A 121,231-nucleotide genomic window follows, 5' to 3' on the forward strand; every position below is an offset into this window, starting at 1 on the left:
TGGGTAGACTTGGATCCAGGATGGCAATAGTATTACTATATGTCTGGCCACAAACGCCAACAGGGAAAAAATTTACAGACACTGGCCAGACATCTGCCACCTGGCAACGGTGAGGCATTACGGGTGCCCAGTGTAAACCAATGCATTTGGCAGCATATGGGGACGAACATCAGGAACCAGGACCTCAAGATCCAGAGAACCTTAAAGGGATTGACGGAAGGCATCATAGAATACACCCGCACCCTGGACTAAACGTAGGTAACCAAAGACCATCAAGACGCACTAGCTCTGTTTAGTAATATGCAATATGATCTGAACTACACATGGAAGGCGGCCATTCAGCCAGCACTGGGACCCCAAAAAATGCTACCATTTGCAAACAAAGAACCGTGAGTGGACAAAGCCAAGACACTGGGGCTCATCAAGGCCAGCGCAAGGGCCTATTTTGGAGCATGATACCGGCCACAGGCAACGCCATAAATAATGTGGCTCATACCAGTGGCAGTGCTAGAAATCAATAACCCGCAGGATCCTTTTTTAGGGTATGGCCAGGGCGGCCACCCTGGAAGATGCGGGAACCTCAACCTCCCACACAACCCCGAACAAGAGATATCAAACCAGAACCTCCTTTGTCAAATAAACCAAGGAAAACACAACCACCGGTAACCATGGAGGTAGGTGGGTGGGGTTTTCTTCTGTTTTAAAATAGGGACCTATGATGGTAGGGGAGGTTACAACACCACAGTTATGTATGGTATATAATCACTACAGATTCATATAATCTCAGCAGTATTCAGGGTTATCTGATAAGATTTACTCATTCCAATAACCACAGTACAACATACACCAGAAGGGCATTTTGTCCTTACATAAACAATCTAAAACCCACATGGTCTACAAAAATTGTACACAAAAGATGTGATTGAGCATACTTTTCATGGAACATTAGAATTGTATCAAACATATTTATTAAAAATAAATAGAGTAGGGTTGCAGGATTATCATTGATTTTAACCCTAAACACATTTGTTCTAGATATTCATTTTAAGATGGATACTCTTTTTTCTTGATAAGACTTGGTGTCAGCTGCGGGTTTTCTATATGGCAGGCATTGACTCAAAAGAGGAACTTTGGCAATAGAGCTTACAATAGGGGCAATCATTAGCTCCAAGATTATTTACTAAAATTCTAAAACCAGCTTGGCATTGTTATGTAACAAAGCCATAGGGTGATGTTTTTCCCCCGTTCGGCCCCATCAATGGGGTACTAGGGATAATTCAACTACACTCGGCATCTGGAATTCTCAGAGTTCCGACTGACCTTCTAAATCATGGTATTCGGTCATACAGGGGATGGTTTAGAACCATGTTCCCTATTGAACATAGCCAAAAAAAAAAAAAAAAAAAAAAAAAAAAAAAAAAAAAAAAAATTATTAATTTTCCAGTGACTGGAGGCTGTCATCCATGCCATAAGACTATGGATTTATAGAGGCTAAAGACCCACTGCACGGCATTGGACTGTCAGACAGGACGATGAATCTCATCTCATCTGCACTAAGACTGTCAACACGGAAGCAGTACCTTTGGACATCAAGAAATGGGGCATATACTGCTTGGACAACAACCTCGACCAAAAGGCCAAGAACATTCTGGCCGTATTGGAATTTTTACAAGCCTCCATTATGATAATCGATGGAGCTACAGTGCCATCAATAGTGCCACAAGTGCACTCTCCAATTACCTATCACAAGGAACGGAGCGGCACGCGGTGGGAACGCACCCCGGTAAGAAAACCAGGTACTCCGAAATCTGGGACGTGGGTGTCGTTTCTCAACATGCTGAGGAGCTTGTAGCTCATAACAGCGTTGTCACTTCAGTAACAGACCAGGAAGATGGTTATGCTCATGGTGTTATTTACCGCACAACAAGTCCAGCCATTAAGCAAACTGAGCCTGGACTCCCTGATCATCTCACCGAGAAACTGGTGTTGTCATACAGGATTTAATAAAAGAAAACAGATCGGGTTTCCTCAGGTCAAGTGTTTGAATTTATGGTACACCCATATGGCAAACGACGGTGTATAGCAAGACACATCTAACAATATATGGAATATACTAAGAACATTCGAGGTCAGAAAATGGAGTTGTTTATCTCTTAAAAGAAACCGCATGAAAGGGTCACGACTCAAACTATATTAGGTGGCTCAAATAGGTCCTAAAAATGACACTAATGTTTTAACTCTCATTCCACCAGGGCTGCAGCAACATCCGCAGCAAAAATTTGTACAGGTACCCACAGACCAAATCCTCAGAATGGCAGGATGGTCATTCAAAAAGGGTTTTTCCACAGGTTTTTATAATAAACCAGTTAAATTTTGGAGCCATCATTTGTATTAAGAAGACATTTTATGTCCAACAAAATAATTGCCCGAAAGGTTACAGGGCTATGATTCTCAAATTTTAAAAAATGTTATATAATTTTTTCATTATACCACATAACTCTTTGTATAATTGTGTTTTAAAATTACTAATGATGCTCTCTCCCAATACCCAAGGCAGTTGTGAAGCATGGACTCGTTCCACGGCATGAGGTCACAGAGCTTTGAAATCTTCACGAAGTCACTCACGTGACTCCGAAGTAAAATAGTAAGATTAAACGAGAACTTACCAGTTTGAAGTTTGATCTGTATTTTATGAGGAGTTACGGTGAGGGATTTCGTGCCCTCCGCTCCCACCCTCTTATGATCATATCAAAATCTGGTATCTCTTTGATAATCTTACTATGTTAGATCATTATAGGTTCCTGTGACCTCACACCGCTGCTTTGAAGAATGACACGCATGCGTGGAAGCGGGGTTCTTCACGAAATCCCTCACCGTAACTCCTCATAAAATACAGATCAAACTTCAAACTGGTAAGTTCTCGTTTAATCTTACTATTTTCACTCACTGTAACTGCAGGAAAAATGTTCCCGATGTTGGGGAAGTTTAGAACCAGGGATCACGCAGTTCAAGAATAAGGGGTAGGCCAGTTAGGACTGAGATGAGGACAAACTTTCTTCACACAGAGAGTTGTGAATCTGTGGAATTCTCTGCCACAGAAGGCAGTGGAGGCCAATTCACTGAATGTTTTCAAGAGAGAGTTACATTTAGCTCTTGGTGCTAGCGTAATCAAGGGATATGGGGCAAAACAGGAAACAGGTACTGATTTTAGACGAACAACCATGATCATATTGAATGGCAGTGCTGGCTTGAGGGGCCGAGTGGCCTATTCCTGCACCTATTTTCTATGTTTCTATGCTTGAGTGTATAGCAATAAAACTCGACCACTTGATTTTGAAGCATTTATACATGGTGGAGGTATAATGTAGTCATAGAGTGATACAGTGTGAAAACAGGCCCTTCGGCCCAACTTGCCCACACCCGCCAACATGTCGCAGCTACACTAGCTGCTTTGGCCCATATCCCTCCAAACCTGTCCTATCCATGTATCAGTCTAACTGTTTCTCAAATGTTAGGATAGTCCCTGCCTCAACTACCTCCTCTGGCAGCTTGTTCCATTCACCCACCACCCACAATTTCAAAAAGTCCCTACCGTGGGAGGGGAGGGAATCCCCCTTTCACACCCTCCCTCGCTGGGTACCCCAAGGCCAGTGATCAGTGATCACTCAGCCCCCCCCCCACTTTCAAAAACACTCCGCGGCCCCTGGTTCAGACGGAGAACTCTGCTAGATGTGAGCGGGGAACTGAAGCCAGTTGTCCATGATGTCTGGATCCCAATGCTCAGCTCTTCGTGTTTCGGAGTTGGCTAATGTTATTGATTTGTAATTAGCCTGATTTGTAATTAGTTGACAAAACCTTAATTTATTAATCTGGAATATCCAGGGGGATGGGATAAGTGTAATATTAAAATGACATGCAAGGTGTCATGCTGTCTGTCACAACATACAGTCCCGATAACCCATTATTTCCTTCAGTGAAATATTGGGAAGTTAGTACTATTGTCATTTGCTACTCAACTATTATGTTTGTTTACCTCACTGACTATTTCTAAACCCCCCCCCACCCCAAATCTTTGACAGGTTGAATAGAAATGTCCCCAATCTCATTGTTTTATTAATTGAACACGTAGATGAACATCCTCAAGGAGTATAATCAGATGGAAACTGATTCAGATGTGATATTTAAGAGCTTGATCAAAGAAGGGACATATTTTAAAGGAGTGACAGAGATACTTGCAGGGAAATGTGTGAGGAGGTTATTATTTGTCTTTACTTTTAGCTTGAACCAGGACATCTGAAGGTTCAAATTTTAATATAGTAATTGTGCTGATACTGACTCCAACCAACCACGTACTGAATATCATCCATTCCGGAGGTTTTATTTTTCTGATGCCATTTAAACTTCACTTGGATTTCAATCACTTCAATGTAAAAGTAATTGGGAATGGGGAGCATTGGAACAAAAATTTGCCCTCGGTACATATTAATTGTAATGCAATAATGTATGCATGTTGGTGGGTGCAATCAAAACAAAGATCTTTTTATAATTGTTTAAGAAGGAACTGCAGATGCTTATGATTGTTAATTATAATTTTATAATTGTTGTGTTATGAATACCACAGAAAATAGTATGTACTCTCAAGATCACATTAAATAGAATATTATTGCTTAAATATATAGTTATTGGACTTTGCATTTGGGAAAAGTCCCAGCTGAGAGGAAGACAGCAAATTATTGAAAATATTGAGGGTGAAAATGACTTCAGGACAGTTTGTTGGGAAAATGAAGGAAATGGTAACAGAATGCTTATACAGCTGAGTGAGTATAATTTTCTCGATGAGAAGTTGTGTTCAACCAATTGATGACTTCTTTGACAAAGTAACTAGCATGTTAGATAACAAGGAAGTCAATGGATGTAGCAAATTTTGTTACAAAAAATTTGGTCCATGAAGTGCCACATAAAATATTACCGTATTAGATAAGCACCTGTGCACTTGAATGTAATAGGTTGTCCAGGGGATCAGATATGGGGCTTTATGTGTGGGCCAGATATATTGTCAGTGCAGAGGGGCTAGGAGCAAGGCCATGTGTGCATCCAGAGTCAAGGTCTGGAATGGTACTTGGTGTGCAGTCAAAGCTGGGACACTGGGAGTGTTCAGCACTGGGAACCTAAGCAGGTAAGCAGCTATGATCAGGGTAGAATAGGGGGCCAGGTGTAAGGCTGGACTCACGGTCATTAATGTGAGAAGGTATGGAACTGGAGTCACGGTCAGGAGTAATGAGGTCAGGTGTGCAGGTCAGGTGTGCAGTGGGAACCAGGTTGGTCAACATGGGCTAAGTGCTTGATTATAATCTGATTTCCATACATGAACATACTAAGATCATTCATGTGCTGCACCTGGCTCTATTGTGGAATGGCATTAGGAATATAATTTAGCCTAACCTTATTCATAGCTAATCCAATTTAGAGCATAAATATTGCATTCAAGTGTCAGTCGCATCCTTGGTCGTAGTGCCTGCAGGATCACCAATCTGCTACCTCTCAGCACGCACTGACCAATTACACAAAATTAATATTTTATGGGAACATAAGCTTTGTAAGGGCATTGACCCTATTGCCCACTGTGAATATGTTCTCTGATATCTTTGAGTTCAGGATCATGTTCTGATTCCATTTTAACTTCCATTGTTGGCAAGGCTCCTGGCGTTGACTGAATTGCGACAAAGCGCACAAAGTTCTCTGCTTCCCTCTCTAGCGTGGATGTTGCTTCCAGCTGTTCATCCATCAACAGTCTCGACAGCGTGTCGGCGATGTTTGCATTCCCAGCAATGTGGACTACTTTGTACTTGTACTGTTGGAGTCTCAGCACCCAACGTTCTATTCTGGCACATGGCTTAGACCTTGTCGAATAGATAACTTCCAACGGCTTGTGAATCTGTAACAAGTTCAAATTCAATGGCATACAAGTACGCATGGAACCTTTCACAGGCCCACACTAGTCCCAGTGCTTCTAGGTTCAGCCCTTCACTTGTGAGTCTGTGTCCCATGAAATCCATCTCAGAGACGCCAAACTTGAACTTGTCTTCATTCCCAGTGAGACCTGCTTCTTGAAGTTTAGTCAACACTAGCTTCAATCTCCTGTCATGCTCTTCACGAATTGATGCATGGACGATGATGCCATCTGATATGTTTACTACTCCTGGCACACCTTGACTCACTCTGTGGATTTCGTACTGATAGATCTCGGGAGCAGCATTGATTCCAAACATCAGTCTTTTGTATCGGTACATTCCGCAGTGAGTGACGAATGTTGTCACCTCTCTTGACTCTGGATGTAATTCCAACTGATGATATCCCCACTTGAGATCAATTTTGAAAAACACTTTACTGGTTGATAACTCTTGTAGCACCTCATCAACCGTAGGAATTGTGTGTCTTTCTCTGATTATTGCCTCATTGGCTCCTCGTGTCAACGCACAGTCTAATGTCATCATTGGGTTTCGGCACAATCACAACTGGACTCACCCATGGTGTCGAACGTTCAACTGGTTCAATAATGTCCTGATCAATCAACGCCTTGATTTTAGCTACTTTTCCACGGTCCAAATGGCGTTCTCCGCACCGGTTGAGCTATCGGCTTGACATTTTCATCAATGGCTAACTTCACTTGCCGGCCTTTCCGACCCCTTGGAATACTGAATGAAATTCCTGCCTCATGTCATCATATGACTGTATTGAATTGACATGCACTCTGATGTGAAGCACTCCCACCTCTCGAGCTGTATTTCTACTCAGCAGAGGTTCTCCCTTCTCCTCTATCACCACGAATTCTGCTTCAGTTTTTCTATCTCCGACTTTTACTTTAGCCGTGAAACATCCAATGGTCTGCAATGGTTTAGTTGTGGTGTACGGATATAACTTCCTACTGCACCTCCTTGACGAGCACTTGATTTTCTGCTTTTTCAAGCATTCCCAAAGTGATGTCAATTGTTCCTCTGCAATTGATTACTTCTAAGTCGCTACCAGAATCTACAATTACTGGCACTGTGACACCTCCGATGGTCACGGCAACTTTCGCGTGATGGCTCTCATTCAACGCAAACTGATAATTCCCTTTAACAGCACGCTCACCAGCTTCATCACTATCTTCATCACTTCCGAAATCGTACTTTGGGGAGTTTATGGATTTCTTTACAAACCTCCTGAATGTGCTCGTCTGCAACACAACCCTTACAGGCAGCAACAAGAATGATCTGCCAAATAATAACTCATGATAAGCCCCGAAAAGCATTTTGACCCCTACTGCCTTGGAGAAGACCAGCTAGCTACTATACCCATGTTACAACATACATTTACGTGCACCACTGGAGATAAAAATGGCGTGCTCTGCTTGTAGAATGGTTACTAATTTATAATGGTTATTGACATGGTGTGCTAATTGCATGAAAGAGTTTATTTGGACCGAGAGTGGACTTTTGCAGTACGGAGTAGCTCTCAGAAATGGGTCAATGACCCCTTTTTCAGAATGTGGCACAGCTGGAATTGGATTTAGTATTGGTTTATTATTGCTACATGTCCTGAGATTAAGTGAGAAACCTTGTTTGCGTGCTATCCAGTTAAATCATACTGCACATGAGTTGCAAGAGGGAATCAAGGAAATTGTTCCTCTGCAATTGATTACCTCTAAGTCGTTATCAGATGTTTCCAGCTGTTATCAGCAACGGAATCATCCTATCACCAACTAGAGAGCAGTCCTGACCTAGCAACTACCTCATTGGAGACCTTCAGACTATCTTTAATCGGACTTTACTGGACTTTATCTTGCACTAAACATTATTTTATCTGCCCCCTCAGATTACTGATTATAATATCAAATCACAGTTCCTGCTTGGAGAGGGTGCTGTCCTGTATGGTATGGCTGCCCAGCCTGCAGCTATTCGTTTTTCACTCTTTTTTTAAATATTTAGTGAGTTTTAGTGTTTTGTTTTTGGAGCTCTAGTTTTTTTATGTAGGGGGTGGGGTGGGGGAGGAAGGGGGAAACTCTTTTTTTAGGGTCCCTACCTGGTCGGAGAAGCAGCTTTTTCCGGGCTGCACTTTCGACCCGTCCCCGCGGCCTACCAGCAGGTCTGGAGTGGCGTTTCCTGAGGGGACCGGCCGGAACCTCGGCTTCGGCGGCGGCGCAGCGCTGGAGCGCTATTGCCGCGCTGGAACTCTGGTATGCTGAGACCGCCAAGAAAAACATTGCGGAGCTGCGGGACTGTGGAGCGGCCAGCCGCGGGCGGCGGCGCTGACTTTAACATCGGGAGCCTGGGATCTCTCGCCGAGATCGCCAGTGGTGGAGCTCCGTCCGGCGCGGCCTTGTTGGCTTTGGAAGCCGTGGTCTCCGGTAAGGAAAGCGGCCATTCCAGGTGTCCCATGCCGCTGAGAGAATTCTCCCGACGCCGGAGCACCATCACCCGGTGAGAACGACCTGGAACATCGGGCCTCCGTAAAGGCAACTGTGAAGGCCTCAATAAGCCCGACTATGGGTGGACATGGGATGGGGACTGGACATTGTACCTTCCCTCATAATGGGAACCATTGTGGGGAGATGTTTTTATGTTTAAATTTCTTTATTACTGTTATGTCCGTATTCTTTCTTTATGTGCTGCATTGGCAAGAAGCATTTCACTACACCTAGGTGTATGCAACCAATAAAATAACCTTTAACCTTAGTCCTTTGAACTTATTTCCTTTATCCTGTATCTGTACACTGTGGACAGCTTGATTGTAATCATGTATAGTCTTTTCACTGACTGGATAGCACGCAATAAAGACACTTATCTCTCTACCTCGGTACACCTGACAATCATAAACTAAACTAAACAAAATAAATGATAGTTTGATGGTGTCATACATCCTGGATCTGGTTGCTGCGGCTCCGTGCACCATTCATCATGCTAATTGTTGCTCGTTTGTAGTTTGCTTGCTTCACTTTCAGGATTTAACATGAAATAAATCACGATAAGTAAAACTCTAATAATCCGACATCGATTGTTTGGAAATCCAATTGGTCTGGTATCTGGCTGGCTCATTAGCCCGGGATGTGAACTGAGGGACTGGTGCAGACAGGGCTTGAGACAGGCAGCATTTCTGGAGAGAAGGACTAGGTGACGTTTCGAGTTGAGACCATTCTTCAGACTGTAGACGATGCTGAGATGGATGCTGTCTGCCCTAAGATAGGTACAAAATGCTGGAGTAACTCAGCGGGACAGGCAACATCTCAGCTTCTTCGAGTTCAAATTGGTGGAAAGGTGTCAGCCTCGATAACAATCAGCAAGGGACCTCAAGGCTGCGTGCTCAGCCCCCTGCTGTACTCACTCTATACTCATGACTGCGTAGCCAGTCATAGTGCGAACGCCGTCATCAAGTTCATGATGACACCACAGTTGTGGGACGTATCACTGATGGGGACGAGTCGGAGTATAGAAGAGAGATCAACTGACTGACCAAATGGCGTCAGCACAATAACCTGGCCCTCAACACCAGCAAAACCAAGGAACTGATTGTGGACTTTGGAAGGGGTAGGATGGGGACCCACAGTCCCGTTTATATCAACGGGTCAATGGTGGAAAGGGTCAAGAGCTTCAAATTCCTGGGCGTGCACAACTTTGAAGATCTCTCCTGGTCCGAGAACACTGATGCAATTATAAAGAAAGCACATCAGCGCCTCTACTTCCTGAGAAGATTACAGAGAGTCGGTATGTCAAGGAGGTCTCTCTAAATTCTACAGGTGCACAGTAGAGAGCATGCTGACATTCCCTGGCTATTAATGACATTATCAGTTCCACCATTAGCCAATTACAGTAACATGGTAGTGAATGTGCAGATCCCCATAGATTCATAGAGTCATACCGAGTAGAAACGGGCCCAACTTGTCCACACGGATCTCTGATGGGGTGGCTGGGTGGGCAGTTCGTGAGGTGGCACGCTCTTTCCTCCGCTATTGCAGGACTTTGGATTGCTCCCAATCCCATCCCGAATGCCCCCAATCCTCACATCGAGCCTTCACCGCCCAGAGGTTTCCAGGAGTCGGTGAGAAGGTTACATTCTTGTGGGAACTTCCTTGGACCTTGTGCTCTGCACCTATAACACGCAAACACCGTCACATGTACACGGGAAGCTCAATGGCATAAATAATGCCACACGGCCACGGGCAAGTGAGTGGCCTCTGGTAGTGCATCCCACAAAACAAACTGCACCACCCCCTCACTCACCCCACAGCCAGCATCCAGCAGGCACAGTGGCACAGCGGTAGAGTTGCTGCCTTCCAGCACCAGAGACCTGGGTTCAATTCTGACTTCGGGTGCTGCCTGTGTGTAGTTTGTACATTTCCACGTGACCTGCGTGGGTTTTCTCTGGGTACTCCGGTTTCCTCCCACACTACAATAACGTACGGGTTTGTATGTTATTTGGCTTGGTATAATTGTAAATTGGCCCTAGTGTGTGTCGGATAGTGTTAATATGTGGGGATCGCTGGTCGGCACGGACTCGGTGGGCTGAAGGGTCTGTTTCAGCGCTGTATCTCTAAACTAAAGTAAACTAAACTAAAACTGTCCCCTCATCCTCACAGCCAGTGCCCAGTAGTTACTCCTCACTCTACAGTGGGCACCCAGCAGTTATCTCCTGAACTTGCAGTTTTTCCATGTTTGGATATAAAGATAATCCATCCTCACTGAGGGCAGCTGGTGGGGCAATCTCCACACAGTGAAAACTCTCAAAGAGCTTGAAGGAGTCGGCATTCTTAAAGTGGCTGAGGGTGTCGCAGCTGGTAGAGCCTCTGTCCCGGAGACATGGGTTCAATCTCAACCTCAAGTGCTGTCTGTGTGGAGCTTGCATGTTCCTACCTGTAACCATGTTGGTTCCCTTCAGGTGCTCCTGTTTCCTCTCATTTCACTAAGCAGGTTGGTAGGATAATTGGCCACAATAATTTGCCCCCTGTGTGTAAGTGCTTGGGGTGAGTTGACTGCAGCGTGGTGGGAATTAAGTGGGGCTAATATAAGATTTGGGTAATATGGGTGGTTGATGGTCAGTATGACCGATGGGCCGAAGGGCCTTTTTCCAAGCTCTATGTCTCTGTGACTCTATGGGGCAGCTCCACTTGGCTTTGCATGAAGTCCTTTCTGACACAGGAAAGAGTGTTGGGCTCCACATCAGCAGTTGTGCCCCCAGTCACAGTACAGTGCCCAACACTGGGGAGTCACCTCTCCAGAGCTTTAGTCTGACTGCACTGACATTGTGGTCCAATGTGGGGTCACAATGGTAACTAAAAGTACACTTGTCAGGTGTTGTGTGGCATAACTATGGTGTGATATCTGCAAGATGTTGAAAGGCATAAAAACCTCCCAGTATTTATTATGTGGAAGACGGACACAAAACGTTGGAGTAACTCAGCGGGACAGGCAGCATCTCTGGAGAGAAGGAATAAGTGATGTTTCAGGTCGAAACCTTTCTTATATGTGCAGATGATGGAGAGTGGCGTTGTGAGATGCAGCATGGAAACAGGCCCTTCAACCCAGCAACTCTGTCGCATTTCCATTAACCCTATATTAATACTATTTTTCTATTCTCCCCCACATTCCCAGCAACAGATTGTACCATTCACCACACACCTGAAGTAATTTACAGTGACCAAGTAACCTGCCAACCAAAATGCCTCTGGGATTCGGGAGGAAACCAGATAATCTTGGAGAAACCCACATGGCAAACATGCACAATCAAATAGGATCACATTGAACAAGTTGTCCTACAACTTTAGCCTGTGCGCGCCATACGCAACAACAAGAAGAAGAAGTTTCATTCTTCAGTACTGGAGGAAGTTGGCTACTGTAAATTGGTGTTTTTCCTTCCATTATTTATTATGAATAAGAATATGTGTGTTATGATTGTGTTTATAATTTGTTTGGTTGTTTTGTTGTTGTCTTTTGCACAAAAGTCCGTGAGCATTGCCACTTTCATTTCACTGCACATCTCGTATGTGTATGTGACAAATAAACTTGACTTGACTTGACTTGACTTGACTTGGTTGACTTGTTGGTCAGTGTATTCGTGTATGTGAATAATTATGGTTCATATACCAATACGGAAAATAAATGGACAAAGAATGGACGGACTTAGGGGCAATGGTAGAGTTGCTGTCTTACAGCACCAGGGACCTGGATTCGGTCCGGACTACAGGTGCTGTTTGTTTGGAGCTTGTACGTTTTCCCTGTGTCTGCCTGGGTTTTCTCCATTAGCTCTAGTTTCCTCCCACATTCCAAAGATAAGCAGGTTTGTAGGTTAATTGACTCCTATAAATTGCTCCAAACGTGTAGGATAGTAGTAGTGTGCGGGTGATCGCTGGTCACGTGTACTCGGTGGGCAGAAGGGCATAGAGCACAACATAGAGTAGTGCATCATAGGAACAGTCCCTATGCCGAGCAAGATGCCAAGTTAAACTAATCTCCTCCGCCTGCATGTCCATATCCCTCCATTCCTTGTATTTCCATGTACTTTTCTAAAAGCCTCCTAAATGCCATTATTACAGTATATCTGCCACCATCACTATCCCTAAAAGTGAGTGTCAGGCACCATTCGCTTTGTGTGTAAAAAAAATAAAAAATTGCCCTGAACAACTTCCTGAAACTTTGCCCATTTCACCTTAAAGCTGTGCCCTCTAGTCTTTGACATTTTTTGGAAAAAGATTCTGACTGTCTACTCTATCTATGCCTCTCATAACTTTATATACTTCTATCAGATTTCCCACCAACCTTTAACATTCCAGAGAAATCAATCCAAGTTTGTCCAACCTCTCCTTATATATTGCACATGTATCCCATTTCTTTATTCCCCATTACTACTTATCCAGTGTAATTTTCCAGTAATCCAACGTCCCTCTCTTTTGAGATATTTGAAGAAACTTTTGGCATCCTCTTTTATGTTATTGGCTAGTTTACTTTCATATTTCATCGTTTCTTCCTTATTGCGTTTTTAGTCGCCTTCTGTCGGTTTCTAAGGGCTTCCCAATCCTCCAGCTTCTCGCTAATCTTTGCAAAATTATATGCCTTCTCTATTACTTTTATGCTGTCTTTGACTTCCTTTGTCAATCACAGTCGCCTCATTCTCTCCTTAGAATCTTTCTTCCTCTTCTGGATGAAAAGATCCTGCGTCTTCCAAATTACTCCCAGAAACTCCTGACATCGCTGCTCCACCCTCATTCCTGCTAGGGTCCCTATCCAACCAACTTTAGCCAACTCCTCCCTCATGCCTCTGTAGTCACATTTACTCAACAGTAATAACGACACATCTGATTTCATCTTCTCGCTCTCAAACTCCAGGTTGAATTTTATCATATTATGGTCACTACCTCCGCGGGATTCCTTTACCTTAAACTCCCTAATCAAATCCGGTTTGTTACACAACACCAAATACAGAATTGCCTTTCCCCGGTAGGCTTAACCACAAGTTGCTCTAAGAAGCCATCTCATAGGCACGCTGCAAATTCCTTTTCTTTGGAACTAGTACTAACCTGATTTTCCCCGTCTACCTGCATATTGAAAATCCCCATGACCACATTGCCTTTCTTACATGCCTTTTCTATTTCCTGATATAATTTGTACCTTACATCCCGACTACTGTTCAGAGACCTGTATATAACTCCCATCAGGGTATTTCTACCCTTGCAGTTTCTTACCTCCATCCATAAGGATTCCACATCTTCTGATCCTATTGAATTTCATTAATTACCGGCAGAACCATCCCACCACCACCTGTCTACCTTTTTGATAAGATCTGTATCCTTGGATGTTCAGTTCCCAGCTCTGATCCTCGTTCAACTATATCTCTGTGATGTCCACAATGTCGTACTTACCCATTTCTAACTTTAAGTTCATCCACCTTGTCCTGTGTACTTTGTGCATTCAAATAGAACACCATTAGTTCATTATTCACCTCCCCTCTACTCAATTGATCTTCATTTTACCTGACCTTAGACACTTATCCCTTTTAAAGCATTCCTTCCTATTACTTATTCTAGAGACTTCAGTAACCTCTCCTGTGCTCTCCTTCCCTTTATGTTCATCCATACATTTCTAATCTGTTGATTCCCCCCTCCCCACAGTTTAAAGCCCTATCTGGAGCCTGATTTATGCAGTTTGTCAGGACCTGGTCCCAGCCAGTTTCAAGTGGAATCAGTCCCTTTATAACAGCTCTCTCCTTCCCCAATATTGATGCCAATGTCCTACAAATTCAAAGCAATCTTTGAGCCATGCGTTCAACACTTTGATTTAAATCTTTTTATTTGAATTTCACAGCAATTTGCATACATATAATGATAACAGACAGTGACAGTCAAGGCATAATTGTGCAACAGTATGTAAGCGACCCTCAAAGCCCTTACCCTTACCCACCTTCAACCCACCCGAATCAGGTCGGAACCAAACGGGGAGAAACAACACTCACATATATACACATCCACACAAATATGGTAAGATAAACAAAACAAAAAGTACTAAAAATAAAAAATAAATTAAAATTTAAAAAAAGGGGGTCACCAATAACAGTAAATAAGTAAGTAATTAAATAAATAAGTGTGGGGAGGTGGGAGGGGTTAAGGGGAGAGCAGCTGCAGTAGAGCAGAACAATGGTGGATAGCACTCAGTCCTCTTCCGAGTCCGGGGACAAGTTGAGAGAGTTAACAAGTTCCAAGAAAGGGTTCCATGTATCTAGGAATGTCTTGGTCGAGCCTTTGAGAGAGAACCTAAGTTTTTCAAGCTTTAAATTGTAAAGCACCTCCTTAATCCAGCGGGGGACAGGTGAGCCTCCAGTTAAGCAAGATGAGCCTCCGGGCTAACAAGGTTGTAAAAGCTAGAACCCGTTTCACCGCAACAGAAAAACACTTTGATCTTTTAAAAAAAAAAATGTTTTTTTATTAGCAATTGTACAAGGATAAGACGATCGGCATAACAATTATCCAATTATTGTACAGCTTCATTTTTAACCTTGTAACCTAAATTTAGAAAAAATTTAAAAAAAGGAAAACAAGGAAAGAAGAAAAAAAAAGGGGGGGATGAAGAGATAAAGTAGAAAATAGCAGGAAAAAGACCCCAAAGCAGTGTGGAAGAAAGAAAAGGAAATAAGAAAAGAAAAGATGGAGATATACCCCCCCCCCCCCCCCCCCCCCCCCCCTTCACCCATCATGGCATCGGATTTAAATTTACATTTTTGTTTAACCATTCTGTTCTTGTAAAAATTCAGTAAAGGGTATCCATGTCTTCAGAAATGGATCTGTTTTTTCCGCCAAGACAAGCCTAACGTGTTCCAAGTGTCGTGTCTCGGACATTTCTTTGATCTTCTCGACTCTCTGCTAATTTGCTTGTGACTCAGGCAGCAACCGAGAGCTAATTACCTTTTTGGCTCTGCTTTTTAATTGAGTCCCTAGCTGCTCAAATACCCTCAGCAGACCCTCTTTCCTTGTTTCACCTATGTAATTGCTACTCACGTGGACCATCATGGCCGGATCTTCCTCTCCAAGTTTCTCTGCAGGTCAGACGAGATGTCCTGACCCCGGGCACCAGGCAGGCAGCAGAGCCTTTGGGACTCTCGATTCTCGCGACAGAGAATTGTGTCTATTCCCCTCATCCCCAATAATAACAATGTGTCTCTTCCATCTCCCCTCTTGAATGTCTCCCCAGTCCATGGTTAGGCTGCTCATTTTCCCTACAACGCGCACAGAATCGTCTGCACAGGAAGCAGGAATCTCAGACCTGCTAGACAAGCTCAAGGACTGAGGCTCTTCTTCTTCTTTGGAGTTTTACGGCAGCCGGCATCCACAATGTTGCATTGCTGCCACCTTCTGGCTTCACTCCACAGTCCTCATGTCTTTATATCCTTTTTATAAGGCCAGAGGCCCTCAAGAAATTAAACAACAAATTTACTCCTTTTCCTTCCCCTCCATACTTTAGAATGTTCTTTTCTGATATATCTGTCATCCCAATTTTCTTCATTTCATTGATCAAAACTCTTCTTTCTGTTGCATATCTTCTACATGCAACTAGAGCATGCTGAACTGTTTCCGGCTGATGGCATTCCTCACACATCCCAGTAGGGTGTTTTCCCAACATTTTTAATGTGCTGTTCAGGTGGGTGTGTCCTATCCTCAATCTTGCTAATACTACCTGTTCTCTCCTGTTCCCCCCTCTTCTTGCTGTAATGCCCACTCTGTTTTGTAGCGAATAGAGGTGTCTCCCCTTTGTCTCCTGTTCCCAGTATTGTTGCCATTCCTGATTTATTTTCTTCCACACAATGTGTCTTCCTTCAGATTTGGATAATTGTAGGTTTACCTCTATGTTCTCTTTTTTAACGGCCTCTTTTGCTAATTCATCCACTTTTTTCATTTCCTAGCACACCAATGAGGACTGAGGCTCATCTAATATTGCCTCACTTGTAGTCACACCCTCGACCCTCCACGACCCAAAACATCACCCATTGCTTCTATCCGGAGATGCTGCTTGTCCAGCTGAGTTGCTGCTGCAGTTTGTGTCCATCAAATACTGTGGCACATCAGGAACAGGGAGAATCACCTGGATGCAGTGTTTCTGGAGGCAGTCACACCCATTAGATTAATTGCTTCCACCTTGGTCCATGGCCAGGAGGAGGGTGTGACTGCAAGTGTGGCAATATTAGATGAGCTTCAGGCCTTGAGCTTGTCTAGCAGGTCTGAGATTCCGGTTTCTTGTGCTATGTTATTCCTATTGAGGGAGTGCAGCGTAGGTTTACAAGGTTAATTCCCGGGATAGTGGGACTGTCATATGCTGAGAGAATGGAGTCTACTCCTGTACCTATTGTCTATAGTCTACTCCTGTACCTATTGTCTATTGTCTCTCGGTCCAAAGCCTCAAGTTGCTCTCGGCCTCAACATACCTAGCCTTCCTTTTATTCACTGTTCTACCTCCTGCTCAGCCAATTGGACACCTCTCTCTGTGTCCTGCCTTCTTAAATGAGTGCACATTTAACCAGTAAAAAAACTCTCTTTTTCCTGCAGATTTAAAAAAAAAATCAGCAAGATAGTTGCTCTCCCACTCTCTCTCGATTCTTGATTAGTGTGGCGCCACCTGGCCTTTAGGCCACTTACTGTGCAAATCCTCAGCAGTCGGAGGCAGAGTCACATGACTGGGTTTGGCGGGAAGGAGCCGTCACGGGGTTTAGGGGTGTTCCCTGGTAGAAAAAATGAACTCCGGGTTAACCTTCCCCCATTCGCGTGTGTGCTGATTTCTTTACTGAGTTAATAATGATTTCTTGATTCACCACGCGTGGCTTGCTTATGCGCCTGCCATATTGGTGACCCCGACGATCCAAAATGGTCATTTTGGATTTAAGCTATGGACGCAGCCAACAATCAACCTCAACAGCCCAAGGTCACTGTCAATCCAGCCCTGCAGAAATCTGTCTCCCTGAAGCTGCCCGTGTTCTGGACATTGCCTTCTTGGAACAGTTGCCGGACAACTGGCCGGTGAGAATTTAGCTGACCCCCTGCAGCTAGCGGAGCGTGCGGACGAGCTGTGCCAGTCCAAGCAGCAGGGCAGTGGCTTGATCGATCCGGAGTCGGCTGTGCCCTGGAAGGCCCAGAGACCAGGCCCTGCATCCACTGGCTGTTCGGCTGCGCCGCCTGTCCCGGGCAACCCCGGTTAAGGGGAAGTGGTGTTACTACCATCAGCGCTGGGGTCCCACGGCTCGTCAGTTCCGCCCCCCCCGCTCATTTCCTGGGAGGCTGGGATTTTACCGCCTTTACTGACCATAAGCCGCTCATCTTTGCGTTTGCGAAGGTGTCGGATCCCTGGTCTGCTCGGCAGCAGCGTCAGTTGACGTACATCTCGGATTTTACAACAAGCATCCACCACATCGAGGGTAAAAGCAACTGGGTCGCTAACGCATTGTCTCGGTCCACCATCGTTGCTGTCCTGAATGTGGCTCCAGGAATCGACTATTCCACCTTGGCGGCTGCTCAGCTGGAGGATGCCATCAGCATTGCCGTCTCCGGCTTGATGTCTTCCCACGTTCCGCCTGCTCTCCAGGACTGTTCCATTGTGTGCATGCATCGCACACCGCTGCAGCGACCATACGAGGGGCCCCTTTGGGTGCTGCAGCATGAACTTTTGTTTTGGACATGGGGTGGGGTCGGCGTGAGACTGTGTCGGCGGCTCGTTTGAAGCCGGCCCATGTAGACCTTGGCCAACCTGTGCTGATGGCCCAACCTCATCGTCGGGGGTGCCCGTGGTCCCGGTTGCTCCCGCCTTTGCCTTCCCCAGTTGTGTCCCCTGTGGGGGGGGTATGTGTGCATGAGGTCGAACCACCTTGTTCGTCTGCCCTTTTGTTTTCATGCCTCTGGTTCTGGGGGTCCTGTGGCGCCACCCAGTGGTTAGGCCACTTACTGTGTGAACGCTCAGCAGTGGGGTGGGGGGGGGGGGGCAGGTCACGTGCCTGGGTTTTGGCGGGAAGGAGTCGTCAAGGGGTTTAGGGGTGTGCCCTGGTATACATAATGAACCCTTAAACTTTCCCCATTCGTGTGTGTGCTGATCTCTTTATGGGGCTGTCCCACTTAGGCGATTTTTCAGCGGACAGCCAGCGACTGTCAAGTTGCCGGCAGTCTCCTGAAAAACCGGCAAACTGGAACGGCGACTGTTAGAGTGGAACACTCACACACACACACACACACATCACAAATGCGGGGGCCAGGGGGGGGTGGGGGGGGTGGGGGGGGGGGGGTGGGGGGGTGGGGGAGGGGGGGGGGGGGGGGGGGGGGGGGGGGGGGGGAAGGAGTGGAGACACTTTTAAGAAGCCAGACAACTTTTAATAAACCAGAGATACACGGCTGTGAAGTTTGGTGGACATTTAACATTAAAAAAAAAAACTAATAAAAAAAAAAAAAAAAGAAAAACAAAAAAAAAAAAAAAAAAAAAAAAAAAAAAAAAAAAAAAAAAAAAAAAAAAAAAAGAAAAAAATAAATTAAAAAAATAAAAAAAAAAAAAAAAAAAAAAAAAAAAAAAAAAAAAAAAAAAAAAAAAAAAAAAAAAAAAAAATAAAAAAAAAAAAAAAAAAAAAAAAAAAAAAAAAAAAAAAAAAAAAAAAAAAAAAAAAAAAAAAAAAAAAAAAAAAAAAAAAAAAAAAAAAAAAAAAAAAAAAAAAAAAAAAAAAAAAAAAAAAAAAAAAAAAAAAAAAAAAAAAAAAAAAAAAAAAAAAAAAAAAAAAAAAAAAAAAAAAAAAAAACAAAAAACAAAAACACAAATAAAATAAAAAAAAATAACCAAAAAAAATAAAAAAACAAAAAAATTTTTGTTATCCTTGGTTCTGAAAACTTACCCAATGAGCCAACGAGTCAGCAAAGGCGATTAACTAAAACTACCTACTACTACCTCGGCTACCTATAACTACATGGCAATCCCACTACAACTGAACCTAGGACTACAGGTTTACCGATTTTCTCCATGGCGACCAATTTCTGGTCGCAGAAAACTTTTCAACATGTTGAAAAATTTGCGGTGACCATACTGAGGCCGCGACTAGTTCCCAGAATGCGGGAACTCCACGCGACCATGAAGGAGACTCACCAGAGACTACCAGTGAACAAATAAGTGGGACACTGTGTTAATAAAGATCTCTTGTTTCACCACCCGTGGCTTGCTTATTCGCCGACCATATTAATACGGTTGTTAAGGGGTTATGGGGAGAAGGCAGGAGAACGGGGTTAGGCGTGAGAGAGAGTTCAGTCATGATTGAATGGCGGCGTAGACTTGATGGGCCGAATGGTCTAATTCTGCTTCTATCACTTGTGACATTATGACTTATGATCCTCGAATTCCGAAGGTAGAAAGATCCATTACCGATTCATGTAAGGCAAATATATGTGTATATCTGTAATAATGTCACGGAATGCATCCAGTTAACCAGCCTATAGATCGAGGCGTCTGTCGCCCGGTGTCTAGTTGCTAGTCTGTCTATCACTTGATCCAGACGTTAATTGGAGACTATTTTTATATTAGGTAAAGATTATAGGATGTCAAGTGGGAGGGAGGGGTTCGCGGCGACGCCAAGTATTGCCGGACCTGAGATGCTGCCTGTCCCGCTGAGTTACTCCTGCTTTGTGTGTCTATCTTCCACATCAACAGTCTCGCTCCAATGGGATTTGCCACCAAAGAAATTGCTGCATTTCCACCGTGAAAGAGAATTAAACGCAGCTCAGGAAACGTGGAATGAATGGCGAGGAGGTCTTTTCAATGGCTCTCTCCCAACCTCTCAGCTCACATCGGGAAGGCGTGAAACTCTGGAGACTCACTCCCATAAATCATCCACAGGGGAACGCTAATAATGTCAATGAATTGATCTTTTTAAGATTATTTCCCGTTCGTTTCCTTTTTTTAAAATTTCCCCTCTGCAACCATCCTTCGCGTCTGCTTCCATTGAACGCGATGCTTTGTTATTGACCTGAAATGTACCTCGTTCTCCCTGTCGTCTCACACTTCCAGCGCCGGATACAACCCGATCTCTCCTCTGTCGCCCTGCTTCGCTTCCCCTCTTCCCAAATCCCACCCTTCGGTGATCCTGATCGAAGCCCTCGGCGTCTGTAACCAGCTCCCACTTCATATTGACACGGTCCGGGTTGTGGGCAGGGGGAGAAATCTAACCGACGGAGCCCCCATATCCACCCTCAACACGCGTCTTACAAATCCTGGCGCAAAATTAATCCATTTTATTCCCAGTTTGTAGCAAAGTGTTTTTTGTATAACATTCACCAGCTATTTAAACAGCATTTTACTCCACACGATGGTAGCTCTATCTCTCTCCTTTTCTCTGTTTTCTGTATGTGTATATTTGTGTCCTTTCTCTACCCCCTCTCTCTCAATGTCCGTCTTTCTGTGCGTCTTCTCCCCTCGCTCTTCTTTCTCCATCTGTGTGTCGTCTCTGTCTCTCTGACTGTGTCCCCCTTCCCCTCCCCGTCTCTCTCTGTTCCCTCTTTATTCATGTGTGTGTGTGTGTGTGTGTGTGTGTGTGTGTGCGCCCTCTCTCTCCCTCTTCTCTGGTCCCTCTGTCTTTCTGAGATTGTCTTCCCCCTCTCCCTTTTTCCCCCCCCCCCCCCCCCATTTGTGTATGCGTCTTATCTCTCTCGTTCTCTGTTCTCTCTTTCTTCACCCGTGTGCGTGTGTATCCTCTCTCTCCCCTCGTCTCTCTGTTTGCCTCTCTCTTTCTGTGAAACCCCCTTCTCATTTCTCTCTCCTGATCTGAGTGTCCTCTCCCTATCTCTCCCTTGCCTCCCTCCACGTCTCTGTTCTCCCCCTCCATCTACGTGTGTGCCTTATCTCCGTTACTCTATCTGATCTTTTTCGTGTGTGTGTGAGAGAGAGATGTGGTAGAACCTCTTTGCAACATCGAGGCGCTAATCAAAGGTGCATATTATGTGCAGAGATAATCAGGAAGCCAAAAATAGAGGTGGAAAAAAGTATCGGATGATGTATTAAGGTAGTGTGGAGAAGAGGGTGAGTGTGGGAGGGAGCCGGCGGCTGGCGATGTGTGCACGGTATTTTAGGACAAGGGATTCACGGGGGAATCGGGAGGCGTGGGTGATGTCAGCGGGGGAGAGAGGGGTTGGTTCGTGTCAATCGCCGGCAGCGCGCACGCTGCTTTAATGGTGTCATCCGTGCGTTCACCAGGCACAGCAGACACATACCCAGAGCAGGACGCAGGCAGGCAGGCTCCCAGACTATCTGTCCCGTCGCTGGAGCCGAAGAAATTCCGCGGCAGAGCGGGAACGAGGGCTGTCAGAGCTGCTGTGGGGAGATCCCGGAGACTTCCCTGGAGATAGGATTATCCTACGTCCGTAGCCCGCACCAACACACACACACACACACACCGCAAACACACTCCACAAACATACACATACATACACACCCACACCCACACCGCAAACACACACACAGACACCACAAACACACACACACACACCGCAAACACACACACATACACCACACACACACGCTACAAACATACGCACAAAGGAAAGCCAGCCAGAAGGAGCAAGTCTGGGGATTGAAACCCTGCTCGCAAAAGAAAAAGGAACAAGAGTGCAAGGTGAGTTTTGCATTTATAAACGCATTGGGGGCTTTTGTTGATGACTGGCGATGGTGATACATAGGCCGTCTCCCCGCGTTACCCCGAGGGAAGGGAGGGAGCCCTGGAGGGCTGTCCGATGTAAGAGCCCGGGTGGGATTGCTGAGATTTCTGACCGCGGGGCTCGGGTTGTGGTGAGCTTCGCCGTGCGCCGGCGGGCAACTCGCAGCCTCTGATGGAGAGAGGCGGTGGAGCATGTGTAGCGGAGCGCTGGTGGCAATGAAGGATCCTCAGGTGAACTTGGTGCGTGGTGATTCTGTCTTGTTCGGCTTGCTGTCTCCCGGTACAGAACACTCCTGCAGTCAATCCGATTGTCAGCAGCCGCTAATGGTGGCGAATGAACACTGCCTATTTCCAAATCTCCCTCTCCCACTCACCCTCTCTCTCTCTCACCTCTCTCTCTGTCTCTGTCTCTGTCTCTGTCTCTGTCTCTCTCCTCTCCTCCATCTCTCTCTCTCTCTCTGTCTACTCTCTCTCTCTCTCTCTCTCTCTCACACACACACATTATTTCCCTCTCTCTCTCACTCTCTGTGTCTATCCCCCTCTCTCTCTCTCTGCCTCTCTTCCATCTCTCTCTGTCCTCTCTCTCTCTCTCTCTCTCTCACACACACACACACACTCTTTCCCTCTCTCTCACACACACTCTCTGTGTCTCTCCTCTCTCTCCCTCTGCCTCTCTCTCCTCCATATCTCTCTCTCTCTCTCTGTCTACTATCTCTCTCTATCTCTCTCCCACACACACTCACTCTCCCTCCCTCTCTCACACACAGTGTGATTGACGATTGGATGTATTTACTTTCAGCATGCTTTCCAGTTGGACCCAGTAACCATTTAAAGTAAATCCTCTTTTATTAGTGAGCAGTAATACCGCGGGCAGAATGACCCGGGGCAAGAGAGGGCTGTTGAATTCACCAGCGAGGGGAGGAAGGCGCTGGGATCTGGAGAAGGAAGGGAGCCCGGGATCAGCAGTGTGTGGGTGGGGGGGACACGACACGACACGACACGACACGACACGACACGAGCTAGCCTGTCACTGTGGGGAAGGGGATTATGCGCTCAATGTAAAAGAGTCTGGGGAGAGCTTGCGACCCCGACTGGACTGAACGCTACGACATAGCAGATGTGGTGCCGCGCCGTGAAACTGACCCCGGGATTACTGGGGCATGAACCCAGCGCCAAGGCGACAAGGAGAAGAGAGGAACTTCTGCGTCGCGTCTGCCTTAACCCCAGGGGCACTGGGCTGGGTTTGGAGCTGGCTTTGGCCGCGGGTGTCAGGCTCAGACTCAGGGGCCAGGCAGGCACGGGTGCGCGGCTTCTACAGAAAGTCTGGGCAGGCAGACTGACATTCCACAACGCTTCTCCAGTGAGCGAGGCTGCCTTATCTGCGGCGCACAGAGGCAGGTGCTTATAGTCAGTCACATGCGCACACACACACACATCGCTGAGTGTGTTCACTTCGCTCCATGTATGCAGCACGGCAACAACAGTTTTACGATTTAAAAATGCAATAAATCATGGTGGCGTTTGACTGCATAGTTGGCTTGGAATGGTTTATTGAAATGCCTGCCTGAGCTACGAGATTCGGTCTGAAGAAGGGTCTCGACCCCAGGTTCATTTTCTCTCGAGATGCTGCCTATCCCGCTGAGCTACTCCAGCATGTTGTGTCTATCTTCGGTGTAAACCAGCATTTGCAGTTCATCCCGACACTGGGAGGGAGATTCGCTGTTATTTCTTGCTGCTAATTCTTACGGGACGTTATCCACTGATCCTGAAACTGAACACTCAGTTTCTCAGTGCCATTATTTGCAGGTACACAATAATGCTGGAGAAACTCAGCGGGTGCAGCAGCATCTATGGAGCGAAGGAAACAGGCAACGTTTCGGCACGAAACGTTGCCTATTTCCTTCGCTCCATAGATGCTGCTGCACACGCTGAGTTTCTCCAGCATTTTTGTGTACCTTCGATCTTCCAGCATCTGCAGTTCCTTCTTAAATATAATTATTTCGTTTCGCTAGTTTCTGGTCCTCTCGAAATTGCATTCGCTCATCTATGTCTTGTTTGTATCAAATCATCTTTTTTTTTTGGGGGGGTGGGGGGGGGGGGGGGGGGGGGGGGGGGGGGGGGGGGGGGGGGGGGGGAGATTAATTTCCTGATTTGAAACCCGTTCCCAATATATATTGCTGTATATCGGGGGCGGGGAAGGTGGGAAGATTTCTAATATGCCCGGTTTTTCGTGGGAATATAAACCATGCAATGAAAATAACTTTATTCCTGACATAATTTGAACACAATTCTCACTTAGTAGGGCATGTTTACAAATGCCATCCTAATTTTTACACGGGAAAATGAAAGATTTGTTATGAAGTGTGAATTATGTTCAGATGCATTCAGACTCTGGATGGAAAAATTGACGCTAATTTGCTTAATTTTAATTTTTACTGTCAATTGTTTAACCGTACAGATATTGCAATAATCTTCAGGATTTACAAATTAGGCAACAGGGCAGTGTGTGAGATGGAAGATGTTATATCAATTTAACGGTCTGTACAGAATTCCCCGAGAAACCTTGGTCCTATCGATGTACCGTATCAGCATGTGATGCACAGACATAATAGAACAGATATTGGGAATATGCAATAACACAATACACTCTGGAAATATTTTTCAGTAACAAAGAACCGGGTTACTGTGTTCACGGGTGGGTTTATATGTCTACATGGACCAGAGGGGGGACAGTGAACGTGACCGTTCTGACCTGCCTCCACCATTTTCTTTGCATAGTCCAGCAGTAGACAGGTGGACAGACGAAATAGAGACCAACAAAACGTGTAAGGGAGCCTCGCTAATTGAACTAAAGCAATTCGTGCAGAATAACCCACCCGCTGGTAATACTGGCACCTGTCACCCTGCCGGTGCTGGGTGGTCGCGGGGCTCCAATCGCGACCCTGACGATGTAGCTACCGGCTGCTCGTTGTGTAACACCGGTGCACATCATAGTCGGTAACATCACCCCCTTCCCAAAACAGAAAACAGCAAATAAAAAGCGCCCGAAGAAGGGTCCCGACCCTAAACGTCACCTATCCATTTTCTCCAGACATGCTGCCTGGCCCGCTGAGTTACTCCAGCATGTTGTGTCAATCTTTCATAAAAAGGGTCAAATTAGTACAAATGATCAGCATTGATCAATGGCAACATTTGTAAGTTAATACATCCGTGTGTGTGTGAGTGCATGAACATGTGAATGTATGTTTAGGCTTATGGTTGTCACTTGTACCGAGGTACAGTGAAACGCTTTGTTTTGTCTGCTATCCACTCGTGATAATACTATACATAATACAATCAGGCCAAACTCAAGTACAATGGGTAGAGCATAGGGGGAGAGACAGTGCAGGATATCGTTCTCGGCATTGTAGCACATTAGTTTCAGAGACAACCTCCAATATGTAAGTGTGTAATTCATTGTGTGTGTGCGTGTGTGTGTGCGTGCGTGTGCGTGTGCGTGTGCGTGTGTGTGTGCGTGTGTGTGCGCGCATATGCACATCTGTGAATATCTGTCTCTGTGTTATACAAGAGTGGGTGGGTGGTATCTCTGTATGTGTGTAGGAGTGAGTGTGTATGTACAAGCGTGAATCTGTGTGTATTTGCGAGTGTCGGTGTGAGAATGTACAGTCGAGTGTAGATATATGTGTGTCACTGAATATGATTAAGTGTGTATTTAGTGTGTATCTGTGAGTGTGCGTGAGTGTGTGTGTAATTGTGGATATTTGAGAATGTGCCTTGCGTATTTGTTTGCGCGTGTGTGTGAGAGAGAGCAGATGAATGCATTTGCCTGTGGAATTCTAATGAAGAAGTGCGGTAATCAATCTTCACTCTGAAGCTGGGAGGTCACACATCTGACTTTAAATGGGGTGGGAATGGCTGTGGCACTGGCATCATCAGCCACACATGGAGAAACCCACAGACAGTTCATCTCCAGGAAAAATTACCTGGTATTTCAAAATCTGTGGGTGAATAAATAAAAATCGCACAGATAGCACATTTTATTGAAATTGATTGTGTTCGAAAGTAATAGGTAATATAATTGCCGTCTATTTAGAATTTAAAAGGCTGTTTACAAAATATGAAAATAGGAGCCTTGTAATTAAATAAGCAGTTACAGTGGAGATAAAATGGTTCGGTGTTATTAAACTGGGAAGATTTATGCATCAGTGTGCCCCAGGGTTCAACGTTAGCACCAGTAGTGTTTTGATATCTTGTAATAGCCTCGGCCAGAGTAAACAGGGGATCATTTGACACAAATCTTTAAAAATTCACAAGCAGTGCGGATTATAGCAACTCATCGCAAGAGAGCATGTGGATCAGTGAAAGAGGCAGACACAAGGCATGAAATATTTAACACAGTGAAGTGTGAAGAAACGCATTACTATAGGAAGAATGTGAAGGATATAATATTGACTTTGTTTTAGGGAAAGAGCCAGGAGTGTGTATTTCACATCTTCGGGGATAAATTGAGAATGAAGAGGATGCAGAGATTTACTGGTGTCAGAGGCTTCATCTGTGGGGAGACTGGAGAATTCTGTATTTGTTCTTAGAGTAAGGATGTGATAAGTGAGTTCTAAAGCCCTCAACAGTTTAGATAGCGGAAGAAGTATTTACAAAGTGAGTGGAGCCAGCAATGCATAGACAGAAATTTAAGTCAATAAAAGAATCACAAAGAAAAAATCTTTCCATTCAGTTCGTTGCTATGATTTGGAATGTGCCGTCTGAATGATGGCGGAGACTAATTTAATATTAACATTCAAAGATAAATACTGGGGGAGGGGGGGGGGGGGGGGGGGGGGGGGGGGGGGGGGGGGGGGGGGGGGGGGGGGGGGGGGGGGGGTGGAGCATAGAAGGGTACAGGGTCCATGGGAATGGTGCAGGAGGATGTAAGGGGTGGAGTACCTCCATTAGTTAATTGACCATTGCAGGGCTGGTATTACTATTGACAACGACACCAAAACTCAAAGGAATTTCTTTGCCAAGGAAGCAGGAATAGAGTTCACGAAGATGTTAATATTCCACAATGTCATTGCAAGGCTCTTTTGGAACCTCGATTTGTTGCAATATATCAGAGGCAATTGTCAAAAATCCCACTGCGGATGTTGGGTGGGTCTCATCCTTAGCTCCGTACGCACAGATATCTGGGTCATCCACTCAATTAAAGAAGGAACGTCTATTCATTTGAGCTTAGTGCCAACTCAGCCGGTCACAAAATATATCACGACTAATAAACTACTTATTGTTTTGTAACCGTAGGAAATGAGGCAAAGAATACACAGAAAAATCCCACTGGTAGCAGTGTGACAATGAGCTGAGGATCTGGTCCAATGATGTGGTTGAGGGAAGGGTTTTGTGCAACACAGCTTTGAGACCCCCCCCCACTATTCCTTGAGTAGCGCCTAAGGATCTTTTACATCCAGCCAATGGGGCAGAATGACCTTTGACACAGCCTCTCATCCAAAAGATTCCTCCTTCATCCCCATGCACTGTCCCTCTACATTCTCCGCCTGTTTGTGAGTTTGAGTGAGATTGAATGTGACCAGTGTTGAGCCAAGCCTGAATGTGTCGCAAACCGTGCATTCATTCCCTTTATGCTTTCATTTTGCTGAACCAACATATGGCCTTGCCCAGGTCTGTGGTAGCACAGTGCACAGCTTGCATATCAGAGCTCCAGGAACCCAGGTTTGGGCCTGATCGCCAGTACTGTCTATGTGGAGTTTGCACCTTCTCCAGGTGACTGCAAGGGTTTCCTATCAGTGCTCCAGTTTTCCCCCACATCCCAGGAACATGCAGATAGGCAAATTAATTGATTATCCTAAATTGTACTTATGCGTAGGTGGAGGTCAAACCTGGGGAGCTGATTGGACCATTGGGAGAATATTATGGGTTGCATGATGGCAGAGGCTATCAGCCTAGGATTGGTGTAAATGGCTGTTTGGGGGGGTGACAGATGTAGTGAACCAAAGTGCCTGTTTCTGCTCTGTACGACTGTGATGTAATAAAGATCTATAGGTACCCAGCTTACTTCTGCCCTGTGGATATTAACAAGAGGTTGCCCAGTCAGTTTGAAATACCTTTCTCCACGCAGTGGACTGGAGGCATCACACCTTTCACCAGTCCAACACTTGAGCTTCTGCTTAAGAAACAAACAGAAGGAGATCATAATCATGGACTGAAACTGGCCCTTCGGCCCACTACGTCCATATCCTGGCCTTTTTGTTCATCTACACTAATCCCAATAACATGCATAAGGTTCGTTTACTTCTGTGCCTTGTCTAATTAAGTGTCCATCAAAACAATTCATAAACATGGTGATTATACTTGATTCACCACCTCCTCTGAATTGCAAACATCAACCACTTTCTGTGTGAGAAACGTACCCTCAGATTCCCTTTACATCTCCTTACTCTCACCTTAACCTATATTGTATTGTTTTAGATACCCCTATCATGGGAAAATGATTTTGACTATCATATTTATATCACTCAAAGTATTTTATATTTCTATTGGGTCACCCCTCAAGCCTCCTCCACTCCAGGAACAACAAGCCCAGCCTACCCAATCTCCCCCTGTAACTAAAGTCCTCCAATCCAGGAAACACCCTGGTGAATCTCCTCTGCACTCTCTCCAACACAATCACATCCTCCCAATACAGCAAGAGTGGACTCACAAATACCTTGTAAGGTTCAACATAAAGCCCCAACTATTATATATTGTGTTCCAACATGTAAAGGCGAGCATGCCTTCTTCACTTCCTTACTGATCAGTTTTTCCATAGTCTTCCAGAGTTTGGTTTATCGGTGAAGTCAAAATCTTTCACTTGGGTTTATGAACATTGGAATAGATAGACTGTACATCATTAGATTCCAGGAGCTGTGCATTCCATTAGATTGTGGACACAGTATGCAGTAGCTTGTATACATAACTCTGTTTGCTTAGCTTTCCATTGTATGTAGACGGAGGTGCAGATTCACAAAACAATCAGTGTGTCAACTAATGAACAAGGATTTAAAAAAATGCTTGCAAAACGCTTGGGCTTCCACAGCCTGCATCTACTCGAAGAATTGATCTGAAATGCAGGAATAAATATAAATAAAATCTGAGGTCTGAAACGTCTGAAATGCAGAAATAAAAATAGAGAGGCTGGAAACTTTCAGCAGGTCAGTCAGCGCCTCTGGTAAGAGAAACAGAGCAGATGTTTCAAGCTGAAGCCTTTCTGCAGAACAGATTTCTGCAGAGTGATTTTCATTTTGGGTTGTTGTCACGATCATCCCAGGAGCATGAGCACGATTTGATTTCCTCATTGCAAGGCAGGTAAAGATAAAGGTAAAAGATAAAGGTAAAAATGACCAAAAAAATGAAAAGGTTGATTCTGGAATTGGAAGCACCAGGAAACTCTGCACAGGATGGGTCACTTTAAGGAAGGCATGATGATGGGTGAAGACTTTGAAGGGCAAAATACTTCTTCAAGTAATTGTGGAGAAGGTGCTTTCACATGTCGAGGGTCCAAAGCCAAAATAATATAAATAATACTAAAATAATATAATGTAAATAATACTAAACATTATCAATGGATCAACTATGTCTAAGTTGCAACATGAACTTGATAAGTTGTGGCTGCCACTGGGAAAACACCAAGAAAATCATGGAAAAGTATTTATTCAGGTCAGTGATTTTCAAAAAATAATTGTTGGCACATTGTTTCCGAGGAGTAAACATAAAGGTATTTGAAAATATTCAGGACATTTAAATGATGCGGTTTAAACAGAAGTACGGGGAATTATCTCAGTAACAACGGTGGTGACAGCATTGGTTTGTGGGTCTTTCTCAAGCATAGCGGAGTCTGGGGCCTCCGAATAGGTGAGAATGCAGCAGGCACAAAGAGACCAGAGATACGAGGGAAGAGCAAGGAAGAGATCAGAGACCCCGGTGAGAGGGAGACCAAGTCCCAGGAGAGGGTGAGAGGAAGATCAGAGTTTCTAGGAATGGGTGGGAGAGAGACCTGAGGCAGCAGGGATGGGTGAGAGAGAGTCTGAATCCCCAGGAGTGGACATAAAACAGACCAGTGACGCTGGGAATGGGCGAGTGGGAGATCAGAGATGGTGTTGGTGGGAGAGATGGGGGTCAGTGGCCCTGTGAGTGAGTGAGTGAGGGGGAGATCAGAGACTGAGGGACAGGGAGTGAGGGGGAGATCAGAGACCTGGGATGGGGTGGGGGTGGTGGGGGGGGGGGGGAGATATCTGGGAGTGGGAGGTGTGGGGCAGGGGATGAGAGGGGGATCAGACTCCTGGGAGTCAATAATCAATAGAGCTTTTTCTTGTCACATATGTTAATTGTTAACACAGTGAAATTATGATCCTACCTGTTGCTGTGGGTGGGAGGGGGGGGAATCAGAGACCTGGGAGTGGGTGAGACAGAGGCGTAATCTTCACATCTTCTAGAGCTCCCAAGGGGAATGTGACTTGTTTAAAGACATTGTACAGAAACGGGAAGATCCCACTGAACCACCGCCGTTAGAACTGGCCAAAGCTTGTGCAGTTGCCCAAGCAACCAGTGTTAGGATGAGAGAATTAGGAAGATATTTCATCTTTACATTTACAATTTGGTTCACTCTTGGATCATACCTTACACGGTATTTTTGTTTCCTGATCGGTGAAAGAATCCAGCCAACTCCATTGAGCAGCAAAACCTGACATCCGAGCCTGCATGTCCAACTCTGGATACTTTGTTAATAACGAATGGCAGGTGCTGCTGCGCCCCTCAGATAAAGATCAGCAGCAAAATGCCCAACCTTCTGGAGTGGATTCTGAAGCAGACCAGTCCAACTGGTTGCTGTTTTTGCAATGACTTAATTCATCAGTTTAAAACCACTATTTCTCAAGAAGAAGATCATGTTTCAACAGCCCTGGTTCAGACTAAGCAGCAAAAAAAAAAGTAGAGGAAAATTAAAACATCCGAGAGGAACCCAACATTGTTCAGAAGCCCATTCAGCCAAAGAGCAACTAGATTTGTACACTACTTATGCCACAAGTATACACACTTCGGTGCACGAGTGCTTATTAACTGCAAGTGCACTGACAGGTGAATTGATACTAACATTTAAAAATAATTTTTCATATGATATAGTCAGTTTGAAGAAGGGTATCTACCCGAAACGTCATCCATTCCTTCTCTGCAGAGATGCTGCCTGTCCCGCTGAGTTACTCCAGCATTTTATGTCAACCTGCGATTTAAACCAGCATCCACAGTTCTTTCCTACACAAGTAAAAACGAGAGATAAAGAACAATGAATGAAAGATGTGCAAAAATATAATGATGATAAAGGAGACAGGACATTGTTAGCTGTTTGTAGGGTGAAAACGAGAAGCTAGTGCAACTTGGGTGGGGGAGGGATAGAGAGAGAGGGAATGCCGGGGCTACCAGAGAAATCAATATTCATACCACTGGGCTGTAAGCTGCCCAAACAAAATATGAGATGCTGTTCCTCCAATTTGCGTTTAACCTTACTCTGACAATGGACGAGACCTAGGACCAAAAGTTCTGTGGCAGAATGGGAAGGAGAATTTAAGTGTCCAGCAGCCTGGAGATTAGGTACATACAGTAAATACATAGATACATAGACAACATGTGCAATAGGCCATTCGGCTCTTCGAGCCAGCACCACCATTCAATGTAATCATGGCTGATCATTCGCAATTAGTACCCCGTTCCTGCCTTCTCCCCATATCCCTTGATTCCGCTAGCTCGAAGAGGTCTATCTAACTTTTTTTAATGCACCTAGTGAATCGGCCTCCACTGCCTTCTGAGGCAGAGAATTCTACAAATTCACAACTCTGTGTGAAAAAGTATTTCCTCAACTCAGTTCTAAATGGGCTACCCCTTATTCTTAAACTGTGGCCCCTGGTTCTGAACTCCCCCAACATCTGAACGTTTCCTGCATCTAGCGTGTCAAATCCCTTAATAATTTTATATGTTTCTATAAGATCCCCACTCATCCTAAATTCCAGTGAATACAAGCCCAGTCGCTCCATTCTTTCATCATATGACAGTCCCGCTATCCCGGGATTAACCTCGTGAACCTACGCTGCACTTCCTCAATAGCAAGAATGTCCTTCCTCAAATTAGAAGACCAAAACTGCACACGATACTCCAGGTAGGTAGATAGGTGAGTTCAGGCGGCCTGAACTAGAGTTGTTGCGTGAACCGATGACCCAGTCTGCGATTGGTGTCGCCGATGTATAAGAGCCCACATCTTGAACAACAGATACAGTAGATGAGGTTGGAGGAGGTGCAAGTGAACCTCTGCCTAACATGAAAGGACTGTCGGGGTTCCTGGACAGAGTCCAGTGAGGAGGTACAGTGACAGGTGTTGCATCTTGTGCAGTTGCAGGGGAAGGTACCAGGAGAGGTGGTGGTTTGGGTGGGAAGGGATGAGTTAACCAGCGAGTTGCGGAGGGAACAGTCTCTGCAGAAGGCGGAAAGCGGTCGAGATTGGAAAATGTGACTAGTGGTGGAATCCCATTGGAGGTGGTGGAAATTATGACGGATTATTTGTTGTAGCATATAACCAGGCTACTGTCTGCAGGCCTGTAGATACCTTTACAATTCCTCAATTCTATCCACAGCCACGCAACATCATCAGTCCCTATGTCACCCCTCGCAAGGGACTGAATTTCATCCCTTACCAACAGAGCTACCCCACCTCCCCTGCCCACCAGCCTGTACTTTCTATAGGACATATAACCCTGAATATTCAGTTCCCAGTCCCGATCCTCCTGCAGCCATGTCTCTGTAATCTCCACAATGTCATATCTACCAATCTCTGACTGAGCCTGAAGCTCATCCACTTTACTTCTTATACTTCGCACATTCATATATAATACTTTTAATCCATTACTCACCTCACCTTTCACATCGATTCCTATTTCACTTGGCCAAACTCTCCTATCCCTTCATGAGCTTTCTGCCCTGTTCATTCTGGTGTCTTTCTTAACTTTTCCTATACTCTCTTTTCCTTCAACTCCATCCCTGTATTTCCAAATTGTCTCCTCCCCCTCCCCCCCACTATTTAGTTTAAACCCACCCATGTAGCAATGGCAAACCTGCCTGCCAGAATGTTGGCCCCCCGCCTGTTAAGGTACAACCCATCCCTTTTCAACAATTCACCCTTCCCCCAAAACAGATCCCAGTGGTCTAAGAATCTAAATCCCTGCCCCCTGCACTAGCTCCCCAGCCACATATTCAGATCCTCTATCTCCCTGTTCCTGCCCTCACCAGCACGAGGAACCGGAAGCAAACCAGAGATAACCACCCTGCAGGTCCTGCTGTTCAGCCTTCTTCAAAACTCTCTAAAGTCACGCTGCAGAATTTCTTTCTGCTTCTTCCCGTTATTTGTGTCGACACGCACGACCATTTCCGGCTGCTCACCTTCGCCCATGAGTATGCCCTGCAATCGGTCCGTGACGTCCTGGATCCTGGCACCAGGGAGGCAACACACCATCCTTGACTCCCGCCTGTTGCCGCAGAAACCCCTGTCTGTACCTCTCACAATGGAGTCCCCGACTACCACGGCTCTGCCTGACGTTGGTCTCTTCGGTTTTGCTTCAGCGCCACGTTTTGACTCGCAGACCTGCCTGCCGCTCAGAATGGCAGTGTCTTCTGTCCTGACGACTTGCAAGAGGGCGAACCTTTCACGAGGTACATCCCCCTGGGGCCTCCTGTACTCCAAGCTTCTTTCCCTTCCTCATCGTCCACCACCTTCTCTCTTCCGGTATCTTCGCAGTAAGTGATCTCGCTGTAGGTCCTGTCCAGAAAACGCTTATTTTCCTGAGGTCATCCAGTTGCCTCTCCAGAGCCCCAACACGGTCCTTCACGAGCTGAACCTGGACACACCTTCCCCAGTTGTAGCAGACAGAGGCACCAGCAGTGTCCCTGCCCTCCCACATCCTGCAAGCATCACACTGAATCAGCTTACTGCATCTTCACTGCGTCTCACCCTCTCCAACCTTTGGCGTAGTCTCCTCACCTCAGCCTCCTCGCCGAAGACTCTCGAGCTAAAGACTTGCACTTTTCTCACAAGGCACTCGAGCCAAAGACTTGCACTTTTCTCTCAAGGCACTTCCCTCGACAAGGCTGCTCCCCTGGAGCAAACCTTGATTATTTTAGCTTTGATTTCATGTTTCGTATCTCGTTGTGTTTTATGATCAATTTCCCTCGCGGGATAAGTAAAGTTCCATCGTATTGTATCGTAAGCCTGTTCCTCCATCATCAAATACCACCATGTACTGAGCATCAGGCACCTCTCCTTGCCTACCCCATCCCTTCTTAATGTGACAATGACAAGCATCTCCACAATCTTTGGTGGTTATCTGTCTGGATGAGCAGCTGCTGCCAGACAGGTTTATCTAATCCTACATTCATGATTCAGGAGGTTTCATGGGGTTCCAACCATCTACATCCTTATTTAGTTTATGTTCAGAGTTAAGTTTAATTTAGAGATACAGCGTAGAAATAGGCCCTTCAGCCCACCTAGCCCATGCTAACCATAGATTACTCATTCACATTCACATACTCATACACTTCTTACACCTAAAGGGCAATTTTACCAAGGCCAATTAACCTAAGTAGACTTGATGGACTCAATGGCCTAATTTTGTTCATAACTTATGAACTTATGAACCTACGAACCTGTACATTTTTACAATATGGGGGAAAATCGGAGCACCTGGAGGAAACCCACATGGTTACAGAGAGAACATGCAAACTCTACAGGAACAGACCAAGTTTGTGCTTCGGACATATCTTATCAAAATAAGACACCGAGTGACTGTGACTGTTCTGCTGGCTGCCTCCTTCACTCTGCATCTTGTACAGAAGTTTTGACACCACACAACTTGGGCAATTGGATCGCTTGTATTAGCAGTAGATCTGTGGCTAGGCCACATATAAGTGCCTGATCTACCACTAGGTGTGATTACTTGGGGATGTTTTCAGTGCAAGAAAGCTTTGGAGTCAGTGGTTGAGAGGCACAGGCTGCTGGTCTGTCACTACACCAGTTAAATGAGGATATATCACATGGTTAGTCTGTCACCACCACACCAGTCGCTAATCAGCTGCTGATCCATGGCTTGGCTAGACTACATGTGCCGGTTCCTTGGCTAGACTGTGTGGGGGACTGTCACTAGGGAGGGTAGACTGCTGATCCATAGCTTGGATGAATCCATTGATTCTCCCATTAAATGTGGACCCATCGCTAGACCAGAGAGGCCGATGATCAGTAGCCAGCTTCTCTCCTGTTGTGCTCCAATGAACTCACTGAGGATCTCACCACCACCTCCGTTTGGTTAGTGGATATAACAAACAAAGAAACTGATTCAAGGCTGTGCTCAAAGCCTCCATGAAAAGATGCCGCATCCCCAGTGTCTCCTGGCCGTCTCTGGCCCTGTGAGCACTCAAAGCCAAGAAGGAGCATTAGGATGGCATTGAGAACCTCGAACCTGGGCATTGGCAACACACAGGACCCTGCGTAAGCAGCAGAAGGAGTGCACCATCTCACAAACCATCCACCATTAGTTCCTTCAGATTCCTCCTGAACCAGGGGTGGAAGAGTGTAGGGAACAACTGCAGATGCTTTTGTAGACACAAAATGCTGGAGTAACTCAGCAGGACAGGCAGCATCTCTGGAGAGAAGGAATGGGTGACGTTTCAGGTCGACCTCACTTCTTACCACCCTGCAATTTGAGAGGGAGAAGGTTAAATCAGAAGTGTCAGTGTAGCGTGTTGAACAAAGGGGACTATGATGGCATGAGAGAGGAGCTGGCCAAGGTCGACTGGAAAAGGATCCTAGCAGGGACGACAGTGGAACAGCAATGGCAGACATTTCTGGGCATAATCCAGAAGATGCAGGATCATTTCATTCCAAAGAGGAAGAAAGATTCTAAGGGGAGTAGAGGCAACTGTGGCTGAAAAGGAAGTTAGGGAATAAAACTAAAAGAAAGGGTGTATAACACAGCAAAGAGTAGCCGGAAGCCAGAGGATTGGGAAACTTCCAAAGGACAACAGAAGGTAACAAAAAGGGCAATAGGGGGTAAAAAGATGAAGTACGATGGTAAGCTGGCCAAGAATATAAAGGAAGGATAGTAAAAGCTTCTTTAGGTATGTTAAGAGAAAAAGATTATTAAAGACAAACGTGGGTCCATTGAAGGCAGAAGCAGGTGAAATTATTATGGGGAACAAGGAAATGGCAGAAGAGTTGAACAGGAGGTGAACAAGAGTTGGTTCTGTCTTCACTAAGGAAGACACAAACAATCTCTCAGATGTACTAGAGGACAGAGGATCTCGGGAGACAGAGGAATTGAAAGAAATTTGCATTAGGCGAGAAATAGTATTGGGTAGACTGATGAGACTGAAGGCTGATAAATCCCCAGGGCCTGATGGTCTGCATCCCAGGGTACTCAAGGAGGTGGCTCTAGAAATCGGGGATGCATTGGTGATCATTTTCCAATGTCCTATAGATTCATGATCAGTTCCTGTGGATTGAAGGGTAGCTAATGTTATCCCTCTTTTCAAGAAAGGAGCGAGAGATAAAACAAGGAATTATAGACCAGTTAGCCTGACATCGGTGGTGGGGAAGATGCTGGAGTCAATTATTAAATAAGTAATAACAGTGCATTTGGCTAGCAATAAAAGGATTGGTCCAAGTCAGCATGGATTTATGAAGGGGAAATCCATGGATTTGCCTTCTCTGGAATTTTTTGAGGATGTGACAAGTAAAATGGGTGAAGGAGAGCCAGTGGATATGGTAGACAATAGACAATAGGTGCAAGAGCAGGCCATTCGGCCCTTCGCGCCAGCACCGTCATTCAATGTGATCATGGCTGATCATCCCCAATCAGTACCCCGTTTCTGCCTTCTCCTCGTATCTCCTGACTCCACTATCTTTAAGAGCCTTATCTAACTCTCTCTTCAAAGTATCTAGAGAACCGGCCTCCACCGCAGAGAATTCCACAGACTCACAACTATCTGTGTGAAAAAGTGTTTCCTCATTTCCGTTCTAAATGGCTTACCCCTTATTCTTAAAGTGTAGAACTGTTAATGTAGCATGTTGAACAAAAGGAACTATGAAGGCAAAAGAGAGGAGCTGGCCAAGGTTGACTGGAAAAGAATCCTAGCATGGATGACACTAGTGTATCTGGACTTTCTGAAAGCCTGTGATAAGGTCCCACAGGAGGTTAGTGGGCAAAATTAGAGCACAAGGTATTGGGGATAGAGTATTGACATGGATAGAGAATTGGTTGGCAGACAGGAAACAAAGAGTAGGAATAAACGGGTCCCTGACAGAATAGCAGGCAGTGGTGGGTGGAGTGCCGCAAGGCTCGGTGCTGGGGCTGCAACTATTTACAATATATATTAATGATTTAGATGATGGGATTAAAAGTAACACTAGCATATTTGCAGATTACACAAAGCTGCGTGGCAGTGTGAACTGCGAAGAGGATGCTAGGAGGTTGCAAGGTGACTTGGACAGGTTGAGTGTGTGTTGAGCAGAAGCATTTTATTGTATATAAATGTGAGGTTATCCACTTTGGCAGCAAGAACAAGGAGGCAGATTATTATATCAATGGTGTCAGATTAGGAAAAGGGGAAGTGCAACGAGACCTGGGAGACCGGAATGTAAACATGCAGGTACAGCAGGCAGTGAAGAAAGCTAATGGCATGTTGGCCTTATTAACAAAAGGATTTGAGTATAAGAGTAATCTGGAGTATTGTGTGCAGTTATCGGTCTCCTAATTTGAGGAAGGACATCCTTGCTATTGAGGCAGTGCAGCGTAGGATTACAAAATTAATCCCCGGGATGGCGGGACTGTCATATGAGGAACGAATGGAACGTGTGGGCTTGTCTTCACTGGAATTTAGAAGGATGAGGGGGATCTAATAGAAACGTGTAAAATTATAAAATGACTGGACAACTTTTTCACACAAAGGGTGGTGGTTCTATGGAACAAGCTGCCAGAGGAGGTAGTTGAGGCAGGAACTATCCTAACATTTGAGAAACAGTTAGACAGGTGCATGGATAGGACAGGTTTGGAGGAATATGGACCAAATGCGGGCAGGTGGGGCTAGTGTAGATGGGACATGTTGGCAGGTGTGGGCAAGTTGGGCCGAAGGGCCTGTTTCCGCGCTGTATCACTCTATGACTCTATGCCCTTGCCCTGGTCTTATCATTAGCACGCATCTTTGTTATTCTTCCTAATATCTTGCTTGCAGACTGTTCAGCACTCCACCATTAACTGAGTGTTTGCTTGACTTTGTTGCCCTGTCCAAATCCCTCACATTTCTCTGACTGAACTACATTTTTGATTATTGCCCGTCTGGCCAATCCATTCCTATCTCCTGCAACTTTCCTGCCTGCTGTTGGCCACAGTGAAATCCTCAGCAAACCTCTTCATCGGAAATGAAAAATAAATTGGAGTAAGAGTCGAACACTTAAACCTGCACATTTTTCAGAGGCTGCTGCTCGGGATCGAGTTGACTTGCCTCCACTTCAGCTCTCTGGGCTTCATGCTGGCTGGTGAGGCTGATGTGGGACCCACAGGCTGGGCCGGAGGGGGCTGGTGAATCAGAAGGGTGGGATGCTGCACTTTGTCCGCTGCTTACACAGGGCTTCAGTGTGCTGTTACTGCATGGGTTCAATGTTCTCAAAGCTAATAGGGATTCATTGTGGGAGAGCCATTGTTGGCTTGGGAAAGACCACTGCCATTGATTAGTTTATCCTTCCAGTGGAACGGGGATTTTATGGAGGGGGTGATGGTGGTAACTTTCCAGTGCCTGTAGATACCTTCTCTCTGTGGTCCTGGTCTCAGAAGTATTCAGGAAGGTAGACATTTCTGCAGCCCCATAACATTTGTTCCATCTGCAAATATCCTTTTCATCAGTTGTCCAAATGTGATGCACTAAAGACAAAAGAGAATTGAATCCTTGATGTCTCCTTAGATCTTGTGATGTGGCCAGCAGACCTTGTTCTTCATTGGCCTTGCCAATAATTCACAGAATAGATAAATAATTCAATGATGATGGCAGTGAGATGATGTACTTGGCGGGGTTATTTGTTGTGTTTCAGTATTGGGGTGGATGATCTGTATTGAAATAGCTTATTTGAACCATTATTCAACGTATAAATTACTTGTTGAACAAACATGTTGCTTCAAATCTATCGCCCACATATCTCTGCAAACAAAACTAGTTCTTTATTCCCGCATCCAAGCTAAGCACAACCCAACTCCTCTCTTTATCTCTGCAAAGTCTCTGATTGTTAGAGCATCTTAGTTTGGTTTAGTTTAGAGATACAGCGCAGAAACAGGCTCTTCGGCCCACCGAGTCCGCACCGGCCAGCAATCCCCGCACACTAACACTATCCTACACACACTAGGGACAATTTTCAATTATACCAAGCCAATTAACCTACAAACCTGTACGTCTTTGGAGTGTGGGAGGAAAACGAAGATCTCAGAGAAACCCCACGCAGGTCATGGGGAGAATGTACAAACTCCGTACAGACAAGCACCCACAGTCAGTATCGAACCAGCGTCTCTGGCACTGTAAGGCAGTAGCTCTACCGCTGCGCCACCAAGACTATCCCAAGTCTTCTGCATCCAAACATTCATAGAAAAATCACTTTGCATGCAATATTCCTGATGAACCTCTCCATGGACCGTTCTCTCTCTTATTTACATGCTGGTTAAAGTGTGGGTGTGTTCAATGATACACTATAATGCCAATATAAGTAAAAACAATAAAAAAATAATATTCATATTATTGTGAAAATTATCAAAATGAAATAATTTTAAGGCATTCTACCACAGTTCAAACTGGGAGCTAGCACTATGCCAGAAAGGGAATAAATAATGTTTGTCGAGAGAAAGGTCTTCAATCAATCATGCTTTTTACCAATGAAGCCAAGAATCAATATAGTTCCCAACAACATCCCAACAATGAAGAACTTAATCTTCAGCCAGCATTGACAGGTCAATTACTGGACTATTCAGCATAGGCCTGCCCTAAATCTGATTTTCATAAATTCATGAGTCATGGGAGCAGAGTTAAGCCATTCAGCCCATCGTGTCTACGCCACCATTCAATCATGGATGATCTATCTTTCCCTCTCAACCACATTCTCCTGTGTTCTCCCCAAAACCCTTGACATCCTTGCTGGAATCTCTTTAACATTTTCATAACCTGAATTTGAGGCTACTCCCCAGGAATTGTGGCTCTTTTTTTTAGAAATGGTGTTTGGTTTTTGACAGGCATAATATTAAAACACAATTTTGTTGATCATCTACTAAAGTGACACCATGACAGAAGACATTACTTACCCCTAGAGCCTTCTGATTAACACAGACAATATTGTCAATAGATTTGTGTAGGAAGGAACTGCAGATGCTGGTTTAATCCAAAGATAGATACCAAATGCTGGAGTAACTTGGCTGGGCAGGCAGCATCTCTGGAGAGAATGAATGGGTGATGTTTCGGGTCAAGACCCTTCTTCAGTCTGGAGAGAAGGAATGGGTGACGTTTCGGGTTGAGACCCTGCTTCAATCTGAAGAGGGGTCTCGACCCGAAACGTCACACATTCCTACTCTGCAGAGCTGCTGCCTGTCCTGCTGAGTTACTCCAGCATTTTGTGCTATCTATCTTGTCAATAGATTTCTTCTCTCTGGTGCTGTAGGGATCTGTATTCGGTAACATTAGACAGTGACAATTAAATCGCCACACAGATTTTCAAGGAGTTGGTATTTTGCATTTCTCTCAAACTGCTAGTCCATTCTTTTATCATCGTTCTACTCACCACTTTACTTGGCCCATAGTTTTAAACTTCCAACACTATTGTCTGAAAATTGTGTCAATTTTCACACATGAGCTGGTGGAAAACAGGGTGGTACTTCATAGTCACCTCGCTTAGACTTGTGCTTAAATCCTCTCGAGACCATCTGCTTTAATCTCTGAAACTTCCTCCAATCCTCCATCCTTTCCTCCTAGACATCCCCAGTTTAATTCCCGGGCCATGGTTAGATAAGGAAAAGCAGAATGGGATTGATGCTGGCATGAACTTGATGGAACAAACAGCCTCCTGTGCCATAAGTTAGTGCACCAGATAAAGTTGTCCGTTATTTGGACTGTGTGTGGACAAGGGAGAGATTATATGGAAGAAAGACACAAAATGCTGGAGAAACTCAGTGGGACATGCAACATTTCTGGAGAGTGACGTTTCTGGTCAAGACCTTTCAAACTCTGGGTGACGTTTCGGGTCGAGACCCATATGGCTGGCTCGAGTACTGGGATGGATTATTTAGCAGGCATTTCAAATCTCTGAAGAAAAATGAATTCTTGGAGGCTCTGCAGTGCTCCAGATTATTTGAAAAATGTTGACACAACGGTGGATTATTTGTGAGGGCCTGTAAATTGAGGAATTAATGGGTAGGCCTGTGTGTGGGGATACAGGGTAGATCATGTAGAGAATGTCGGTGATGCAGCGAGATATTTGAAACATTTCTATACTGGGATGAATCATTTGCAGATGCTCTGATGGTGTTTAGCAGTGGGATGGGGAGTGTACATTGGAATGTGTGGCCAATCAGTCACCTTTGTCTAACTAAATGATTTTACTTGCTGTTGAACTGTACAATGTACAATTCATTTAACTACACCTTACATTGCTCAAGATTACATACTTCTACCTGTGCATTCAATGCGAAGGGCGAGCCATAAATCGAATTGTTTTCCAATTATATTTAGCACCAATGTCTTGTTTTTTGTGCAGTCACTTTTGCTTTTCACTGTTTAATTTAGTTTAGAGATACAACGCGGAAACAGGCCCTTCGGCCCACCGAGTCCGCGCCGACCAGCGACTCCCGTACACTAACACTATCCTACACACTAGGGACAATTTACAATTTCACTGAAGCCAATTAACCTACAACTGCACTAATAACCCACTAACTACAATTAACCTACAACTCTTTTGGAGGGTGGGAGGAAACCGGAGCACCCAGAGAAAACCCATGCAGGTCAGGGGGAGAACATGCAAACTCTGTACAGAGAGCTATAGTCAGGATTGAACCCAGGACTCTGGCGCAACTCTCCCGCAACACCACCATGTATAATTGATGGATAATTTGTGTATAATTGATGTTCTTGCCTGTTAACTGACAATGTGCCTGCAGGCACAATTTTCATTGTCACTGTACCCCACTGTACTAATGTTCCAGACATAAACTCAATAAATAATAAACTGGCTTTCAGTTTTAAACACAGGTCCTATGAATTTATAACCATTTAATTGTTACATTGCCTGTTAAGATCTGATTATGCTGAATAGACATTGCAAATAGTTTACCAATCCAAGCTGAATTCATTTAATCAATCTCATTCTAATAAGCTTGACACAATCAGCTTGCTCCGCTCCTTATAAAGCACCATGCATTCAATTTGTCTCCACCTTCTTCAAGCTTTGCCAGAATATGCTCTTAAAGTTCTCACCACAACATCTGATTAAACATATTGTGACAAGTGTCCTATCAAATGACCTAAAAATCTGCAGAAGTGTGGGTGTTCATTTCAATGTTTCAATTACTTAACCATTTTTCAATATATATTTTTAAGGATTTCTTGCACAAGCATTGAGGGGCATAAGGCTCATTTGCTTTATGTATAAGCCTTTGTTGAATCACAGAATCAGTGCCAGTAGTGTATCGAGTATAAACTCTGTGTTCCTCAGATTGCTCATCCATCTCATTGTGCAAGTTAAGCTGACAAAACTGTCTGAGGACAAGATGCCACTCTTCCTTCAAATGAACCTTGAAAGCCTTCGCTGCTGTGATAGCCTTTCGGTTCTTGAGGAAATACTTGACCAGATGTGTGAAGATCTTCAACCTGACTTCCAAGTGCTGGATTGGATTGAAGGACGGCAAGGACACACTGATCTGTTTTGTAGTCAATGCCTACTATGTTCTGTTGTGCTGAAGCAAAGCAAGAAATTCATTGGCCTAACAGGGACACATGACAATAAACGCACTTGAACTTGAACTTGAGCTTGAACTTGAGCTTGAGGTGCAGCGGTAGAGTTGCTGCCTTACAGTGCCAGAGACCTGGAAACGGGTGCTGTCTGTATGGAGTTTGTATGTTCTCCCTGTGACTGCGTGGGTTTTCTCCAAGTGCTCCGGTTTCCTCCCACACACCAAAGATGTGCAGGTTTGTTGGTTAATTGGCTTCGGTAACATTGCAAATTGTCCATAGTGTATGTAGGATAGTGCTAGTGTACGGGGGTCGTTGGTCTGCACAGACTCGGTGGGCCAAAGGGCCTGTTTCCACGCTCTATACTAGTCTTTCTTCTATGATATTCTATAGCAATGATTTCCTTTCAGCCGGGAGTGTGCTCCGTCACCATTATTCTGATCCGCTGTGTTTGTTCTAACCTCACATACTTTTTGCCCTTACTTTTGATAATTAGAGTATTTTTCTGTGCAAAGCAAAATAGGCTTGCGTTGAATGGTTCCCATGGTGATGGGGGAGAGTTTCCTGTTATTGCTGCTTTTCCCACAATCACACTCACGTGACCAGAGTTAGTATCAGAGCTCCCGTTATCCTTCCTGCCAAAAGTCCATATTGAATTTACACTGATGTGCTGTGGTTACCAGAGATTGTCAACACTTTAAGCAGATACATCCATAGATGTGATCATTCTCAAGCAAATATTAGATTTAGTAACTTGGACTTGGTATATTCTGCCATAAGTTCTCACACAAACCAATCTCTCAGCCTGCATTCTTGAACTGCAAAGTTTTATTACATTATCAACTTCGCAATGGGATTTTAAAAACAATTATGTGGTCACGAGTTCCCTCCTGTCTACTGAATTCAGGACCAAAGCCTATTGGGACATAGATCGCCTCATGGCCAATAAGTTAATTCACCACCATCAAATTTATTGCCCCACTTGCCTTACCTTCATTTACAGTCTCATCCCAAGAACTTTTGCCCTCTCACCATACAGCAGCAATTCTCAGTCTGAAGGAGGGTTCTGACCCAAGACATTGTCTGTCCATTCTCACTCACAGATGCTGCCTGACCCTCTGAGTTCCTCCAGCACTTTGTGTTTTGCTCAATTCGAGCATCTGTAGGCTCTTTTGTCTGCACTAATGCTGCTCGCTGGGAAAATATTTCCATCCAATTTGTAAATTGTAAATTATACACTTTGTAATTATAATTATAAAAATAAATACCGAAGAAATAAACGCTGTGGGGTTTTCATCAGAATTAAGTACTTACAAAGTTTCAAAACGTGACCTGAAACATCAATTGTCTCTTTTCATAAATGCTGCCAGACCTGCATTGTCTGAATTTGTTTCAGAATCTCAGCATCTGCATAGATTAGGTTTTATGCTGCGATTACTCTGCAGACCAGATTGCAACTGTAGTGTTGGGAGGCAGACAAAAAATGCTGAAGAAACTCAGCGGGTGAGGCAGCATCTATCGAAAGAAGGTATAGGTGACGTTTCGGGTCGAGACCCTTCTTCAGACTTACGTTTTGGTTCAAGACCCTTCTTATTGTTGGGAGTTCCCTTTGCCTCCACTCCATTCCCTCTGCTGCCACTATCATCCATGCCATGGCCAATCAATCAGCCATACCTCCCTCTCCCCCTCCCTCCCCCTCCCCCTCCCCCTCCCCTCTCCCTCTCCGCTCCCTCTCCCTCGGGTCCCTCTCCCTCTCCCTCTCCCTCTCCCTCTCGTTTCACCCTTCAAGACCCCCCTCTTATTCCCTGGGAGTTCCCTTCCCTCCCCTCTCTCCCTCCCCCCTCTCCTCTTTTCCTCTCCCTCCCACTCTCCACCTCTCTCCCCCCTCCCTCCCTCTCTCTCTCCTCTCTCCCTCTCTCCCTCCTCACTCTCCTCTCTCCTCTCCTCTCTACATCTCTCCCTATTTATCTATCCTATCCTCTCCCTCTCCCTATCTCCCTCTCTCCTCTCCCTCTCTCCGTCTCTTCTTTCTATCTCTCTATCTATCCTCTCCCTCTCTCCACACATGCCCCTCCCTCTCCCCCCTCCCCCCTCTCTCCCTCTCCCTCTCTCCTCTCTCTCTCCCCACTCCCTCCCCTCTCCCTCTCCCCTCTCCCTCCCCCTCCCCCTCCCCCCTCCCCCTCCCCCTCCCCCTCCCCCTCCCCCTCCCTCCCCCTCCCCCTCCCCCTCCCTCCCCTCTCCCTCTCCCTCCCCCTCCCTCTCCCTCTCCCTCCCCCTCCCCTCCCCCCCCCTCCCTCCCCTCTCCCCTCTCCCTCCCCCCCTCTCCTCTCCCCCTCTCTCCCCTCTCTCAGGAAGAGATAGATAGGACAAAGGCATATCTTTGATAGAGTGAGACCCGGGCCCTGGGGATAAGCTGTACATTAGGTCATCTGGTCTATAGGCTAATGGGGGCCATGAGGAGAAGGAAAAATGTTGAAACAATGTTCTACACTGTGTGCAGTGACTCTGTTGCTTTGAAAAAATGATCTGTTCATGCACAAACTTTCATTTCACTGCACATCTTGTATGTGTATGTGACAAATAAAGTTGACTTGACTTGACTTGAACTCTGGCACATCTTCCAGTATCATGTTCACAACCTGTTTGACACATCCTTGGTGGTGACCTCCCCTCCGCTAATAACACGCTCTCATATGTCTATGTCTCATGGATCAGAATATTTACACAGGCTTGTACAGTACAGGAACACACCCTTTCGCACTCAACGTGTATAAATATATACGGGAATAATGTTTTTTTCTAATGTTTGATCATTGCTAAGGTCCATGTCAGCAAAGCTTGTCTCAGTAATGTTCAGGAGGTGTTTACAAGGACACTTAGAAAATAATAATAGTACAAGGCTGAGCCAAAGGGGAACTATGAAATGGAAAGCATGTTTAAAAAAAATTGGTGGTGTTTTTTTGAGGTTCTCACCAGAATAGTCAAGGGGGAAACCGGTAGATGTGAGAATTACATTTTGAGAACTCCTTTGAAATGTTGCTGCACAAGAGTTTGGTGAATTAAATGAGAGCCCATGTATTGGAATAATGCACTGTTGTAAATTGAGTATTGGTTACCAAATGATAAGAAATTAACAGACGGAAAAGAGACATTTGCTAGCTGGGTGAGTGTACTAAGTGTAATTTCTAGCAAAAGGATTTGAGTATAGGAGCAGGGAGGTTCTACTGCAGTTGTACAGGGTCTTGGTGAGACCACACCTGGAGTATTGCGTACAGTTTTGGTCTCCTAATCTGAGGAAAGACATTCTTGTCATAGAGGGAGTACAGAGAAGATTCACCAGACTGATTCCTGGGATGTCAGGACTTTCATATGAAGAAAGACTGGATAGACTCGGCTTGTACTCGCTAAAATTTAGAAGATTGAGGGGGGATCTGATAGAAACTTACAAAATTCTTAAGGGGTTGGACAGGCTAGATGCAGGAAGATTGTTCCCGATGTTGGGGAAGTCCAGAACAAGGGGTCATAGTTTAAGGATAAGGGGGACCTTTTAGGACCGAGATGAGGAAAACTTTTTTCACACAGAGAGTGGTGAATCTCTGGAGTTCTCTGCCGCAGGAGGTAGTTGAGGCCAGTTCATTGGCTATATTTAAGAGGGAGTTAGATGTGGCCCTTGTGGCTAAAGGGATCAGGGGGTATGGAGAGAAGGCAGGTACAGGATACTGAGTTGGATGATCAGCCATGATCATATTGAATGGCGGTACAGGCTCGAAGGGCTGAATGGCCTACTCCTGCACCTATTTTCTATGTTTCTATGAGAGTGAGTGATAGATGCAGTGCAGTAAAGATACACTGGATTGATTCCTGGAAAAGGAAGATTTGTTGTAGGTAGAGAGTTTAAGCAATCTGGGATTTAGAAGAACGAGGGGTGATCACATTGAAACATACAAAGTTTTTATGAGGCGACAGAGAGGATGCAGGAAGGTAAGTTCCATTTACTATCAAGAGTCATAGTCCCAAAGTCAAGTGGGATGACAGATAGCACAATGGGCTAAGTGTTCGGCTGGTGACCGGAAGGTAGCCGGTTCGAATCCCGCTTGGAGTGCATACTGTCGTTGTGTCCTTGGGGCAAGACACTTCACCCACCTTTGCCTGTGTGTAAATGTAATGTAATTATGTGAAGCACTTTGGGGTCAATGCAAGTTGACTAAAAATGTGCTATATAAATAAGATTATTATTATTATTATTATAAGTGTTCATCATTCTGGACTGAGATGAGAAAAAAACATTTTAACTCAGTTTACTTCTTTACTCAAGGTGGTTGGGGAGATTTAGTTGGCGACTCCATTCAGGACAATGATCAATGGATTTTGGCATGTTAAGGTCATAAGGTCATAGGTCATAACTTAGATTGGAGCAGTATTAGGCCATTTGGCCCATCAAGTCTACTCTGCCATTCAATTATGGCTGAACTATCTCTCCCTCCAAACCCCATTCTCCTGCCTTCTTCCCTAACCCCTGACACCCATACTAATCATGAATGTATCAGCCTCTGCTTTAAAAATATCCATTGGCCTCCACAGCTTTCTGTGGCAAAGAATTCCACAGATTCACAACCCTCTGACTAAAGAAATTCCTTCTCATCTCCTTCCTGAAGAAAAGGCCATTAATTCTGTGGCAATGACCTCTAGTCCTGCACTCTACCACTAGTGGAAACATTCTTTCCACATCCACTTTATCCAAGCCTTTCACTGTTCGGTACGTTTCAACGAGGTCCCACCACAATTCTAAACTCCAGCGAGTGCAGACCCAGAGCTGTCAAACGCTCATCATGTTAACCCACTCATTCCTGGGATCATTCTTGTAAAGCTCCTCTGGACCGGTTCCAGAGCCAGCACATCCAAGAAGGTAATACATGAAAGTAGATCTGAAGTGGAAGATCAGTCATGAGCCTTATAACATGGCATCGCGAGCACAGGGACCAAATGGTCGACGCCTGCTCCTGTTTCTTATGTTTTTAGGTTGTGTGTCTCCATACGTACCGAATAGTGAAAGGCTAGTCGCAGTGAGCATGTCTATTTCAGCAAAGTCCTGCACGCAATCCTGTCCAGCAAGACAAATGGAAATGTATCAATCAATGTGATGGTTGGGCCATGTGGGTAACTGGCTTTGTGCAGAAGCCATGAGCCCTGATCCTAAAATCTGCAGTAATGCAGCAATGCAGCTAACTATGGACAAGCATGGAGGAATGATGGGGCATTGCGTGCAGGGCTTGCTTGGTTGGTCTCTTTGGTAGACTGTCTTGTGTAGGTTGTGAGCTATGTCCTTGGGGTAAATACGACCACTTGTGAGATGTCACCTGACTCCTGCCGATATTCTCCAGGGCTATTTGCCCCCAATGCTTCTGCAAGCAGGTGTGGTCAACACTGTTGCAGATTTGTATTGGTATTAATTTATCACTGTCATGTGTACCAAGATGCAGTGAAAGTATTGCTTTCTGTGTGTGCTATCCAGTCAAATCATACCATACATGAGTACAAACAGATCATGCACAAACGCACACGCAGTGCAAAGAAACACAAAACAGACTTTGGAATACAGTAGACCATCGCTATAGCGGACCATGTGGGAGGCAATGGTGTCCATTATTGCTGATTGTCCGTTATACCAGAGTAAGGTACATCTACCTTCTATCACTGTATGTAAAGTAGTTGAAACAAAGTGCTGGAGTAACTCAGCGTGTCAGGAGGACATGGATAGGTGACGTCGGGACCCTTCTTCAGACCGATTCAGCCTGCTGAGTTATTGCCGCAGGTCCGTCTGCTCATCCAAAATCCATTACAAAGGATCCGTTAAAACGAGGGTTTACTACAGTGTATGGTGTTGCAGCATTATAGCATAGTGGCTGCTTGGTGTCGTGCTCAGCCAATGAGCAGTGAAATTAGTGCCAGCTGAATCACATGTTCATGGAAATGAACCTGCAACATGGATCAAAGAATGTGGGATGATGACAAAGTCGGATTCCTTCAACTGTTTTCAGGTTCTCTTGAGTTTTCTCCACCAATGCAAGGAAGATCTCTGTAGATTATGGTCAGGGCGACACAAGCTGGATCTTGAGGCCAACTCTGGCAGCCACTGGCCCACGTTCGCACGAAACATATCATTGAACTTGCTGAGTTCTGGGTTTCATCAGGACATGTTCCCCGAGGCAAGACATTGAGCCAGCACTTTGCATTTGACCCATTGAAAACCAATGGACCCCCCTTGAATTGGTTATACTAGTTTTGTTCATTTAGTTCAGTTTTGTTTAATTTATTGTCACATGTACTGAGGTAGAGTGAAAAGATTTTGTTGTGAGCTAACAAGTTAGTGGAAAGACAAGAAATGATTACGCAAGGTGCCAAACAAGAGTTTGTTGAATTAAATGAGAGACCATGTATTGGAATAATTCACTGTTGTGAATTGAGTATTGATTACCAAATGAAAAGAATAGGCAGAAAAGGGACATTTGCCAGCATTGTTACAGGTACTATGTGTAATATATCCAAGTGTGGTGATGCTGGGCGGCATTGTGGGTTGTGAGGCTTATGTACAATGCAATACAATACAGTTTTATTCGTCACATTGCACATAAATGCAAGTGAAATGAATTTGTCAGCAGCGATACAATGGTAAAGAACACACAATACACAATAAAAAAAATTTAACACAAACATCCACCACAGCATTCATCACTGTGGTGGAAGGCACAAAATATGGCCAGCCCTCCTCCATTTCCCCCCGTGGTCGGGACCAGAGTCCAGAGTCAGTCCAGGATCGGCTCTTCCTCACCGGAGACCGCGGCTTTAGGTTGGTGTAGGCCGCAGGCCGGCGGTCAAGATTTAAAGTCCCCGCCGCAGCCAGAAGCACCGCAGACTGCAGGGCCGGCGGTCGAATCTCCCCTCCAGGGGTGATGTTAAGTCCACGCCGGGTCCGCGGTAGAAGTTGGCCGCGGGCCGGCAGTGATGGCTTCTTCTTACCCCGGGTCCCCCATGAGGGATCCCGGGCTGTAGACGCCGCGCCAGCTGGAGCTGTGCAGACCGTGCGCGGCTTCAGGCTGCCGGCTGCCCCGGGCCAGCGAAACAGAGCGCTCCCCTCCAGCGAGCCCCAGCGAGGGCTCGCCCGCTCCACGCCGAGAGTCCACGCTGCGCCCGCCGCGTCTCCGGGAAAGGCCGCGCCGATCCTTGCTGTTAGGCCACGGGGGGGGGGGGGCGACCTGGAAAAAGTCGCCTCTCCGTAAAGAGGACATATACAGAGGCTGTGTGAAAGAGCAACGACATGGTGAATGGAATACCATGTGGAAACATGTAAGTTCATCATCTTTATTGTATAAAGTAGTCAGAAGAGTATGATTTAACTGGTGAGAAACATAAAACAAACAATATCCAGGGGTAATTCGGCTTCCTTATACACTTCTTCTTCTTGCGTTTGGCACCCACAGCCTAAAGTTGTAGGACAACTTGTTCTATTTGATTTTACTTGATTGTGCACACCAGGTTGATTGCATTAGTCGAAACAGGGCGGACCACGTGAAGTTTGCAATCTTCCACCCCCCTTACACACTAATCACCGAAGATTAATGTGCTGAAATAGCTGAATGAACTAGAAAGGGAAATGATATAGAGTCATAGTCACAGAGTGATACAGTGTGGAAACAGCCCCACCGCCCAACTTGTCCACACCGGCCAACAATGTCCCAGCTACACTAGTCACACTTGCCTGCGCTTGGTCCGTATCCTTCCAAAACCTGTCCTATCCATCCATGTACCTGTCTAACTGTTTCTTAAATGATGGGACAATCCCAGCCTCAACTACCTCCTCTGGCAGCTTGTTCCATACACCCACCAAACTTTGTGTGAAAAAGTTACCCCTCGGATTCCTATTAAATCTTTTCCCCTCACCTTGAACCTATGTCCTCTCGTCCTCGATTCCCCTACTCTGGGCAAGAGACTCAGTGCATCTACCCGATCTATTCCTCTCATGATTTTGTACGCTTTATTTTTATTTTATTTTTTAAATTTAGGGATTGCTAATCCCCTGGAATAATTGTATTACAGGTGCACAACCTTTTATCCGAAAGCCTTGGGACCAGACACTTTTCGTAATTCAGAATTTTTCGGCTTTCGGAATGGAAGATTTTTAGCGTAGATTTTAACGGCTGGCGCAGTGGCAGAGTGCTCGGCTGATATCCGCAAGGTCGCGAGTTTGCGCCTCGATCCCGGCAGTTACTCGATCGCGAGTTTGAGTCTTCAATGTAGATTTTTCTTGCAGAATAGGAGAGAATAGGGAGGGTTAGGCTGGCATCATTCTCTGCGAGATGATCTTAGTGCGGGAGACAAGTGTAGGAGAGGTGTACTGACTGTGTGGGCAGAACTTTGGAAGTGATTGCCCACCATTCTCAAAAGCCGCTGTGTCTCCCTGTCCCTCCAACTCCAGAGGAACCCGCTCCCCGATGGGCCGCTACGGCGACAAGTGGCAGTTCGCCCACAGCCCGAGCTGCGCCCCCTCATCTGCAACCCGGGTTCCTCTGGAGTTGGAGCGGGGCTGGGCTAGAGTTGTTGCTGGCTGTGAGTCTCTGGGATCTCCGTGCTTGCAGTCGGTGTCCCGTTGGTCCTGACGTCTCCGGTCACCCCCCTGGAATGGAGCTGAGACTGGGAACTGTACCGCCCTTGCCCCCTCCCTCTGCAACTGCAAACAACCCCACAGTTCCCAGTCTCAGCTCCTGTACAGGGGGGTGGCCGGAGACGTCACAGCTCGAGCCATCAGCTTCTGTCCGTACGGGGACAGCGGAGAGCGTGTTCCTCTGGAATTGGAACGGGGCTGGGCTGCTGCTGGCTGTGGGTCTCTGGGTTCTCCGTGCTTGCAGTGGGCCTGGGGGTCGGTGTCCCGTTGGTCCTGACGTCTCCGGTGACTGGCACTGGCTCCAACGTGAAGACAGTGCAAAGCCCCCGCGCCAGTGCAATGCGCGGGGAGCTGGAGAGGGGAGGGAAGGGGTCACACACATGGCCGGGAAGCAGAGGGGTGTAGGTGGTGGGGTGAAACTGAAGGGAGCGACAATTTGCTGCTGCCTGCCCGCTGAGTTAAAAAGTTCCCACGCAAGACTCACGATACATTGTGTATCGTGAGTCTACCGTGGGAACTTTTTAACTCAGCGGGCAGGCAGCAGCAGATTGTCAATTATTAACCCTCCCGCATAATATACCATCACCTTCTCTTTTATGAATGGGGATTTAGTTCCCCTTTCTTCGAGGACCGACCGGAAGTTCCGCTGTCACCTCTGCGGGCCGCCCTCGGTGAACGTTTTCAAGGACCTTTCTTCAAGGACTGAAAAAATGTCGCTATTCGGAGGTTTTCGTTATTTGGATCTTCGGATAAAAGGTTGTGCACCTGTACCAATTAACAGGGCTCAAAATATCTCAAACACTACATCTCCCAGAAACATATTATCTTCCTAATTTTTTGCATTTGGAAATACACCGCACTGTACATCCACTTTGATACAAAACAACAACTTCCAGGCATCATTTTGAACATCTACACATCATATACAGGTTTCTGCTACATTCATATTCTTTAAGACTTTGAAATTCATTAGTGTTGATATGTTGCTGGCTGTCTTGAATAACAAAGATCTTTTTGAAAAAAAAAAGTCTTGTTCATTTATGTTTAGTTGCAATTGTAACGTGGCATGGCAAAACCGAGCACGATTAGTGGCAGAATGCTTGCTTTCACCTGTACCACGTGTCAAATGCAGCTCACTATACAATAGTGTTCCTTTTGATCTGGATAACTGACATCCGTAGGTGGAAAGGTAACTTCAATCTGTGGCAAGTTCACATGGGTTTTCCCCTTTGTCTCCAGCTTCTTTGTAGATCCTCCTGAAGTCTTTATATCGGGGTGCACAGCCCAGCTGGATTTCACCAAAGTGCATGCTGCCTGTGAACAGGAAGTCCCCATCTTCTTCGATGGCCCCACATTGCAGCAGTGTCTTCACTCTTAGTCTTTATTGCAAGAAGATTGGAGAACAAGATTGACGACATTGTCATAAATTATTACAATTAAGTCATCCACAGTGTACAGATATATGATAAAGGGGATAACACGAATAACGTCTAGTGGAAAATTAAGGCCAGTAAAGTCTGATTAAAGATAGTCCGAGGGTCTCCAATGAGGTAGATAGTAACTGAGGACTGCTCTCAAGTTGTTGGTAGGATGGTTTAGATGCCTGGTCCATTGAATTCTTACCAGAGTGATAGAGGACACACCTTCAAGATATTAGTAGAATTGAATTTCTTACAGATGCAAAAGCCAGTTATCCTTCTTCATGTACCTTCAATAATCAATGAGTGTGCCCACACCCTCACTCCATCTCAGTCCCACCCTCGTGCCCGGGTATTCCCCACAGAATACAATCCCTTCAACACAGCCAACATATTGTCTTGGAAATGAATTTCTACTCCTTAATCAATACAATACAATACAATACAACGGTTTATTTGTCACATTGCACAAAAAGTGCAAGTGAAATGATACGTCAGCAGCGATACAATGATAAAGGGCACACACAAAAATACAATAAATTTTTAACATAAACATCCACCACAGCATTCATCACTGTGGTGGAAGGCACACAATTTGGCCAGTCCTCCTCCATTTCCCCCCGTGGTCGGGACCTCAACCCTCCGCAGCCGTTGCTGCGGGCGTCCAGATGGTAAAAGGACAAGGTACAAGTCCAGGTAAGTCCAGAGTCGGCTCCTCCCCACCGGAGACCGCGGCTTTTAGTTGGTGTAGGCCGCAGGCCGGCGGCCGAAGATTTAAAGTTCCCTCCACGTCGCAGCCGTAAGCACCGCAGTCTGCAGGGCCGGCGGTCGAAGCTCCCCTCCAGGGGTGATGTTAAGTCCATACCGGACCCGCGGTAGAAGTTGGCCGCGGGCCGGCGGAGGAAGCTTCTTCTTCCCCCCGGGTCCCCCACGAGGGATCCCGGGCTGTAGACGCCGCGCCAGCTGGAGCTGTGCAGACCGCGGCTTCAGGCTACCGTCTGCTGCGGGCCAACGGAACGGAGCGCTCCCCTCCAGCGAGCCCCAGCTCCGTGCTGACAGTCCACGCTGCACCCGCTGCCGGAGCCCCGAGCCCCGGGCGCGTCTCCGGAAAAGGCCGCGCCGATCCTCGCTGTTAGGCCACGGGGGAGGCGACCTGGAAAAAGTCGCCTCTCCATGGAGGAGGCGGCCGAAACGGTTTCCCCCTCACCCCCCCACACCACCCCCCACACAAAACACACGAAGAAACATTAAAAACAGACTTTAAGACATACTAAAAAAATAAAAAAAGTTGAAAAGACTAACACGCTGCTGACAGGGCTGCTGCCAGTGCAGCGCCCCCACCGGTCTTGATTAGAATCATGACCAGGCCACGGTGCTGGAACTTCCTACTCCACAGCAATGTGGGAGCACCTTCATCATCCTCGCTACAGAAGACCAGCCATCACCATCTTGTTTTTGTTTTAGACATACACCGCGGAAACAGCGAGTGCGCGCCGACCAGCAGTCCCTGTACACTCGCACTATCCTACACACGAGGGACAACTTACAATCTTTAATGAAGCCACTTAACCCACAAACCTGCGCGTCTTTGGAGTGTGAGAGGAAGCCAGAGTGTCTGGGGGAAACCCACGCGGTCACGGGAAGAATGCACTGTGAAATAAATTAATTTAGAGGGAAATTAAAGGAAAATGAAAAGCGAATTTGCATTCGCAGGTTTGCTTCGAGAGACTTTATTGCATGATATCATGGAGAGATGGCGGCAGTTAACTGCTCACCAGTTCTCTGACCACAGAGAATTAGCCAACAGTTATACTGTGCAGTGAACAACTTTTGTTTTTTGTTAGATACAACTATACGAAAATATATTATATTCTACATCGGTACCAATTATTTCATTAGTCATACATACTTTTTGTTTATGCCAACCTTATTCAACAACAGGTGGTTAATACAAGTCAAACACTATACAAGGGCATCTTGACATTATTCTATCTCACCTTTCCGGTGGACCGCGCCACCATCACCTCTCCGAGCCAAACATAAGCCCCCCATTTACTGCACCGTATCTACGCTACTAGCAGTAGGGGGCGTGGGTGGTCTACTGTAACACACTGCTGAGAGGAACAAGCTTCCTTATCTCCATCTACTATTTCATGCTTACATTTACCATCCACCCTTCAACACATATCTAGACACGAGGTAATGCGTCAAATCTTAACTTTCCGATTCCCATGAACCTCTTCTATACCTGGTCAACGAGAGATGCCAATTGTCACTTAAAACACCCTTTTGTTACCTTGATCAACTCCAATCAAAATGAAGTAAGAAAGGATATTCATTTTTTCTTCCATAGTTCCCTCCTTGTTGATCTTTGTGATCAACACATATTATAGTAAGAAAGAATTTTAATATTTTCTCTCATTAATCAGTTGCAAAAATGGAGGCATATGTGTCCAATTATAATTTGGTTGGAACCCGTCCTTGAGCTCACAAAGTGATACCTCCTTCAGCATGCCTAGGGATCTGGGCACAAACCCTACATCCTTATCATTCCACTCAGATAAGGAAGCTTGTTTTCCTTTCAGCAGTGAGTTCACTGTGTTCTGTGTTAAAGTTGTTAGTTGAAATTCATATTCCAACTTTGACCATCCTGTTTCTCATAACTATCTAAATACCTCTCTTCACCCTCATATCCTCTATGATCCCATATAATGCTAATATGTTCATAAGTATTTACTACTACAAAGATAGTTAATAGAGAATATGCCTACATTTTGACACTTTTTTAGCATCGTCTTATCACTATAACATTTTACGGTTCTTGCGTTTCCTTCTCCTCGAGGATTCCACCTGAGTGATGCAGATTACATCTGGTAGCATGTTGGAGTTTTCTTTTATTTGACTGCCATTCACATTGTTAGCAGCACCAAAGAATCTTTGTACATTGCTCGCACATAAACCTAATCTCCAGCATATTTTCTTTTGCGGGAGGGACCTGCCCCTGCTTAACTTTCTCACAGATTTTACCAACTGTTTCACACATGGCTTGAGCATATCTTAAGGATGTTTCATAATTCCATATCAGGGCTACCTTCTCAGTAGTCATCGGATGTCGGGTTCCTGTTGTCTTAGGTCGCCCCATCAATATCTCGTGAGATGTTACATTACGGGATGGCGTCTGGCCACAACAACCTATTTTGCTGGCATACTTTGGCCAAAGTAGCTTTTATTTCCCCATTTACTCTTTCTACCATCTCTGCGGACTGTGGTTAATATGGTATGTGTAATTTTCACTGGAACCCAAGTGCTTTCGACAAGTTGTGAACTAATTTACTGGTGAAATGAGTTCCTCTATCACTGTTTATTCCCATGGGTATCCCGAATCTAGGTATTATTTCTATCATAAAAATATTGCCTACTGTCCTTTCATCATCCCTCCTAGTGGGGGTGTGCTTCCACACATCTGGAGAACATATCAACTATGACCAGAATGTACTTAAAACCCTTTGCTGCGGGCATATGTACAAATTCAATTTGCAAATTCTTAAAAGGCAATTCAGGTTGTGGTAAATAATCAAATTTTGCAGGCATCTTCCCCCTATTATTTTGTTGACAGACCAGTCATGTTCTTGCAACTTTATCAATTATGACTGTTATACCTGGTGCATACCATTGCTGGGCCATCCCCTCTTTTTCCACGTCAGCCTGTCCATGAGCTAGGTGAGACTGGGATAAAAATAGGCTCCTAGGGAAAACTACCCGACCATCAAGGTGGACCCAGATAATGGGGTCTTGATAACACCCTGCTTTGCTCCCGGAATTGTTTTCCTGGAGTGATGCTAGGCTTTGGGCATCCTGTAACTGGGCTACTTCAATGCTAACGGGAGCTTTCTTTGTGCTGCAGACTTAATTTTAACACTTGTAATTACGGGGTTTGCCCGTTGGCAATCTGTTTTGTTTCCCTTTGACACATCATCATCCGATGATGTATGAGCCTTGCATTTAATAACTGCGATTTGCAGTAGGAATTGGATGGCATCCAGTAAATCTAAGACCAGTTTATCATGTTTAATAGTCTTTCCTATTGATGTGATGAACTTTTACTTTTCCATAACTGCCCAAAGTCATGTACAACCCCAAATGCATAGCGAGAATCGGTGTAGATATTAACACTTTTATCTTTTGCCAATATGCAGGCATGAGTCAGGGCATACGGCTCAGCTGCCTGAGTAGACATTCCGGATGGTAAAGCATATACCTCCAGCACTTGGTGTGGCGTGACTACCGCTTATCCTGTTAATAATCTATCTTCTACATCGGTACCAATTATTAAATTAGTCATAACATACTTTTTGTTTATGTCAATCTTATTCAACATGAGATGATTGATACGTCAAACACAATACAAGGGCAACTTGAAATTATTCTATCTCACCTTTTAGACAGACCGCATCACCATCCCCTCTCCGAGCCAATCATAAGCCCCCCATTTACTGCAACGTATCTACGCTACTAGCAGTAGGGGGCGTGGGTGGTCTGCTGTAACACACTGCTGAGAGAAACAAGCTTCCTTATCTCCGTCCACTATTTCATGCTTACATTTACCATCCACCCTTCAACACATTCCTAGACCAGAGGTAATACATCTAATCTTACTTTGCCGATTCCCACAAACCTCTTCTACACCTGGTCAACGAGAGATGCCAATTGTCACATCCAAACACCCTTTTGTTACCTTGTTCAATTCCAATCAAAATGAAGTAAGAAAGGATATTAATATTTTCTTCCACACGTACAAACTCCGTGCAGGCAGCAGCCATAGTTAGGATCGAACCAGGGTTTCTGGTGCTGTAAGGTAGCAACTCTACAGCTGTGCCATTGTGCCGGCTATTCTTCCCTATCTTCTCAGAGAGATATTGGCATTAAAGGCTGCTCTTGCCAACAACACCCACTTCCCTAAAAAACATAAACTCTACTTCCTCTTTATAAAAGCCTTTTTAAATGAGAGTTGAGCATTTCATAACACTCCAGACCGGCCATGAAAGCTTTAAGAGGAATATTCACTGTTGCAACATAGCCAGTTTGCACTCTGCAGGCTCACACAGTGGCAAACTGTGAATGGCCAGATGATCAAATAGATATTGATCGAGTGATGTACAATATATTGGGTGGGTCACCAGGGCAAAGAACTCCATGTGGGAAGCCTGACAGAAGAGTTTTCATATTGTAGATGAGGAACATGGCAATGGCCAAATTGCAGGCTGGGATACTTGTCACAAAAGTTATACATCTGTTTATCTCAGCAGTAAATGCACAGCTTAGTCATGTTGGCAGTTAATCGCTATATCTCTTTCACAAGATATTACTACAATATGTCTGTGGTATTCTGCAGGTGCACATTGCAGAACTAACCGCTTGGCTCGACAATTTGCGAGAACTTTTCCACACCATGTTAAGAGACTCGCTTACTTCCCTGTTTAAATACCCGCGCATGACGATCCAATGATCATTGGAGTTGTGACCTCAGCCCTTGATTGACGTGCTCACCTCTTACGGCAAGTAAAACAAAGCATACTGCTGGTGGGGGTTAATGTGACCAGTCTGTGAGTCTTATTTCGGGTCGAGATTTCTACAATATGTCATAGCAGCTTGCGATGTCCGATCCGGAAAACATTCCCTCTAAGGCTACATTACCTCCCATTGCTACTTCCTGTTCCCTAAACCTTAGGATATTTTTACTCAAATGTTTTTTTTTACAAGTACATATTATTTTTTTTTATTTTTTGGTAAAGAGTTTGGCAGTCCCAGACTCACCGTCAAAGCGGAATCCTTGTAAACATCGGACCGGCTCAGCCCACAGTCCATTTGTCATTATCCTAATCTTAACATTAATGGCTTTGCTATATATAAATGGCACACCATTAATCTGCGGTGGATACGAGGTCAGCTGTATGTCAAGAGCAGTGATGAGTTTCATTAATTCCAGCATCATCAGCTTATTTGCTTCATGTTTTAAAGAGTTTTTTCTGCTGTCTGTTCTGCTGCGGGGTTATGCAACATCATGGACACTACACCAAGGGTCTGACTTGGGGCCCCTGCTTAGAGGCAAGGCATATCTCTATGTCCATAGTAATAACTTCCTTAAAGACAGACATAAGTGAGAGTGCATAGTTGGTAAAGGTGATGCCTCACAGTGCCAGAGACCCAGGTTCAATCCCTAACTTGGGTGTTGGCTGTGTGGTGTTTGTACACCCCCCTCCCCCACCCTGTGAGTGCCTGTTTCCTCTGAATGCTCTGGTATCCTCCCACATCCCAGAAAATGTGGGTGTTAATAAGTTGTTCTTAATGAATAAATGAGTGGTGGAATCTGAGATGGGTTAATGGCAATGTGGGATTGTTGTAGGATGAGTGTACATGGTGATCGATGGTCAGTGTGGATCATGGGCTGTGTTGACCTTCAGCTCGATGGGCTGAAGGGCCTGTTTCCATCCTGTATCTCTCTATGACTACTAGAGAGCACAGCTTGCTGCAGAAACAGGGATGCAGGGGATCATCGTGAAGTTACCGCATATACAGTCTCACTAGGAAGGCAGGAGAGTGATGAATGAAGAGCAAGCTGTTAGATGTCCACAGGGAGTGGCGAAGTCCCGCTGTCCGTGACAATGGTCTGTGAGAGGAAGATGAAGCTTGTCCGTGGACCCTTTTCAAAGATATTCTTGAATGTCCTTCCAGTTACTGAGAGCATATTGTACTAAAACCAATCTTCTTACCACCTCTGGGTATTTAGCCAATTGTCACAGTATTGTTATATCCCCAGGTATCCAACCCAACTGGCACTAGATGATGTTTCTCATTCACTCCATCAGATTTGTGAAGCCTTCTCTGCTTTGAGATTTGCATCTCCTCTCCCTCTGTTGGAGCTGTGGTTCTGAAACCCTGGAGCTATTTTAAGCAATGTCTTTTGCACGCTTTCCATGGCCTTTCATAAAGTGTGGTTTCCAGAAAAAGATGCACTGGGCCAGATGGTGCTTGGTCCAGTCTTGGTGCTTGCTGCCAACCACAAGGTCTCACAAGCAGGACATTGAGAACCTGCTGAGCTGAAGTCTTGTCCACCATGGCATATCCACAAGGTGGAGCAGGCCATAAGTGTTGCCTAGATCAAGCGATGGATCCTGAGGCTGAATGGATTGCCTTGATGGTCATATGAGAACTCGTTGGCCTTTCTGACTGTTAAGGGCCTGTCCCACTTGGGTGTCATTTGCATGTCGTTTACGCGATATCCTAAAAATTATTTGGCACATCGTGACGCGCGCATGGCGAGTGGTGAGGCGTGGTGGCATATGCAGTGACGTGCGGTAATGTGCGGCGCCCCAGGATTTTGGAATGCTAAAAATCCTTGTGGGCCACCTGCATGACGTATCCCTTGCGCACACTGACGTACTGATGGCGTGCGTGTAGCACGTGGTGACGCATGGTTACGCACGGTGACGCACGAACATTGCCTATGCTAATTTATTATGCAACAACGTGCGTCAACGTTCGTAACCATGCCCAGCCCGTATGCCGTCGGCACGCCATTTGCGCGTCATTTGAGCGCCGCTACACGTGACCACCCAGGTATAAAGCACGCATAGTTTTGATTTTTCAATGGACAAATCCTTGCCACGGTGATCGGACTAAGTACGAACGACATCGCAAATGGCTCCCAAAAGAAGCAGGGTCCTCACGAGCACTTGGCGCACTAACAGTCGTACTGCTAGACGATTTTCACATGACAATCACTATCGGCCTGTCGCGTAAATGATGCGCAAATGACACCCAAGTGGGACAGGCCCTTTTGTGATTATCAGGGGTATATAACACCATTGGGAAAAAAATTCTGAATTAAAACATTTGGAAATAACAAAATTAAAAAGATAAATGTATAAGAGTTCCCTTGTTACAGATGACCTGACTTATGGAAATCTAACTTCACCAAATTCTTCTATAGTATATTCATAATAACAATAATAATGTTTAAAGGTGTTCATTAACAACTGGACACACTACATGTTACATGATTTAATTATGTGTTATGTTAGATTGAATATGTGATGAAATGAGAGGATTATAATAAATATATGTGGAGTGATATCGTTAATATGGGTTACTATAGAAATTCACTTACAGACAGTTCACAGGAATAGAAGATGGACACAAAATGCTGGAGTAACTCAACAAGTCAGGCAGCATCTCTGGAGAAAAGTAACAGGTGATGTTTCAGGTCAAGACTCTTCTTCAGACTGAGAGTCAGGGGAAAGAGAAACGAGGGGTATGGCAAGGTACAGAACAAACCAGAGCCGGCATTGATGTCTCTGGAAAGATGGAGCCCACACTGGTCCATTGTTGGCTATGGAAGAGGGATACAGACAGTGAAATTAGCAGAATGATGGGTGGGAGAGGGGGCAGAGAGAGAGGAAATTCAAGGGTTACTTGAAAATGGAGAAATCAATACTCATGCTGCCGGCTGGTGATACTCAAATGATATGATCACCCTAGAAGCACCGACCATGTCCAGTGTGAGACTGAGCGGCCATAAGCCGCGCCACAGCTTAGCTCATATGGCATTTTGAACATATTTCCTCATGAGGTAGAAGACTATTCAGCCCATAGAGTCCATGCCAGCTCTCAGAGCAAAGCCATTGATTCTATTCCCTGATTTATCTGCCTGTACCATTTTCCCTGTTCCATGCACATCAACTCCATCTGATTCTCCCACCCAGCCACCTAAGCCAGAGGCAATGGTCAAATTAAGGACCAGCACATCTTTGGGATGGCACACGGTGGAAAGCCAGGCGGTCACAGAGAGAGCATGTAAACTCCACACAGACAGCGTCTGATGTTAGGATTGAACCCGGCTGGTTGGACCTGTGAGCAGTACTACCTGCTGTGCCACTGTACTATTGAGCTCCACATCTCCAATGCGTTGCTGACTTGGGCTTTGAAATACGCAGGTGCAGAAACCTTGAACGAGTTGCTCTTTGCTGTCTGCTCTCTCTCTCTCCAATAACCACCTCCAGCGAGAATCCAGCCAGTGAATTTTAAAAGACACTAAATGCTGGAGTAGCAGTGAGCCAAGCAAAAACTCTGGAGAAAAGGAATAGGTGACAGGATTCGACCCGAAACGTCACCTATTTCTTTTCTCCAGAGATGCTGTCTGACCTGCTGAATTACTCCAGCATTTGTGTCTATCTTCAGTGTAAACCTGCACCAGCAGCTCCTTCCTCCACAGTGAATTTTAAACTTCCTTTCTTTTGTAGTTTGCGACTGCTTATAAAGCCAAGGATCCCTTGTCTCATTTTCCCTTCACTGGCAGAATTGTCTATTCCTGTTCTTTCAGGTATTACTCACCACTGTTTCAATTCTGCTCAACTTCTGTGCCACTTTCTGAATTACTGTGCGATTAATGTTACAAATGCCCAGAGCGCTGCCGTGAGATTTTCTCTTGTGCTCCTTGGTTTGTTGCACCAGGTCACTGGATTACTCATTCAATATCATGGCCACGACATATTTCTAAATGTGGGAACCTGCATTGACATGTTACAATGAGTCTCCACTGCTTTCTCAGCTGAACAAGAAAGCCCATGGAATATCTCTAGGAACATGAGGAGGTTTTGTGGCTCCCTTGCCTAATATTTATGCCCCTGTCCCACTTAGGAAACCAGAACGGAAACCTCTGGAGACTTTGCGCCCCACCCAAGGTTTCCGTGCGGTTCCCGGAGGTTGCAGGTGGTTGCCGGAGGTTGCAGGTAGTGGAAGCAGGTAGAGAGACCGACAAAAACCTCCGGGAACCTCCAGGAACCGCACGGAAACCTTGGGTTGGGGCGCAAAGTCTCCAGAGGTTTCCGTTCAGGTTTCCTAAGTGGGACAGGGGCATTACTACCCTTCAAGGAATATCACTAAATTAGATGACCTGTTTAAGAAAGAACTGCAGATGCTGGAAAAATCGAAGGTAGGAAATATCGAAAATAGATGACCTGATCATTTATTTCTGTGATGTTTGTGGTAGTTTGCTGAGCGAGTTATGGACAATGTAGTCATAGTGTGAAAACAGGCCCTTCAGTATAACTTGCCCACACCGACCAACATGTGTCATCTACATCAGTATGAAGAAGGGTCTCGACCCGAAACGTCACCCATTCCTTCTCTCCAGAGATGCTGCCTGTCCCGCTGAGTTACTACAGCATTTTGTGTCATTTACACACTGGTAATAATATTTCAACATAGTGACAACATTTCAAAGGTAATTGGCTGTAATGTGAACTGCAACGCTTTGAGTTTGTGAGTGGTACCATGCATATGAAGCCCTCTCCTTAACTTCACAAGATATCCCTCTGATATTAGCCCCAGCAAAGTGGAATGCTTTTACTGTAACTCCAACAACGGTAGATGCTTATCTGATGCATCACCTACATGGCTTGAAGGCACAGATTAATTAAGCCAAGTTAATAACAATGTGCATTTATATAGCCTCTCAAGTAATAAAAGTCATCCCACAGCATCATCGTGTAACCAAAACTTGTAATTATTTAAATCAATCTATCCCAGGAAATGGCTTGCTACATTAAGAGGACGGAAGTCTCACGCTCTCCCCCCCCCCCCCCCCCCCAAAAAAAAATAACCTGAATCCAGTCAAAGAGAGCCTTGGTGCCATGGCAACAGATCCGAGGAGCTCTTCATCAGGGTAACCAGGGTTCCTTCACCACAGTTTATAAGATTTTCTCTGACCTCTAAGTGCTGTCACGTGCAAAGCCTGTTACATGAGGTTGGTAGCTCAGTCAGAACATGGATCCTTTCAGCTCCTGGGAAAGTTGGGGCTCCTACTTCCCCAGCCGATCTGCCGTTACCATAATTCATTCAGAAGAGCGAGTCCATTAATTGCCAGCCTCAGTGCCCATCCACGCCAGTGCCAAGACAGGGCAACAATGCCCTGCTTTCAGTCTCATTCAAGCGGCCGAACAAAGAGAGGATGAGGCAACGTTTCCCCACAGCCTGGCTTAACTCCATCTGCCATTTAGTTCCTGCTGGGCAGCGAACAATAACGGCTGTGTTTTCTTCTCTTCTCATGTTTGCTGTTTGTGGCTTGCAGTTTAGTTAAGAAAGGCGGCTCTCCTGCCCCCCTTCAGGATCCCCAGAAATTTGTTTTTCTTTCCCTTTTCATTCTGTTTTTTTCCCTGTGCTCTCTCACACAACCTTTAACTCCGTGATGGATGGGCTCCAATGGGCACAAGGTAGCCTCCCTTCTCCCTCAGTCCCATGGATTGTCCAGAGGTACTGTGAGAATACTGGTAATCTCCTTCCCTATGGTTCAAAAGGTTGACAGGAAAGATTGTAGGGGGGGGGGGGGATGTTGCCCTCTTCAATGCCACAATGCTGAGAACTATATCCATTCACTCTATCTTTCTCTTTGCTCCACCTATTGTACTTGCTTTTGGCTTCATTATATTCATCTATGTACTATCTGATGTGATTGGACAGAACGCAAAACAAAGCTTCTCACTGTACCTCGATACACGTGACAATAATAAATCTAAACCTTCCTCCCCTTGCATCAAAGTCCCGGTTAACGCAAAGGAACTTCTGACTGGGTCCCGCCAAACTCCAGAACAAAATCTGCTGCAGCTCCAACAACTTTTTTTCTTTGATCCCAACTTTCTGAAAAGCTGTCTATCCAAGAGCCGTGCTGTTTCCTAAGTGGTTTTCGGGATCTGGGCGATGTGAGGAGATTTTTTGGTCCGTATTATAAGCGGTGAATTCCAGGTTGGGGAGCTCGATCAGTCTCTCGTTGGTTTGCAGTTCAGTTCTGAAGCATCGGATGCTGTGCAGCCCTCAGTGTGAAGAAGGCTTCCTACAGAGGCATAATCGCGTGTTGCCATAGCAACAGAGCCAATCAAGAAGGACATCGAACGCTGAGAGCCTGCCCGTATCATGGGGTGTGAACTGTTGTAACAAGGTGAGTTGGACGGGGCATTGATTCAGCACCTGGCTGGTATAAACTGCAGGAAGCCGGCTAGCGAGTGTAAGACAGAGATTGATCAGACGTTCCCGGAGTGGGAGAGGGATGTCAGATGCAGGGGAAATTTCCACTGGAGATAGGGAACGATGAGGAGGAGATTCATTTGCGGATTGTTAACATTACCAACCATTTTCACAGATTGAAGGAAATATTTTATTCACTATTTGGGAAGTTGTGAAAAGGTACCAACATTTAGCTTTGGTTCAGTGAGCTCTCTCTCGTCTCCTCTCCAATAGGTCCGCCCTGATCTAAAGAACTGTTCTTATCTGATGGTGAACTATTGGGAGTGTTGACTTTAAAACTAAGGTCTGAAGAAGGGTCCCGATCCGAAACATCACCTATTCCTTTTCTTCAGAGATGATGCCTGACCTGCTGAGATACTCCCGATTTTGTGTCTATCATCACCTCAAACTGAGATCCTGTTTCCCTCTCAGCTGAATGTAACATATCCAATGTCGCCATCTGAAAGACTTATACCTTTTGGTTTTAGAGATACAGCATGGAAACAGGCCTTTTGGCCCACCGAGTCTGCGTAGCCCAGCAACCCCCATACACTAACACTATCCTACACACTAGGGACAATTTACAATTCTTATCGAAGCCAACCTGTACGCCTTTAGGATGTGGGAGGAGACCGGGTCGAACCGGGTCTCTAGCGCTGTAAGGCAACAAATCTACTGCTGCAGACCACCGTGCAGTCCCTAAGACTCGGTGTCTTTCCAATCTGATTATTCTCCCTCAGACACCTTCACAACTATTCAGCTTTGTGAGTCCCACCTGCCCAGACGCTGATGACCGTACTGTCCGGTAATACTGCGGTGTAGGATATCCTTGGAAGATGTTGCATTAAAATCGCCCGTCTGCTCAGAAAGTTGACTACATTTCAAAGAGATAGAGGACAGTGGTTAGTAGAACCATCTTGCTTGGAATGTGGAAACGTTTGTCCAAAGGAACACTTCCTCCTGAGAACAACAAGTAACAATTAATCAGGAGAGGAATTTGCAGCGATTCACAATGGGTGGTCCAGGATAATTAGTTTTTAGTTGCAGTAGGTCATGTAGATGGCAAGGATGACAGTGTACAGTTTCAACCTCTATGTTTTTTTATTCTGTCCAGATGGGTTGTGTCTAAGCAAAGAGGAAGGAAAGATGCATTTCCTCAAAGTTCACTTCTTTCTTTGTATATTATATGGCGTTAGTTGGGTGCTTGGTGTCTGCAAACCATGACCTCAACACCTTAGATCAGACTAATGGGCCTGTCCCACTTAGGCGACTTTTTAGGTGACTGCAGGAGACTATGCAGTCGCCACATGTTCGCCACATGTTCGCGGGTGGTTGCCGTGGAGTCGCCTTCATGGTCCTGAGGAGTTCCCGCATTCTGGGACCTCATTATGGTCGCCGCAAATTTTTCAACAGTGGTAGTGGGTTGCCAGGAGGTTGTCGTAGGTTCTCATAGGTTGTAGCCGGTGCTGACTGGTGAATTTCATTGGCTCATTGGGGGAAAAAAACCTAAGCAGTAGCTTACAGAACCAAGGATAACCGACCGGTAATGTTAATGCCGCGTATCTCTGGCTTCTTAAAAGTTGTCTCTACTCCTTCTCCCCCCTTCTTCTCCCCCCTTCTCCCCCCTCCCCCCCCCCCCCCCCTCTTTTAAAGGACGCGTGACCCTTCCCGTACACTGTGCTTTCACCGTCTTAATTACAGCGTCAGCCTTCCTGTTCATCGAAGTGTTTGTCTGTATCACATTGGCTATGCGCCATGTAAATTTCACTCAGACAGCGCTGCTCCCCCCGCTTGCCATGTCCCCCGGTGTGTGTGTGTGTGTGTGTGTGTGTGTGTGTGTGCGTGTGCGTGTGTGCGTGTGTGTGTGCGTGTGTATGGGTGTGTGTGTGTGTGTGTGTTCTCGTTCTCGTTGTGCCGGCCGTTGCCTGAAACATCGCCTTAGTGGGACATGCCCATAAGATTAATAATGTAAAATTGAATACAAAATTGATATGCATCTAAAAGTAAAAGGTTGGAACTTGCCTTCTAGGTTCCTCTGACATTCAACCTGCCCTTTATTCTTATTGTAGATTCAGCAACAGTAATCAAATGCTTCTCAATTTTATTGCTAACATCCCAGCTTCTAAAAAAAAGCACAGTGTAATTAAGACGGTGAAAGCACAGTGTACGGGAAGGGTCACAATGTCCTTCTCTGTCCCCCTCCTTCTCTATCATTGGTTTTCAGTAGAAATGTCTTCGATTAGAGGGTGTTGAATGTGAGGACTCCTCTACTATATCAAAGCGAAGTCACTGAATGGAAGCAAGAAGGAGATGGATAGATTTCAACATCCAAAAGGCATCACGGGTTATGGGGATAGAATGGGAATTTTGTGTTGAAATGGAATGTAGAACAGTACAGCACTGGATCAGGCCCTTCAGCCCATCATTTCTGTGCCAAATATGCTGCTCAGATAAACTTATCTCATCTGCCTGCACAATCCATATCCCCCAATTCCTTGCATATCCACGTGCCTATCCAAAAGCCTCTTAAATGCCTCAACTCCCTCCTCTGGCAGCCCATTCTGAATACCCACCAAGTATTGTGTGAAATTAATTCCTTCTCAGGGAAATCTTTATTAAATCTTGCCCTCTGGCCTTGTCTCCCAGTCCTTCTCGTGGGAGTTGTTCCCGCTACAGCTTCCAACCTTGCAGTGCCCCAGGCCGCTTCTACCCCCTGCCAGGACCCGCAAGCAGGGCAGGGATATTGTTTCATTCTGCTCTTGTCCCATCTAACTTAATGCTACCCTCTTTCATAATTCTGTAAAAAAGGTCCTGGAGCTGAAAGGTAAACCGTTACTATCTCCACAAACACACACCGGCTGACATGCGGAGTGTTGCCAGCATTTTCTGCTTTCTTTTCAGTTCAGTTTTCTCGATTTTCATCGGGTGCTGGGATCACTCCTGCCGCACAGTCAAACGTGTTTTGGGTCCTCGGCCGTTTCTGGGCATCACCTGGAATGAACAATTTGCTTGCGGGGTCTTCTGTGACGGTGTTTTGTCAGGAGTAAGCCACAGTGGATCATGGGCTGGGCACAGGGTGAATGAGCTGCAGTCCCATCCACCCATGAACAATGGTGGGGATGGTCCTGCCACCAGTCACTCGTAGTGCAGCTGCTGTACACAGAGCTCCATTGTTCAGCATGTGAATCATCAACTGTGTGTACGAGCTGATGGCACCTTGTACTGCGGCCACCTGATACACCTCCCAGTGTGTCCTTCTGCACCCCGCACAGCCCCATGTCGATCCCTTGGCTTAAGAGTAGCGGTAGGGTGAGGAACATGCCTGGCCTCGAGGTGACAGATCTTGCGCTGCTTACTGACCTGTTCCACACGCCTGGTACTATACTATAGGATTTGAGTTTGAGTTCAGCTTTGCTTGTTGTACAGTGCAAAGCCTTTGTTGCATGCTAACCAGTCGGCGGAAAGACAATGCATGATTACAAGCAAGCCATCCACAGTATACAGATACATGATAAAGGGAATAACGTTTAGTGCAAAATAAAGTCCAGTAAATTCTGATCAAAGATAGTCCGAGGTTCTCCAATGAGGTAGATCGTAGTTCAGGACTGCTCTCTGGTTGTTGGTCGGATGGTTCAGTTGAATGATAACTGCTGGGAAGAAACTGTCCCTGAATATGGAGGTGTGCGTTTTCATATCTTTTGTCCGATGGGAGAGGGAGTGGCCGGGGTGTAACTCGTGTTTAAGAAGGCTCTGCAGATGCTGGAAAATCTAAGGTAGACAAAAGTGCTGGAGAAACTCAGCGGGTGCGGCAGCATCTATGGAGTGAAGGAAGTAGGCAACGTTTCGGGCCGAAACCCTTCTTCAGACTGTCCTGGGGTGCGACTCATCCTTGATTATGCTGCTGGCCTTGCCAAGGCAGCGTGAGGTATAAATGGAGTCAATGGAAGGGAGGTTGGTTTGTGCGATGGCCTGGATGGTTGAGGATGTCCTCTGTACAAAGCTCTGACCTTGTCTCCTCAGGGATAGTGCTGTGGTCACTTCTACCGCAATGTCCCAGGAGGTCCACCTTTAGCAAGTAGATCGCTGATGATGAGATAAGTAGGTTTTCCTCTGTCATTCTGTACTTACCGTAGGATTAGTCTGTCAGCAACACTCTTCACCATTCAGACAACCCGGCGGTCAACGTTGATGCTACCAAGCCACTCTTGGAGCCCGGCATTGACGTGCTCCACCCAATAACATGACAGGGACAGCTGTGTACAATGTCTCTTTCCAATAGCGTTCAGTGTGTTGGAGTCATCAGCTGAGGGAGGACAGCTGGCTATCAGCAGGCCTGTGTCTGACCTGGTGCAATCAGATATTTTAATGGTTATACAGACAACACTGAGGACACTGAGAACCATTTGTTCCAGCCTGTGTACAACTACTCCACAGGCTGTCCTGCCAGTGGGAATAGACGTAAATATTGCTTAAGAAGAAGATGTTTGAGATATTGGACATGGAGGTGTCAGGCTATTCCTTGACTAATGTGTGGGGCAATTTTCATGAGGAGGACTTGGGCACAGCAGGTAAGGAATTTACCACACATCTCCAACAATGTGGGGTCAATTCTCACCTCGGAGCTGGCTTCAACAAGTTGGATGTGTCTTGCTCTCCAGATGGTTGGTCCCACCTTATTCTTATTGTAGATCGACACAAAACGTTGGGTTAACTCAGATGGACAGGCAGCATCTCTAGATAGAAGGATTGGGTAATGTTTCGGGTTGAGGTACTTGTTCAGAAGCGAAACATCACCCATTCCTTCTACTGAGAGATGCTGCCTGTCCCGCTGAGTTAGCCCAGCATTTTGAGACCATCCAGCATCTGCAGTTCCTTCCTACACATTATTCTTATTGAACTTATTTTAGCTATGGCTTTGTTGAGCTAAGGAATAAGTGAGGCCATTTTGGAAGATAGACCCCACACATCTAAATCAAAGAGGATAAGGACAGTAGATTCTTCTCTCTACCCGACATTAGTGAACAGGATATCCCAATACGGAATCACAGCATCCTTATCATAACATGCCCTTCAGAATATGTTTGTATTAAAGGTGAATTTGGAAACCATTCACACCGTTCCTTAATGTAAATAGCGAACAATGGTGGGCCAAGAACTGATATATGTGGACAAGCTTTTCCCTTTGAGAATAGGGAAGATTCAAACAAGAGGACATGATTTCAGAATTAAGGGACAGAAGTTTAGGGGTAATATGAGGGGGAACTTCTTTACGCAGAGAGTGGTGGCGGTGTGGAATGAGCTCCCAGTGGAAGTGGTGGAGGCAGGTTCATTGGTATCATTTAAAAATAAATTGGATAGGCATATGGATGAGAAGGGAATGGAGGGTTATGGTACGAGTGCAGGCAGGTGGGACTAAGGGGAAAAAAATTTGTTCGGCATGGACTTGTAGGGCCGAGATGGCCTGTTTCCGTGCTGTAATTGTTATATGGTTATATGGTTATATATGCAGTTCTGCATGTTATTCAGCCTGAAAAAGGACCAATTTATTCAAATCCTATTAGACAGCCAGTTTTCAATTCGGTCTCACAGGCTCTTAAATTATGCACCAGTTTCTTCTGTGCTGTTTGTTAGCTATAAGTTCTACAAGCTGTAATTCATGCTGTTATAACACGTCCTGTTACAGAGAAAGCTGTAATCCATGCTGTTATATCAGAAAGTGTCACACAGAGAATGTAATCCATGCAATTATATCAGAGAGTGTTACAGAGGTGGCTGTAATTCATTAAATCATTAGAGAGAGAGCAGTAATTCATGAAATTACATCGGTGTATAACAGGAGTTATAATGCATACCAATGTACCATTGAGAGTTGCTGGCTTGCCAGCATTTATTGCCCACCCCTGATTGCCATTGAACTGAAGGGTTGGCTCTGGAGTCACGCACTCAAGTCAGCTTCATCGCTCCTTTCAGTCCAACTGTTTGTGTGAATTGTGAACAAAAATGTCCTCGTCACTCAGTATCGGTTGTCATCTTAGAAGGCGAAAACTGAAGATGCTGGAATTCTGAAATAAAATCAGAAAATGCTGGAGATGCCCAGCAGGTCGGGCAGCATCTGTAGAGATGGAGCTAATGTGTCACATCTATGACCTTAAAACAAGCATGCTTTAAATTCCAGGGAAGTAAGAGTGGGGAATATCTGCGATAGGGTAGAGACCAAGACAGATTGAATGAGACCACTGATGGTGGTGCTGGCTGAGAGAGAGACTGGTGAGGACTTGTTACTCACCCTGTCTGGAGGAGAAGTAAATAGCAGGTGATGGATAGAGACAGAGACAGGAGGAAAGGCACTGGGATTGTGAAATACAAAACACTGCCAATTCTAGACATCTGCAGTAAAAGGGAATGCAGACCATGCAATGGTTAAAGCAACATATGCGGGGAGACAACTAGAAGAATTAATGTTACATTAATGCTGACTTTTCATAATAACTCGCCAATCCTGATACAAACTGGACCAACTTGTCATCTAAAGTTGATCAGGGATACTGCCTGACAGGTTAAGTTACTCCAGCAATGTGTGTTTCAATTTAAACCTCAAGGCTGTTGACATCAGAAGGTGAGAGGCTGTTCTTTGAACTTATCCTGGGCTATACTGAATAATTTCAGAGAAGATAGTGAACTGTAAACTCCTAGTTCTCTATTCCAACTTCAACACTATTTCTTGTCATTTGTCTTGGAGTGGTCCTTTCTTTAATATATTTCATAGACTGGTTGAGATATTTCTTTCTTCACCTCCCTTTTAATAGGAGCTCTAACAGCTGCACCACTGTGCTGCGGCAAAAATATATTTCACAATTATTCTTATTAATGGATAGCTATTTTGTTTCAAATATTTGCTTCATTTGATTGCAATTCACAGCTCCTGCCTTTGCCTTTTGGTTGGCTGTGGAGTTACTTGGTGACTCTAATTTCTGGTTCTGGTTAAACTGCTTCTGTTCAACATTCCCGGCATCTACGACAACATGTTATTTCACCACTGCCAGCAAATGACAGTTGTAGACGGACCTGTAATCCATGTGGTTCTGTCAGAAAGCAATGCACAGGGCTTGTAATCCATGCTATATCAGGAAGTTGCAACCCCCACTATGAAATCAGGGAGGGCTACAGAAGGAAAATTAATCAATAACTTATTATTCAAGCACACTACAGAGGAGATGTGTTCTAACCTATCATATAAAGTCAATTCACAAACTGATTCATGCTGTTGTTGAAGATGTTATGACAGACAGAGATCTAATGCATGGAGGTAATTGAGGCAGGGACTATCAGAACATTTAAGAAACATTTTGACATGTACATGGATTGGCTAGGTTTAGAAGAATATGGGCCAAATACAGGCAGGTGGGACTAGTGTAGATTGGGCATGTTGGTCAGTGTTGAGCCGAAAGGCTTGCTTCCATGCTAATGACTCTGTGACCATGACTCTATCCGTGAATTACTACATTTGGAGCTAAACTCGTTGATATTATAGGGGGCCATTTGAGAAATAGTTACAATGGAAGCTCATACATCCTATACTACCAACAATTGGTACAGACGGAGATGTCAGCATTGCTGCTGCTACAAAGATTATCTCAGTGGAACCTTAATCAATGCTTTTCAATGGAGATATTTCAATAGATATCCCAAAATGTACTGTTGTATTATTCAGAGTAACATTAGGAACTGCAGTCCATGATTTTGTATTGGAGCGTATTATAAGGGGTGGTGGAGAACCAGGGAACTACAGATGCAAGTTTGCAAAAAAAACCACACAAAGTGCTGAGCAACTCAGCGGGTCAGGCAGCATCGCTGGAAGACATGGTTTGGGAATGTTTCGGGTCGGTGCTGTTATGTGTTCTGTTGTGCCAGGGAGATTTACAGTGGAAGCATGATCTACACGAGAGTGTAGCACGCAGGATGTCAGCAGCATGGCTGAAAGAAATGGATTTAATTCTGTTTCATAAGAACAAGAATTCTTTTTGAACAAAAGTCCGCGAGCATTGCCACTTTCATTTCACTGCACATCTCGTATGTGTATGTGACAAATAAACTTGACTTGACTTGACATGCCATGATATGACCTATAAACAATTTGCAGATAATATACATGCCTCTAAATCATTTTATTGTCACTATGGGATCTGCCATCCATACTAACATATCAGGCATGGGCCGCAGAACCAGGGGGGCTAGGGGGGCTGCAGCCCCTCCACTTTTTTGGCGAGGCATGCTTCATAACCTGAAATTATCCGGCCCGCAGGCGTATTTTTTTCTTCCTCTGAGGACCTCCGACATCCAGAACCTCAGAACAAGTGCACAGTGAGCACGTCAAAACCACGACCAGCCGTGGCGGAAACTGACTGCCCCCCCAAACCCTGTCCACCATTCAGTGGCTGCTCAATCACAGCGAGGTTCACAGTAGAGATGTGGGGCAGTGAACGAAGCGCTGTGATTAGCCGCTGAGCGTAAGGGAGGGAAGCTGGGCCCCGAGAGAGAGAGAGAGTCGGCCCCGAGAGAGAGAGAGAGAGAGAGAGGGGACGATGGTGATGGGGGATATATCCCATCACTTTTTGAGTTGGGGGACGGCCTGTATTATCCCCCAGTTTTTGGAGGTCGAGCAGCAACTAATAATAATGATTGTGCCGCCCTTCCCCCGCTCGGCCCCTCCTCTCCCTCACCGGGTAACCCCCAGGGTGGTCATCAGTGATCGCTCCGCCCCCCCACTTTCAAAAACGTCCCGCAGCCCCATTCAGAGAACGTTACACAGCCTTTGTTTACAGTGTTTAGGAAGGAACTGCAGATGCTGGTTTATTCCAAAGATAGACACAAACCGTTGCAGTATCTCAGCAGAAGAGGCTGCATCTCCGGAGAAAAGGAATGGGTAACGTTTCGGGTCAAGACCTTTCTTCAGATCTTATTCGGAACCTTTTAAAACCTCGACTTTTCCTCCACCTGATTCTCAGTCTGAAGAAGGGTCTCGACCTGAAACGTCACCCATTCCTTCTCTGTAGTGATCGCTACAGAGATATATGTAATCCATACCGTTACAAATGAGAGGGCTGAAGATGGGAAAGTAATTATTCCATTCTGTCAGAATGTGTGACAATACACCAGAATATTAAAGTGAATGTTGCATTGAGAACTGTAGCCAACATTATTATATTAGAGAGTCCAACTCTGGAGCTAGAATATCAATTGGAAGTTTAATTTAAAAAGGACACAGTAGCAAATATTAACAATGCAATATTAGGGAGTATTATAATGAGCTTTATCATATCTTTTTGGATTATGTTACAGTCTGCTGGAACACACACACACACACACACACAGCGCATTAAAATAGCATAGGAAATCTATAATATAATATCAGAGAGCTTTAGAGGAAGCTATATTTGAGTGTATAGACACAAAATGCTGGAGTAACTCAGCGGGACAAGCAGCATCTCTGGAGAGGAATGGGTGACATTTTGGGTCAAGACCATTCTTCAGACTGATGTTGGGAGGGGGCGGGACAAAGATAGAATGTAGTCGGACTACATAGTACGACTAGTGGGAGAACTGGGAAGGGGGAGGGGGAGGGGATAGAGAGGGAAAGCAAGGGCTATCTGAAGTTAGAGAAGTCAATGTTCACACCGCTGGGGTGTAAACTACCCAAGCGAAATATGAGGCGCTGTTCCTCCAAGTTGCATTGGGCCTCACTCTGACAATGGAGGAGGCCCAGGACAAAGGTCAGATTGGGAATGGGAGGGGGAGTTGAAGTGCTGGACTACCGGGAGTTCAGGTAGGTTAAGGCGGACTGAGCGGAGGTGTTCAGTGAAACGATCACCGAGCCTGCGCTTGGTCTCGCCGATGTAGAGAAGTTGACACCTGGAGCAGCGAATACAGTACATGAGGTTGGAGGAGGTGCAAGTGAACCTCTGCCTCACCTGGAAAGACTGTTTGGGTCCTTTGATGGAGTTGAGCGGGGAGGTAAAGGGACAGGTGTTGCATCTCCTGCGGTTGCTGGGGAAATACCTGGGGAGGGGGTGGTTTGGGTGGGAAGGGACGAGTTGACCGGGGAATTTCGGAGGGAATGTTCTCTGCAGAAAGCAGAAAGGGGCGTTGACGAAAATGTTGGAGGATTATATGCTGTATGCGACGGCTGATGAGGTGGAAGGTGAGGACAAGGGGGACTCTGTCCTTGATACAACCACAACCACTGCTGCCACCGACCATCACTGCCTCACCGGGACCACCGACCTTTACTGCCTCACCGATGACGCCAACCCTCGCTGCCTCCGCGGCCATCCGCTGAGTGGGACTACGAACGCTTTGTCCGCTGACCCGGACTCCAGTCCCCTGCGGGCCTAAAAAAAAGCTTCCCGCAGAGATCGTTCGCTCCAAAACTCCCTGGACCAGCACCTCATATTTCGCTTGGGTAGTTTACAACTCAGCGGTATGAACATTGACTTCTCTAACTTCAAATAGCCCTTTCTTTCCCTTTCTCTCCATCCCCTCCCCCTTCCCAGCTCTCCCATTAGTCTTACTGTCTCCGACTACATTCTATCTTTGTTCTAATGCTAATGAAATCGGCAAAGTTTTATCTGAAAATAATGCAGTCAGAGAACTGCTGAAATGTTGAAGAGAAAACTGAAATCCACGATGCTATGCTAGGAAGAGTTACAGTAGAAGCTGCAATCTATGTTGTCATAACAGTACGTCTTGTATATTATTTTCTCAAAGGAGTGCAGTGAGACGTGATCCATACTGTTTAAAGGGACAGTGTTATAAGTATAAGCTAAAATGTGTTACAGAGGGAGCTGGAGTCCATGATGTTGTGTGAGAGAGTCTTAAAGTGAGAGCTGAAATTCTTGCTGTTGGATAATGGATCATTACTATGAAATTTGTAATACACACTGCACAATCGGAGAATCAGACCATGTTGGGGTGAGAGTTATAACACGAGCTGTCATCTCAGAGCATGTGATAGTGGAAGCTGTAGACCACATTGTCATATCAGAGGGTGTCACAGAGATGCAGTGCATGCAGTTACTCCATAGGGAACTGCAGAGGGAGCTGTAATGCAGGCACTGTGACAGAACGCAACAGTGAGAGATGTAATCCAGGCAGGCTGTTTTATCAGTGAGTATTACAGTGCAGATGTAATCCATGTTGCTACATCAGTGAGTATTACAGTGCCATAAAGTCACCCATTCCTTTTCCCCAAAGATGCTGCCTGACCCGCTGAGTTACTTGAACATTTTGAATCTATCTTGAGTGTAAACCAACATCTGCAGTCCCTACCTACACAGTATTACAATTGGAAATGTAATCCACGCTGTTACATCAGTGAGTATTACAGTGGAGATGTAATCCATGTTCTTACATCAATGAATTGACACAGGTGATGCGTCAACGACCACCAATTAGATCAAAACATAGGGATTCAACTTCCACACTGTCGCATCAAATAGCCATTACAGCGGGGTGGAAGATTGCAACCTTCAGGTGGTCCGCCCGGTTTCGACTAATGCCATCAACTCGACGTGCACAAACGGAAGATCAAATACAACAAGTTGTCCAACAACTTTAGGCTGTGCACGCCACACGAAAGAAAGAAGAAGAAGACGCCATTACAGCAAAAAGGAAACGAATGGACAAACAAAACCAAGACATTAATGCAAAAACACAATTGGAAAACAAGTCCATGGGAGTGCAAGAGGTAGCCTGTGATGTTCCGTTGCTGAAATAGGATAAAGGTGGTGTGGGTCAGTTTGAGAAACTGACAGTTGTAGGAAAGTAGCTACTCCTGAACCTGCTGTTGTGGGTCTTCAGGCGTTTGCACCTCCTGCCCAATGGTAGGCAGCGGGAAAAGAGCATGGACTAATGGTGGGGATCCCTGATGATGGATGCCGCCTTCTTGAGGGAGCACCTGATGTAGATGCTTTTGATGGTGGCGATGTCTACTGATGGATGGATCGGGCTGAGTGCACCACAGTCTTTTGCATTCCCGTGCATTGGAATTGCCATGATGCAACCAGTCAGGATTCTTTCTACAGTAGATCTGTAGAAGTTTGTTAGAGTATTTGGCGACTTTAAATGTATAAGAGAGTAGAGGCTTGGCGTGCTTTCTTCGTGATTACTTCTAAGTGCTGCACAGACGGCAAATCATCCGAGATGTTAATGTCGTGGAATTTGAAGCTGCTAACTCTCTCCACCTCCAACCCACCAATGAAAACTGGAACATGGCCTCCTGATTTCCCTTTTCTGAAGTCAATGTTTAGTTTAGTTTAGAGATACAGCGCGGAAACGGGCCCTTCGGCCCACCGAGTCCGCACCGACCAGCGATCCCCGCACATTAACACTATCCTACACACAGTAGGGACAATTTTACACATACACCAAGCCAATTAACCTACATACCTGCTCGTCTTTGAAGAATGGGAGGAAACCGTAGATCTCGGAGAAATCCCATACAGGGAGAATGTACAAACTCCGTACAGACAGCACCTGTAGTTGGGATCGAACCTGGGTCCCCAGTGCTGCTAGTGCTGTGAGGCAGTAACTCTACCACTATGCCACCGTGCCGTCCTTGGTATGATTGACTTTGAGAAAGTAAGGTTGTTGTTGTGGCAAAGCTTAACCAGGTGGTCTATCTCATCTCTTGAATGACTTCCGCTTTCCGAGCCCCCACTCCCGCCAAATATGAGCACAAGACGAGTTTATCATGGATCAGAGGCTACCACCACTTCCTATGTCTGACGCCAGCATTCAGTCCATAAGGTGGATGAAGAAACCCATGGTTTGGGAACAGCTCCATCCAGGACCATAAGAAAATGCAGCAAATTATGAACGCAGCCCAGGCCATCGCACAAACCAACCTCCCTTCTATTGATTCCCTTCTATCAGGACCTCATGCTGCCTCGGCAAGGTCAGCAGCATAATCAGGGACGATTTGTACCCTGGCCACTTCCTCTTCTCCCCTCTCTCAACAGTCTAAAGGTATAGAAGAGTGAAAATGCTCACCACCAGATTCGGGGACAGTTTCTTCCCAGCTGTTATCAGGCAACTGAATCATCCTACCATAACTGGAGAGCAGTGCTGAACTACTATCTACCTCTGATGTCCCTCGGACTATCGTTGAACGGACTTTGCTGGCTTTACCTTGCACTAAACGTTATTCCCTTAACATTTATCTATACACTGTAAATGGATTGATTGTAACCATGTACTGTCTTTCTGCTGACTGGTTAGCACGCAACAAAAAGCTTTTGTTTGTACCTCGGTACAGGTGACAATAAACTAAACTGAACTGAAACCGGGCTGGATCTCCATGTATGGAGAGTCAGGGGCGAGCCAGTACGTAGCAGTCTCTCGTGCCTCTCTGATGCAGAAATCTAGCTCTTGTTCTTGTTCTCGATCTTGTTCTCCAGTGTTTGTACACTGGCCAAGTATGTGGGATCACACGATGCTTCACTCTTATCTGATGTTCTCCCTGCTGCTTCCAGTACTTATGTTCCAAGGCTCAGTCTGCTGGGCTCACTGCGTCCATTGAGCAATCATAAGATCACTAATGATATAAGTAACTCAATGGACAGTTTATTTCTGCTGTGGTTCTGGCTGCAGATTTCAGCTTTAAATAGTCAAAATGTGAGTACACAATTGTTCTCCTGCATGCTGCCTACAAAATGCCTCCTCTCCCCAGTGCCATCTTGAGAGGCTGCTGTAATAGACATGCTGCATGCTGTTACAACCCAGAGTCCTCTATCAGGATCTTCAGGGCAGCACATTACCATGGCTACAAGGAGCTGGCTTTGATCGTGACCTTGGTGTTTGCAATTACTGCCCCTGGGGTTCCTCTGGGTGCTCTGATTTCCTCCCACATCCCAAAGCCCTGCCGGTAGCTTAATTGACCTTTTATACGTTCCCCTTGAATTGAGGTGAGTGGCAGAAAAAGAATCAATGTGGAATTGGAGAAGATATGCGAGAGAATAGGTTGCAGGTTTACAGGGGGATAGGAATGATGGGGTTCGTCCCACGTATCAACCTAATGGGCTGAATGGCCTGCGTCATGTTGTAATGAATCTGTAATCCATGCTTCTATATCAGAGAGTGTTATGCCCTTGTCCCACTTAGGAAACCTGAACGGAAATCTCTGGAGACTTTGCGCCCCATCTAAAGTTTCCGTACGGTTATTGGAGGTTCCCGGAGGTTTTTGTCAGTCTCCCTAATGGTGGAAAGTGGTTTTCGCTTTCCACTATGTTCCGGCGATTATTTCAAAAAGTTCAAAACCGGCCGCGACTAAAAATAGGTTGCCGTTTTAAAAATTGGTAATTTTTTAGTCGAAGCTGGTTGCGATGCTAGTTGAAGGTGGTTGCCGGAGGTTGCAGGTGGTTGCCGGAGGTTGCAGGTGGTTGCCGGAGGTTGCAGGTAGTGGAAGGACTCACTATCTGCTGAGCCTCACTAATGTTCTTTCTGAAGGTCTCGTGGAAGGTGGCTGCGCCATAAAACAAAGATCAAAGGCAGGAAGTTGCACTGCCTCAGGAGGCTTCTTCAATAAGATCATGTCTGAACCTATACTTTGCCAACCTAATTGCTTTTGTCTCACAAAGTCTGTCAATCCACATTTTTTAAATAAATTTAACACTTGGGCAGACAATTCCAACCTTACAACAAGGATTGCTTTCTCCTCGTGGTTAACCCCTTATCCCATTATGAGTAATTTGTGAATCTTTTGCAAGGGAAACAATCTTTCAGCTTGCACTCCGTCAATAACTCTGAGAATCTTATCAGTGTCAGCAAGATCATCAATCATTCTCCTCAGCTCCAGGGAATATAAACTGAGTTTACTCAGTTTCTCCCAATGATGGACAAATCTCAACCCAGGCATATTCTGGTAAATACCCATGGAATCTGAGTATAAATGTTCGCAGGCAGGGAGATAAAAAACGGACTAAGAAACTGAACATAAACTGGACATTGTGTCGACAGGAAGGCCTTTCCAATTTCAGTAAGACTTCCTCACTCATACAGCAATATACTTTGTAATGAAGGTCCCAAACATTTGCCTTCCAGGTTGCTTTCTGTATCGATTTTTAAATGTATGTGTTTCAAATATAGCAGCACCAATTGCCCTGACTGTTTATATGTAAAGTGTTTTTTTAATTCATTAAATACTTCTTCATTCACTTTCTCATCCAACAATCTACTGTATGCTACTTTATGAATTAGCTTCTGAAAATCCATAACCACAACTCATTTACTTTACTATCCTGACTCTGCTTAATTATGAGTTTTCCAAATGCTCTTTCACATGATAGATGATTCCTGGATTTTTCATGCTCAACAAATTATGCCAGATAGCCTTTGGTCCCTCGTCTTTTCTCTGCCTTCCTTGTAGCACAGCTGGATTACATCTGCAAACCCACGGGTCTTGGAAGATAAAAGGCAATGCACCACCATCTCATTTAGAGCCTAATGGGCCTGTCCCACTTGGGCGATTTCTCAGCGGACTGCCGATGACTGTCAAGAGTCGCAACTTGAACGGCGACTGTCAGAGTGGAACACACACACACACACATACAAACACATTGCTTCCTTCACCAGCCCCTGTGAATTTTTTAGACAGCGCTCCCCCTGCTTGCCATGTCTAAAAAATTCACACGGTGCAAAGTCAAGGTGATACAGACACACACCGCGATGAACAGGAAGGTTGGTGCTGTAATTACGATGGCTAAAGCACAGTGTACGGCAAGTCCTTTAAAAGAGGGGGGTGAGGGGGAGGTGAAAGGGGGAGAAGGAGTGGAGAGCCAGAGAAACACGGCTGTGAAGCTCGGCAGACATTTAACGTATCCTTGGTTCTGAAAACTACTGCTACCTAATTTTTCCCATTGACCCTATGAAATTCACCTGTCAGCACTGGCTACAACCTAGGAGAACTTCCGAGAACCTGTGACCTCCTGGCAACCCACTAGGACCTCCTTGTGACCTACCTACGGCTCAAGAATTCTCACTACTTTCTATGGCGGCTTCATTCTAATCGCCGCAAATTTTTCAACATGTTGAAAAATTCACAGCGACCATAATGAGGCCGCGACTAGTTCCCAGAATGCGGGAACTCCTCACGACCATGAAGGCGACTCCCCGGCAACAAGTGGCGACCATGTGGCAACTGCATAGTCTCCTGCAGTCGCCTAAAACGTCGCCTGAGTGGGACAGGCCCATGAGGTCATCGTCTATTAATTTCAGGGAACCTGTCGATTTTCAGTCTCAGTATTTCCTTCTGTGCTTCGTATATTGAAATATTAATAATTTTAAGTTTCTTTCTCTCATTTCACCATAGAATTTGCAATATATCAAATATGTTCATATCTTTTCACTGTGAAGGCAGGAACAAAATATTTACTTAACCTCTGAAGTGTCATTATTCCTCTTTCCTAGTTATTTAATCTCTCTCTACTGCCTCTATTTTTGACGTGCTTTCTTTGGTAACATTTTGCAATCTGCTCTTAGGCTTCTTTGTAGCTTACTCTGTTTTCTCAGTCACTTCCTTAGTTATTTTGTTGAACTGAATTCTTCGGTCATTTTTTAAATTAATTTCAGTGATGAAATGATATGCCATTTATTGTCACTATACATGTACAGTGAAACTGAAAGCTGCTCGTACTCAGTGCATACATACAATTTAGCACAAAAAACAAGAAACAGAAAAACAAAAACAGAAGGGAGAAGGGGGGAGGGGATAGGTGCACAATTCTGCGGCGCTATATACATATATACAGATGGAAGTCCGGGTGTTGGGCTGTGAAGTCAGTGCATGTGTGAATTTGAATTCAGAGTAGTTATAGTTTTCGGAAAGCAACTATTTCTGAGTCCTGGATTTGATGCACCTATAGCGCCTTCCAGAGGGCAGCAGGTCGAACAGTCCAAACGCAGGATGGGAGCTGTCTTTGATGATCTTCTTTGCCCTGCTAAGGCAGCGGGAGGTGTAGATATCCATCAGGGAGGGGAGAGGGCAACCAATGATCTTCTGCGCTGTCCTAGTTACCCTCTGAAGCCTCTCCCTGTCTGCCATGGTGCAGCTGCCATACCATGCTGTAATGCAGTATGTCAGCAGGCTCTCGATGGACGAGCGGTAGAAGGTCAGCAGCAGGTTAGAGGTGCTTTGATTGATAACTTTGGTGGATCGAATACTTGAGGTTATTCAGAAAAGCACAGGCAAACGATGCTGCTCTTCTAAAATAGACTGTGCATTTTAAAATTCATTTTGGAAATTTAAGAGTCACCAGCGAGGTCAGCATTTATGGCCCTCTCTTAATTATTCGTGAGAAGTTGATGGAGAACAATATTCTTGAACTGTTGCTATCCTTCGGGTGAAAGTGAACCACAGTGGTGTTGGGAAAGATGTCCCAGTGGGAGCGATGGGGTGGTCAGTGGAGTCTGTTGGAGACCATAAGAGGATATGGCAATAACTAAGGTACACAAAAATGCTGGAGAAACTCAGCGGGTGCAGCAAAGGAGATAGGCAACGTTTCGGGCCGAAACCCTTCTTCAGGCAATAACTAAGATGGCAAACATTCTAATCTGGCACTCAGTAGTAGAATTATTTGTCCCTCAAAAGCCCAATGACAGACACATTTTAAACAATATTTTTGTTTAAGAAAACTATAAACATTAACATAAAAATCCTCTAATGTATATAACATTTCTGTCATCATTACCAAGGATAGCGTGGTGGTGCAATGGTTTGCATTGTTGCCTTGGTGCCAGGAACAGGGGTTGGATCCTGACCTTGGATAATGCTTGTGTCGAGATTTTATGCATGAGTTTCCACTGGATGCTCTGGTTTCACACTGAATCCTAAAGACGTGCTGGTAGATTAATTGGCTACTGTGAATTATCCTGTGGCCTGGGTAATTAAAAAAACAAATCAAGGAAGGGCTGTTGGGGATTTGCAAGGGAGAATTAGTTACAGGGCTACAGGGAAGTAAGGAGAGTGGAAAGGGACTGATGGATTCACTGCTGGCCGTTTTCTGAGCTATAAGTAGGTAGGTATAATAAATACTGAACATAAACACGACACCAGATATGTAGTGCTCTTACTGTTCATGGAGTTTTAACTCAGATTCCAGCCACATCCCAGGCAATGGTGCGAGGGCCTTAAGCTGTAGCTTTAACATGCCCATTTATCACAAAGCCCTTGTCCTGAGATTGTGCCAGTTTGCAACTGTCCACCTACACTTTGCACTGGAAGAACGTTGAGTTTTATGTGGACAGAATTGTCTTTAACTAAGCTGAGTGGTTTCAAGTAACAGTGCATACTTGTATCAATGTGAATGCCTGGGAATGGATCTTACAGGGGCAGACACCCAGACCAAAATCTCCTTGATACATTGCAACAGGAGTAATGTGTAGCGCTGGTCTTTAACAAGAAGGCATATGGTATGCTTGCCTTCATCAGCCGGGTATTTAGTATAAGAGTCAGGAAGTCATCGTGCAGCATTATAGGGCTTTGGTTAGGCTGCATTAGGAATATTGTGCACAGTTCTGGTCACCACATTACAGGAATTTGTGGAGGCTTTGGAGAAGGTGCAGAGGTTTACCAGAATGCTGCCTGGATTAGAAGGTATTAGATGTAAGGAGAGGCTGGACAAACTTGGGTCGTTTTTTTATGGAGCGTCAGAGGCTGAAGGGAGACCCGATAGAAGTTTTTTTTTCCCATGGTGGAATGTCAAAAACTAGAGGGTGAGAGAAGTAAACTTTAAAGGAGATGTGTGGGCTACGTTTTTTACAGAGAGCGGTGAGTGCCTGGAACCCACTGCCAGGGATGGTGATGGAGGCAGAAACAATAGTGACGTTCTTTCTGGGCCCGTTCACTAACAGAATGAAGGGATGTGGGGAGAAAGCAGGAACGGGGTACTGATTTTGTATGATCAACTATGATCATATTGGACGGCGGTGCTGGCTTAAAGGGCCGAATAGCCTACTCCTGCACCTGTTTTCTATGCTTCTGTGTTTCTTTTGGATAAGCACATGAATACGCAGGGAATGGAGGGATATGGATCATGTGGAGGTAGAGGAGAGGAGTTTAACTTGGCATCATGTTCGACACAAACATTGTGGGCCGAAAAGCCTGTCCCTGTGTTGCACTGTTTTATGTTCTACATTATAAATCCAGGGTGGCTTTCATATATGACATTGCTACCATAGTTGGACATGGAAAATTGAAAGAATGGATCTTAAAACTTGTGGGAAAAGTTAATGATAGCAAATTAGATTAAAATAATTTGGCGATAACAGACGGATGGGGAGTGATACTTTGAATGTATGGACTAGAGGTCAGAGTGCACTCTGCTGCCACCCCTAGCTTTACAAAATTGCCCAATCCCTTCACTGTAGGTTTCTTGGTGTAATGGTGACTGCAAAATGACTTTTATTCCTGGGGGTCCACCTAACCTGAGACGATTTCACAAACATCACAGGCAACGCATACATGACAACAAATAGACAAAGACAAATGTCAACAAATGACATAAATAACAACAAATAGACTGGTTCCTTTTTTTCTGTCCATCCAGTGCCTGTGAAAAAGAAAACAAAAATGCTGCAAATTTGAAATAAAAAGTTGTAAAATCAGGCCATGGAGCATCTGTCGGAAGAGAAACAGAGTTAACGTTTCAAGTCAATGGTCCTTTGTCAAAGCTGTGATGAGAGAAAACAAGTTTGCTTTAGGTTGCAGAGAAGGGGGAGTGAGGGATGGAAAGGGCACGTGGAATATCTGTGATAGAGGGAGACAAGGATAACTGGGGCAGATATGGGCTGGTAATGATTCATTGTTAATGTTTTGTGTTGCTAATAGCAGGGCAATGGGACATGCCGAGCAGGTTAGGCTGTGCTAATGGTGAGAGAACTGAGCCAACATCATCGATTCATGACTCAGAGTCTGAACAATTCTGATACATCGAAACATAGAAAATAGGTGCAGGAGGAAGCCATTTGGCCCGTCGAGCCAGCACCGGCATTCATTGTGATCATGGCTGATCGTCCCCAATCAATAACCCGTGCTTGCCTTCTCCCCATATCCCTTCATTCCACTAGCCCCTAGAGCTCTATCTAACTCTCTCTTAAATCCATCCAGTGATTTGGCCTCCACTGCCCTCTGTGGCAGGGAATTCCACAAATTCACAACTCTCTGCGTGAAAAAGTTTTTTCTCACCTCAGTCTTAAATGGCCTCCCCTTTATTCTAAGACTGTGGCCCCTGGTTCTGGACACCCAACATTGGAAACATTTTTCCTGCATCTAGCTTGTCCAGTCCTTTTATAATTTTATATGTTTCTATAAGATTCCCCCCCATCCTTCTAAACTCCAGTGAATACAAGCCTTGTCTTTTCAATCTTTCCTCATATGACAGTCCCGCCATCCCAGGGATCAATCTCGTGAACATATGCTGCACTACATCAATCACAAGGATGTCCTTCCTCAAATTAGGAGACCAAAACTGTGCGCAATACTCCAGATGTGGTATTACCAGAGCCCTATACAACTGCAGAAGAAACTGCAGAAGATACAGACAGAGAAAGCAAACATGCACACTTTAGCTGTACTCCTGGTGAAGCCCAAAATCGCATCAGAGTATTAGTCTGTGCTAGATTATTTAGGTTTGGAACCTTTTCATGCCTCTAGTTTCCCTCCCCCTTGACTCTCGGTCTGAAGAAGGGTTTCGACCCGAAATATCATCTGTTCCTCTTCTCCAGAGATGCCGCCTGACCCACAGAGTTACTCCAGCATTTTGTGTCTATCATTGGTGTAAACCAGCATCTGCAATCCCCTCCTCCACAAGGTTATTTAGTATTAATCACAACTCAATGTAAATTACCAAATGTAGAAAAAGTAAACTAATATGCCTAATCTTTAAATGTTTGCATATTACTGTAAGTGAGAGGACAGAGTGTGTTAATGGGAATAGGCAATATTTGGTATTAGTTAATGGGAAGATGGAGGTTGAAGGGTGAGGTTAAAGCTGCTGAGGTCTGTGTGATTTCCTGTGCTTATTTGCAGCAAAGTGTCCAAGCTTTCCAATTGCCCCACATTGCCCCTGAGCTTCCCTCTGCAGTTGATCTGGCTGCATTAACGGTACCTTGTTACCTTATGTTCAGAGCCTCACCTTCTTCAGGAGCACCAGATGGTATCTGTACCACATTGCTCACAGATTGAAAGGGAAGCCTTCAATCCATCCGATAGCATAGAGAGGAGATAGAGGAAAATAACAAGATGCCCAGCAGTGAGCCCCATTGCTTCAGCCTCCCACCACTGATCAATCACACTGACTCTCTCACTATAGACCAGCCAGCTTAGTCTCAGTCTCCCAGTTCAACCAGTTTCCCTGATCTTAGTTTGCCCATTGTAAGTAGGTACAGGCAATCCCTGGGAATTCATTACTTCTGTTTTTACACATGTCCATAAGTCGCTTTTGTTCGTAAATTGCAAAGTACATAATTGTGACCAATATGGTAATTGTACCTCTACAGTGTTGTAGCGAATGGCATCAAAATGATATCAGACCAGGAAGAAAGAATGAATAAATACGAAGGAAGAGAGGAAATTTGTTCTGCTGTTTGCAGGAACAAACACATGTATATACGTCGGGCTTTTGAATTCAATATTTTGGGAGCTCATTTGTATGTGGCAGTGTTTGTAAGCCACCTATTCCTTTTCTCCAGAGATGCTGCCTAACCCGCTGAGCTACTCCAGCATTTTGTTTCAATCTTTATAGAAACTACTAGACTAAGTGAGACCCCTTGGGTCCCAGCTTCACACGGGAGGGCTGGTTACACAACGCAATATTCCACCTCCACCAATTCCAATATACACCAGTGGGGGGGGGGGGGGGGGGGACACAGTTCACACACACATGGCTGGTGTGCTGGCGCTTCAGTCACTTACAGCTGGTGTGCTGGCAGTTCACTCAGTCACCCCTCCTCCCTTACATACCCCACGCTGCTCCTTGCCATTCACACCACACACAGACATTCTCACACTCACACACACACACACACACACACACACACAAACACACACACACACACACACACACACACACACACACACACACACACACACACACACACACACACACACACACACACACACACACACACACACACACACACACACACACACACACACACACACACACACACACACACACACACACACACATACACACACACATACACACACACACACACACACACACACACACACACACACACACACACACACACACCACACGCACACACACACACACACACACACACACACACACACACACACACACACACACACACACACACACACACACACACACACACACACACACACACACACACACACACACACACACACACACACACATAGCGATTTTTTCTAAAATCAATATACAGAGCAGACAGGAAGTGGTCAAGGTGACACTGTTAATTATATAGATGGTTGTAACTTTCCTGTGATTTTCAGAGTCTTTTGAAAACTAAAACCACAAGGAGATTCAGAATCATAGTCAGGGAGACATGAAGCTACACAACAACGAAAGAGCCATTTTTTTGACATACTTTGTCCATGCCCGTCAAGTTCAAAGTTGGTGTACATCACATCGACTGGTTGCCCTTATGTATTGAATTGGTTGCAGCTCAAAAATTATTATCTTTTCTTTTATCCATGTTGACTCTGCCTGACTCTCTGAGTTACTCCAGCTTTTTGTGTCTTTCTTCGCTTTAATCCAGCATCTGCAGTTCCTTCCTTCACATTGACTCTGTCCAGTCATATTATTACCTTATCAGTCCTTTGCAACCACTTTCTTTGCAAAGGTTTCAAACATTCACCCCACAACTGACATCAGTTAGCTAGTTGAACTTTTCCCTCTCCCTTCTTTCTTAAAAAGTGGGATTGCATTTGTTACCTTCCAATCTATTATGAATTCTATGGAATTCTGGAGGATAACACCAAAGCATCCACTATCCCAGTCACCACCTTTTCCATGATCCAAATGTGCAGATCTGGAGGTCCTGGGGATTTGTTGACTTTCAGTATTTTATTTCACTAATGGACCTTCTCCCTGTGACAACGTGGGTTTCCTCCAATATCTTTTTTTTCACAAATGCTGATCCACTTTCGCTCCTCATGCCTGGAGTTCCCCATTATTCCCACAAGTGCTTCCATGTCTCCTTCCCTGAAGGCAGACAAAATACTCCTTTGTACTTTCTCCTCCCTCAGTCTGTAAGGGACCCACACTAATTTTTTGCTGAGCCTACTCTTTTAAAATATCTATAGGTTTTTTTCCAGCCTGGCGATCTGATGGGTGACCCTCATATACTACTTTGTCATTCCTTGCCCTACTACTTCTGAGTTGCCGTTATTATCTTCACGACACAGGCTAAATGGCCGCCAGTGATTGGAAGCAATTAGTTTTCACTGCTGTCAATTCACTGTCTCTGCCCTGTGCAGTTTCCAAATCATTGAGAGGGTCGGTACAATTCAATAGTGTCGCATATAAAATAATAGCTCTGGGAAAGGTGCAAGTCTCCCTGATATAATGTTAACATTCAGGACATGCCTGGAAGCATAATTGAAGCGTCACTATTAACACATTAATAATACAACAGCAGTGATATTAAAATAATAATGGGTTGGAAATGAGACCTCCCAAAGCAGTTTGCTGGATTCATGACATCCAGCCTCACAGTGCACACACAGCAAAAGCCAGATGAACCGTAGGGATACTTAAAAGAAGGAACCGATGACTTTAGATTTTAGAGGTACAGCGTGGAAGAAAAGCCGTCTGACCCACCGAGTCCGTGTCGGCCAGCAATCACACCATTTTCTAGCACTATCCTATACACTAGGGATAATTCACAGAAGCCAATCAATCCACAAACCCTCATGTCTTCGGGAGGAAACCGGAGAAACCCCACGAGGTCACAGGGAGAATGTACAAACTCCATGCAGGCAGCACCCGTAGTCAGGATCGAACCCGGCTGTCTGGTGCTGTAAGTCAGCAACTCTACTGCTGCGCCACCGTGCTGTGGTGAAATTGCGGAGCTGGTTCTCAGGCTTGATCTCTCGGCCTGTGGCTGTCCGCGGGGTGAGTAGTCAATGTGTGCTCAAGGAGATTCTCTGAAATGTGGGTAAGTTTGGTTGCATCAGATTTCTACAACTCGCTACTTGAAAGGATGGAGGATGGTAGAGGGAGGACCTTTCGCCGCAGTTACAAAGAACCCTGATGTGTATTTGGAGAACTGTGATCAACTTGCTGGAAGCTGGAAATGAACATTGGCCAATTCTTTTTCAATTGGCCCAGATACAATGATAAAGTTGCAGCAAGTAGGAATTTCATTGTCCTAATCTCGATGCGGGTGACAAATAAATAATCTAGACTCTGACTTGACCTTCCACGATTCTCAGATAACACTCACACCCAAGCTAGGAGCAGGAGGAGGCCACTCAGTCACTTGAGCTTATTCAATCAAGGCTGAGCATGCGATTGTGACCATGTTGCTGTTTTGTCTCCCAAGCAGCTCTGCCAGGATGTCCAAGCTAGTGGAGGTAAGGATGGAAGAGTGCAACCTGACGACTGAGAAGCCTCCGATCAAGGTGCCCGTCTGGAAACGGCTGGGGAGGAACCTGAGGAAGAACCTGCTGCTGTCTCTCACGGTATTTGGTGAGTCAACTCCCACCACCCGACCAGGGGCAGGCACGGAGAGAATAAAACCTCAAACAAGTGCTGGCAGTAACACAGCAAGAATATGATGTGCCCACTGCTGCACATTTCCAATGGTTTTCTATATTTAGATTCTCTGCACGTAAGGTGTCTTTGGAGCAGGAGTTCGTGGCAGATGAGGAGAAGGGGTGGGTTGTCGTGGTGTACTGTAGATGATTCTACAATTAAGGAGATGGGCAACATCCTTTGCAAAGAAAAGGATGAGTCCCATGTAACAATGTACACGCTAGGGTGCAGAACACCTTGGGTCACTGTGGAAAGACATTGGAGAGGTAGTGGGAGAGGCTCTGGTTCTTATTGGGCATAATAACATTGGGAAGAGTAACGAATGATCATCTTTGGGCAGGATAAGCCTCCAGGAGTTAAACCAAACATAGGTCCTCAGCAGTTATAATATCTGGGTTTTTAACTTCATGTACATGCATTAGAATATTGGAAGATGGAATGTAGAAAGTTTTTAAGAATCCTGTTCTATGATGTATGCCAAACAGCCACCCTCATGCCCAATTTTATTTTGGAGTCACGTGAGTGACTACGTGAAGAAGCCCGCCAGCCCGCATGCGCGTCAATTACGTCTAACGCACTAACACACTTTGACTCCAATTTACCAGGTCCATCTACAACATTCTGTTTGTTGTTTGAACAACATTTAAAAGGCATTTGGGCAGATACACGGGTAGGAGAGAGGGATACGGGCCAAATGTGGGCATGTGAGACTAGTGTAGATGGGGCATGTTGGATGTCATGGACAAGTTGAGCCAAAGGTCCTGTTTCCTTGCTCTATGACTCTATGACAACCTCCTCCTGAGCGGTTAGAACCAGGGGGTCTTTTCCCCTCACACCATCGTTTGACCCTCTCCGCTGTATCAGGCTAGGGACGTTGCAAATTCACTTGATATGATCATTCACACTCCTATTCTGTCATGCTCATTATATTTTTTCCTTGGGCTACTTCTAGTTCTACGCCAAATGTAGTACAAAAGTAATGCCTTGCTCCAAGTTATATTGAGCCATAATCATAGAGATCTTGAAACACATGGTATGGAAACAGGCCATTTGACCCACAATGTCCTCGCTCACTATCAATCACACTCACATTAATCCCATTTAAAATTTCTCAGGTCCAGCCTCCTGACCTAATGGAGGGGGTGTGGCATAGGTTCTGGCTCTGGAAGGTATATTCTCTAAGGAGAGATTAAGCAGGTTGGGTCTATGCTGAAGTTTAGAAGAATGAGAAGAGAGCACTCATTGAAGCAGACAAACACTATTAGGTTGACTGGGCAGACGGGGGAATGGCCATTCCGCCTGGATGCAGTGTCTAGAACCGGGGGGTGGTCGCAGTCTCACAGTGAGTGTTCAACCATTCTGGACGGACAGGAGAAGAAGGTTCTTCACCCAGCAGGAGGTGAATATTTGGAATTCCCAATCCAAAAGGCTATGGAGTCACCAGGCACAGTATGGCAATTGATAAGAGCTTGCGATGTGAACAAATGTCCAGGGTTATGAGGAGAAGGCAGGAGAATGGGGTTAGGAGGGAGAGATAGATCAGCCATGATTGAATGGCGGAGTAGACTTGATGAGCCGAATGGCCAAATTCTGCCCCTATCACTTACGACTTTATGACCTTATAAAGGAGTCCTGGGATGTGAAGTTAGAGCAAGGTAATTACACTGAGGTTAAAAAGCATAATATTTTCGAACGAGAGGCAGGTATGTGGGGCTATAAGACCTGCTCCTCGTTCTATTTCTTCTCATTTCCTTGTCCTTAACACATGTGGGTTTTGTTACAATGAGAATCCATGACATCCAAAGTCACAGGGCACGATCTCCCTGCCTTCGCCCCAAGGCCAGGACTCATTTGGAAGTCCGGTCTTTCTGAGATTCCCCGACAATACTCTGGGAATCCACCTCTGGGAATAATCTGGGAATTCACTTTTGGGAAGACTTTGGGAATACGCCTTGCAGCCAATACACAGTAAGGAAAAGAACATTTGGTTTAGTTTAAGTTTAGTTTAGTTGAAAGATACTGCATGGAACCAGGCCGTTCGGCCCTCCGGGTCCATGCCGACCATCGATCACTCATTCACACTCGTCCTATGTTCTCCCACTTTCCCATCTGCTCCCTACACATTAGAGGTCAATTAATCTACAAACCCGCATGTCTTTGCGATGTGGGAAGAAACTGGAACACCTGGTGAAAATTCACGAGGTCACATGGAGAATGTGTAAACTCCACACTATCAGCTCCCGAGGTCAGGTTTGAACCTGAGTCTTTACCTGTGTCACTGTGCCACCCATAAAGTGATCTTCTCCCAATGCAGAACAAGCCTTTGACAACAGGTGTAAGCCCCCTTTGATTTTCATGAGGATTGTAGGATTTAGGAATGTAAAACAAAGAGGAAGATATGTTACTTCTATCAATTATTTTACCTTATTTAATATTTTTAGTTTATTTCCTTTATTTAAAGTTTAAAAATTTACATAAATGTAATAGTTTTTAAATGTCGCTGAATGCTTGCTGAAGTATTTCTTCACTCCACAGCTGAACTAGAACAAGACTAGTCCTTTCGATTCCCTGTCCATCCTTACACTAAATTAGAACAAATTTGATCTGTATTTTAACAAATTTCTTGCATTGGAAAGTAAGCCAATTTGAAAGCCTTAACGATGCAAACATGAATGGCATCGATGACATGTACCAAGTACCTGTCCAAATGCTTGTAAATGTTGTACGTAGATCTCTCTCCACTACCTCCTCTGGCAGCTTGTCTGAAGAAGGGTCTCAACCTGAAATGGGGATAATCAGCCATGATTGGGGATGATCAGCCATGTTCACATTGAATGGCGGTGCTGGCTCGAAGGGCTGAATGGCCTACTCCTGCACCTATTGTCCAATGTCTATTGAAATGTCACCCATTCCTTCTCTCCAGAGATGCTGCCTTACTCCAGCTTTTTTACTCCCACTGAGTTACTCCAGCTTTTTGTGTCTATCTTCGGTTTAAACCAGCATCTGCAGTTCCTTCCTATCCACTACTCTGTGTGTGCAGATTTTGCCCTTCTGATCTCTCTTAAATTTCTCTCACCTTAAACCCTTGTCCTCTAGTTTCAGAAACCCTTGCCCTGGGAAAAAAAGACTATCTATCCTATCTCAGCCCCTCATAATTTGATAAACCTCTTTTATTTTTCCAGTCACCCATCAGCCTCTTACTACATACTGACAATAATCCTCCCCTGCCCAATGTTCCTTTTAACGGAAGCCCCCCACTTCAGACAACATCTTGGTGAATCCATTCTGCTCTTTATCTAATACTACCACATCCTTCCTGTGACATATTTTGACCTGCGGGCAGTAATAGTCCTCTGGACCCGTCTTTTGAAATGTGTTAACACTTATAAAAACACAACTCACATTTTATTCCCCTGTCATTTGCATTTGAAGTATCAATTCAGCTGATTTCAATTTACATCAATAAAATGAGCACTGATGTGTGGAAATGTTACCCCTGTAATTATTCTTTGGATGGAACAAATTAGGAAGAGAAAGGTCAGAATGAAGCTGTTAATTATGTTTCTTGTATATTAAAAAAAAAATGAAACATGGGTTTAATTGAAGAGCTACTGATGGATCTATGTAAGTCTATACTTTCTTAAAAGTAATTCATGGGATCTTTGAGCTTCTCTGGCTAGACTGACATTTATACCTTGGCTCTATAGGCCTTTGAGAAAGGGGTGTTGAACTGTTAGACTTTCGAGATCCAGCATGGACACAGGCCCTTTGGCCCACTAGGTCCGCGCCCGCCAGTGATCACCCCGTACACTAGCACTATCCTACACACTAGGGACAATTAACAATGTGTCATCAAAGCCAATTATCCTACAAACCTGTATGCCTTTGGAGCGTGGGAGGAAACTGGAGCACCCGGAGAAAACTGGGAGAACGTACAAACTCGGTACAGACGGAAACCCGTATTCAGGATTGAACCCGGGTCTCTGCGCTGTAAAGCAGCAACTGTACCGCTGCGCCACTGTGCCACCTGAACAACACATTGAACTGCTACAGTCCTTCTGGTGAAGGGGCGGTTGGGGAGAGAGTTCCAAGACTTGGACCGAGTGATGAAGAAGGGCCAGCCTCATATTTCCAAGTCGGGATGGTGTGGGATTTGCAGGCGGTGACGTTTCCATACTCCTACCCATGTATTTCTTGGTGGTAGAGGTCACAGGCCTGCGGAGGGTGGAGAGGGAGAGTGTTGTCAAAGGCTCATTGAGTTGTTGCAGTACATCCCATCAATAGGACACTCTGCAGTTATAGAATGCTAGTGGTGGAGAGTACAAAGGGGCGATGTGTTGGGTGCTATATTCCAGACTGTGAAAAGCTGCTTGAGGAGCTGCATTGATCCTGGCAAGTGGAGATAACTCTCGTCATTTTTTGAACGGTGCCTTGTTGATGGTGACAAAGATCTGGATGTCTTGCGGTAAGTCTCTCAACGCAAGGGTCCTCGAGCAGTGAAACTCAATGCAGGGTACGCAGCCTCTGCCCTGCTCTGGTAGCCCAGTTAATTCACAGAATCAACAAATGTCATGGTGATCTAAGGAACATGTCAGGATACATCGCAGTGTTTGGGATTATGGCTGTTTATTTCAGCTTTCTTCCACACTGTGATCCCTTGGATGCAGAGCATTTCCATTGCAACGTTGAAACAGAATCGAATCCCACCCAGATGCCCATGCCAGTCCAATTCTCCAGTATCTCCTAACGGCCGTCATCTTCAGGGGTACACAGTCTTGTGGGGCTCCTTTTTCATTCAGCCTTCGGTAACTCTGCCCTCTCCTCTAGAACTCCCTCACCATAACCTGAGGCCCAGCACGTTGCCTTTCTCTTCCAAACTCTTCCTCCACTGTGCTTCTCTCGACATTTCCCTCATCGACGGGTTGCCTTGGGTGGCTTTTGTGTGAAGTGATTGTGCGCTGACATAGAAACATATAAAACAGGTGCAGGAGTAGAGGCCATTTGACCCTTCGAGCCAGCACCACCATTCAATATGATCATGGCTGATTATCCAAAATCAATGCCCTGTTCCTGCTTTCTCTCCATATCTCTTGATTCCGTTAGCCCTAACAACTATATCTAACTCTCTGTTGAAAACATCCAGTGAATTGGCCTCCACTGCCTTCTGTGGCAGAGAATACCACAGATTTACAACTCTCTCTGGGTGAAAAAAAATGTCCTCATCTCAGTCCTAAATGGCCTAGCCCTGATTCTTAAGCTGTGACCCCTGGTTCTGGACTCACCCAACATTGGGATCATTTTTCCTGCATCTAGCCTGTCCAATCCCTTAAGAATTTTATGTTTCTATACAATACCCTGTCATCCTTCTAAATTACAGTGAATATCAGCCCAGTCCACCCATTCTTTTATCATATGTCATCACCTCCCATTCTCCTCCCCACAGGTGTGATATTCGGTGCGTTCGCTGGAGGACTGCTGAGATATGTCGGCCGCATACACCCCGACATTGTCATGATCATCGCCTTCCCGGGAGACATCCTCATGCGGATGCTGAAGATGCTCATTCTCCCTTTAATCGTCTCCAGTTTAATCACAGGTGAGAAGTTGCGGCGGCCTCCTCGGGCAAGCGCGCAGCCTGCAAACCACCGAGAGCACGCCACGTGAACCATGGCAAGGGCCGCTCCCATCAAGCCCAACCCAATATATGTCAGGACAAGCGGAAATGCCTGTTTGAAAAAAGACTCCTTGGGCTTTCCCAATGGGACCACAAAGGGCCAAAGCAAGGTCTTGCTGAAACGTATAGATCACGTGGACAGATTCCTGCTGGAATCTCACCAGTGTTGGGCACCATACTTTGTGGGGGGGGGTTGCAGGTGGTTGCCGGAGGTTGCAGGTGGTTGCTGGAGGTTGCAGGGAGTGGAAGGTAAGACCTTGCAGGTGGTTGCCGGAGGTTACAGGTGGTAGTCGGTGCCTCCGGCAACCACCTTCAACTAACATTGCAACTGGCTTTGACTAAAAATTACCGATTTTTAAAACGGCAACCTATTTTTAGTCGCAGCCGGTTTTGAATATTTTGAAATAGTCGCCGGGACATAGTAGAAGCGGAACCCACTTTTGACCATTAGGGAGACTGACAAAAACCTCCGGGAACCTCCGGGTACCGCACGGAAACCTTGGGTGGGGCACAAAGTCTCCAGAGGTTTCCCTTCAGTGGGACAGGGTCATAAGACAGCAACCCTGCCGATACACCGCTGTGCCACCCCAGACACGTACGTCCTAATTTACCCCTACCCACACAATGTGCTCCTTTAGCTGAGTGACACAAGAGCAATTCAGCATGCAGGCATCAGCCCCTAAGTTTCACTAATCCTTTATTATTCTACTTTATACTCCCTACTTTCCTAATGACTTACCCCAGATTCTACCCCTCACCAACACACATAGGACAAGTTAAAGTGCCACTTAACTTGAATGCACATCCTTGGGATGTGAGAGGAAATGAGAGCATCCTGCAGGAAACTCCAGGGAGGATGTGTAAAGTCCACACAGGTAGTGATCGAGGTCAGGATTGAACCTGGGTTGCTGGAGTTATGAGGCAGCCGCTCTACAAGCTGCGTCACTGTGCCACCCTGCCCCTTGCGCTCTCTGCAGTTGTATCCTTGCAAATAAATCTTGGCGGACAATCGGAACACAAGACAATAAATATATCAGTGGTCCTCCAGTATTAATGTGTTCTTTCAAAGATGTGTTTTTCACCATTCACGAGGTCTGTCTGGTCTCGATGCGAAGGCCAGTGGGCGGCTGGGCACCAGAGCCATGGTCTATTACATGACCACCACCATCATTGCCGCTGTACTCGGTGTGATCCTCGTCCTGGCTATTCACCCCGGAGATCCTGCACTGAAGATTCAGCTTGGGGAAGGGAAGAAGAACGACGAGGTCTCCAGCTTGGATGCCTTCCTGGATCTCATCCGGAACCTCTTTCCCGAAAACCTGGTCCAAGCCTGTTTTCAACAGGTAAGAAACTGGTGACTTGGTTTCAAAAGGCAAAATAAAAATGCAGGTGGCGTTGGAAAGTCTCAACAGGTCAGGTAGTGGACGCGGAGAAAGAAACAGAATTAACGATTCAGGTTGATGACAAGGAAAATAAGAGGTGAAGATTCAAGTGGGTGCCAATGACAGGGTTGAAACTGTGAGGAATTGAATAACACACGGTGGAATGCAGAATGGGAGAGATTGGGAAAGCTTGTTAATCACCATTGAGTTAGACAGCGCTTTCAGAAAGGAGGTGAGGAGGAACGTCTTTAGTCAGAGGGTAGCAATCTGTGGAACTCATTGCCACAGAGGGCTTGGAGGCCAAGTCAGCAGAGATAGACAAATTCTTGATTAGAACGGGTGTCAAGGGTTATGGGGAGAAGGCGGGAAAATGGGATTAGGAGGCAGAGATTGAATGGCAGAGAAGACGCAATGGGCCGAATGGCCTAATTCTACTCCTATAACATGAACTTGACCTGTTTGGAGGAGATGCAAATAATTCTTAGATCATTTATTTTGTTAGATTATAGGTTTAGTATGTTCCTTGCAATGGAAGAGTATGCTGGCCCTAGGAGGAATGCAGAGAGTAGAATGGAGAAATCTCCATTCTAGTCAGAAGATGTCTAGTGAGGAAAGAGGCAGCTTGTAACATTCTGGTGTCTGCAGGGATTTGTGTAGGAAGGAACTGCAGATGCTATGCCAAACATTTTAACTATCTCATTCCCATACGGACCTTTCAGTCCTGGGCCTTCTCCACTGTCATAGTGAGGCCACACATGAAATGGAGTAAGAGCACCTCATATTTTCTTGGGCAGCTTACAACCCAGCAGTATGAGTTTTGATTTCTCTAATTGCAAATAACTCCTGCATTCCCTCCCCTCCCCTCTCTCCTCCCCTCCCCCACTACAGTCGTCCTACAGGTTCCACAATGTTCACATCCTTGTATCCCTCTTGTTAGCAAATCTTCCGCAGCCAACAATGGGCCACTATGGACTCCACCCTTCCTGAGGTCATCAGTTGCCGAGCCTGATTTGTTCTGGCCTTTTCCCACCTCCAGCATGGGTTTCCCTTGAGTGCCCCAGTTTCCTCCCACATCCTAAAGATCTGCAGGTGGGCAGGACAATTAGCCTCTGTAAATTGTCCCGAGTGGTGGAGTGGGGATTGGAATATAGGGAGAATAAAAGGGATTAGTGTTGGATTAGTGTAGGCAGGAGTTCGATGACATTAAAATACATTTGGGCAGGTACCTGGATAGGAAAGGTTTAGAATGATATGCGTCAAACACAGGCAGGTGGGACTAGTGTGGATGGGACATCTTGGTCAGTGTGGACAAGTTGGGTCAAAGTTTTCATGCTGCACAAATTTATGGCTCTTGGGAAAACTCTGTATAGTATGTAAGCAGACCATGCAGATCCTGAAACAAATGCTAGAGACACTGGTAATGTGGTGCTGAACTTCCCACTGCAACACCTAGATCTGGTGAGAGCAGAGCTGTACCGAGCAGCCGATTGAAACAAATTGCCAGGTCTTCTTTTCTCAGACCGAGGATCTTTCACCCTACACTCACCCAGACTGCAAACTACCATCCTCTTTTCTAAAGTAGCACTGAAACCTGGTTCACAGTGCCTTGACAGTAAGTTAATTCACACAAACCCCATTGGCAGATTAGTATTGGGGCTAAAGTGGGTAAAATAGGTGTCCAGGACTGTTGAAGATTCAAGGATGATTTAATGTGATATTTAAAATGATAAAGGAATGCTTGCCTGCATCAATCTGGGCATTGAATATAAGTCAGGAAATCATGTTGCAATTGTATAGGACTTGGTTAGGCTGCATTTGGAGTATTCTGTGCAGTTCCGGTTTCCCCGTAACAGAGAGAATTTGGAGGCTTTTTCCACACATTATCTCTAAAACTAAGACTAAAGGTGAAATGCCACAACGTGGCTGGGGCCCAGCTTCTTACTATTTATATTAATGATATGGATAAGCTGTATCTATATAAGCTATGCAACAGACAGAGCAATGGGGAAGATACAGTACAGAGTGCAGAATATAGTTTTATATTGTTGCACATCATTTCTATAAACTAAGTCCAATGTCCTCAATTGGGTAGTGGTGAATCGTACACTACCCTAGCTTATGGAAGGAACATTCAGAAGGCCGATAACCCAGAGGAAGAAGCTGTGCCGGAGTCTAGTGGCGTGTGGTTTCAAGCTACTGTGGCTTCTGCCAGATGGTCGTCTCCCTCAACAACCAGCGACGGCAGAATGTTTAAAGATATTTAAGGCAGACGTAAATAGATTCTTAATAAACAAGAGGGGTTAAGAGTTATTGGGGACAGGTAGAGATGCAGTGTTGTGTCATATCTTCGTGAATGGTGGAATAAGCAAGAGGAAATGCTACTCCCATATCATATATTTGTAAATGTGTACGTTTATAACCCAAAGTCCTCTATTTCTGAACAAATCCCTGAACCTGGAGCGATGAAATGGAATCTTGAACCTTTTAGCTCCAGGATGTTTATGATCGGGTGCATGGTTGATTAGTTGTCCTCTAACTGTGTCCCTGCCAATAGATACAAACAGTCACCAGTAAAGTGGAGAATCCTGAGGATCAGAGCATTACCAACGTCTCGGCGATCATGATGGAAGTTGTGAATGAGACCCTTGGAGAACCGGATGGACCTAGCTACACGATCACAAAGGGCTTACAGTACAAGGATGGGATGAATGTGTTGGGTAAGGTCATGTCAACATTCATGCTTCCGTATCTCGTGACGGGCCAGAGATCATAGATGGGAGGATATACATCTTATTCTGCAGCCGCCTGGGCAGGCTAGCACCCTGGTTATTGTCCATGGGCCCTCATAGCATTGTCCAGTCTAGGTCATGTACCACACACAGAGCAACAGGGAGACATCAGCATTGTTATTATTGCTGCTCATACAGGCACACGTGGAGATAGAGATGCTCATTTATTCCTGAGGTAGCAACAGCGAGAGACAGACAGACAGACAGACATAAATACGCCTATTTGAGTGAGGAGGGAGAATATTAGGGACATGAGAACATTACAAACTTTTGTGTTGGGAAGGAATCTGACTCGTTCACTAGAAGGGATATTTTAGGCGATCCTTTTGCTTTTGCGGCCTGTTTCCATGTTGTATTGACTGTCCTGTTGTCCCCCCTCTGAATCTTTCCCTGTCAGTCTTGGCAATTTTGTGTCCACCAATGCTCGGCTCCACTGTTGTGTAGGGGAAACAGCATAAGCACAAATCCCAGCTAAATTTCGATTTCGATGAGGCCATGCTGTTTGTTATAGTAAACCCCCTATGTTGAAGATTCCCTTTTAAAAAAAAAACAGCATCAAGGGACATCCTGCAATTGAAACACTCAAATAAACAAACTAGACACTAAAGGGCCTGTCCGACGATGCGAGTTCACCCACGAGCTCTCCCGGGTTTAAAAAAAAATGAAACTCGTGGAAAGTGCGTAGAATGTACGTAGCGGGTACGTCGGAGCTCGTGGATGTCTCGTAGCGGCTCGTAATGCTAACGGCAGGTACTCAGGAAACGTGAAGTTTTTTCAACAGTGTGAAAATTTTCCAAGAGTAAAAAAATACTCGTGATGAGGTACCAGGAGTTTGATGTTCTTTTAAAACTTGGGAGAGCTCTTGTGTGAACTCGCATTGTGGGACAGGCCCTTAGGAAATCCTCATGTGAAAGGAACTTCCCATTAGAAATAAGTACAGCTGCCTGTTGGAGAAAACTCCCTTGATCATTTCTGTTGATTACAAAGGGCAGATGGATACAAGGAGCACAAGGAACAGATTCAATGAGGTGTGGCCAAAATGCTAAACTGATTAAGTGCTCGTACAATGGTTTTAAAATCAGCCTCAACCTTTCTAGTGGTGGCCCTGAGTATTATGGATTTTAATTCTTGAGCAAGGACTGTCTCTCCCCTTCCTTCCTAAACTCTCTGTTTCTGTCTTCACTGTAGTTGTTGGTGGCGTTCTGTGAAACCTTCTCCTTGATCCACCTTTCGTCCATATTCCTGCACCTCTCCTGTGCGATTCACGTTTGTGTGTGTTCTCGCTCCTGTGAAGCGTTGTGGCATGTTTCCTGACACTGAAGGTGCTGTGTGAATGGTGTTATTGAGATTGGCGATGTGTGCAGGGAACGAGATTGGGAATATCTATCTATCTATCTATCGATCTATGACTTGCTCATCCACTCTCACAATATTACAGGTGTGATTGGCTTCTTCATTGCTTTTGGCATTGCCATGGGCAAAATGGGGGAGAGGGCGCAGCTAATGGTGGAGTTCTTCAACATCCTCAACGAGATCATCATGAAGCTGGTGATAATGATCATGTGGTAAGAGCTGTGAGATCATTCACTGTTTATACACCCATTCAGTCTACAATTCCCCCATACGGACCTGCTCTGCCCCCTCTCTGAAATCAAGGTGTGATCGTGGCTGGGTGCATTTACAGAGAAGATAAGCACAAAATGCTGGAGTAACTCAGCGGGTCACGCAGCATGTCTGGAGAAAAGGAATAGATGACGTTTCGGGTTCTCCAGAGACGCTGCCCAGCCCACTGAGTTACTCCACCATTTTGTGTTTATCTTCGGTGTTACCAGCCACTGCAGTTCCACCTGATGCATTTAAAGAGATATTCACTTTCCTTTCCTCATTAACAACCAAGCTGTACGTGGGTTAAGTGATTTATGGCATTTGTCGTCCATCAAATAGAGAATCCACAGCTGAAAAATCCACGGCATCTAGTTAGTTAAACAGTGGACCTTTCACATTAATCCATCAAGGAGATCAGGAAAATCTCTAATTGGGGAACCATGACAACATGGAATAGATGAGGTGAGCAACACAAGGACTTCTAAAGGGAGGAGAAGTGAGTATATGAGGGAGAGTTGATAAGGCAGATGACCATCAGCACAAGGCAGTGTAGTGGAGTTATCATTTTCCCTATGACATCGCAGGAGGGCATTTGGCCCATCGATTTTGTGCCGGCCCACAGACCAATATCATTCCCCCATTAATTTACTTTGTAATCTATTCTCCTCACATTCTGTCCTGTCGTAAATGTTAGCCGTATAACGAAAATCGAAGCCAGAAACCAGCAGCATTTTGCACAAATAACATTGTGAGCATCTTAAACTTTTTACCCCACCAATGCTGAAGATTCTTATCGCCCAAAAGTACTTAGCAAAACTTTAAATTGGTAGATGCTTACGACGAGGATACATGGAGCAAGTTGGATGATGGGAAGCAAGATCCCCATTAAACCTCAACCTCACTGAATGGTTAAGGAAATCTATGATCCTCCTCATGTTACTGTGTTGTTAACCATTCCAAATCAGTGCATTGTGTGCAAATAAACCATTGGTCATTGGTCAACCATTGGTATCGAGGTTGACTCTGTTGCTCACAATGTCCTTCACAAATCCTAACTCATATCGTCTATAGACTGACCTTAGTGACTGTTGCAGGTCCACCCTTGCTCAGTATGAACCAAGGTCTGTGTACTGACCAAAAAGCTATTACAGTCCCTGGGTGACTGAAATAATTGTCACCTCTCTTTGGATACCAGACGAATGCTCCAACTGCTAAATCAGGCATTAGAAGTAGATGGCACAACTTAGGGGAGAATCAACATAGCAGATTTGACGATATGAAACATGAATCACAACCAGAGAACAGTGCTGAACTACTATCTACCTATCTGGTGACCCTCGGACTATCCATGATTGGGCTTTGCTGGCTTTACCTTGCGCTATATGTTATTCCCTTATCGTGTATCTATACTGTAAATGGATCGATTGTAATCATGTATTGTCTTTCTGCTGACTGGTTAGCAGGCAACAAAAGCTTTTCACTGTACCTCGGACACATGGCAATAAGCTAAACTGATTTAATTTTCTTCAGAGAAGAAAGGAGGTTTAGTTTAGAATTGAGTGATACAGTGCGGAAACAGACCCTGTGTCCCACCGAGTCCGTGGGTGACCAGCGATCACTCTGTACACTGACGCTCTCCTACACACAAGGGAAATTAGCAATTTTTTTACCGAAGCCAATTAGCCTACATCAGCCCTAGGTCAGATCGAACCCGGGTCTCTGGCGCTGGAAGGCAACAACTCTGCCACCCCAAAGATATACAATAGACAATAGTGCAGGAGTAGGCCATTCGACCCTACAAGCCAGCACCGCCATTCAATGTGATCATGGCTGATCATCCACAATCAGTATCCCGTTCCTGCCTTCTCCCCATATCTCCTGACTCCGCTATTTTTAAGAGCCCTATCTAACTCTCTCTTGAAAGTATCCAGAGAACTGGCCTCCACCGCCCTCTGAGGCAGAGAATCCTACACTCACCACTCTCTGTGTGATAAAGATGGTTTGACTAGCAAAGCATGTCTCTATTTCTCCATCTTGCTGTCCCTATCTCACACTCCTCTCTCTCTCTCTCTCTCTCTCTCTCTCTCTCTCTCTCACGCTCTCTCTCTCTCTCTCTCGCTCTCTCTCTCTCTCTCACACACACACACACACACACACACTCTCAGGCTCTCTCCCTTTCACTTTCCACACCTCTATCTTCCCTCTTTCTCCCCATCTCTTTGACTTGCCTTTCCCTTTTTCTCTCTCTATCTCTCATTTACCCTCTCCCTCACACACTCTTACCCACTCTCTTTCTCCCCCTCTCTCTTTCTCTCTCACTATCTGGGAAAAATCCTCACGGCCTGTACATTTCACAGAGACCTAGTACCCGCACAGCTTCAGAGTTTATTGGTCACAGACCGGTTCCTCCACAGCTGACTGGCCCTATTATTGTAGATCATGGTAGCCCCTGTTCCTGCACCTCCCCCATATGTTGACAAGGAGGTGAGGACACAAGCAATGATGCCAATGTGTCAGGTAAACTGCACACACGTACACACACAACACCCATGGTCAGTATTGAACCTGGGTCACTGGAGCTCTGAGGCAGCAGCTTTCCTTGCTGCCCCTCCGTGTCACCCTCAAAGATCTTGCCTCTGAGTTTCAAGAGCTTTTTGAAATAATATCTGGCTGGTTTCAACCAAGATAAGTTCTGGACTAGAAATCACTGAGGCCTGTTTTCGGATGATGTCCACCAGCATACCGTGTGCACAGCAAGGCCCGAGAAGTACTATTTAATGCTGCCCAGCAGGCCTGTGTTAAAGGTGGGCGGACTAAGGGGTAACTACAAAGAATAAGGGGTAGGCCATTTAGTACTGAGATGAGGAAAAACTTCTTCACCTAGAGAGTTGTGAATCTGTGGAATTCTCTGCCACAGTAGGAAGTTTTCCAGAGAGAGTTAGATTTAGCTCTTAGAGCTAACGGAATCAAGGGATATGGGGGAAAAAGCAGGAATGGGGTACTGATTTTAGATGATCAGCCATGATCAATGGCGGTGCTGGCTCAAAGGGCCGAATGTCCTCCTCCTGCACCAATGTTTCTATGTTTCTCTCTAACTCTTGATCTGTGCTTTGTGTTATTAAGGTATTCGCCCCTGGGTATCGCCTGTCTGATTTGTGGAAAGATTGTGGCCATAAAAGACTTGGAGGTGGTGGCCAGGCAACTGGGCATGTACATGGTGACGGTAATCACTGGCCTTATCATCCACGGAGGCATCATTTTACCGCTGATGTACTTTTCAATAACCAGGAAAAATCCTTTCTCCTTCTTAGCAGGCATCTTCCAGGCCTGGATCACTGCTCTTGGGACGGCATCCAGGTACAAACCCATCTGAGTGGGGCCCTTATAGAGTCATCGTGGTCACGGATAGATCAGATAGTCATAGTTTAGTTTAGTTTAGAGATGCAGCATGGAAACAGGCCCTTCGGCCCACCGAGTCCCTGCCGACTCGTACACAAAGCCCTCTCAGATATCCACATACACCAGCACTATCCTAGGGACAATTTACAATATTTACCAAAGTCAATTAACCTACAAACCTGTACCCTTTTGGAGTGTGGGTGGAAGCTGGAGCACCCATGCAGCCATGGGGAGAACGTACAAACTCCAAACAGACAGCACCCGTAGTCAGGGTCGAACCCGGGACTCTGGCGCTGTAAGGCAGCAACTCTATGGCTGCGCCAGCGTGCCACCCATAGTTTTTGTCAGGGTAGGAGAGTCTAAAACTAGAGGGCATATGCTTAAGGTGCGAGGTGAAAGACTTCATGGGGATCTGAGCTAAATGTTTTTCACACATTGGGTGGTGGGTACATGGGGGAAGAGGCAGTAGTAATGACCTGTCTCCAATGATTGGACGGATGTGGGCCAAACACAAGGAAATGACACCACCTTATATAGGCATCTTGGTCGGCACGGAGGACCTGGCCTGTGCTCGATAGCTCTGTGAATCTATCTCCATTCAGCTTCATTGTTGCTTTAGGGAGAGGATACACACTTGTGTGATTCCACGTTCTAAGGGACACTCCCACACCTACTTGTTGACAGTTTTGGTGCCTTCAGAGAGGGGAAGGAAGGATCTCAAGATGCACAGCTCCAATGCTCCCAGAATCAGCAGTGATTGATGAATATTCTTGCTGATATAGCATATAATCGGAGAGAAATGCCCCATATTATGTAAAATACGAACAGTGTCAACCTGCCTTAAAATTAATAGGAAATTTCTTATCTGGGTTCAGAAAATGAAAATCAATATCTTCCTCAGTCAAAGTTGATAGTGAACACTTCAGCAAACTTTGTAGAAGTTTGCAACAGTCTGGCTGGAAGTTCCTGGGCAGCATAGCTCCCTGCACACTAAAGCAATGTTGTTGTCTGAGGTGACGGGGGGGGGGGGGGGGGGGGGGGGGGGGGGGGGTGGGGTGGGGGGAGTAATGCATGAGATTGGAGCAGAGTGAGGAAGGGGAGCATGGGAGGGAAGATGTGTCTGTGGAGGTGAGACAAGGGGTAGGAATAGGAAGGAGTGGGTTGGCGGTGGCATTTGGTGCAACGCCTCAAGAACTGGAACACTGAAGCAGAGAGAGCAGCTGCAGCACCCGCTGTGGCCCAGAGGCGTGACGGCTGACACAGGGGAGAGCTAAAGTGGTCAGCGTTAACCAGTGCGGAGGGTAATGAGTGTGCGGGTGTGGGGGTAAGGACGATGATGGCGTGCGTTGTGTTTTCCAGTGCTGGGACCCTGCCCGTCACCTTCCGCTGTCTGGAGGAGAACCTGGGTATTGACAAGCGGGTGACCCGATTTGTTCTCCCAGTCGGGGCCACCATCAACATGGACGGGACTGCCCTCTACGAGGCTGTGGCTGCCATATTTATCGCCCAGATGAACAATATCCATTTGGATGCGGGGCAGATAGTGACTGTGAGGTATGCTCAAAACCATCGCTGTCTGCAGCCCTCCATCAAAAGAGCAAGATTGAAGGCAGCACTGTGTTCCAGCTGTGTTGTACTAATGTCTTGTTCTTTGCACAACTTTTTTTTTTCTCCATCTTGCAGAACTTACGTGTCAATTTTGGACTTTAGACACACAGTTCGGAACTAGGCCCATTGACCCACAACCAATGATCACCCCGTACACTAACACTATCCTACACACCTGGGACAATTTTACCCATGCCAATTAACCTACAAACCAATACGTCTTTGGAATTTGTGGGAGGAAACTGGAGCACCCAGGGAAAGCCCACACAATCACAAGGGCTGGAGCATATGACAATAAAACACTCGTGACCTAATGAACAGAAGTAGTGGCTGCCTGCAATAAAAATACTGGTGCTCTTGTTTGTATTGCAGTCTGACAGCAACCCTGGCCAGTATTGGAGCGGCCAGTATCCCCAGTGCTGGGCTGGTCACCATGCTGCTGATTCTCACCGCCGTCGGCCTCCCCACTCAAGACATCAGCCTCCTTGTGGCCGTCGACTGGCTGCTGTAAGTAAAATCATCCCTGCTGTAAATCCTTCTATTGTCGTGATTTTAGACCCAAAGCTTGGGATACCTGAGTGGCAAAGAAAATAGTAAATTGCTGAAATTGATGGGAACCCAAAATTAAAACAGATAATGCTGGGAAAAACTCAATGGGTCAGGCAGCAATTGTGGAAGGAGTCAATATTTTGGGTTTCAGAACTAGGAAAGGGAGAAATAGAAGTTAGTTTTCAGGGGGAAAGAAGGTGCAGGGGTATCACCTCCTTTACCCCTGAAAACTAGAGTGAGGGGGGGTGCAGTTATAATGCAAATGTCTATGATAAGGCAAGTTGAAATACCCTAATGGGGCCATTGACCAGCACATTATGCTCTTGGTGTCTGAAAAGTGCTGTAAGATGGCAAAACCTGTTCGACAAGCAGGACTGGATGAGTGGAGTAAGGCAAACTGAGCCAAAATACTGTATATGCAGAGAAGATTTGCAAGGAAGTTGCCAGGACTCGAGGACCTGAGCTACAGGGAGAGGTTGGGCAAGCTAGGACTTTATTCCTTGGAGCGCAGGAGGCTGAGGGGTGATCTTATAGAGGTGCATAAGATCGTGAGGGGAATAGATAGGGGAAATGCAAAGTCTTTCACCCATAGTGAGTGGGAGAAACAAGGGTCAGAGGACACAGGTTTAAGGTGAGAGGGGAAAGATTTAATAGGAACATGAGGGGGATCTTTTTCACACAGAGGTTAGTGGGTATATGTAGTGAGCTGCCATATGAGGTAGTTGAGGCAGGTACTGTAACAGCATTTAAAAGACACTTAAAAGGTACATGGATAGGAAAGGTTTAAAGGGATATGGGCCAAACACGGGAAAATGGGATTAGCTTAAATGGGGCATTTGGTCGGCGTGGAAGAAATGGGCCGAAGGTCCTGTTTCGTGCAATATAACTATGACTATGACTCAGCAGGACATTAGCTGGATTGGGACTTCCGTTATGAGGGAGAGATTGGATACCCTTGTTTTTTCTGGAGTATGTTCTGTTTTAATTTCCATCATTTTATCATTTTCAGCTATTTGTTATTTTCTGCAGGAAGCTGAGTGATGCCCTGATAAAACTATAAAAGATTCAGAGAGGTTAGATAGTCAGGGTGTTTTTCCCATGGGAGGGGTATCAGAAAGAAGAGGGCACTGGTTTAAGGTGAGAGGAAAAGAGGCCCTGAAAAGTAAGCAAGAGAGTGGTTCATACTGGAATGCGCTGGTGGAATCAGATACAAAGAACATGTTTAAGAAGATAGACACAAAGCGCTGGAGTAACTCAGTGGGACAGGCAGCATCTCTGGATAGAAGGAATGGATGTCGTTTTGGGTCGAGACCCTTCTTCAGACTGACTATTTAACAGGCATTTAGACAAACACTGTCAAGGCACAGAAGGGATACTGTCTTGATGTGGACAAATGTGATTAGTGTAGATGGGCAAAATGGTTGGCATGGACATAGAGGTCGAAGGAACCATTTTTGTGTTCTAATCCCAACTCTTACTCTAGCACTAAACACCAATGCCCAGATAACCTACATCCCAAAACTGCAAATCTCTTCAACTACTTCCCCTCCTCAACAGCAAATTGGCTCGACACTAATACAATTCAGACACAAGGGGACACATTTCAAAATAAATTGGAATCATTAGCCCAAGCCTGACTGTGCCCAATCTCTCACGGCAGATTGGGCTCAGTTAGATGAGATGCGGCAGCAATGCAACTGGCCCTACCTGTTTCTGACCGTGCTCGGGCCTGGTTGGCATGGTAACCGGACAGAGAGGCGGCTGACCTTGTCTTTTGCCCGTTGTGTCGCAGGGACAGGATGAGGACCTCGGTGAATGTTGTGGGCGACTCGTTCGGGGCCGGCATCGTCTACCACCTGTCGAGGGAGGAGCTGGCGAACATCGACGCCCAGCATGCCCTGCTCGAGGACGGGAGAATGGCCAAGACATCCTTCATGCACGAAGGCATCAAGACCCACTACGAAAACACCGCGAGCCAGGCCAATTACTCAGACAACTCTGCCCAGCCAGGAGAGGCCAAGGTATATTTGACATACACAGATATCGAGACCTGCATTTAACAGTGCCTGTTTGTGTCCAGCTGTCTCCATTTCCTGCTGTTTGTTGTACTGGTCACTGCATACCCCAACAGTCACTGTGGCTAGACATTGGCAGAAGTGGCAAAGGGACGGATACAACACTATCCCCCATCGGACCTTCCCAGAGCCTGGATGCCTGGGTTTAAGGCCACATGACCAAAAGCCTTTTGATAAAGGCCTGTGAATATTTATAGGTGAAATATATTTAGATTGAAGTATTTTTGTGCTGATCTATGTAAATTATGGCACTTTAAGTTATTGAGATGTTTTTATTTTTTTTAATGCTGGGGCCATTCCCACAGCAAGGAAGGTGAGGTCAATTGCAAGAGGGGATGGTATCTGAGGGGTAGCTCAGGATTTGGGCCAATTCAACATTCCCTGTCTCTCGCCTTTGCTCTACAAGGTGTGTGTGGAAGGGGGTGGCCACTCTCCTGCTGAGTCTGAGTACAGTAGCAATGAGGAGAGTGAGTGGTGTTGGCCACTGGTGGTCCCAATACACCCAAGGCACAGAGAGATGCCAAACCCATGAGATCCCGGACTGCAGCCGCACCATAGGAAATGGAGGGCACAGTCTAAATTGGAGGGTGAAGTGGAGGTGAGGGATGATCAGTGGGTTGAGGGTGATCAAGGGGGTGGGAGGTGTTAACTGACCAGGGGTGGGACATTCAGTGGTGGGGTTGGGGTGATGAGTGAGAATGATGATTGTTTTGGGGGTTATTGAGGTTGTTGGGTGCTGGGAGTTGGCAGGTAATGGAGGGTTGGGTGAGTGTGGAATGGGCACTCTTGTGTTGGAAGTGTCGGGTGATCAGAGTGAAGGATGGTGCTGTAGGGTGTTTGGGGACATTTGGTGATGAGGTGGGTGTTAGGGGGCATTGGGAGTAGGCGGGGTTGTTGGGGACTGGGGGGGTGGGGGTAATCAGGTGTGGATATTGATCAGGATGAAGGGTGATGGGGGGGTAGACACAAGATGCTGGAGTAACTCAGCGGGACAGGCAGCATCTCTGGATAGAAGGAATGGGTGACGTTTCGGGTCGAGACCCTTCTTCAGATAAGGGGTGTAGGGTGGTAGGGTGTTAGGGTGCTGGATTGAATAGGGAACCAATCAGAGGTTGGGGGGGGGGGAGTGAACGGGTGTGGATCAGGATAATGGGGGTATTGGGTGATATTGATCCATTGAGCGATAGGGTAGGAGGTTGATTTGGGATTGAGGGGTTGATCAGGCTGTTGGGCGATTGAGCAAGTTGGGTAATGGGGACAGAGCATTCGGCTATAGATTGTGCTGGTGATGAGGCTGCAAGGAATGAGTAGTTGGGCGAGGGCTGTAATTGTTGGCCATGTTTTAAAGGGGAAAAGATTTAAAAGGAACCTGAGGGGCTCCTTTTACACATAAAGGGTCTCATTATCGCAGGGACTATCACAACATTTCAGAAACAATTAGACAAGTACATGGATAGGACAGGTTTTGGGGGGATATGGGCCAAAAGCAGGCAGGTGGAACTAGTATAGATGGGACATGTTGGTCAATGTGGACACGTTGGGCTGAAGATCTCCATCTGTATGACTCAGTGGTGTGAGGTGGAAATCTCATTGTGTGGGTGCTTGGACTGCCCGGTGATTGGGACGGGTAGGGCTAGCTTGTCGATCCATTGGGGACAGGGGGCGTGGGAGCTGGTTTGATGCATGGGGTCTGGATGGGAGCTGGAGGTGGTGCAAGGGAAGGGTTTGGATCATGCCTAGCGAAAAGATAAGTGTCAGGCCAATCCCAGGCTTTGGGGTGAGGCTTAGTGATAGGAACTGTGTTCTGCAACCCTGGATAACCAGATATGAAGACTCCTTTATCCTGAAAGAAGGGTCCTCTGAAACTATTTGAGACAAGTCTAGGCACTGACAAGGGGCCAGTGATTGAGTCGCCTGTCTGTATGAAGCCCTGGTCTTTTGGGGTATAGGGACTCTGTACAAATCATGCACATCACATTTGTTCAGTCATTTTGCCTGCAATGTAAGTGGTGTATCCCCACCATTGTTTGTGTCCCTTCACTTCATCCATCGCCTGTCTGTGTGGTATTGGTGCATGCTCTCTCCTGTAAAGTCTCCTGTCTCTCTGTTCCAGTGGTCCTGGGATAGGGTGTGTGTTCTGGCACCTGAGAAGTGTCTTGGTGCTGTACAAGCTGCAAGAGGAGCAGGCTAGAGAAATTCAAAGTCTCTTATTTGTAACATAATTGAATTTAAACCCACCAGCTCACTTTTCCCTTGCAGAGTAGTTACAGTAACTCCGTAATGACTGAGGGAGTTTCTAATAGCAGCCTTTATACTTCCTCGGCACATCCTCAGAAGATACGAATGACTTCAGTCAGTAAAGCCCATTCCAGTTTAGTTTGGTTTAGACATACAGGCCCTTCGGCCCACCAGGTCTGTGCCGACCAATGATCCCCCCCCCCCACACACACACACACACACTTACACTATCAAACACACACTAGGGGCAATTTACAATTATACCAAGCCAAATAACCTACTAACCTGTACATCTTTGAAGTTTGTGAGGAATGGAGCACCTGGAGAAAACGCAGGCAGTCACGGGGACAACGTGCAAACTCCGTACAGACATCACCCATAGTCAGGATCAAACCCGGGTCCTTGGCGCTGTAAGGCGGCAACTCTATCGCTGTGCCACTGTGCTGCCCAATTTATACATCTCTCCATTTCTAATCAACCATTGGGAGAACGTAAATCTATGATAATCAGCTGATCCATTATTGCCCAACTGTTTCCCAGGGTCACATGTACCTCTAGTTTTCATGTGGGAAGTGCTGTAATAAAGAATAGAAGGAATTGGAGCAAGTGTCCGTATGAACGCTCCAGCCCCCGGCTCTACAATATTCCCAGTTAAGAAGAAGACTGCGGCTGAACAGAGTGAATCGGATCAATAGGATGCGGGATTTTATTAACTACATTGATTTGTCCTTTTTACGGAAAGCTTTGAGCAGTTCTGGTTGCCTCAACAACAGAAGGATGTGGAGGTTTTGGAGAGGGTGCGGAAGAGGTTGACCAGAATGTTGCCTAAATTTGGGGGTATGAGCAACAAGGAGAGGTTGGACAAACTTGAATTGTTTTCTCTAGAACGCCAGAGGTCGAGGAGAGGCTTGAAAGGAGTATATATAATCGAGAGCCACAGATAGGGAAGACCGACAGAACTTTTTCCCGGAGTAGAAATGCCAAAGGCGAGATGGCATAACTTTAGGGTGAGAGTGTCAACGCTTAAAGGAGATGTGCAGGGCAAGTTTTTTTTTTAACTCAGATAGTGATGGTACCTGGATGGCGGTGGAGGCAGATACAATAACGGCATTCAAGAGGCTTTTAATAGGCATATGGATCTGAAGAGTATGGTGGGATATGGATCGTACAGCCAGACGTGGTTAGTTTATCTTAGCATCTGATTTGGCTCGGTCATCGTGGGTCAAAGAGCCTGTTACCATGCTGTACTTTTCTATGTTGTATGTTGTATTTCATTCTAACGACATCCATGCTTCTCGCTGTTCCCCCTGCCGTGCTCCCCTTGAGTTAGACTTCCCTCATAATTACTTCCAGGTAACCAAGGCCACCAATGGCACAGCTGCCGACTACACAATTGTTGAGGAGGAACCTTGGAACCGGGAGAGCTGAGGAGATTGGGGAACCCTGATCCCGTCACCCATGAGGTCCAACCTCCCCCTCACCATCCCCCCCCCCCCCAACCCCCCCCCCCCCCCCCCCCCCCCCCCGAAGCTCTTCTGCTGAAAACCGTTCGTCCGACAGGAAACAAGCAAATAATAACACGTCAAAAAATCTCAATTGTACTTTTATGTAAAATGTGGTTAGTGCAAAGTCCGAGTAGTGAGCTGGTGAAGGGGGACGCCTGGGGTTTTACCAGTTACTGCATAGTTCTTTACAGGTCTCCATACGGCCACTCGGGAAAGAGGAAGGAGCCCAGTTCGAAGAAGCAAGTTTGTAAGCACAAGACTACAAGCAGCCCAGGCACCGTGTATGTGTCTCACCACTACCCCTTGCCCTGCCTGAGAGTAATGTGAGTTGTTTATGTTGTAAGGGAAGACAATGACATTGTTGCACACCCGGGGTTTAACCCTCTTCTCTTTGCTCTACTGGTTTTGCCGACTTGTATTGTAATCAAGCACATCGTTTAGACCTAACTGGTTGGCACAGGCCATTCTCAGGGAAGTGATCTGGTTTAATGCGTGACACTGCCATTAGTGAGAGCCGCAAGTGCATTAGTCCAGCGATGTACTCCCCCAGTTCTGTTTTCCCCCTCTCTCTCTCCCCACCCCCCCCCCCCGGGCATGTCCCTCGCACTGTGCTCTGGGCAATGTGCCTCAATGCAATCAGAGCAGCCAACAGGCAAAGCTGAGCACTTCCTCGTAGATCAAGCTTCAGTATTTGCCCAGGGGCCTGCCGTTGGGGGAGAGGGTGGAGGAATAACCTGCAGTGCCAGCTCCACACTAGCCTGGACCTTCACTGCCTCGGGACAATGCAGATCCTCTCCCTGTCCCGAATCCCTCAACCTGACAGGCCCTGGGGGAAACAGATCCTGACAGATTCGCACCAGCTTCCCTCATTTTGGGTCCCCCGAGGGGCCTGAGAGGGGGGACAAGGTTCAATATCCCAGCGGCCAAGATGTCCAGGACACTGGGTATCCTGACAGAGCCGCCCACTGGCCCAGCCTCTCCTTTTCTCCCAATGCTTCCACATATTCTTCCCATGTCCCCGCACCTCTCGGGAGACCCGCAAGCACAAGACAGAGTTGGGGCTGCTCATGCGAGGAATAGCTGAAGTTCACCCACCTTTGGCTCAGGCCAGGCAGCTTCTGCGACGGCCATTGCCGAGGTGGGGAGCTTCGGAGATACTTCTCAATGGCGCGTCCCAACCTTTGTAAGTCCACATCACCAGCAAGATGGAGTTCTCAGCTGACCCCGTTATCGAGCTCTTCAAACATTGATCTTGGACCATGGTGCCAGATCCATGCTGACCCAATATCTTGCATATATCTCCTTCAACCAGGTGCCTAATTCTAATCATCACTTACTTTAACTAAAAGCAGCTTAGGCACCTGACTAATCCACCCCCGACTATCCAGTTCAAACTAAAAACCTTACTAGCTTGAGTTGCCTTGCTAGGTTGGGAGGGTAGGGGTGAGTAGGTGAATTGTTTTGTTACCCCTGAACCCATCCCACTTGACACCCCACCCCTTGTAATGACAGCAGCCAACATGGGTAAATCTGGGCTCTTGACCCAAACGAGGGCAAAGCAGTCATTCTCAACTGTGAATGTTTTGCCTTTGATGGTGCCCATCCGCCCACTGGGTAGAATGGTGCTGGGTAAATATTCTCCGTACACAACCCGTTCCCCAGACCCTGCCTGAGACACCAGCACCATGGACAAGCACAAGTCTTATGTCGAACTTTTCTCTCTGCCAATTCAAATGTCTCAAAGTTTCACAAGAGTGCCAAATGATGCCCAATGTCCTGGGGCTCGGTTCGGCCACAAAGAAGTGAGGGAGGATATTTGGCTCAGGAATGTCTTCTGCTGCCAATCCTTGGCACGAGGATTGCAGACGTAGACTCTACCTGAGCATCCTAACCCTCGTGTGCAGGGGATGGGTGAATTTTTATTTAAAAACATCGTTCGCCTTGTATAACAGGCATACTCTATTGCACTCGGTGCAATTAGATTTCAAAAGCTCTCTGCTGAGAGATTCCACAGATGGAAGAATCTCCCGGAGAGCAATCTTTGAAGCAGATTTGAATTGGCTTCAAGGATGCAGTTGGTTCATGCTGTTCAGTGTTAACTGGTTTTCTACTTTCTCAGAGTGTCTCCTTGAGCTGTTGTAATACTGTGGACTATTATTAAATTTTGTACTTGTGTCTAATGTAAATCTTGCATGATATTTAGTGCACATACTACTTTGAAGCAATCGGGCGACATTGGCTGTTAATTGTTCTTAGTTTTTACGCCATAATTTTTATATGTTCAAGTAACTTCTTAACCTCAGCTTTCCAAACTCCCTAAAAGAACTTGGTTTGCCTTTTGATAGTTAAAGTTTAGCAGGTGTAGGAATCTGCTTGTGTGCGTGCGTGTGTGTGTGTGTGCGTGCGTGCGTGTGTGTGTGTGTCCGTGTGTGTGAGTGTGTGTGTGTGTGCGTGTATGTGTGTGTGTGTGTGTGTGTGTGTGTGTGTGTGTGTGTGCGTGGTGTGTGTGTGTGTGTGTGTGTGTGTGTGTGTGTGTGTGTGTGTGTGTGAGAGAGAGAGTATCCCCACCGCTAATGGATTGTCAAATGCAGTGCGTTGGGAAGAGAAATAGTGTGGAGGGGAGAGAAGAAGTGTGGAGGCTGTGAAATGGTACCTGGGACGACTGCCAGGAACTGAGAGGGTTGGAAGATGAGAAGATCGTGTCGGGAGATATTCCCACAGCCACCCGTAATCCAACAAGTGAGAGGTCCCTTCCCTGTGGGTCCTTTGGTGGAAACTGGGTAGTGGATTCGGGAGGGACCATATGTCAGCTGAGCTTGACCAGTGAAGGTGTTGGTTGCTTACGCGAGTTGCCAAGAATGAATGGGGCAGCCCAGCCAAGAGTAAAATGGAATATTAATACTTTTGGAGCAGGAGGGAGAATGTGATGGAATTAGTAGCAAATTGTCAGATGGGATGAAAACGTCCAGTGAAGTGTGAAACAGTTGGGGAAATCTTGCAAACCGATGCACTGCTCTTACAAAAGCCAATACTTCCACACAAAGCACACCATTTCCTGATCCCCTCCTCCCCCACTACTCCCAGCACCCTGCCCCATCACTCCCTCTCTCCAACAACCCCCCGATATCCTTGAAAGTGATAAAAAAAATCCCAGATGCTGGAAGTTTTGAAATGGAAGCAAGAGATGCTGGAAACACTCAGCAGGCCAGGCAGCATCTATGGAGGGAGAAACTGATCAAAGATCATTGACCTGAAATATTAACTCAGCTTCTTTCTCCACAGATGCTGTCTGACCTGCCAACCATGTCCTGCCATAAATTAAATAGTAAAAACAAATTTGCATGAGATCTCTGCAAGTGATTGAGATGGGGTGTGGGGTCAGCCTAGAGTGCCAGGACCATTGCAGGCCACAGCTAAGGATCAGAGTTTAAACTGTGGGCTTGCCTTTTCCCCGTTAAGGTGCATAAGATCCAAGATTAAGGTGCATAAGCTCCTGGTATCAGATGTGCGGCAGAATAACTATAGGAGCAGTTTCCATAGCCACCATCAGTATCCTTCAGGTGCTGATGTACAGTGAGTGAAGAGGCACCATGCTGGGCTAGTTTGCAGATATGTCTGCTTCAAAGACAAATGATGTGTTGCTTCCAGCCTTTGATGCAATCTGCTGGGATGGAGCATTCTTACAATTCTGAGTGAGCGTCAGAGGTTTGCAGCTCAGCTTTTATTCCGGATGCTTGCAAGAGGGAGTCTAGCTCCAACACACCTCACTTTCAACCCCTCTCTAAACCCAATTACTTAGTGTCTAGTCACCCGCCTACTCCACAGCCAGTTACCCAGTCCCGACGTGATAGCTAGAGACAAAGTGAAGGTATCTCCAGCTTAGGAACTGGGCGGCACCCGTGTAGGAAACTGGAGGTGGGGCTCCCATCCTGGATCAGCTTCTCCTACAGAGTGTACAATGAAGGATGGAGTCATCAAATGGTGAACTGCACCAGCTGCCCCGCTGTATCTACTTTCTGTTGTGTATATGAAGGAACTGCAGATGCTGCTTTAAACCGAAGATAAACACAAAAGGCTGGAGTAACTCAGCGGGACAAGTAACTCATCTCTGGAGATGTGCTGCCTGTCCCGCTGAGTTACACCAGCATTTTGTGTCTATCTTCTTTCTGTTTTCCCGCGATTAGCGCATTTATTTTCAGGGCAAGTTACGTTGGGTTCCCTCTATGGCACCGAAGCTGTAAGATGTTTCTGTCCGTTTGCCAGCGTGTATCCGTGAGTTACAGCCACACATGGGGACACGGGGCAAGCAGCCCATCAACCACAGGGTTCGGGTTAGGGTTAAAGTGAGATTGGTGTTGTGTGTGCAAGTGATGTGGTGATCTGAGTGTGGTGCCAGCAGAGGAAGTCACCCCACTGTTTGAGCTGAGGACAGGCAGAATTATTTATTGGCACTTGGGTGGGACATATTGGGTTAAAGCATCAGGCAGCTCCATCAGTGACTGGCTGGTGGGTCAGTGCACAATCAGTGCTGGGCTTTGGGGACACTCTGTTGGTTTGTACCAAGGTGGGGACCAGTCCACGCAAATGCCTTTTCCACATGCAAAGATTGCAATGATTTTAGACAAATTCAAGAACAGTTGTTAATCGCAATGCCCATTCCAGTCCAGCCCTGGACCGATCAAATCCCATCAGAAACTGTCCACGAATCTAAAGGAACGCAGAGCACCACATGCAGGTGTAGAGAGTGTGTGGCCACGTACAGGCAGTGCATCAGAGAATGCACAGGCAGAGAAGTTAACATTTCAACCATTAAACCAACATTAAATGCAGTTATTGAGTCAGTCCCCTAGGGAGGAACTTAACTGCAGATGCTGGCTCACACTGAATTTGGTGCAATCTGCTGGGATGGAGCATTCTTACAATTCACAAAATGCTGGAGTAGCTCAGCGGGTCAGGCAGCATCTCTGGAGAAAAGGAATAGGTGACGTTTCGTGTCGAGACCCTTCTTCAGACGGGTCTGAAGAAGGATCTCGGACTGAAACATCAACTATTCCAAGTCTCCAGAGATGCTGCTTGTCCCGCTGAGTTACTCCAGCATTTTGTGTATTACAATCAGTAGGAGTTGTCTACACCCAAGGGGAAAAGGCTATAACAGTGAGTGGGAGTGAGCTGCCCCTTGTGGGGTAATTCCTTACAAAGGTGACTTTGCTGTGAGTGAATAGACACAGGTGCAGTCTCTCTGTCAGGTCAGTGTTGATCGGAGAGTGAGTATCCAGGGAATAAACACCAGTACTTCCTGTTAGAGTAGTATCATCTCTGAAAGGCATACCCTACAATTCTGCCAGGTACTAATCAGTTCCACTGAGGAAGTAAATACCAGAACTTCCTGTGCAGGTCAACACCAGCTACAGTGTAGCACACTCGCTGAAAGGCAACCCCACTCCTCTCCCTGGTACCACTGTGGTACAGCAGTGGCCCATGGAACCTTCAGCTGGCTACCCCACTCACATCTTCAGCCTTTCTCCTCTTCCCTCTTCCTCCAACTTCCTTGCCTCATCCCTTCTCTCCACTTGCTTCACCTTCTCTCCCTTCCACCCTTACCCACCCCTCCCCTCGCTTTTATTCTCATTTCATTCCTTCTCCGCTCCCCTTCTTCGCGATTATTCTGCCGTATCATGCTAGGAATCCACCTCTTCTCCCCTCCCCCCCCCCCACCCTTACCTTCCCTTCATCTCTCCTGCCCTTCCACCTTTACCTGCTTCTCTTCCTCTCCCTTCCTGCTGCTTTTACTTTTTACCCTTCATTTCCACTGGCTCAAACTTAGCCCAGAATATCTCAACCTCACCACTTACTCTCTCCCCCTATTCTCATCCACCCATCCCTATCCCAATCCCAATCCACGTCTCTCTCCCTCTGCTTATTCCTCGACGTTTGCCCATTCCCCAGGGGTTGGGTTGATGTCTAAGGGATCTGCAGCAGGCGTGGTTGGAACAAATGTGTAGGAAGTAACTGCAGATGCTGGTTAAAACCGAAGACAGACACACAATGCTGGAGTAACTTAGCAGGACAGGCAGCTTCTCTGGAGGAAGCTGAAGGAAAGGGTGACATTTCGGGTTGAGACCCTTCTTTAGATTGAAGTCAGGGGAGAGGGGGATACAGAGAAAAGGAAATGTAAGGTGTGAAAATGAGACAAAGGGGATGAAGATCAATGAAAATGTAGAATAGGTTATTGTTAGCAGGGAGAAGTTAACAACAAAGCAAACAGAGGTAAAATGTACTGGGAGATTACAGTTGGAATTGACTTCCTCTGCTAAGTTCCGCATGCAGACAAGCATCTCTACCTTTCATTGTTTTATATGGAAGATTTTCTGATCTTTTCTACTCCATTGCCCTTTGTGGAAATGCTATTGAGATTCTTATGTACAAAACCTGCATTCTTTATATATCGAAGGGCAGAGACACAATTGGATGATTTCACTCTGTGATGTATTTTTGGTGTTATATAAGTTTACAGAAAGTCTAATAAATGTTTATTGGTACCTCGGTTTCAAACATGTGATTGGGTTTTTTTTTCTTCCATTGACCTGTTCTCGCGACATTGCTTAGATGCACTCATTCCATTAAGGATAGAATCAAAATCAAAATAAGCTGCAGATGCTGGATCTGAAATAAAAACAGGGAAACCCTGAACCATTCATCTGTGGAGAGAGAACAACGGTACTAATGCTTCAAGTTGGAGACACTTCATGGGATGGTGCATTGCCATTTTCAATTTCTCTCAAGAACACATAGAGTCATTACAGCATGGAAATCAGACTGACATTCTTCCTAACACTTCTCATAAACCTTTTACTCCATTTAGATTCAGATTCAGATTCAGATTCAATTTTAATTGTCATTGTCAGTGTACAGTACAGAGACAACAAAATGTATTTAGCATCTCCCTGGAAGAGCGACATAGCAAATGATTTGAATAAATAATAATAAGTGTCCGGGGGGGGGGGTGGTGATTGGCAGTTACTCAAACTCCTTCCAGTCACTTGACCAGGACAGCAGTTCTTCAATTTAATATTCTTGGACATGAATTTCAATCTTAAACATGCTTTTCCGCAAAAGTTCTCCAATCGAAAAGACATTGTGGGTTTTGTCGAACGGGGTGGAGTGTGGTGTGCTATCTGTTACAGTGAAAAGTAGATTTGTAAATCAAAGACTTGGCCCCCAACAAGTCAGTGGCATTATGGTCTTATGGAATGAGCTGCCAGAGGAAGTGGAACACTAATAACATATAAAAGACATTTGAACAAATACATGGATAGGATAGGGATATGAATTACACAGGTTAATGGGTCTAGCTTAGATGGGCATCCTGGTCAGCATTGACGAGTTGGCTCTCAGGTACTGTTTCCGTGCTGTATTACTCTCTGGCTCCATGGCCCTTTAATGTAAAGTCTCAAATTAAAGGCAAGTGATGGGTGATGAAGGTTTTCAGAGATGAATGAATCTGTCTGGAGGAGTTGTAAACAGAGAGAGATGAATGAGGACGAAGGAAAAAGAAAAAGCATCAACCTTGGAACGATGGGATATAAAATGATGCATTTGCTGCAAACCTGAAATAAACGAGGGCGCTGGAAGCACTGAGCAAGTTGCGCAACTTCTGCAGAGACTGGGAAATGGAATTAGCGTGACAGGATGATGGACTTCCATCAGGTTTGCCAGCTTGTTTGCGATCCAAGTGTAAGATCCAAGGTCAGGGGCAACTCGTTTAATCATTTTACTTTTGGTAAGAATGAAAATCACATATTAAACAGCCTTTCACCGGGGCCGAGGTTGGTTCCCAGTATTTGTCTGCCTCAACGTACCCACAAAAATCCTCTCCCACATGCCAGTACCTGGAGTCAATCCTTCCAAATGTGAATTAGTGTATAAAGGGCAACGAGAGGTCTGGTTTTACATCTTCCTCCTCTGTTATATCTATCTCCTTGAAGGAGACTAACTGAAAATCTTGTGTCCTTCGAGATGCCGACCGATTTTCTCAATGGGCAGCTGCTCTTCAAGTGCAGAGTGTTGTCTCAGCTTAGCCCTGGCTGGCCTTTGTCAGAGAACCATTACCACTTGACCAGCTATCGTCTGCGGCCACCCTCGCAATTCTCCACCTCCCAGGTCAGTAGGAGCAAACGGATACTTTAAACACAACTCTCGCTATCAGCAAATAAGCTTAATATTCCCGTTTTCATGTTGTTGCAAAT

At 45.7% G+C, this 121,231-nt stretch overlaps 1 protein-coding gene across 5 annotated transcripts; it reads left to right on the forward strand.

The window, feature by feature from the left end:
- The first annotated feature begins 21,671 nt into the window (after nt 1-21,671).
- Nucleotides 21,672-115,395, forward strand: slc1a2b (solute carrier family 1 member 2b). 5 transcript variants are annotated; one of them, XM_055649755.1, is made up of 11 exons: nt 21,672-22,137; nt 89,950-90,095; nt 95,605-95,757; nt 96,928-97,178; nt 99,772-99,934; nt 101,445-101,571; nt 104,735-104,968; nt 106,370-106,564; nt 106,991-107,125; nt 108,960-109,188; nt 112,834-112,968. In XM_055649755.1, the coding sequence occupies exons 2-11, from the start codon at nt 89,963-89,965 to the stop codon at nt 112,906-112,908; spliced, it is 1,695 nt and encodes a 564-aa protein (XP_055505730.1). In that variant the 5' UTR covers nt 21,672-22,137; nt 89,950-89,962; the 3' UTR covers nt 112,909-112,968. The 5 variants fall into 5 exon arrangements, with proteins under 5 accessions (XP_055505730.1, XP_055505728.1, XP_055505732.1 ...); XM_055649753.1 differs by having other exon boundaries at nt 21,673-22,137; nt 89,953-90,095; XM_055649757.1 differs by lacking the exon at nt 112,834-112,968 and adding an exon at nt 113,177-115,395 and having other exon boundaries at nt 21,674-22,137; nt 89,953-90,095.
- The last annotated feature ends 5,836 nt before the right edge of the window (nt 115,396-121,231 follow it).

This window comes from Leucoraja erinacea, chromosome 18, assembly GCF_028641065.1.
Source record: "Leucoraja erinacea ecotype New England chromosome 18, Leri_hhj_1, whole genome shotgun sequence".
Classification (NCBI taxonomy): Eukaryota; Metazoa; Chordata; class Chondrichthyes; order Rajiformes; family Rajidae; genus Leucoraja; species Leucoraja erinaceus.

Coding starts and splice junctions, on each gene's coding strand:
- slc1a2b (XM_055649755.1), top strand. CDS start 89,963: ATGTCCAAGCTAGTGGAGGTAAGGATGGAAGAGTGCAACCTGACGACT. Junction 104,969..106,369: donor GCTCTTGGGACGGCATCCAG/GTACAAACCCAT, acceptor TGTGTTTTCCAG/TGCTGGGACCCTGCCCGTCA. Junction 107,126..108,959: donor GTGGCCGTCGACTGGCTGCT/GTAAGTAAAATC, acceptor GTTGTGTCGCAG/GGACAGGATGAGGACCTCGG.